Below are 144,179 nucleotides of genomic sequence, written 5' to 3'. Positions count from 1 at the left end.
CCTATCCTGCCATACCTAACCCATCCATGTACCTGTCCAAATGTTTCTTAAATGGCAACATTGTGCTCATCTCCTCTACCACCTCTTTATATTCTTATCAAACAAATGTTTCTAGAACAACAGTGAGCAAGCTTCTCTTTCAAACTCTTCCTTTGTTAAAAAAAATCTTTTTCCTGAACAGGTGTGGGAATTAAGTGATAGCTTTCACAGCTTTATTTATTATTTTCCTCAAGAAAGGTCCTCAGTATTTTAGGTCAATGTCAATTGCCTTCAATTTGTTTAGCTGCTTTCACAAACCTATCATTGTTGAATTCTCTTTATTTTAACACTTTGCAACACCCAAACTCAGACCATTTATTCTTGTGAAATTCCCAGTTAGCGTTATCCAAAATTAAAATTCATATTCCTTTTAGAGAATTTGTGAATCACAGAGTCACTGAGGTTTACAGAATGGAAACAGGCCCTTCGGCCCAATGTGCCCAAGTCGTCCAGTTTTCACAATTAAACTAGTCCCATTTGCCTGCATTTGATCCATATCCCTCCATAACTATCCCATCCATGTGCCTGTCTAATTGTTTCTTAAATGACAAAATTGTGGTCACCTCCACCACTACCTCTGGCAGTTCCGCTCCTGACACTCACCATCATCTGTGTGAAAAAATTCCTTTTCTGAACCCTTTATATCTCTCCCCTCCACCTTAAACCTATGCCTTCTAGTTTTGGACTCCCCAGCCATGAGTAAAAACTATTGGCTATCTACCTTACCTATGCCTCTCATGATTTTATAGACCTACAAAATTAGAGTGGTATCTCTAAATTGGCATGATTATCCAAAATTATAAAAAGAGATGTGAGATTTGCTATAATGAAAATTAAATGCTTTCTGTGCTTTCTGAAGGGATAAGTCTGTAGGTGAACTGAGCTGATGATGCTGTCCATCTGGATGCAATTCTGATTTAAAACAAATGCAGTGAACGAGAGGGGATGGGTTACCTTTTGTCACCACAGTGGTGTGCTGTGTAAAAGACATATATTTGATGGGATGACACAAAACCTGCAAGGGATACCTTTTTTTGAGCAGCTTCAGCAAATTGGCCCGAGGTCAAGGTTCATTCAAACTGAGAGATAAGCTTCTTTGCAGAGAAGACTAACATTTGTCATAATGAGTGGAAGCTTAACTGTAAATCGTACACTGCTGATGTTTGCAAGTGGTCAAACCTCAATCATTGAAAACTTGATTGTGTCAAGGTTCGACCACATAGACCACTCACATGGAAAAGACATACAAGAGAAAGCATGCCTCTGAGCAATAGTTAGCAACGCAGGAAGAGGAGGTATCTTATCAGTGACTGGAGGTTGAGATAGAGTGGGATGATCCCCTGTTTCAGTCTGATCCTTGAACAAGTCCATTTAAACCAGACCATTTGAATTTGTAAGGAGAAAGTGAGGACTGCAGATGCTGGAGATCAGAGCTGAAAATGTGTTGCTGGAAAAGCGTAGCAGGTCAGGCAGCATCCAAGGAGCAGGAGAATCGACGTTTCGGGCATAAGCCCTTCTTCAGGAATGAGGAAAGTGTGTCCAGCAGGCTAAGATAAAAGGTAGGGAGGAGGGACTTGGGGGAGGGGCGTTGGAAATGCGATAGGTGGAAGGAGGTCAAGGTGAGGGTGATAGGCCGGAGTGGGGTGGGGGCGGAGAGGTCAGGAAGAAGATTGCAGGTTAGGAAGGTGGTGCTGAGTTCGAGGGATTTGACTGAGGCAAGGTGGGGGGAAGGGAAATGAGGAAACTGGAGAAATCTGAGTTCATCCCTTGTGGTTGGAGGGTTCCCAGGCGGAAGATGAGGCGCTCTTCCTCCAACCGTCGTGTTGCCATGGTCTGGCGATGGAGGAGTCCAAGGACCTGCATGTTCTTGGTGGAGTGGGAGGGGGAGTTAAAGTGTTGAGCCACGGGGTGGTTGGGTTAGTTGGTCCGGGCGTTCCAGAGGCGTTCTCTGAAACGTTCCGCAAGTAGGCGGCCTGTCTCCCCAATATAGAGGAGGCCACTTCGGGTGCACCGGATGCAGTAAATGATGTGTGTGGAGGTGCAGGTGAATCTGTGGCAGATATGGAAGTATCCCTTGGGGCCTTGGAGGGAAGTAAGGGGGGAGGTGTGAGCGCAAGTTTTACATTTCTTGCGGTTACTGGGGAAGGTGCCGGGAGTGGAGGTTTGGTTGGTGGGGGGTGTGGACCTGACGAGGGAGTCATGGAGGAAGTGGTCTTTTCGGAACGCTGATAGGGGAGGGGAGGGAAATATATCCCTGGTGGTGGGGTCTGTTTGGAGGTGGCGGAAATGACGGCGGATGATACGATGTTTATGGAGGTTTGTGGAGTGGTAGGTGAGGACCAGTGGGGTTCTGTCCTGGTGGTGGTTGGAGGGGTGGGGCTCAAGGGCGAAGGAGCGGGAAGTGGAGGAGATGTGGTGGAGGGCATCGTCGACCATGTCTGGGGGGAAATTGCGGTCTTTGAAGAAGGAGGCCATCTGGGTTGTACGGTTTTGGAACTGGTCCTCCTGGGAGCAGATGGGGCGGAGATGAAGGAATTGGGAATATGGGATGGCGTTTTTACAGGGGGCAGGGTGGGAGGAGGTGTAGTATAAGTAGCTGTGGGAGTCGGTCGGTTTATAGTAAATATCCGTGTTGATTCGGTCGCCCAAGATAGAAATGGAAAGGCCCCAAGGGATACTTCCATATCCGCTACAAATTCACCTGCACCTCCACACACATCATTTATTGCATCAGCTGCATCCGATGTGGCCTCCTCTATATTGGGGAGACAGGCCGCCTACTTGCAGGGCGTTTCAGAGAACACCTCTGGGACACCCGGACCAACCAACCCAAACACCCAGTGGCTCAACACTTCAACTCCCCCTCCCACTCCACCAAGGACATGCAGGTCCTTGGACTCCTCCATCGCCAGACCATGGCAACACGACGGTTGGAGGAAGAGCTCCTCATCTTCCGCCTAGGAACCCTGCAACCACAAGGGATGAACTCAGATTTCTCCAGTTTCCTCATTTCCCCCCCCCCCCCCCCACCTTCTCTCAGTCAAATCCCTCGAACTCAGCACCACCTTCCTAACCTGCAATCTTCTTCCTGACCTCTCCACCCCCACCCCACTCCGGCCTATCACCCTCACCTTGACCTCCTTCCACCTATCGCATTTCCAACGCCCCTCCCCCAAGTCCCTCCTCCCTACCTTTTATCTTAGCCTGCTGGACACACTTTCCTCATTCCTGAAGAAGGGCTTATGCCCGAAACGTCGATTCTCCTGCTCCTTGGATGCTGCCTGGCCTGCTACGCTTTTCCAGCAACACATTTTCAGCATTTGAATTGGTAAGCATTGTTGGGTCAGTTTGATGTGTCATAGTCATAGAGTCATACAGCATGGAAACAGACCCTACAATCCAAATCATCCTTGCCAACCAGGTTAATCATGCCAATTTAGAGATACCACTCTAATTTTGTGGATGTCTATAAAATCATGAGAGGCATAGGTAAGGTAGATAGCCAATAGTTTTTACCCATGGTAAAACTGGTCTTATTTGGCCCATATCCCTCTAAACCTTTCCTATCCATGGTTAAAAATCACACAACACCAGTTTATAGAACAACAAGTTTATTTGGAAGCACTAGCTGTTGGACCACTGCTCCTTCATCAGGTGCACATCAGGATCACAATCACTTGATGAAGGAGCAGTGCTCCGAAAGCCAGTGCTTCCAAATAAGCCTGTTGTTCTATAACCTGGTGTTGTGTGATTTTTCCAATCCATGTATCTGTCCAAATGTCTTTTAAATGTTGTAATTGTACCGGCCTCTACCACTTCCTCCAGCAGTTCATTCCATATATGCACCACCCTCTGCGTGAAAAAGTTGCCTCTCAGGTCCTTTTAAATCTTTCTCCTCTCATTTTAAACTGATGCTGATGAATTTTGGACTCCCCTACCCTTGGCTTTCACCTTATCTATGCCTCTCATGATTTTCTAAACCGCTATGAGATCATTCCTCAACCTCCTACACTCCAGGGAAAAAATCCCAGCCTCTCCCTGTGTTACCTTATCGTGCATTTTACTTCAATGAAGAACAATTGGCTATATTCTGTTGCTGGGAATGCCTTGGAAAATTTGATATCCAGCACACAGCTGACAGACCAGAAAAGTAGGAATAACAGCCTACACATTGTATCAGGGTCAAAACCCTCAAATATTTCATCCTTGCAAGTTTCTAACCCAAGGTCATTTCAACTCAGAATTATTCATAATCACTCCAAACATCCCAATTCCCACAATCAAACATTAAAAGAGAAAACATTCTGAAAATGTGTGTATCCAAATTAAAAATTCCCACATGCTTCTTCAGATCTCTTAGAATCATGCTTCTAGCCCGTACACTTAATTTCAGGGCTTGTTCTTTTAACAATTTACTTTATTACCCTTGCAACATGTTTCATTGTTTGTTATCGCTTCTCGAAACTCCTGAAATGTATTACATTTATTTCCGAGTAGAAGCTTCGCCTATTTAGCCCAAATAAAAAGATGTGATATTCCACAAAAAGTCTAGCAGATCAGCGACTTAATCTTCCACATCTTTAAACTGCCTTGGGTGTGCTTAATCACAACCATATATCAGTGCTTGAAGCTTCCTTGCACTTACACACAATCTCGGCACCACTCATTCAATTTAGCAACATTTTTGCTTCAAAGAAAAATTTTTCCAACTGCTAACTTTTACACATACAAGGAGGGAAAAAGAATCTTCAACTCTTCTTTGAAGGAACTTGCACTTTTCTACCTCTTGAACACTGGGTTTTATGAGCTCAGTCCCAAAGGAATCCTACAAGAAATTCAGTTCCCATTGAGCTGAAACAATTGCTTTTGAACAACAGAACATGCATTTTTTTTCATGAATTATTCTACGACCAATTTTTCAACACTTTTGTGCTGAGATGTTTCGCACACATTAAGCACTCAACAGAATTTAAACTGACAGCCACAGAAGGTTAATGACTGACTCTAACAGACTGACAGACAAAGAGCACAGCACACGGAGAGATGAGACTCATACCTCAATATTTTTCCCTCTCTTATATTTTTCCAAAGTGACCTAGATCACTGTGGTGCTCCTGATTTAAATCCTGCGATCTCTGACTGCTAGTTTAATTTCTTCCTAGTTCTTATTGGGACTAATTTACAACCACATCCCTCCATTATTGTTCCATTTCAGTTATAGAGTCATACAGCATGGAAACAGGTCCTTCAGCCCGACTTGTCCATGCTGATCAGGTTTCCCAAACTAAGCTAGTCCCATTTTCCTGAGTTTGGTTCATATCCCTCTGAACCTGTCCAAATGTCTTTTAATTATTGTAATTAAAACCACCTCTACCACTCCCTCTGGCAGCTTGTTCCATACTCTTACCCTCCTCTGTGAGATTGTAGGGCCTCAATACCCCAGAGGATGAGAGCTGTTTTTTCACTTCCCTGAGTGTGGCTATTCAACCATTTCCGAGGTTGATCTTTGTTTTAAAGTTGATGCAAAGGTGCCAGAATGGAGACCGGGTTAGGTATGAACTTTCCATTATAGTTCAGCAGCTCAATGACCGGGCCTAAGCTCCAGCACAGTTGAGGGAGCTGGGGCATTCTTGATTGCCCTCACGTTACCTTCCAATGAGTGTAACCCAGTCTTGTTGATTCTGTAGCCCAAGTAGTGGTGTTCCTTAAACTCAGTCAGACTGGCAAGGCTTCTGCTCCCATCAGAATACCGTGCAACTCATGTGCCAGTCACAGTGCCTGTTTGAAGTCCAAGTTGAAACGTGTGGAGCTGGAAAAGCACAGCAAGTCAGGCAGCATCCGAGGAGCAGGAGAATTGACATTTCAGGCATAAGCCATTCCTCAGCAATATGGGGGTACTAGGTGGTAGGGAAGGGGGGCTCAAAGATAAATAGGAGGTTTGGGGTGGGTTTGGGGGAAGGTAGCTTGGAAGGCGATAGGTAGATGGAGGTGGGGTTCGTGGTGAGAGGGAAGTAAAGAGGGTGGAGCGGATAGGTGGAAAGGAAGATGGACAGGTAGGATAGTTCAAGGAAGGGGTGCTGAATTGGAGGGTTGGATCTGGGATGAGACACGGTCCTCTTGTAATCTTCACAATTACCCTGCACTTGCATCCACCTATCGCCATTCCAACTACCTTCCCTCCAGTCCCACCCCACCTTCCTATTTATCTCTCAGCCCCCATTTCCCCCCCACCCCATATTCCTGATGAAACGTTGATTCTCCTGCTCCTTGGTTGCTGCCTGACCCACTGTGCTTTACCAGTGCCACACTTTTCAACTCTGACTCTCCAGCATCTGCAGTACTCACTTTCTCCTGTTTCAAGTCCCGTTGGGCTTCAGCAATAGGTGCTCTTGCATGGCTATCTCATTAGTCCCATAGACTAAACAGTCTCTCAGCATCTCATTAAGGGTTAACCCTAACCCACGTGCCTTTGCCCCTCATCTTACTCCTGTCAAAAACCCTATTATGGATTCCCCTGTTTCTCGAATTGCTGCATAAAACTGACAGCATCTCAACATTAGGGGAGGCTTGGGGAAATAATATTCCTTAAGTAAATTCATCAACTTCTGAGAAGACTTAGTACCTCGTGCCTTAGGGAAAATTTGGCTCCTAATAACCAAAAAAGTTGCAGGTCCACAAGATTTTAGGGTAATTACTCATTACTTTTCATCTGCCCAATGTCAATTGCCCAGAAAAAAATAACACATTCTTTCCACATACTGGGTCCAGTCTTCAATGGGAGGATGGGACGAATCAAACCTCCCAACAACTTGATGCCAGAAACGCTTACCTCAACTCAAAAATGACTGTTGTGAGTGAATTTCTTCAGCAACGTGTTTTTCTCTCGTTGCCACTGAATAACTTCACAGAGGGCGGTATCCCCTGACCAAGCCACCTTTTATTTAGACAGTTGTTGTCACTGATCCACAATCCTCAGAGCCAGTTATCAGAGTGAACAGGACCTCTGTTTATATCTATCATCAAAAGGTGTGGCGCTGGAAAAGCACAGCCATCAGGCAGCATCCGAGGGGCAGGATGGTTGATGTTTCGAGCATAAGTTCCTCCAGGGCTCCCTGATGGAACCCAGATTAACAGCCCCAATCAGGGAACTCATGGTCTATGAGGTCCACCTGGCTAACCCTGTTATAGTCACTATGCTCACTCGTATGTCTCTAGGATAACTGTTCCCTCAGGTTTGTCCCCTCCAGAAGAACCTGAACTCACCTCTGCTGAAGAGATTATTTCCCAGCCACATGCTTTGCCACTAACCCATTCTAATCATATATGGTGCCACTTCTTCACAGTTTAGACCTTCTGGCTGCCTCGCTGCTATGTTAAATGAAAACTCTTGTTTGGACTTGAGGCTCTGGAACCAATTACAAGCCCTGGAGGGCAAGGGGATAAACTTTACAATAACATTATAAAGCTATACAGAAAGAAATGAAAATGAGCACTTACCTATTGAAATTGGCATCAGCTGCTATTTTGGTTTAGGTTTCACAACAGGAGACAGAACAGGGGCCGAAATTTAGTTTGTACTTTTTGAGGAAGAACCTTTTCACCCAGAGGATGTGGGGAGTCTGGAATGCTCTGCCTGAAAGGGTAATTAAGGAAGGAAGCAGCATAACCCTTAAAAGGTACTTGGATGAGCACTGAAAGTGTCTTAACGTGCCTGGTGCTGGAATGTGGATATATGTTTGGTATTACAGACTGGATGGGCTGAATGGCCTCTTCTGCACTGAATGCTTCTTTGATTCTAAGGGTGCAGTGCCAGATAAAACAGCAACTTTAAGAGATTTGAAGGAAGAGACTAAGAGAAGAAGAAAATGAGAAGAATTTTAATCATGTTAGGCACTTGCATAACTCATAACATAAACTCTGCTTTCAGTGGGAAGAGTTATCCAGGCTGCAGCTAAAGAACTTTATTGAGAGATTGAATTGTATTTGGACATGTATTGGGTTTTATGTTTTGAGAATTGGGAAAATGTAAATTTTACTCGGAAAGAAACAAGAAAATTTCCTTCTTGGCTTCAGAAGATGACAACCACAATTTTGAACACTAAAACAGGTAAGAAAACTACAGCAGACAGTACAGAAGTACAATATTGCTATGTTGCATTGTTTAAAACTTGCAAGAGAAACAACACAATATAATATTGCAGGTTTACACAATTTAAAGTTTTATTGGAAGCTATCATATAATTTTTACTATAGTACAGTCTTTACAGACCCTCAAATCTAAAGACTTGAAGGCAATAAAAGGTACACTCCCCTTAGGAGGCAGTGATCGAGATATGATTGAATTTATTCTCTAATTTGAGAGAGAGAGAAGATAGAATCAGAGGTAATGACATTATTGCTGAATAAAGGCAACTACAGAGGCATGAGGGAGGAACTGTGTGGAATTGACTGAGAGAGGTGCCTAGCAGGAAAGACAGTGAAAGAGCTATGGCAGGAGTTTCTGGGAGTAAATCAGGAGACACAGCAGAGATTCATCCTGAGGAAAAAGAAACATAGTACAGGGACGATGAGGCAACCATAGCTGACTAGGGAAGTCAGGGATAGCATAAAAGCAAGAGAGAAAGCACATAACGTGGCAAAGGGCAGTGGGAAACCAGAAGACTGGGAACCTTACAAAGACCAACAGAGGGCAACAAAAAAAAGAGAGAAGATTAACTATGAGCGTGAGCTCACCAGTAATGTAAAGGAAGATGGTAAGAGTTTTTTTAGATACATAAAGGGCAAAAGAGGCAAAAGTGGGCATTGGCCCACTGGAAAATGACACTGGATAGATAGTGTTGGGGAGCTAGGAAATGGCTGAGGAACTAAATAATTACTTTGTGTCAGTGTTCACAGTGGAAGACACAAGTAATATCCCCAAAATGCAAGAGAGTGAGGAGCAGAGCTGAGTATGGTGGCCATCACCAAGGAGAAGATGCTAGAAAACCTGAATGGCCTGAAGGTGGATAAATCGCCTGGACCAGATGGACTACACCCCAGAGTTCCACAGGAGATAGTTGAAGAGATAGTGGCGGCGTTAGTGGTGATCTTTCAGGAATTGCTACAATCAGGGAGGGTCACAGAGAACTAGAAAATTGCTAATGTAACACCACTTTTTAAAAAGGGTGTAAGGCAAAGACAGAAAATTACAGCCGAATTAGCTTAACCACATTAGGGTAAGTTCCTGGAATCCATTGTGAAGGATGAGATTTCTGAATACTTGGATGTGTATGGTAAAATAGAGCAAAGCCAGCATAGTTTCGTCAAGGGGAGATCATGTCTGACAAATGTGCTGCAATTCTGTGAGGAAGTAACAGGAGCAGGTTAGACCAAGGAGAGCTAATTGATGTTATCTACCTGGACTTGAAGAAGGCTTTTGACAAGGTGCTGTACAGGAGACTACTGAGTAAGATAAAGGCCCATGGTGTCAGAGGCAAGGTTCTAGCATGGATAGAAGCTTGGCTGTCTGGCAGTTAGCAGAGAGTGAGGATAGAAGGGTCCTTCTCAGGATGGCAGCTGGTGACAAGTGGTGTTCCACAAGGCTCAGTGTTGGCACCACAACTTCTCACTTTATACATTAACGATCAAGATGAAGGAACTGAGTGCATTCTGGCTAGGTTGCCAATGATATAAAGATAGGTAGAGGGACAGGTAGTATTGAGGAGGCTGGGAGGCTGAAAAAGGATTTGGACAGCTTAGGAGAGTGGGTAAAGACGTGGCAGATGAAGTACAATGTGGGAAAGTGTAAGGTCATGCATTTTGGTAGGAAGAATAGAGGCATGGGTTGTTTTCTAAATGGGGAGAAAATTCAGAAATCTGAAGTGCAAAGAGACTTGGGAGTTCTAGTCCAGGATTCTCTCAAGGTAAACTTGCAGATTGAGTCAGGAAGTTAGGAAGGTAAATGCAATGATGGCATTTATCTTGAGATGACTTGAATATAAATGCAGGGATGTTCTTCTGAGGCACTATAAGCCTCTGGTCAGACCACATTTGGAATGCTGTGCTTAGTTTTGGTCCCCATAATTCAGGAAGGGTTTACTAGCCATGGAGCATATTCAGATGAGGTTCACGAGAATGGAAACACTTAACATACAAGGAACGTTTGAGGACTCTGGATCTATACTCGATGGAGTTTAGATGCACGAATGGGGACCTAATTGAAACTTACCAAATACTGGATGGCCTGAACAGAGTGGATTTGGGAAGATGTTTTGATTGGATAGTCTACGACCCAAGGGCATAGCCTGAGAGTAAGGAAGACCTTTTAGAACGGAGATAAGGAGAAACTCCTTCAGTCAGACAGTGGTGCATCTATGGAATTCATTGTTACAGAAGGCTGTGAAGTCCAGGTCATTGAGAATATTTAAGACTGAGATAGATAGGTTCTTGATTGTCAATGGGGATGAAAATCTTATCAGCCATGATTGAATGGCAGAGCAGACTCGATGGGCTGAATGGCCTAATTTCTGATCCTATGTCTTGTGGATTTATGGTCTCAAGCAGATCGTTTTAGTGCAACGATACAAGCTTAAAAATAACCAAATCCAACTTGTATTGAGATGCTGTAGAAATGAAACAGCTTTAAACAAAATTTGATTGAAGTGTGTCAAAGTTTGAGGCGCACAGAAAGTATAGATAGGGAAATGTCTTTTCCCTTGTTAGCTGTCAACAACCAGGGGACACAGTTTTAAAGTAAGCAGCTGGAGGTTTAAAGAGAATTTGAGGAAGAAAATTCACCCAGAGAGTTGTGGGAAATTGGATCTCACTGCCTGAAAAGTTGGGAGAGATGGGAACTGTCAACACGTTTAAGAACTATTTGGATGAACACTTAAAACACCATAACATTCAAAGCTCTAGGGGAATGCTGGAAAATGGAATGAGAAGAGATGGGTGTTTATGACCAGCACAGATAGATGGGATGAAGGACCTCTTTCTGTGCTGTAAAAACTCTGTGGTCCACAATTAGAGGCAATGGAGGCAGAAACAGAAATTACTGTCTACGAGGATAAACCTATATGGTCTAGAAGGAACAACTCTCTGTAAAACTGCTAAATCGACAGTGCACTAGAGTTTAAAATACACATATAATTTACAATGAACACTCCACACTATTAAGCTTTGGCCACAATATCCTTGGAGAAGGAGCTAAAGGAATTTGGCTCATTCACCAAGAAGAATTGATTCGATTGATTTATTGCAGTCACAGTGAAAAGCTTTGTATTGTGAGCAGTACAGGCAGCTCATAGCAAACAAGAAGGGCTTATGCCCGAAACGTCGATTCTCCTGCTACTTTGATGCTGTCTGACCTGCTGCACTTTTCCAGCAACACATTTTTAAGCTCTGATCTCCAGCATATGCAGTCCTCACTTTCTCCAAGAACATAGAGATCACAGGGTACTTAGATAGAGTGAGACATGCGAGGTTACACTGCAAAGATGCGCAAAACAAGATCTTCATTATTTGAAGTTAGACAGTCCATTCAACAGTCTAATAACGGCAGGGAAGAAACTGTTCTTGAAGCTGTTGGTGCGTGTGTTCAAGCTTCTGTATCTTCTGCCTGATGGAAGACGTTGTAGGAGAGCGTTACTGGGGTGGGAGGGGTCTTTGATGGTGTTGGCAGCCTTTCTGTGGCAATGAGAAGCGTAAATTAGTCCATGGATGGGAAGTTGGCTTCAGTGATGGTCTGGGTTCAGAAATAAGCCATTGTCAACCATCACTCAAGGGTCAACAGGTCAAAGATGCTTTTGGGTTTCTTAGACACATGGCAGAACCAAAACAGAAGAAAGAACCTACTGGGATTCTGCGTGTTTACACCAGAGATGTCATCGTTCCTTACAGCTATAAGAGTTTCCCTGATCAAGATTGAGACACCCTCTCCATTTTTGCCTCCTTCCTTATCTCACCAGAAGATACTGTACCCTGTAATATTGAGCTGTCAGTTCTGCTCCTCTCTCAATCATGACTCAGCTTTACTCTTTTTCAGAACTGGTCTTTCTTTTCCCGTCCTTTTACAGTGAGCTGGGATCACGGTCTTTTTCCCTTGAGGAATTCACTTGAAATTGAGGAGTGAAAATTAGTTGGCGTCATCATTCTTCAATGCTTTCATTGACTGCATTGCATTGTCAACTTCACTGTTGGGCTTGAGTGTGTGTTGGTAAACTGGTATCTTGGAGTAATCTATTTGATGCCGTAAACTCTTTATTATCAATCTGAGAACCATTTTAAGAGATCATATGGTTTGGGATTCCATTTGTTGCATCTCCCTCAGTTATATCATTAATGCTTCAGAAGAGTAAACCTTCAGTTGCTTGATTTTATACATTTGTCATATGATCTATTATGATCAAGAACATCTTCCCTGGCTTCCAAGAGATTTGTCCCAACATTTTCCCATTCTCATGACGCAAAGGAAAATAACAAATGTGGGCGGCACGGTGGCACAGTGGTTAGCTCTGCTGCCTCACAGCACCAGAGACCAGGGTTCAATTCCCGCCTCAGGTGACTGACTGTGTGGAGTTTGCACATTCTCCCCGTGTCTGCGTGGGTTTCCTCCAGGTGCTCCGGTTTCTTCCCACAGTCCAAAAATGTGCAGGTTAGGTGAATTGGCCATGCTAAATTGCCTGTACTGTTAGTTAAGGGGTAAATGTAGGGGTATGGGTGGGTTGCGGGTCGGTGTGGACTTGTTGGGCCGAAGGGCCTGTTTCCATACTGTAATGTAATCTAATCTAATCATATTTCCTACATAACAAAATTCAAAAATATTTTGCTGGCCTTAGGATATCACCTAAGGCCAGCAAATGACACAATATAAATGGTTGATAATTATTTTTGAGGTAAATTTTAGTTCAATTATTGGGTAGATTGCTATCACTCGGTTTATTTTCAGTGTACACTATAGTAATGTGTTCAAATCAAGGACATTATTGATGTGAAGTTTAAGATGTCGGCCCACAGGGCGAGTAACTCATAGTAGAGGTTGCATGACTGTGGCAGTTATATGTGGTACAGACACTTGTATGTGATTGCATTTTAATCTAAAGACAGTCCTTTGAATCCAATCCATTACTGCTTTTGCTCCCAAAGCGCAGGATAAAACAAATTATTATTAGAATGAGTTTGTGTTCGATCTTTCTGACTCTCATATTGCAAGTTTGCTCAAACTTCAGACATAATTGGAACTCAATCTGCAATGAATAATCTTGGAATTTCCCAATGAACACACACTTTCAAGATTTATTTTTTCTCTTCATTGTTCACTTTTCAGGTATTTGCACGGGGTGTGTGATTGTAAGATCACACTGTTTAGATCTCATTTTTGAAACTCATTTTACTCATTATCAATGATGGGATTTCTTTTAAAACCCACACATTAGTCTCTCTCCCTTTCCAGCCCAGGTCGTACAGATTAATGTTCCCTGCCCGCTTTCTATCCCAAACTAACAGGCGTGAGGATTCTGCAAGGCAGTCAATTGTTTTAGATAAATCATCAGCCACATAAAGGTGGACTTCAAACAGTCTTCCACGATTCGTTGGCACCATATTGAGCAATGTATAAGCATGGCCAGCTGTTCAAACCCTCTGCCATCTGGATGCAGCTCCTCCTGAACAGATGCCAGCCATTCAGTGGTAGCAATGGCACTGCAGGCATTCGATTGGCATTGTTCATAACAACTTAGAATCAGGCCAGTTTTGGCCCAACAAGTCCACACCTACCCTCTGAAGGGTAACCCACACAGACCCATTCCCCTACCCTATATTTACCCCTGACTAATGCACCTAACTTACACATCCCTGAACACTACGGGTGATTTAGCATAGCCAATTCACCTAACCTGCACATCCTTGGACTGTGGGAGGAAACCCACGCAGTCATGGGGCGAATATACAAACTCTACACAGACTCAGCTGGAATTGAATCTGGGTCCCTGGCACTGTGAGACAGCAGTGCTAACCACTGAGCCAACATTCAGCCCTCATGGCTTTGGCTTTCTCTCTGTTTCTTTCTATCTTATCCAATACTTCACAAACTTATTTTTCATAACTGCACTTTGTGTCCAGTTCAATTAACTGGATTTGTCTGATAAGTGGTTGTCAAGGGGTGATTTTGTGACTGGAAGCCTGTGTTTAGATTAGATTCCCTACAGTGTGGAAACAGGCCCTTCCGCGCAACAAGTTCACACCGACCCTCCAAAGAGTAATCCATCCAAACTCATTTCCCTCTGACTAATTGATTATGGAATCAATTTATATAAAGGGGCAGTACAGAGAGATCTGGGTGTTCTTGTACACCAGTCAATGAAGGCCAGCATGCAGGTACAGCAGGTAGTGAAGAAGGCTAATAGCATGCTGGCCTTCATAACAAGAGGAATTGAGTATAGAAGCAAAGAGGTGCTTCTGCAGCTGTACAGGGCCCTGGTGAGGCCACATCTGGAGTACTGTGTGCAGTTCTGGTCTCCAAATTTGAGAAAAGACATTCTGGCTATTGAGGGAGTGCAGCGTAGGTTCACGAGGTCAATTCCTGGAATGGCGGGATTACCTTACACTGAAAGACTGAAGCGACTGGGCTTGTATACCCTTGAGTTTCGAAGACTGAGGGGGGATCTGATTGAGACGTATAAGATTATGAAAGGATTGGACACTCTGGCAGTAGGAAACATATTTCCACTGATGGGTGAGTGCCGAACCAGAGGACACAGCTTAAAAATACGGGGTAGACAATTTAGGACAGAGCTCAGGAGGAACTTCTTTACCCAGAGAGTGGTGGCTGTGTGGAATGCTCTGCCCCAGAGGGCAGTGGAGGCCCAGTCTCTGGATTAATTTAAGAAAGAGTTGGATAGAGCTCTCAAAGATAGTGGAATCAAGGGTTATGGAGATAAGGCAGGAACAGGATACTGATTAGGAATGATCAGCCATGATTATATTGAATGGCGGTGCAGGCTCGAAGGGCTGAATGGCCTACTCCTGCACCTATTGTCTATTGTCTATTGTCTAATGCACCTAACACTACGGCCAATTCACCTGAGCTGCACATCTTTGGACTGTGGGAGGAAACTGGAGCACCCGGAGGAAACCCATGCAAACACTGGGGCAATGTGCAAACTCCACACAGACAGTCACTCAAGGCCAGAATCGAACCTGGGACTCTGGTGCTGTGAGGCAGCAGTGCTAATCACTTAACCGCTGTTCAATAAGGTTCTTCAGGGATCAGTGTTGGGGTTCTTGCTGTTTATGGTGTGTCTAGGAGCATTGATTGTAAGCTTGCAGATGATATGATAATTGGTGGAATAGTAAATAGTGAAAAGGATAATTTTGGATTCTGTTTCCCCGGCCCCCAATGCCTCATCTTCACTGTGGATATCCAATCTCTCTACACCTCCATCCGCCATGACCAGGGCCTCCAAGCCCTCCGTTTTTTCATCTCCCAACGTCCTCAACAGTACCCTTCCACCGACATGTTCATTCGTTTGGCCGAACTGGTCCTCACCCTTAACAATTTCTCCTTCGAAACCTCCCACTTCCTCCAGACCAAAGGGGTAGCCATGGGTACACGTATGAGTCCCAGCTATGCCTGTCTCTTTGTTGGCTATGTAGAACAGTCCATTTCCCCGTAGTTACACCAACACCACTCCCCACCTCTTCCTCCGCTACATTGGTGACTGCATTGGCGCCACCTCGTGCTCCCGCGAGTAGGTTGAGCAATTCATCAACTTCACCAACACATTCCACCCTGACCTTAAATTTACCTGGACCATCTCTGACACCTACCTCCCCTTCCTGGACCTCTCCATCTCCATCAATCATGACCGATTTGACACTGACATTTTTTACAAACCCACCGACTCCCACAGCTACCTGGATTACACCTCTTCCAACCCTACCTCTTGCAAAAATGCCATCCTGTATTCCCAATTCCTCTGCCTCCGCCTTATCTGCTCCCAGGAGGACAAGTTCCACCACAGAACACACCAGATGGCCTCCTTCTTTAGAGACCGCAATTTCCCTTCCCACGTGGTTAAAGATGCCCTCCAACGCATCTCGTCAGGCAGCATCCAAGGAGCAGGAGAATCGACGTTTCGGGCATGAGCCCTTATAGAGCTGCTCCTTGGATGCTGCCTGACCAGTTGCGTTTTTCCAGCAACACATTTTCAGCTCTGATCTCCCACATCTGCAGTCCTCACTTTCTCCTCCAATGCATCTCGTCCACATCCTGCACCTCCGCCCTCAGACCCCACCCCTCCAACTGTAACAAGGACAGAACGCCTCTGGTGCTCACTTTCCACCCTACCAACCTTCGCATAAATCAAATCATCCACCAACATTTCCGCCACCTCCAAAAAGACCCCACCACCAGGGATATATTTCCCTCTCCACCCCTTTCCCCCTTCCGCAAAGACCATTCCCTCCGTGACTACCTGGTCAGGTCCATGCCCCCCTACAACCCACTTTCCCATCCTGGCACTTTCCCGTGCCACCGCAGGAATTGCAAAACTTGCGCGCATACCTCCTTCCTCACCTCCATCCAAGGCCCTAAAGGAGCCTTCCACATCCATCAAAGTTTTACCTGCACATCCACTAATATCATTTATTGTATCCATTGCTCCCGATGCGGTCTCCTTTACATTGGGGAGACTGGACGCCTCCTAGCAGAGCGCTTTAGGGAACATCTCTGGGACACCCGCACCAATCAACCACATCGCCCTGTGGCCCAACATTTCAACTCCCTCTCCCACTCTGCCGAGGACATGGAGGTCCTGGGCCTCCTTCACCGCCGCTCCCTCACCACCAGACGCCTGGAGGAAGAACGCCTCATCTTCCGCCTCGGAACACTTCAACCGCAGGGCATCAATGTGGACTTCAACAGTTTCCTCATTTCCCCTTCCCCCACCTCACCCCAGTTCCAAATTTCCAGCTCAGCACTGTCCCCATGACTTGTCCTACCTGCCTATCTTCTTTTCCATCTATCCACTCCACCCTCCCCCCACCCCCGACCTATCACCTTCATCCCCTTCCCCACTTGCCTATTGTACTCTATGCTACTTTCTCCCCATCCCCACCCTCCTCTAGCTTATCTCTCCACGCTTCAGGCTCTCTGCCTTTATTCCTGATGAAGGGCTTTTGTCTGAAACGTCGATTTTACTGCTCCTTGGATGCTGCCTGAACTGCTGTGCTCTTCCAGCACCACTAATCCAGAATCTGGTTTCCAGCATCTGCAGTCATTGTTTTTACCGTGCAGGAGAGTATAGACAGGCCGATCAGATGGGCAGATCAGTGGCAAAAGGAATTCAATTTAGATAAATGTGACTTTATGCACTGGTTAGGATAAGATAAACAAGCCAAGGGAATACATGATGTAGGGTATGACCCTGCGATGCACCGAAATCAGATGGACTTTGATGCATATGTCCACTAGTCCCTTAATGTAGAGAGACAGGTCAAAATGGCATATAAGACCATAAGACATAGGAGTGGCAGCAAGGCCATTCTGGATTAGTAGTGCTGGAAGAACACAGCAATTCAGGCAGCATCCGATGAGCAGCAAAATTGACGTTTCGGGCAAAAGCCCTTCATCAGGCCATTCAGCCCATCGAGTCCACTCCGCCATTTAATCATGGCTGATGGGCGTTTTAATTCCACTTACCTGCACTCTCCCCATAGCCCTTAATTCCTTGCGAGATCAAGAATTTATCAATTTCTGCCTTGATGACACCAGTGTCCCGGCCTCCACTGGGCTCCATGGCAATGAGTTCACACTTGCCTTTATTAGGGCAGTCGTTGGCTTTTAAGACCAGGGAGGATATGCTGGAACTGTCTGAATATTTGTTTAGGCTACAGCTAGAATATCGCGTGCAGTCCTGGAATCCACATTATAGGAGGGATGTGATAGAATTAGAGAGGATGCAGAGGTGATTGACCAGGATGGTGGCTGGCCTGGAGAGTTCAGTTATGAAAAGAGATGGGACAGACTGGGGTTGTTTTCCTTGGAGTAGAGGACACTGAGGGGGGAAGGTGATTGAGATGTATAAAATTATGAGGAGATGTGAGGATTTTGTTTTCACCCAAAGATTGGTGGGAATCTAAAACTCACTGCCTGTAAGGATGATGGAGGGAGGTGCCCTCATAATGTTTAAGGAGTATTTAGCTGTGCACTTGCGATGCCGAGGTATGTGAGACTATGGGCCAAGTGTTTGAAAATGAGATTTGAATAGGTGGTTCCTTTTGACTGACACAGACTTGATAACCAGAAGTGTTTGCTTTCCTTTATTGGTGAGAGCATTGAGTATAGGCGTTGGGAGTCATGTTGTGGCTGTACAGGTTATTGGTTAGGCCACGTTTGGAATACTGCATGTAATTCTGATCTCTCTTCTTAGGGAAAGATGTTGCGAGGCTTGAAAGGGTGCAGAAAAGATGTATATAGATGTTGCCAGGGTTGGAGGGTTTGAGCTATAGAGAGAGGCTGAACAGGCTGGGGCTGTTTTCCCTGGAGAGTTAGAGGCTGAGGGGTGACCTTATAGAGGTTTATAACATCATGAGGGCCATGAATAAGATAAATAGACAAGGTCTTTTCCCTGGGTAGGGGAGTCCAGAAGTAGAGAGCGTCAGTATAAGGTGAGAGGGCAAATTTCTTAAAGGGGCCCCTAAGGGGCAACTATTTTACGCAAAGGGTGGTGCATGTATGGAATGAGCTGCCAGAAGAGTGGAGGCTGGTTCAATTACAACATTTAAAAGGCATCTGGATGGGGATATGAATAAGAAGGGTTTGGAGGGATATGGACTAAATGCAGGCAAATGGGACTAATTTAGGATATCTGGTTGGCATGGATGAATTGGACAGAAAGGTCTTTCTCTGTGCTGTACATTTCTGTGACTCTGTGATTCTGTCTGAGCTGTAAAACCTTATGACTCTGTATCAATAGTCTGGTGACAAAAGCAGGTCAGAATATGGGAATTTTGAGATAAGCAACTCACCTCCTGTTTCCCCAAAACTTATCCACCACCTGGAAACACATGTTAAAGTGTGTGTTGCGTGGATGAATTCAGCTCCATCAACTCTCAGCAAACTCGACACCATCCGGGACTAAACAGCCCGATTTCTCACTATCCTCAATCAAAATTATTCACATTTTTCAGCATGTGTATTACCTCCCTGCTTTACTAATCCCTGCTTTAAGAGAAAAGAATCACGGTTTCCCTACCGTCTCCGTGTTACTGAAGCCTTTCAAGTCTGCTATCATCTTAGTGAATCTCCTCTGCACCTTTCTTAAAACCTCGCCATTCTTCCGAAAGCTTCCTGCCCAGACTCGGGAACATTTGAGGTCTAACCAATGATTTCTCAATCAACTAATCAGTTCATTTTGTAAGGTTATTTAGATAATAATTCAGTGGTTGTAGTTAAGATATTGATCAGGCACAATCACATTGAATGGCAGAACAAGACTGTGGGTTGTTCTCCCACGTTTATGCTATTGTGGCATGACCAACAAATCATGCCACATGCATCGGTACAGGTCTTTATTTTGGAAGTTGAGCCGTGCAAATGACTAATTTTGTTTACCATCAGAACATTGCCTTACGTTGCAAGGGATCACAAAGAGCACATTTAAAACACATCTGCCAATAACCTGTAAAAGGACATAATTTACACAGTAAATGAGCTTGAGGAATTAATCATTTGTCAGTTGATTAATATCACGGTGAGGTGAAGAAAGCATTTCTCAAGCAGTACTTGGTTAGCAGGAAACCAGTAATGTTGGATATTAGAGATGTTGGACGTACGCAATAACCCTGAAAGAGAAATGAGATAAAGTCAGGTCAAGTTCATTCATCAAGACTGTCTCTTGAATTGTTAAAGGAGAGAAGGATGAAGAAAAAACATAAACACTTTGGATGGCATGGTTGCTCAGTGGTTCGCACTGCTATTTCCCAAGATAGGGACGCAGGTCCAATTCCAGCCTCAGGTGACTGTGAGTGTGGAGTTTGCATGTTCTCCCTGTGTCTGTGTGGGTCCCCTCTAGATGATCTGGTTTCTTCCCATAGTCCAGAAATGCACAGCTTAAGTGGATTGACCAGGGTAAAATGCAGAGTTACAGGGATGGGGTGTAGTGCTCTTCAGAGGTTCTTTGTGGGCTGAATGGCCTGCTTCCACAGTATAGGACCTCAATGATAAATGCAAGGAGCTGACATAGGCCATTCAGACCTGCTTTACTACGGCTGATAAATAGTGGTCTTCAACTCCATGTTTCTGCCAGCTCCCTAAAACTCTTCACTCCTCTGTCATTCAAACATCTGTCTTATTCAGCCTTTGATATATTCAATGGCCCAGCATCCATGAGAATTCCAAACGCAGCTGGAGAAATGCAGCTAAGGATTCTAAGTCAGCCATGATCTCGTTGAATGATGAAACTGACATGATGGACCAAATGGCCTACTTCTGCTCCTAATGGAATTATGATCAAATGGGACTTACCCTCTGACAAAAGACATTTCTTTTTATCTCTGCCTTAAATTGGAGTGCCTTTATTTTGAAACTGTGCACATTGGAACATAGAACGGTACAGCATAGCTACAGGCTCTTCGGCCCAGCAGGTGTGGGCTGACCATGATACCATTATAAACTGACTGTGTCTGCTTGCACATGCTCCATGTCCCTCTGTTCTCTTTCTGTTGAAATGTGAGGTGTTGCATTTTGGAAAAGCAAATCTTAGCAGGACCTATACACTTAATGGTAAGGTCCTAGGGAATGTTGCTGAACAAAGAGACCTAGGAGTGCAGGTTCATAGCTCCTTGAAAGTGGAGTCGCAGGTAGATAGGATAGTGAAGAAGACGTTTGGTATGCTTTCCTTTATTGGTCAGAGTATTGAGTACAGGAGTTAGGAGGTCATGTTGCGGCTGTACAGGACATTGGTTAGGCCACTGTTGGAATATTACGTGCAATTCTGGTCTCCTTCCTATCAGAAAGATGTTGTGAAACTTCAAAGAGTTCAGAAAAGATTTACAAGGATGTTGCCAGGGTTGGAGGATTTAAGCTATAAGGAGAGGCTGAACAGGCTGGGGCTGTTTTCCCTGGAGTGTTGGAGGCTGAGGGATGACCTTATAGAGGTTTACAAAATTATGAGGGGCATGGATAGGGTAAATTGACAAAGTCTTTTCCCTGGGTTCAGGGAGTTCAGAACTAGAGGGCATGGGTTTAGGGTGAGAGGTGAAAGATATAAAAGAGACCTAAGGAGCAACTTTTTCATACAGAGGGTGGTACCTGTATGGAATGAGCTGCCAGAGGAAGTGATGGAGGCTGGTACAATTGCAACATTTAACAGGCATTTGGATGGGTATATGAATAGGAAGGGTTTGGAGGGATATGGGCCGGGTGCTGGCAGGTGGGACTAGATTGGGTTGGGATATCTGGTCGGCATGGACGGGTTGGACCGAAGGGTCAGTTTCCATGCTGTACATCTCTATAACTCTATGACTCTGTGTCTCTCAAATTTTTTTAAACTTAGTTTTAGGTTTCCCACTAAAGGAAACATTCTGTCAGTTTCCATTTTGTCAAACCTCCCTCACATTTTTATATGTTTCAGTCAGACCTCTCTCAATGAACATTGGCCCAATCTGTACAACTCTTCCTCATAAGACCAAGCTCAGGTCCCATGGACCTTTCCGAATTACTTCCAACGTTAGTATTTCTCTCCATAAGCAAGGTGGCAAAAAAAACTATATACAGTTCTCTCGATGCTAAATGGATGCAGCACTAATAAGACAGTGCTTGACAGCTAAGATTGGTGAGCATGGTTACATAATGGGTATGTTACTGGAGCAATGATTCTGCACTCTTTCTTGAAACGTGAACATCATTGGAAAGGCAGAATGTTTTGCCAATCCATAATTCATCTTGAATAGGGTAGTTTGCAAAGGATGTTAAGACAGTTAGAACATTGCTGTGGTCAGGAGTCACAAATAGGCCAGACTGGGTAATATGGCAAATCGTCCACTGTGAAGCCCAGGCACAAATCCCACTACAGCAGCTCGAAAATTTAGCTTCAGCTCATCGAATAAATCTCCTCTCTAATAATGAAGGTTGACATTTGTATCATTCGTTTGTTAATTCATTGGCAGCCCCTCACAGACGAGAATGACTCTCTCCCATACTCTCAGGCTGAGTCTGTAGGTGCTGTACCTTCTGTTGCAGCTACCACACGCTGTGTTACACTTGGGGCAAAAGGTGGTTATGGGAAGGGGTGGCTGGGGCATTGGTGAGGCAGTGCACTGCTTACACTTGGCTTTTTCCCAATGGCAAGTCTCAAGATTCTCAACGCCTTCCCAGATGCTCCTCCTCCACTTTGGACGGTCTCAGGCCAGTGATTCCCAGGGATGCCGTAATTCGCCAGTGAGGCTTTGGGGGTACCCCTGAAGTGCTTCCTCAGTCCACTGTTAATCTAGATGACCATGAGTCTACTAGATTGCCATCTGATACAATTGTCTAAATGGTGACTACCTCTTTAAGTGGTGAATGTAGCTTTGAACATTTGAAATCAACATCAGCATTGTGTTTTCTCTCGAACAGCTGCTTGCTGGAAGGAGGGGATGTTATTTGCTAAAGCAGCCACCAAAATACAACTTCCTTAATGAGTGCTCGCAGGCATTTTCAGTGGGAACATGGTGTTTTAACAAGCTGCCAAGAGGCTCTTCCTAACTCCAGCTTCAACACTTTTCACAAACATAGGCTACACCAGCGATTCAGGCTCATCCATCTATTTCTGCCACCTCTTTACCGCATGGGTTGTTGAGATACACCGTAAGAAGCAGCCCCTCACAAAGCTTCTCTTTCTGTTGCTAGTTGAGGGTGCCCTACATTTTTGCTACTTGATTAATAGTGATTGACTGCAGGAGCTTCACAGTCCAAACCTTTCTGCAAGAGCAAGTAGAATATATAAAACTTCTCGCTTTGTGTGAGATATCGAAATAAAACCCTTCAGGGTCACTCACATTTGGCATCCTTAGCCCCCGGAAATGAATGTTGACGATTGTACAGTTACTCAAAGTTTCTCTTTCTTTTATGAGATGCTTGCGTTAATCCTTTTGACTGTCAAAATAAGAAAAAAAGAATTGAGATCCCCAGGAAACTACATTGTACACAGGAAAATACAATAGCCTGACACCAGGTAGCTGAAATCTGGTCAGGTCATTGAGAAACATTGAGAAAACTGAGTGTCTGAGATGCGTTACATTAAACCCAGGAGGCTCATTTATCAGAAGTGAATCACAGAAAAACAGCTATCGACAAAGAGATACCGAGATTGGATGCCTCACATCGTGGATCAAAGATTTCCACCTCAATTTAATCTCCTGGCTTTATTCGGAGCATTCTTGCTATACAGACATGTGTAAGATGTTCACTCACTTTTCCAATTATTGAGAACATGATTTAAAAAAAATAAGTCACAGAACCGTGGGCGGCACGGTGGCACAGTGGTGGGCGGCACGGTGGCACAGTGGTTAGCACTGCTGCCTCACAGCGCCTGAGACCCGGGTTCAATTCCCGCCTCAGGCGACTGACTGTGTGGAGTTTGCACGTTCTCCCCGTGTCTGCGTGGGTTTCCTCCGGGTGCTCCGGTTTCCTCCCACAGTCCAAAAGATGTGCAGGGTCAGGTGAATTGGCCATGCTAAATTGCCCGTAGTGTTAGGTAAGGGGTAAATGTAGGAGTATGGGTGGGTTTCGCTTCGGCGGGTCGGTGTGGACTTGTTGGGCCGAAGGGCCTGTTTCCACACTGTAATGTAATCTAATCTAATCTAATCTAAACATGGACAGCGCTGGCTGGGCCAGCATTTATTGCCCATTCCTAGTTGCCCTGAGAAGGTAATAATAAGGTGTTCAAAGTTTGTCCGAAGATTTGTAGCTCGGGTGCTTGTTGTTGTGGTTCTGTTCGCCGAGCTGGGAATTTGTGTTGCAGACGTTTGATCCCCTGTCTAGGTGACATCCTCTGTGCTTGGGAGCCTCCTGTGAAGCGCTTCTGTGATGTTTCCTCTGGCATTTCTTCCGGCAAACCACTATAAATGCCGGAGGAAACATCACAGAAGTGCTTCACAGGAGGCTCCCAAGCACAGAGGATGTCACCTAGACAGGGGACCAAACGTCTGCAACACAAATTCCCAGCTCAACGAACAGAACCACAACAATAATAAGGTGTCTTCCTGAACTGCTGCAGTCCATGTGCTGCAGATAGCCTCAAATTACCATCAGGGAGGGACTTCCGAGAGTTTGACTCAGCAACACAAGTGATATATTTCCAAGTCAGGATGGTGAGTGACCTGGAGGGGAGCTTGCAGATGGTGTTGTTCCCATGTATCTGCTGCCCTTGTCCTTCTAGATGAAGGTGGCTTGTTGTCTACAGAGCCTTGGTGAACTTCTGCAGTGAATAGACAATAGACAATAGGTGCAGGAGTAGGCCATTCAGCCCTTTGAGCCTGCGCCGCCATTCAATTTGATCATGGCTGATCATTCCTAATCAGTATCCTCTTCCTGCCTTATCTCCATAACCCTTGATTCCACTATCTTTGAGAGCTCTATCCAACTCTTTCTTAAATGAATCCAGAGACTGGGCCTCCACTGCCCTCTGGGGCAGAGCATTCCACACAGCCACCACTCTCTGGGTGAAGAAGTTTCTCCTCATCTCTGTCCTAAATGGTCTACCCTGTATTTTTAAGCTGTGTCCTCTGGTTCAGCACTCACCCATCAGCGGAAACATGTTTCCTGCTGCCAGAGTGTCCAATCCTTTCATAATCTTATACGTCTCAATCAGATCCCCTCTCAGTCTTCGAAACTCAAGGGTATACAAGCCCAGTTGCTTCAGTCTTTCAGTGTAAGGTAATCCCGCCATTCCAGGAATTGACCTCGTGAACCTACGCTGCACTCCCTCAATAGCCAGAATGTCTTTCCTCACATTTGGAGACCAGAACTGCACACAGTACTCCAGTCTCACCAGGGCCCTGTACAGCTGCAGAAGAACCTCTTTGCTTCTATACTCAATTCTTCTTGTTATGAAGGCCAGCATGCTATTAGCCTTCTTCACTACCTGCTGTACCTGCATGCTTGCCTTCATTGACTGGTGTACAAGAACACCCAGATCTCTCTGTACTGCCATTGAATTGAATCTTGTAGGTAGTCCATACTGCTGCTGCTGGAGGGAGTGGATGCTTGTGGATGTGTTGCCAATCAAGTGGGCTGCTTTGTCCTGGATGGCATCAAGCTTTTTGAGTGTTATTGGAGCTGCACTCAGGTGAGAGGGGAGTATTTATACCATATCTACCTTGTGCTTTGTCAATGGTGAACAGACTTTGGGGAGTCAGGTCTTAGGTTACTCACTGTAAAATTCCTAGCTTCTAACCTGTTCTTGTAGCCACAATATTTCAATGACTAATCCAGTTTGGCTCCTGGTCAATGGTTACCCCCAGGATGTTGATAGTCAGGCAATCGGTGAAGTTAACACCATTGAATGCAATGATTAGTTTGTGACTTGTTGAAGATGGTCATTGCTCAGATGACCCATTGCCAATCACAATTGGAATCATCAGCGTTGAAATATGATTAGATTAGATTCCCTACAGTGTGGAAATAGGCCCTTTGGCCCAACAAGTCCATACCGACTCTCCGAAGAGTAACCCACCCATACCCAGATCCATTTCCCCTCTGACTAATGCACCTAACACAATGGGCAATTTAGCATGGCCAATTCACCTAGCCTGCACATCTTTGGACTGTGGGAGGAAACCGGAGCACCCAGAGGAAACCCACACAGCCTGAGGCGGGGATCGAACCTGGGTCCCCGGCGCTGTGAGGCAGCAGTGCTAACCACTGAGCCACCATGCCGCCCCACAACAGTTAGAAGATTTGAAAGATGTTTTTGAAAAGCCAGATACTACAGGGAATCTGAACAGAAGAAAACAGAAAATCTAGAATTCTGGGTAAGAGTAACAGATTTTCATCTCTAAAAAACATTAGGGAACTAGATTGTCTTTTAACCACAATGAACAAAGGTATCATGGCCACCGTTACTGATGAATGTTTTTTATATTCCAGATTTTTAATTGATTGAATTTAAATTCCATTGATGATTACGGTGAGATTTGGACTCATGTCCCCAGAGCACCAGTAATGACCTTTGGATGTCTCTTCCAGTGATATATCTGCTGATGTTATTGCCTTCCCACAACTTTCTACAAACAGCAAAGTGATAATGTCCAGATTATATATTCAGTACTGTTTTTTGAAGGGTAAACATTGACCATCATGTAAGAATATAAGGCCATAAGAAATAGGAACAGCATTCAGCCCCATGGCTAGTCTGATATTCCTCATGTCCATTTTCCTGCCCTTTTTGTCTTAACCCTTGATTCCCCCTAATGATCAATAATCTATCTATCTCAGCCTTAAATGTATACAAGCATTCTGCTGTCACAGCTCTCTGTGACAAGGAGTTCCAAAGACTCGCAAACTTCTGAGAGAAGAAACTCCTCACCTCAGTCTTAAATGTGGCGCCCCTTTCTTCTGGGATATGGGATATTACTGCTTTGCTCTTCTTCAAGATCATGCCCATGGGATTTTTACATCTACAGGGTCTTGGTTAAATGTCTCAGGCAGAGCAGAACCTCCTCCAAACTCCACTGTCCACCTTTTCGTGAGCTTAAGGCTCTAGGATGAGATTTGCACCACAACGTTCCTGTCCAAGAAGCTGCAGGTTTGCTAACTGAGCCATTCTGAGATAGGCTGAGGGAGGAGCATTGGGCAGGACAACAGCAGGGAGGGAGGGGTGGGGACGAACTGCATTCTCTATTTCTAAGTGGGTGATGGGATCATTGTCATCTTGGTTCAAGGTTTCATGTAAATACCAGAGATGTTTATTTTGCAAATACTTGATGGTAACTCAGGATCTTAACACATAATTGGTCAGATTTGGGGTGTAATCTAATTCTGCAAGCATCTCATATCATTTAGATAGGAATGTAGATATAGGAATCAACCATAAGGCCATAAGACTGGACAATATAGGAGCAGAATTAGGCCATTTGGCCCATTGAGAGTGTTCCACCATTGGATCATAGTAGATATGTTTCTCAACACCATTCTCCTGCCTTGGGCCCATAACCCTTGATTTCCTGGCCAATCTAGAGCCTATCCATCTCTTTCTTAAGTCCATCAATTACTTAACCTCCACAGCTTTCTGTGGCATGAGGTTCACAGAGTTTTCCTCTCATTTCAGCTCTAACAGATCGTGCATTCACTCTGAGGCTGGTTCCTTGGGGCCTGGTCTCTCCTACTACTGGGAACATCTTATTCACGTCCACTCTATCCAGGCCTCTCAGTATTCTTTAAGTTTCAATCAGATCCCCCCATTAATCTTTCTAAACTCCATTGAGTACAACTGTTCTTCATATGACAAGCTCTTCACTGGATCATTCTTGTGAACCTCCTCTGGACCCCTTCTCAGTATTGCATATCTGCCTGATGTACAATTTAATCATGGCTGATCTGTATCATAACTATACCTACCACCTTGATTCTGTAGCCCTTAATAGTCTTACCAAACCAAAATATTTTAATCTCAATTCTGAAACTTTGAATTGAATCTGAAGGGATTTTACAGTGGATAACACGAACATATCTTGTTGGAAGAAAGTGAGGACTGCAGATGCTGGAGATTCCTGATGAAGAGCTTATGCTTGAAATGTCAATTCCCTGTTCCTCGGATGCTGCATGAACAGCTGTGCTTTTCCAGCGCCATACATAACTTGTTGGAAGTCAGCATTGACTTGATGGGCCAAATGGCCTACTCCTGCTCCTACTTCTAAACTTCCAACCAGAACTCTATTAACTAACACATTGACTTGGATCCCATTTATCACCCCCTGAGAAAAAGAACAGGAAATGACATCGCCAACGCAAGGAAACCTAAATACATAAATAGAAACTGGGGTATACCACCAGTGCTTCATCCAGAGGCTCACTGATAATGCTACCTAGTATGGTGATGAAACGTCTGAAAATAAACCTTCCAGCTCAGCGAGCAAATCTACATCCTAATTTTCTATTGTTATGTAAACGTAGCTTGAAATGTTGGAATGGGCAAGGCAATATTATCATCTCATATGGTCTGACAGGTATGTCTGAGATCAAAAGTATGAGGGACCAGGTGATGGTTATTTAAAATGCATGAAGAAACTTACATAGGTTGGAAAGCGAAGAAGGTTACCTCAGATTACAACAGGATCTTGACCAGATGGGCAAATGAGCTGAGAAGTGGCAGATGGAGTTTAATTCAGATAAATGTGATGTGCTGCATTTTGGGAAAGCAAATCTTAGCAGGACTTATACACTTAATGGTAAGGCCCTAGGGAGTGTTGCTGAACAAAGAGACCTTGGAGTGCAGGTTTATAGCTCCTTAAAAGTGGAGTCGCAGGTAGAAAGGATAGTGAAGAAGGGTTTGGTATGCTTTCTTTTATTGGTCAGAGTATTAAGTACAGGAGTTGGGACTCCTGTTGCAACTGTACAGGACATTGGTTAGGCCACTGGTTAGAATATTGTGTACAATTTTGGTCTCCTTCCTATTGGAAAGATGTTGTGAAACTTGAAAGAGTTCAGAAAAGATTAACAAGCAGGTTACCAGAGTTGGAGGATTTGAGCTACAGGGAGAGGCTGAACAGGCTGGGGCTGTTTTCCCTGGAGCGTCGGAGTTTGAGGGGTGACCTAATAGAGGTTTACGAAATCATGAGGGACGTGGATAGGATAAATAAACAAAGTCTTTTCCCTGGGGTGGGGGAGTCCAGACTAGAGGGCATAGGTTTAGGGTGAGAGGGGAAAGATATAAAAGCGACCTAAGGGGCAATGTTTTCACGCAGAGGGTGGTGTGTGTATGGAATGAGCTGCCAGAGGATGTGGTGGAGGCTGGTACAATTGCAACATTTAAGAGGCATCTGGATGGGTACATGAATAGGAAGGGTTTGGAGGGATATGGGCTGGGTGCTGGCAGGTGGGACTAGATTGGGTTGGGATATCTGGTCCGCATGGGTGAGTTGGACTGAAGGGTCTGTTTCTATGCTGTACGTCTCTATGACACTAACCTGTAGTTGGGTGAGTTGGGACTGACAATCCGATGGTCCCTAGTCCAATCTGAGGTTTTGGATATCTGCAAGGAAGTGGTAGTGTCCCTACCTCTGAGGCTGATTTCAGGTACCATTTGTGAAAAGGTTGGCTAGGGAAATATCCATATGTACATAGGGGACCAAGTAATCTGTTGTTGGAGTTTGTGGAGTTTGACTATAAACGAAACTTGAACTGAATTCTGTCCAACCACCTTTGACCCTCTTGGTTCTGGCATTAGAAATGGCCTGCTGTTTGTCGATCAAAGATTGCTGACCAAGCATTATTCTAACCAAAGAGTGATTTGGAGATAACTTCAGAAACATAGTTGAATCTAAGCTTAAGTAATAATTTTAAAGCTCGAACACTTTCTTTCATGTCCTTTACCTACCCAACACCTCAGGTCCTGTCATGACATTGGGTATTAAAACACAGCGAACCCATTTTCACCCACTCATAGTCCCCATTATCAGCTTTTCTTCTTCCCTGACATACTACCAACAGTGGAGAAAGTGAGGACTGCAGATACTGGAGATCAGAGCTGAAAATGTGTTGCTGGAAAAGCACAGCAGGTCAGGCAGCATCCAAGGAGCAGGAGAATTGACGTTTCGGGCATAAGCCCTCCTTCAGGGCTCATCAGTCCCTTTATCAACAGTCTCTTTATCTGCCTAACTTTCTTTTTCTCTCTCTGGGCTCTCTCTCCACCTGTTCTTTCACTCCTTTCCATTTAACACTTTTTTTCATAGCTACTATCAACTTTGAGGGAGGGTCAGTGGACTTGAAATGTTTTCTGCTTTCTCTGCATTGATACCGCCAGACCTGCTGAGTTTAATCCAGCACTGTCTGTTTGTACTCAAAATATGAGGTGTAATGACCTGTGTGTGAAATGTGAACTATATGACCTGTGGATGAATGAAGTCACTACTTGGATGGATCCAGATTTTATCAAAGAATGACTTTGACATTTCACTGCTACGAAATGTCAAGGTAATTGGCAAAGTTTTTTTTCAGAACTGAAGTCTGATGATATGAACATGAACAGAGGTTTGGGCAAATGATTAACTTTCATGGAGAAAACGTAACAAATAGGTGGTTTAATACCTGCGTATTGTATGTGCTGACAATTTCTGAAAGAGTAATGTTAGTTCCATGGAAGAGTACCTCATGGATCTCAAGAGATTGTATGGAAGACTAGAGAAGTTTCATTGAGAGGTTCTCTACTCTGTGGTGACATTTTAAATTATTAGACTGTGCCATTGTATCATCCTCATGTAGATTTTTAGTTTTGACAGGAGACATGTTTGCAGAAAATCACACAGTGGGAGAACAAAATTTCAGAAGCACTGATAAAAAATCTTTGGAGAATATTATTATAAGGGTCAATCCATCATTTACAAAAAGTGGTGGGCACAATGGGCCAGAGTTTTCTTCTACCAGTTTACATGAGTAAAGAGCTTTGCATTTCTGGCAGGAGCTTCTGATCAAGGGTCCTTCAGAAATGCAGAGAGTATCTTAAATCTACATTCATCTCTCATTAGTATGGGGGAGTCAAACTAGCCCATGGTTGCTGTATTTTGTGACTAAACTGTCCAGCAGTACAGACAGGCACTCTGATAGCTCTGCGAAAGGGGGAACATGCAAACTAATGGTAAGGTTTGGGTGGCAGGTTGCTGGTGAATAGAATATCAGGTTAATAGGATGTGTGCAGGCAAAATGCGAAAGGTGTCAGGTACAGGTTGTTCTGCTGTATAATGCGCGTTTTCTCAGCGCGAATTGGCTATAATGCGATTGTCAAATTGTGGACGTTGTTTGGATAATGCAGACCTTCTACTGAATGGGTATAGTGATTTGCTACTAGTAATCTTCCACGGCGTGATTTTCTATAGTGTGAGGTTGCAGAAGAGCACAATTGTTGCATTATAGAACATCGAACGTAGAACAATACAGCGCAGAACAGGCCCTTCGGCCCTTGATGTTGCACCGACCTGTGAACTATTCTCAGCTCGTCCCCCTACACTATCCCAAAGTCATCCATGTGCTTATCTAAGGATTGTTTAAATCTCCCTAATGTAGCTGAGTTGATTACATTAGCAGGTAGGGCATTCCACGCCCTTACCACTCTCTGCGTAAAGAACCTGCCTCTGACATCTGTCTTAAATCTATCACCCCTCAATTTGTAGTTATACCCCCTTATACACGCTGACATCATCATCCCAGGAAAAAGACTTTCACTGTCTACCCTATCTAATCTTCTAATCATCTTGTATGCCTCTATTAAATCCCCTCTTAGCCTTCTTCTTGCCAATGAGAACAGGTTCAAGTCTCTCAGCCTTTCCTCATAAGACCTTCCCTCCAGACCAGACAACATCCTGGTAAATCTCCCCTGCACCTTCTCCAATGCTTTCACATCCTTCCCGAAATATGGGGACCAGAACTGTACACAATATTCCAAGTGTGGCCACACTAGCGTTTTGTATTGTTGCAGCATGATATTGCGGCTCCGGAACTCAATCCCTCTATGGATGAAACCTAACACACCAAATGCCTTCTTAACAGCACTATCCACCTGGATGGCAACTTTCAGGGATCTATGTACATGTACTCCAAGATCCCTCTGCACATTCACACTGCCAAGAATCTTTCCATTGACCCAATACTCTTCCTTCCTGTTATTCTTCCCAAAGTGGATCACCTCACATTTATCTGCATTGAACTCCATTTGCCACCTCTCAGCCCAATTCTGCAGTTTATCCAAGTCCCCCCTGCAACCTGCAGCATTTTTCCACACTGTTCACTACTCCACCGCCTTTAGTGTCGTCAGCAAATTTACTAATCCATCCATCTATACCTGCGTCTGAGTCATTTATAAAAATGACAAACAGCAGTGGTCCCAAAACAGATCCTTGTGGCACACCATGAGTAACCGGACTCCAGGCTGAATATTTTTCGTCAACCACCACTTACTGCCTTCTTTCAGAAAGCCAGTTTCTATTCCAAACTGCTCAATCACCCTCAATTCCATGCCTCTGCATTTTCTCTAAGAACCTACCATGTGGAACCTTATCAAAGGCTTTACTGAAGTCCATGTCTACCACGTCAATTGCTCCACCCTCATCCACATGCTTGGTCACCTTCTCAAAAAACTCAATGAGTTTTGTGAGACAAGACCTGCCCCAGACGAAACCATGTTGACTATCTGAAATCAAATTGTTGCTTGCTAGATGAGTATAAATCTTATCTCTTATAATCCTTTCCAAAACCTTTCCTACAACAGAAGTAAGGCTCAATGATCTATAATTACCTGGGTCATCTCTACTGCCCTTCTTGAACAAGGGAACAACATTTGCAATCCTCCAGTCCTCTGGTACTAAACCTGTAGACAATGATGACTCAAATATCAAAGCCAAAGGCTCTGCTATCTCCTCCCTAGCTTCCCAGAGAATCCTCGGATAAATCCCATTGGGCCAAGGGACCTGTCTACTTTCACTCCTTCTGGAATTGATAACACCTGTTTCCAGTCTAAAAGCTTGTATCTCATTCTTCTTCTTTACAATATTCTCCTTTTCCTGAGTGAAAACTGATGAGAAATGTTTGTTTAGCACCTCTCTGATCTCCACAGGGTCCACACTCAACTTCTCACTTCTGTCTTTGATTGGCCCTATTCCTACCCTAATCATTCTTTTATTCCTCACATACCTATAGAAAGCTTTCGGGTTCTCCTTTATTCTATTTGCTAAAGACTGCTCATGTCCTCTCTTTGCTCTTCTTAATTCTCTCTTTGAATCCTTCCGAGCTGATCTGTAACTTTCCATCGCCTCATCTGAACCATCTTGCCTCATCAACACATAAGCCTCCTTCTTCTGCTTAACAAGAGATGCAATTTTTGTTGTAAACCACAGTTCCCTTACCTTATCACTTCCTCCCTGTCTGACAGGGACATACCTACACGCAATATCTGTTCCTTAAACCAGCCCCACATTTCCATTGTCTGCATCTCCTGCATTTTGCTACCCCATTCTATGCATCCTAATTCTTGCCTAATCGCATTATAATTGCCCTTGTCCCATCGATAACTCTTGACCTATGGCATGTACCTATTTCTTTCCATCGCTAAATTAAATGTAACTGAATTATGGTCACTCTCTCCAAAGTGCTCACCTACAACTAAATCAAACACCTGGCCTGGTTCATTACCAAGCACCAGATCCAGAGTGGCCTCCCCTCTTATCGGCCCTTCGATATACTGTGTCAGGAAACCCTCCTGCACACATTGGACAATAGTAGAAACAACCTGTAAGTCATGACAGGGTTGCATGATCATTAAATAGTTTTAGGGCAGAGGGAGACTGGTTCCTGCTGACCAAGATGATAAAAGATTATTGGGAATATACAAGAGTGTACAGTTGAGATTAAAATCAGATCACTTTGGTCAGCATGGACCAGTTTGGGCTGAAGGGCCTGAATCCGTGCTGTAGGATTCTATGACTCTATCAGCCATGTCTGTATTAAACGATGGAGCGGCTCAAAGGGCTGAATGGCCTATTCTTACTCCTTGATCATATACTGCTCTGGCCAGAACACATCCCAGGAATTACTTTTTTTAAAAAAGTAATGGTCCTTTCCTTTAAACCTATTGATAAGATATTTTTCATTACACCTTGGCAATTTAAGGACATTTTGGTTTGATGGGGGTGGGGGGAGGTTGCAGAAAATGAGTACATTGGTTATTTATGAAATGTTAACAAATGGAAGATAATTTATTTTCATTTGATATGGAGCTTTTACTTTTAATTTTGAATGATTTGCATAGTGCCAACATGAAAGAGCAGTGGCGCCGTTGTTTGGAAGGATATTAATGGACTAACATGTTGAGAGAGCTGCTAAGGTTCAGCTTAAGCCCGCATTTAAATAAATGCAGCAAAAAATTGCAACAGGTGACTCAACTGATATTAACAAGCCAGACCCCACCACCCCCCAACCCCCCACCCCAGCTGCAGGCAGTTTTGATATTGTGGGAATTTCTGTTCAATGCATGGAAAAATGCAAACTCCTTCTCGCATTGCAATTCCATAAGTGCTATTGTTTCAATGCTCCTAGGTTAAAAGTGGAGGTCATGAGATAGAGTTTCCTAGTCTGAGTCCCAGGCCAACTAGTTCAAATCCCACCAATACCACAGCAGCTGGTACACATCACACCACCACCACCACCACCACCACAATGACTGGTTAAAATCCCACCACCACCATCACAGCAACTGGTTTAAATCTCACCAGCATCACAGCAACTGGTTAAAATCCCACTACCCCCGCAGCAACTGGTTCAAATTCCACCTCCACCACCACCATCACAGCAACTGGTTCAAATCTCACCAGCACAACCGCAGCAATTGGTTCAAATCCCATCACCACCGCAGCAACTGGTTCAAATCCCACCGCCCCCACAGCAACTGGTTCAAATCCCATCACCACCACAACAGCTGGTTCAAAACCCATCATCACCACAGCAACTGGCTCAAATCCCACCGCCCCCACAGCAACTGGTTCAAATCCATCACCACCTCAACAGCTGGTTCAAATCCCACCACCCCCACAGCAACTGGTTCAAATCCCATCATCACCACAGCAACTGGTTCAAATCCCATCATCACCACAGCAACTGGTTCAAATCCCATCATCACCACAGCAGCTGGTTCAAATCCCACCACCCCCACAGCAACTGGTTCAAATCCCATCATCACCACAGCAACTGGTTCAAATCCCATCATCACCACAGCAACTGGTTCAAATCCTAGCACCATCACAGCAACTTGTAGAATTTAAATTCCATAAATAAATACGGACTGAAAAACAATTTGAGTTCTGTATCCAAATGGCTATTTCTCCTTGTATTCCATGAGATCTAACCTTGCTAATCAATCTCCCATGCGGATCCTTGTTGAATGACTTACCAAAGTCCATATAGATCACATCCACTGCTCTGCCCTCATCAATCCTCTTTGTTACTTCTTCAAAAAATTCAATCAAGTTCTTGAGACATGATTTCCCAGGCACAAAGCATCTGACTACCCCTAATCAGTCCTAGCCTTTCCAAGTACATGTAAATTTTGCCCCTCAGGATTCCCTTCAACAACTTGCCCACCACCAATGTCAGGCTCACCGGTCTATAGTTCCTGGGCGTTTCCTTACCACTTTTCCGAAATAGTGTTACTACATTAGCCATCCTCCTGTCTTCCGGCACCTCACCTGTGACTATCGATGATACAAATATCTCCGTAAGAGGCCCAGCAATCACTTCTCTAGCTTCCCACAGAGTTCAAGAGTACACCTGATCAGGTCCTGGAGATGTATCCACTTTTATGTGTTTCAAGACATCTAGCACCTCGTCCTCTGTAATCTGGACATTTTTCAAGATGTCACTATCTATTTCCCTACATTCTATATCTTGCATTTCCTTTTTCACTGATGCAGAATACTAGATTAGTATCTGCGCCATTTTCTGCGGCTCCACACTAAGGCCACCTTGCCGATCTTTGAGGGGCCTTATTCTCTCCTATTGTCCTTTTGTCCTTAATGCATTTATAAAAACCCTTTGGATTCTCCTTAGCCCTATTTGCCAAAGCTACCTCATGTTCCCTTTTTGCCCTCCTGATTTTCCTACTGCCTTTATATTCTTCTAAGGATTCACTCGATCTCTCCTGTCTATACCTGACATATGTTTCCTTCTTTTTCTTAACCAAAGCCTCAATTTCTCTAGTCATCCAGCATTCCCTACACCTACCAACCTTGCCTTTCAACGTAACAGGAACATGCTGTCACTGAACTCCAGGTATCTCATTTTTGAAGGCTTCCCATTTTCTAACTATCCCTTTACCTGTGAACATCTGCCCTCAATCAGCTTTTATAATCATCCAGCAGACGACAATTTGATTTCAGATCGTCAACATGGTTTCGTCAAGGGCAGGTCATGTCTCACAAAACTCATTGAGTTTTTTGAGAAGGTGACCAAGCATGTAGGTGAGGGTAGGGCAGTTGAAGTGGTATACATGGACTTCAGTAAAGCCTTTGATAAGGTTCCACATGGTAGGCTGTTAGAGAAAATGCAGAGGCATGGGATTGAGGGTGATTGAACAGTTTGGATTGGAAACTGGCTTTCTGTAAGAAGGCAGCGAGTGGTGGTTGATGGAAAATATTCAGCCTGGAGTCTGGTTACTCATGGTGTGCCACAAGGATCTGTTTTGGGACCACTGCTGTTGTCATTTTTATAAATGACTTAGACGCAGGTATAGGTGGATGGATTAGTAAATTTGCAGATGACACTAATGTCGGTGGAGTAGTGAACAGTGTGGAAGAATGTTACAGGTTGCAGGGGGACTTGGATAAACTGCAGAATTGGGCTGAGAGGTGGCAAATGGAGTTCAATGCAGATAAATGTGAAGTGATTCACTTTGGGAAGAATAACAGGAAGGCAGAGTATTGGGTCAATGGAAAGGTTCTTGGCAGTGTGGATGTGCAGAGGGATCTTGGAGTTCATGTACATAGATTCCTGAAAGTTGCCACCCAGGTTGATATGTACACAATATTCCAAGTGTGGAATTTCTAGTTGTCCGATTACAGGAAGGATGTTGGAAACATTGGAAAGGTGCAGAGTAGATTCACTAGGATGTTGCCTGGTCTGGACGGAACATCTTATGAGGAAAGGCTGAGGGACTTGGGTCTGTTCTCATTGGAAAGAAGAAGGCTGAGAGGGGATTTGATAGAGACATACAAGATGATCAGAGGATTAGATAGGGTCGACAGTGAAAGTCTTTTTCCTAGGATGATGATGTCAGCGTGTACGAGAGGGCATAACTACAAATTGAGGAGTGATTGATTTAAGACAGATGTCAGAGGCAGGTTCTTTACTCAGAGAGTGGTATGGGCATGGAACGCCCTACCTGCCAATGTAGTCAACTCAGCCACATTAGGGAGATTTAAAGAATCTTTGGATAAGCACATGGATGATGATGGAATCATTTAAGGACATGAGCTTAGATGAGTTCACAGGTCAGCTCAACATCGAGGGCCGAAGGGCCTGTTCTGCTCTGTATTGTTCTATGGCTTATGAAAGTTCTTGCCTAATACTGTCAAAATTAGCCTTCCTCCAATTTAGAACTTCAGGATGGATTTGCCCTCCACATCCTCAACTCTGGACCAAATAGGTTTCATGGTATCAGGTTAAACATGGGCAAAGAATCCTCCTGCTGATTAGTAAAGGCAAAGTTGTCAGTGTCTTATTAGACATTAGAGAGTGATGATCAGTGGTAGTTTAACCTGAGGGTAACCCACTTCAGGTGTGGGGAGATGTTGAGAGGGAGAGTCCTTCATGATAACGTCAGAGGGTACAGGAACTGAATCCAGACTGTTGGAGTCAATCTACCCATTCATCCAACTGAGCTAACTGGGCCCCTACTCACAATCATAGAATCATCCAGCATGGAATCAGACCCCTTTGGCCCACCTTGTCCATTCTGACAAGGTTTCCTAAACTGAACTAGTCCCATTTGTCTGTGCTTGGGCCATATCCCTCTAAACCTTTCTTTTCCATGTACCTGTCGAAACATCTTTTTTGTTATATCAGCGGAAGGCTTTTTTTCCCCCTTCTATCACCAAATCACCACTGTTTTTTTTTCACTTATTGGCCACCATCAGTCAATCACCCAATTTTTCCACCAGATTAACTCACATGCACAGCCTGTTAAAATCAGGATTTGGAGATGCCGGTGTTAGACTGGGGATGTACAAAGTTAAAAATCACACAACACCAGGTTATAGTCCAACAGGTTTAATTGGAAGCACACTAGCTTTCGGAGCGACGCTCCTTCATCAGGTGGTAGTGGAGGGCTCAATCCTAACGCACAGAATTTATAGCAAAATTTACAGTGTGATGTAACTGAAATTATGCATTGAAAAATTGATTGTCTGTTACACATGAAAGAAGTGAAACTATCACTGTATTCCAACAGATGAAAGGCTTAACAATCAATTTTTCAATGTATAATTTCAGTTACATCACACTGTAACTTTTTGCTATAAATTCTGTGCGTTAGGATTGAGCCCTCCACTATCACCTGATGAAGGAGCGTCGCTCCGAAAGCTAGTGTGCTTCCAATTAAACCTGTTGGACTATAACCTGGTGTTGTGTGATTTTTAACTTTGTTAAAATCAGTGCAGACTATTAGAGGTGATGGAGGGGTAGGGAGAGAGGAAGGCTCTAAATAAAAAATGCCATTGGAGGCGAAGATAGAGCACTCTACCCCTGCAGTGCTCAACTCTCTCTAAAGGCGTTGAGAGTCTGGTGCTCCAGCTTCAATGGCTCATTGCCCAGACCTGGTGATAGCCAATTTGGCAAGGCCCAGGAGCAGAAATTGGCTTGCTGAATGGATTACTTTTGCTCCCACATCTTATGAAATCAGTAGGAGTGCCCACGGGACATACTTTGTGGAAATTAAGTCCTAGGTACTCATTGAGGATATCCTCCTTTTGTAGGTATGGCATGACCACCGTGCAGAATGTGATAGATTTCAAAAGGAGTTGGACACTCATGACCAGGCACTGTTGGCCATCAGCAGCTTAAGGATTGAACTCTGACATGGCCAGCAATCTCACTACTGGGGGTATACCACACTCTATCATTACTGTCAAACCAGGGCAAACCAAAAATTGCTGGAGAAACTCAGCAGGGTCTGGAAGCATCTGTGGAGAGAAAAACAGAGATAACGTGTTGCGTCCAATGACTCTTCATCAAAACTGACAAAAGTTGGAAAAGGCTGGTGTTTATGCTGATAATAGGGTGAGGAAGGGTATGTGGTGGAGAGTAGATGGAGTACATGGCGTTGGAGCTGCGAGAGAATTTCAACAGATGCTGCCAGATCTGATGTGTTTCTCCAGTACTTTCTGGTTTTGTTTCAGAACACATCAGGCTTGGATCAGGTACTGTGGGTAATGGAATGTCCCTTTAAAATAAAATAACAGCTCTTTTGGGACTCTGAAAACAATATTGGGGGAAAGTGAGGACTGCAAATGCTGGAGATCGGAGTCAAAAAGTGTGGTGCTAGAAAAGCACAGCCGGTCAGCCAGCATCCAAGGAGCAGGAGAATGATGTTTTGAGCATAAGCTCTTCATCAGGAATGAAGACATTCCTGATGAAGAGCTTGTGCCTGAAACATTAACTCTCCTGCTCCTCAGATGCTGCCTGACCAGCTGTGCTTTTCCAACACCACACTTTTTAACTCCGAAAGCAATATTGGCCAACTGAATGGCATGCTGGGACTTGGACCAGGCCAGACAGACAGCTATGCAAACCGGTTACCTTGATTGATTGTATTGCATAGGTGCTAATGAGAGAGTGGTACTGAGATATTAAGCCAGGAAACTTGCAGCATTCACTGTCAAATTAAATTAAGTCAGACAGATCTGCAAGACATTCAATTGACTATTGAATAGGTTGTTGATGAGAAATGCTGCAAGGTTTCAGTGGAACAATAGATCGGAGTTTCAGTAGAACAGTTTTTGAGAGATCTTGGCTTCAAAGGTCAGCTCAATCAATAGGAGAAATTATAATATCCAATACTGTCTTTTGTAACACCGTTCCCGAGATAGAAACTCAATTCAAATCATGCTAATCACATTGTTACATCAAACTACTGCTAAGCCACCCTACTGGGAAATGGCTGGGATAACTAGTTAAAAGAAGTTAAAAGTCACACAACACCAGGTTATAGTCCAACAGGTGGACTATAACCTAGTGTTGTGTGATTTTTAATGTTATCCATCACAGTCCAACAATGGCACCTCCACATCACAGTTAAAAGAAGCCACTCCAACCAGAGGGGGCTCGCACACACTCCAGACAACATCAGGACCGAAGAATCTTGGGAGCAGGAAGAACAGCCTCAAATCCAGATTGATCAGCTGTAATCAAGGTAGGGTACACGTTTTAGCATCCTGCACTCCGAAGCAGATTTTGAACTAGTGTGTGGGTATAGACATTTAAGAACTGTAAGGTTACTCGGGATATTAGAGGGAAAGACTGGTTTTGTTAAGTTGTACATATATCTACCTTGCGTTTCAACAATAATAGCAATGTCTCATTATTAGTGTAAAACCAATGTAAAATTAAGTAGCAAATAGGTCAGAGCATACAAAAATAAAGTTTACCATATTTTCCATAGTTGAACCATATACCAATACTTTGAGAGTTTTGTGTATTCAACATGACTGACTGTAGCTGCTTCACTGATGACCTTCTCTTCATTGCAAGGTCAGAAGTGGGTGTGTTTGCTGGTGATTGCACATCTTTTAGTTCCATTTGCACCTCCTCAGGCGGTCTTTACCCACAGATATCAAGAACTGGACAACGTCCAGTCTTCCGCTGATGACTGGCAAGAGATACCCTTACCATTACAAGTGCCAGGCAATAAGCATCTGCAACAAAAAGCAGTTCAGGGATTAAGCTACAAAACAAATCTTTCCAAATTAATGATTGCAGTGGAAGTTGAGTAAATGCATGGTTATGAAATGTGACATGCAGTAATAAAGACTGTACTTGGATTTTAGAATGTGGCATGGAACATTTCTTTAGTTGGCATGTATTGAAGATGGATCGAATGATCCAGGATATTTTGTGTCATAGGACAATGCTTTCCAGCTGTCCAACAGGACAATTGCTGTAATTTGCATTAACGTTACTGTGTGTTTGCCAAACCAGCATTTTATGCACATAATTTGCCCATCTGATGAAAGCCTTGCTATGTTCATCATTATCTAATTGTTTATGCTCACTGTCTGGTTCCAGCTTATACTCAGTAATTCATGAGACAGTAAAATCTGGGGTCTTCAGCACAAGAGAAAATGGCCACTTAATAACATAATAGTATTCTGGTTATTTAAGTCACCAAGTCTACAGTCCCATTCATTTCCATCTTGATTGATCTGTGTCTTTACTCTGTCGGTCCATCTTTGACCCTTAATATCCTCGGTCTAACAAACCAAAAGCTCATCAATCTCAAATTTTCAACATTTTCGGGGGCGGGGTGGGGGGGGGTGGGGTTGGGGTGAGATAGTGGGGGAAGAGATTTCCCAGGTCTCCACTGCTTTTGTGGGCAGGGGAAAATGCCACCAGACAGTATGGGCACGGTGGCTCGGTGGTTAGGACTGCTGCCTTATGATATCAAGGACCACAGATTCAATTCCAGCTTTGGGTGACTGTCTGTATGGAGTTTGCACATCCTGTGTGTGTGTGTGTGTGTGTGATCCCTCTGGAAATTTTGGTTTCTGTCCACAAAGATGTGCATGTTCGGTGGATTGTCCAGGGATGTGTAGGTGAGGTGGATTAGCCATGGAAGTTACAGGAATAGGAGAAGGAGATGAGTCTGTGTGGGATACTGTTTGGAGGGTTGGTGTGAACTTGTTGGGCTGAATAGTGTGTTTCAACACTGTAAGGATTCTATGATCAAAGACCTAGTTCCAATTTTAGTCATACCCCACTTTTTCGGGACTCTGCACCAGAGGAAATAGTTTCCATTTACCTGCTCCAGCAAACCCTTTAGTCATCTTGAGCACTTCCATTAGATTGCGTTCGATAGTCGAAACAGCCTGAGTGAGTCTGTGCAACTGGGAATGATGGAGGGCACATTTGAGGATGAGGAGTAGACACAAAGCAAAGACACCAATTTGAAGAGGAGAAATGTAACGAGAGAGAGAATGTTCTAATGATAACAGACTCACTCTCCTAGCCGCACCTGAGGGATATCAAAGAATTAATACATTTTGCTACATTAAAATAATGTTTTGGGGTGGAAATTTTCCCTCCCAAGTGTTGGTGGTGAAGGCAGATCCGCCCCCTTCCTGCCAACTCGGGTAATACATTCTAGACAGGAGGTCTGGGGCTGACCTTCCTAATCACAGCACCATCTAATGCTCTTGAGTGGTCGATTAACCTCCACTTGAGAGCTCAATTGACCACCAGCATGAACTTTTGCCTCCTCGTCAGGCAACAGAGGTGGTGGCTTTGCCCATGGAGAAAATCTGATGGCCCATCAGCCAAGCTAACATGGGTCCATTTGCTCCAATTGGGGTCACAGATGGTAGGCAAGAGATTGGCCATTGAATATTATCCCATGTCCTCGTCTCTGACCCTTCACCCATTCTTTCAATGACACCACCCCACCCAACCTTACCCTCTGTAGTTGTGGATCTCCAGCAATGATCTCCAGCTCCCTGTGTCTGTTGGACTCAGGTCAGCAGCTTCTGGTGGTGTGGCACTTTGGTATTGAGGCATCCGATAGAGCAAGAAGCCTCCCAGCCTGCTCTTAAATGGCTAATTGGAGTTTGATCTGGTGGGAGCTCCCCCCTGGTGGTAGTTAAATCACTCCTGAAGTTGCACATCGAGCGCAGGGAGCACAAAATCTCAGCCTGCAACAAGTCATTTTAGGCCGAGTGAGCCATCACGTGGTTGAGGCAGGCACTACATAAATGTAAGATTTTCTTTCTTTCATTTATTGCCTTTTAAACTTAGAAACAGGAAAACGTGCAAAAGCCTTCAGGCATTTTGAAACCTTTTACAGCTTTTTATTTACTCTGGAAGTGGGTGTAAAGAGTCGGACAATACAGAAGAAGCCCTCTGGCCCATCAAGTCCATGCTGATCCATCCAAATAATCCCATTTCCCAGCAGTTGGCCCTTGGCCTAGAATACTATGAAATTTCAAGTTCTCATTCAAGTACTTTGTAAAGGTTGGGAGATTTCCTTCCACAATGTTTCCTTCTATCATCCCTGGATCAAAATCATTCAATTTGCCATCCTAGCACCCTGGGAGCACACTCACTACATGGAGGAAGAAGGGGGCATTCACCATCAGCCCCTTCTGGGGATGAATTGCAACATCCCTGAGAATTTGAAAGTGACGGCCACAAAACCGATAGCTCTCAAGAATGACAGGGCTTTGGTTTCTTGATGGTGAAGTTAGCCCCTGACAATGTAAATTGTCTTGATGGGCTGAGAGTTCAATCCAGCTGGTATCCAAACATTGAATGGTGCCTCTCTATGTTCACCAACACTTTGCCTCCTTCATTGGGGAATGTAAAACTCACAGGCAGTCATCTGGACCTGCTGAGACATTGGCATCACCTTATCTCTGCTGTAACATGCCAGGGTTCTCGATTAATGGGCCACTATAATACAGATCCAGCATTGACAGTAGTATATACAGTCACTGAGTGTCTTCGATGGAGACAGCCATTATTCATTCTTTATAATGCCACAATCCAAGTAAAAACTCTTTACTGTGTCAAGACATTTTATAAAGTGTAGGATATTAACAGCCTTGCCCCTGGAGAATTGCAGTATAAAGAACATCTGTGACAAGTTGAGCCACTACCAATCATGTGGTGCCAAGTAACAAGAAAGACAGTGTTGCTTTGTTAACGTGCAATTCCATTTAAACATTTGCACAAAGATTACGTTGAAAGGAAGACTGACTAATTCGGTACTGAAGCTGCTCAAGACATGATAATCCTGAGTGCTTAAAACTGACTCATAATTTAAGAGCCACACTTTGTCAAGAAGAAGTTTGATGTAGTTCTTAGGACTATAGAGAATGGGGAGAAAACAGGGCACTGAGTTGGATGATCAGCCAGGATCATATTGAATGGGGAAGCAGACTCAAAGGGCTGAATGGCCTATTTTCTATGTGTCCATTGTTCCCATCAATAGGACAGAAAATCATGTTAATGGTGTCAGATTATGTTTGGAAGGTACTTTATTCATTGTTTTAACAAGTTGAGACAGAGGAGCATAGGGCACGTGGTGAACGTATGTTTGCACTGAACTCTCTCCTCCATCAAATATGTTTTGGGCACAGTGCGAGGGTCTCACTCCATGCAGACTAGGCCTCCATTAGAGTGTGTGTACCAGATACTGCACTGCTGTTCAAAGTCTGATGTCATTGTAACTGCTGGATGCTTGGCTCATGCCCAGGGAAGCTTGAACAAGTAGGATACAGAGAGTTCCAGATATATTTCTGAAGGTTTCCCCATGAGTCATGAAGAGCAAGAGCTCCAAAAGAATCTTTGGTCCTCCTCTTCCCCGTTCATCTTCCCCAGTCACATCCAACTACCAGTCAGTGCGACAGACTCCTGTTGGGCACAGGTGGACTGCAGTGGTTCAAGAAGACAGCTCACCACCGCCTTCTCAAGGGCAACTAGGGACTGGCAATAAATGTTGGCCCAGCCAGTGACACCCACATTCCACAAATGAATGAATAAATAAATAAATAAATCCCCTCTCTGGGTGGCAGCTCCATCACTTCTAGATCAGAAGTTTGTGAGTTCAGGTCCTGCTACAGACCCACAGCACTGTGGATGATTCTTATCTGCCTTAAGGCATGGCCCAGCAACACACTCAGTCCAAAGGCGATTTGAGATGCACAACACATTCTGGCTTTGTCAGAAACTCCCACAACTGGGGGCTCCAGACACTCTAGACAGGAAGCATCAAAAAGAACAGAATTAGTTAAACGCAGAAGGACTGCAGAACTCAGAGGTCTGAAAACATTGACTCGTAGAATCCATACAGTGTGCAAACGGGCCATTAAACCTAACAAGTCCACACTGACCCTCTGAAGAGTATCCCACCCCCTACTAGTTTACATTACTCACAACTAATACACATAACCTACACATCCCAGGACACTGTGGGCAATTTAGCGTGGCCAATTCACCCAACCTGCACATGTTTAGACTGTGGGAGGAAATCGGAACACCCCCATGCAGATTTGTGGAGAATGTGCAAACTCCATACAGTCACCAAAGGCTGGAATTGAACCCAGGCAGCAATGCTAACCACTGAGCCACCATGCTGCCCCAAAGAGGAAGCTATGTATTCTTCCCAAAGAGTCACACAAGGTTAGCATGTTGGTACAGCCCATAATCAACAAGGCTCATGGGATACGAGTTTTTATTAACAGAGGAGCTGAACATGAAAGTAAGAAATTATTCTTGAGTTGTGAAGGACACTGGTGAGACCACACCGTTCAGTTGTAGTTTGGAGTTATAGTTTCCTTATTTAAAGAAGGATCTAACTGCACTAAAGGCAGTTCAGAAGGAGTTTATTAGATTGATACCTGGAATGAACTTGCTGTTTTATGATTAAAGATTGGATTACTGTTCTTAGTTTCACGAGAGGTTAAAAGAGTGAGGGTGATTAGATTGAATTTTAGAAGATTCTTGAATGATTGCGACACAGTGAACATAGATGTGATATTCACTATTGTTGATAAGTCCAGAACTAGGGTACCCTTTTTTACAAATTAGGCATTGCCTCTTCAGGATGAGATGAGGCAAGGTTTTCTTTTCAGAGGCTTTTGTGTCTCTGCCTCATAGGGGTGGGATCCCTGAATATTTTAAAAGGAAAAACAGATTCTTGTTAGGCAGGATTTTAAGATTATTGGAGTAGATGAGAATATAGAATTTGGAACACAGACTGATCCAGTATAACCTTATTGAATGGAGGAGCAGGATTGAAAGACCGAATGCCCTACTTCAACTCTTAGCTCTTATGTTCATATGTCTGCAGAATGGAGATTTGCCCAATAGGTGCTAATTTTAATGATTTCATAGAACCCCTACAGTGTGAAAACAGGCCCTTTGGTCCAACCGCTCCACATTGACCCTCTGAAGAGTATCCCACCTAGACCCATTCCCTTAGTACTCTTCATTTACCCCTGACTAATGTACCTAACCTACATATCCCTGAACACTATGGACAATTTAGCATGGCCAGTTCACCTGACCTGCACATCTTTGGACTGTGGGAGGAAACCAGAGCACCTGGGGGAAGTTTGCAAACTCCACACAGTCGCCTGAGGGTAGAATCAAAATCATAGAGTTCAGGCTGTAATTGTTGAAAGAGAGATGGCAAAATTGGATGTAATGGTGTTACAGTTAAATAAGGATAATTGCAGGGACATGAGAGAGGAACTGACAAACATTGACTGGAAGCAGAGCCTAGTGGGGAAGACAGTAGAGCAACAATGGCAGGAGTTTCTGGGTGTAATTGAGGACACAGTACAGAGGTTCATCCAAAGAAAAGGAGGTTTATCCGGGGATGGGGGAGGATTAGACATCCATGGCTGACAAAGGAAGTCAGGAAGTATATCATAGAAGAAGAGAGCACTGGGAAATCAGAAAATTAGAACGACTGCAAAAACAAACAAAGGATAACAAAGAGAAAAATAAGGAAGGAGAGGATCAAATATGAAGGTAAGCTAGCCAGTAATATTAGAAATGATAGTAAAAGTTTCTTTCAATACATAAGAAATAAACAACAGGCAAAAGTAGAAATTGGGCCATTCCAAATTGATGCTGGAAGGCTAATATTTGGAGTTAAGGAAATAGCCGAAGAACTTAATAAATACTTTGTGTCAGTCTTCACAGTGGAAGACATGACTAATATCCCAACAATTACGGAGAGTCAGGGGGCAGAGTTGAGTATGGCATCCATAACAAAAGAGAAAGTGCTAGGAAAGCTAAAAGGTCTAAAAAATTGATAAACTTCCTGGCCCAGATGGTCTACATCCTAGAGTTCTGAGGGAAGTCGCTGAAGAAATAGCAGAGGCATTGGTTGTAATCTTTCAAAAGTCACTGGAGTCAGGGAAAGTCCCAGGTGATTGGAAAATTGCTGTTGTAACCCCCTTGTTCAAGAAAAGGTCAAGACAAAAGATGGGAAATTATGGGCCGATTAACCTAACCTCATTTGTAGGTAAAATTCTAGAATCCATCATAAAGGATGAGATTTCTAAATTCTTGGAAGTGCAGGGTCAGATTAGAACAAGTCAGCACGGATTTAGTAAGGGGAGGTCAAGCCTGACAAACCTGTTAAAATTCTTTGAAGAGGTAACAAGTAGGTTAGACCAGAGAAACCCAGTGAATGTTAGCTACCTAGATTTCTAATAGGCCTTTGATAAGGTGCCTCATGAAAGGCTGCTTAGTAAGGTGAGGGCCTATGGTGTTTGAAGTGAGCTACTGGCATGGAATGAGGATTGGCTATCTGACTGAAGGCAGAGAGTTGGGATAAAAGGTTATTTTTCAGATTGGCAGCTAGTGACAAGTGGTGTCCTGCAGAGTTCAGTGTTGGGGCCGCAGCTGTTCACTTTATATATTACTATCTACCTGTGACTGTACTTTCAAGGAGCTATGAACCTGCACTGCAAGGTCTCTTTGTTCAGCAACACTCCCTCGGACCTTACCATTAAGTGTTTAAGTCCTATTCTGATTTGTTTTCCCAAATGCAGCACCTCACATCAAATTAAACTCCATCTGCCACTCCTCAGCCCATCTGACATTAGAATATAGATCTCACTACTACTGTACACAGAGTATTTATTTTTAGCATTAGAATCCCTACAGTGTGGAAACAGGTCATTTGGCTCAACAAGTGCACACTAATCCTTCGAAGTGTATCCCACCCAGATCCATTACCTTAGACAGATTAATCTACATTTCTCCCAGCTAATGCACTGAGCCTACACATTCCTCAACGCTACGGGCAATTTTGCATGGCCAATTCACCTAGCCTGCGCATCTTTGGACTGTGACAGGAAACTGGAGTAGCCAAATGAAACTCACACAGACATGGGGAGAATATGCAAACTCCACACAGACAGTCCCCTGCGGCTGGAATCAAACCAGGGTCCCCAGCGCTCTGAGGTAGTAGTTCCAACCACTTGAGCCACCGTGCCTAGTAGTTGAGGTGAATAGCATAGATATATTTGATAAGGTAGATATGTATAGGAGGGAGAAAGGATAAAGGGATCCATTGTCAAGGTGAGATGGAATAGGATGAGAGAAGACCCACAAAATATAAACCTGAGTATAAACTGAAAAGTCTGTTTGTATGTTGCAAATTCCATGTAATTCAATCGAATAGAGAAACCAAAGTGCTGGACATCTCGATGAATATCTGGCTACAGGCCAACAATGAATTGAATAGAGAAAACTTGAAGCTACTGAATGTTGAAGGTGAGGGGTGTAATGGTCTAGTGATATTGTCAACAGTTTAATAATCTAATTTGGGAGTTAAAAACTAGTCCCAGTAATTGTAACTATGAAGCTATCAATGGTTTATGTAAAAACCCATTTAGTGAACTAATGTCCTTTAAGAAAGGATATTGCCTGGCTTACCTGCGTCTCCAGATTCGTAGCAATGTGGTTGACTGTTAACTAAAGCTGACCAATTCAAGGGGAAACTAAGGATGGTAATAATTGCTGATCTTGCCAGCAGTATTTGTGTCTCATAAAAGAAGTTTCTTTAAAAATTCCTTCCAGGATGATATGGGGCAGTGACCATGTCCCTACCATTTGTGCTGCAGGATCCAGGTTCACACAGAGGGTGGTACGTGTATGGAATGAGCTACCAGAGGAAGTGGTGGAGGCTGGTACAATTGTAACATTTAAGGGGCATTTGGATGTGTATATGAATAGGAAAGATTTGGAGGGATATGGCCCGGGTACTGGCAGGTGGGACTAGATTGGGTTGGGATATCTGGTTGGCATGGACGGGTTGGACCAAAGGGTCTGTTTCCGTGCTGTACATCTCTATGACTCTATGACTTTAAGTCCTTCCTATTTCAGAGGTCTATAATAACACTCTTGAGCAGATTGAGTAAAGAAGAAAAAAAATTCCTTCCAATTATGATGGTGACTATCTGTGTGGAGTTTGCACATTCTCCCCGTGTCTGCGTGGGTTTTCTCCAGGTGCTCTGGTTTCCTCCCACAGTCCAAAAATGTGCAGGTTAGGTGAATTGGCCATGCTAAATTGCCCGTAGTGTTAGGTGCATTAGTCAGAGGGAAATGGGTCTGGGTGGGTTACTCTTCGGAGGGTCGGTGTGGACTTGTTGGGCCGAAGGGCCTGCTTCCAAACTGTAGGGAATCTAATCTAATCCAATCTATGTTGAAGTGAAACAGTTTGTTTAGCTGTTCTGGAAGCCTCACCACCAGGTGGAGTAACCTGCAGTTGCCCATCATGAGATTGATGCCAATCACATCCATTTTGTTGAAAGGGGGCAGCAGGGTAGCTCAGTGGTCAGCATTGCTGCCTCACAGCACCAGGGACCTGGGTTTGATTCCAGTCTTGAGTGACTGCCTGTGTGGTGTTTGCACATTCTCCCCATATGTCTCCTCCCGCAGTCCAAAGATGTTCAGGTTAAGTGGATTGGCCATGGTAAATGTGGGGTGACAGGAACAGGCTTTGGGAGCACTGAGTCTGGCTGGAATGCTCTTTGGAAGGTTGGTGTAGACTTAATAGGCCAAATGGTCTCTATCTGCATTGTAGGGATTCTATGATCAGGAATATTGCCCATTATCCCAGACTGGTCCAACACCCAGAAGTTACCAATGTTGTTTGCTTCATATGTCCATTCTGAAAATTGGGATTTACATTTGGCTGACCTGTATTTTTTGGGTGACCTGTATCTGTCCTTGGGTTACAAGTCATAGAGTCATAGAGATGTACAGCATGGAAACAGACCCTTCAGTCCAACCCGTCCATGCCGACCAGATATCCCAACCCAATGTGGTCCCACCTGCCAGCACCCGGCCCATATCCCTCCAAACCATTCCTATTCATATACCCATCCAAATGCCTCTTAAATGTTGCAATTGTACCAGCCTCCACCACTTCCTCTGGCAGCTCATTCCATACATGTGCCCCTTAGGTCTCTTTTATATCTTTCCCCTCTCACCCTAAACCTATGCCCTCTAGTTCAGGACTTCCCAATCCCAGGGAAAAGACTTTGTCTATTTATCCTATCCATGCCCCTCATAATTTTGTAAACCTCTATAACGTCACCCCTCAGCCTCCGACGCTCCAGGGAAAACAGCCCCAGCCTGTTCAGCCTCTTCCTGAAGCTCAGATCGTCCAACCCTGGCAACATCCTTGTAAATCTTTTCTGATCCCTTTCAAGTTTCACAACATCTTTCCAATAGGAAGGAGACCAGAATTGCACGCAATATTCCAGGAAGCTAGAGAAGTGATTGCTGGCCTTTTGCTGAGATATTTGTATCATCGATAGTCACAGGTGAGGTGCCAGAAGACTGGAGGTTGGCAAACGTAGTGCCACTGTTTAAGAAGGGTGGTAAAGACAAGCCAGGGAACTATAGACCGATGAGCCTGACCTCGGTGGTGGGCAAGTTGTTGGAGGGAATCCTGAGGGACAGGATGTACATGTATTTGGAAAGGCAAGGACTGATTAGGGATAGTCAACATGGCTTTGTGCTTGGGAAATCATGTCTCACAAACTTGATTGAGTTTTTTGAAGAAGTAATAAAGAAGATTGATGAGGGCAGAGCAGTAGATGTGATCTACATGGACTTCAGTAAGGCATTCGACAAGGTTCCCCATGGGAGACTGATTAGCAAGGTTAGATCTCACGGAATACAGGGAGAACTAGCCATTTGGATACAGAATTGGCTCAAAGGTAGAAGACAGAGGGTGGTGGAGGGTTGTTTTTCAGACTGGAGGCCTGTGACCAGTGGAGTGCCACAAGGATCGGTGCTGGGCCCTCTACTTTTTGTCATTTACATAAATGATTTGGATGCAAGCATAAGAGGCACAGTTAGTAAGTTTGCAGATGACACCACAATTAGAGGTGTAGTGCACAGCGAAGAGGGTTACCTCAGATTACAAAAATAAGATTTTTTTGCATCAGAGCGAACATCAATTCCAAACCCTTCCTGCTGTTGCCATTGTTAACAGGTGGTTTTCTGCACTTCGGTTCTCCATTGCTGTACGTTCAATTCCATTCTTGTTGCCACTGAGTGCCTTTCGTTGTCTGCAAGGTTTGCATTCCATTGGAGTTGCCAGTGGTGTGGTCAATTAGTGCTGACTGCCAGTTAATCTCTTGTGGCCTTCATGGTGCATCACTGCATGACAACGCATCTAATCTTGAATCCATCATGGGAGATTAACTAGACAATAGACAATAGACAATAGGTGCAGCAGTAGGCCATTATGCTCTTCGAGCCTGCACCACCATTCATTATGATCGTGACTGATCATCCTCAATCAGTATCCTGTTCCTGCCTTATCCCCAAAACCCTTGATTCCACTATCCTTAAGAGCTCTATCCAACTCTTTCTTGAAAGTATCCAGAGACTTGGCCTCCACAGCCTTCTGGGGCAGAGCATTCCATACACCCACCACTCTCTGGGTGAAGAAGTTTCTCCTCAACTCTGTTCTAACTATCCCAATGGCGTGGGCTTGGCTTCCAGCAGGGTATTTGTAACTGATGCAACAAAGCTTATGTAAGCTCCCACAGCATAAGAACTGGCTGTAGTACTGAAAAATTCAAGAGACATTTACTACAGCTCCTGGTATGTGCATTTTTTAAATTCATTCACAAGATAAGCATTCACAAGGCCAACATTCATTGGCCATCCTTAATTGCCCAGAAGGCAGTAAGAATCAAACACATTTCTGTCAGTCTGGAGTCACATGTAGAGTCAAAGAGTGTTGTGCTGGAAAAGCACAGCAGATCAGGCAGCATCCGAGGAGCAGAAGAATCGATGTTTCGGGCATCAGTCCTTCATCAGTCACAAATGGGCCATCCTGGGCAAGGATGGTAGTTTCCTTCACTGAAGAACATTAGTGAATCAGATGAGATTCTCCCCCAAGAATTGGCAATTGGTTCATGGTTGTCATTAAACTCTTAATTCCAGATTTTTATCACATTCAAATTCCATCATCTGCTATGATAGGATTCAAAACTGAGTCCCCAGAACATTAACAGTCTGGTGATAATATGACTAGGCTATCACACTTCAATGTGTGGGCTAATATTAAATGATTCAGTATGGCATCCTCAAGTAACGTCAGAGAAAGATGGACTACGAGACCTTTATACCCTCAGGTCACTTGCTGATAAGGTGATGATATTATGAGCATATCTCTTAAAGGTACTCCATAGACGAACTGCAAGGCATAACACAACAAGCACAATATTTTCACATTTCTGATTAGTCTTCAGCTCAGCACCAAAGCTGACATGTCACACTCCTCAGGAAAGATTGAACAGGCTGAGTTTGCTTTCTCTATGAAAACATCATAGAGGTTCTCATTAAGTTTATAAAAGAGTCGAAGAGGTTAGATGTGGAGAAGATTTTGTCACTTGTGTGTGAAACAAGAACTGAGGACTATATGTTAGGACAGCACTAATAGGAACTTCAGCAGAATGTGTCTATTGACAGAAAATGCTTGGAGGAGTTTGCTCCCTTAGAGAGTTGTGAGCCTTTGGAGCTCCTTGCCTCAGAGAGCAGTGAGGGCAGAGTCCTTGTGTATATACACATCAGGGAATCAAGGATTATGGGAAAGGATGGGAAAGAGACTCAATCCTTATTTAACAGCAGAGCAGGCTTGAGGGGCCGAACAGCCTTCTTCTGCTTTAATTTCTAATTTTTTTTTAGATTAGATTACTTACAGTGTGGAAACAGGCCCTTCGGCCCAACAAGCCCACACCGACCCTCCGAAGAGCAACCCACTCAGACCCATTCCCCTACATTTACCCCTTCACCTAACACTACGGGCAATTTAGCATGGCCAATTCACCTAACCTGCACATCTTTGGAATGTGGTAGGAAACTGGAGCACCTGGAGGAAACCCACACAGACACTGGGAGAATGTGCAAACTCCACACAGACAGCTGCCTGAGGCGGGAATTGAACCCGGGTCTCTGGTAGCAGTGCTAACCACTGTGCCACAGTGCCGCCCATAGTCTTATGTAACCACTAGAGGTAATTGAACTGAATGGCACTAATGCATTTAAAGAAGGATTAAAGGAACACATGAAGTTGAAAGAAACATAAATATATATTGATGGATTAGATGAAGAAGTGTGAGAGGAAGCTCATTTGGAATGTAAACAACAGCATAGATTTGATGGGCTGAAAGGCCTTCAAGCAGCAACTACCTTAGAAGAAGGGGTTAAGCTCGTCAAATCCATTCCTCGCATCAAGCAATTCCCTACCTGAAGTAGAACCAGATATAAAGGGTTTGTGCAAACAGTAAGGATAATTTATAAGGAAATCACAGGACACCATTGACCAGAAATTCATCAGCCGTTTCTCTGCCTAATTAAGTTATATGACCAAGCCATCTGCTGTATGCTTCCGAACTTTAATAAGCATTTCTAGGCTCAGAAAGGTTAAAAAGGTCACAAAGGCTGAGAAACTTTCATTTCCAATGTTATTGCAAGAAAGGATTAGAGTTCATTAATAAAATCTTTCTTTGGTGAAAGTAACATCTGACAGTAATTTTGGAACATCAGCTGATGAACAGAGTTGCACTGTTTGTCTTTAGCCTTCGGGGTTGTGAATCCTTTCTGTTTCATAAAGTGAGAGATGTTAATGGCAGGTGGTAAAAGTACTCAATACTAACTGTTAGCCAGGAGAAGAGGATGGAGAAAGGCAATGGTTGTGACCATTTATGGGTGGTATGGTGGCTCAGAGTCAGCACTGCTGCCTGACAATGCTAAGGTCCTGGACTTTGTGACTGTCTGTGTGAAGTTTACACATTCTACCTGTGTCTGTGTGGGTTTCCTCTTGGTGCTCTGCTTTCCTCCAGAGATGTGCAGCTATGTGGAATAGCCATGGGAAATGCAGGATGATAGGGTGGTTCTGAGTGGGATGCTCTTCAAAGAGTTGGTGTGGACTCATTGGGCCAAATAGGCTGCTTCCACACTGTAGGGATTCTATCGCATTTGCTTCATATTTGATTAGCCTCACAGCAAGGCAGAGGCAACACAAGCTTCTACACATGTAACAGATATTATTCACAGGGGCTTTTAAAATGTCATGCCTTAGACACAGTTTCCAGCTCTTTCTAGTAACATCATTGTTTGGTTACTTATTGCGAAACGAACTGGCAGACTTAAACAATCAATCACACTGAGCATCAATAGTAGAAAGATGCACATTATCAAACATTGAACAACTAAACCACTGAACATCACACAAGCAATTCTGTAACAGGGGGTTTGAGCAGAGGAATTCATGACCCTCAATGTTTTTAGTTACCTGCCAGGCTGTTATCTCAGTGGGGAGTTCATCCAGTGCTGGGAGCCTCTCACTGCCATCAGAAACCCACTCCTTTAAATTGGACTAATTGGTTATTTGCCACTGCTATACTGTTGACTCTGTCTCCAACAAGAAAACCCAGGGGTGGGAATCTGTTGGGGTATCAATCCTGATGTGCCGTTTTTCAATTTTTTTTCTCCTGGTTCACCTCCAAGCCTGTCTGTCTGGGACTTGATAAGATTAGATTAGATTTTTTTTAGATTACTTTACAGTGTGGAAACAGGCACTTCGGCCCAACAAGTCCACACTGACCCGCCGAAGCGCAACCCACCCAGACCCATTCCCCTACATTTACCCCTGCACCTAACACTACGGGCAATTGAGCATGGCCAATTCACCTGACCTGCACATTTTTGGACTGTGGGAGGAAACCGGAGCACCCGGAGGAAACCCACGCAGACATGGGGAGAATGTGCAAACTCCAGACAGTCAGTCGACTGCTCTGAGTCAGTTGTAGATTGTCCAGCCAAATGAAAAAAACACCTTTGAATATATGGTTTTCAAGCCCTCTCAGAAGGTTATATTTCAATGAGATCATCTCTCATTCTGCTAAATGCCACAGAGTACGCAGGAAGGTCCTGGGGTGTGAGCTGGTTCAGTTCTTGAGTCTGTCCGCAAGTCGATGTGTACGCAAGTTGGAACACAAATTAGGACAATATAAAAGAGCCGTTCACTAGTACAGGAAATGTTTGTATGTTGGATCTTTAAACCTACACCCCTGTATGAGATCGCATTTGTAAGTAGGAACATACATAAGTTGGATATTTGTAAATCAAGGACCCTCTGTAAGCTCATTCTGCTCTCAGGAAAGTCCTGTCATACCAGATATCAAGGAGCAGGAGAATCGACGTTTCGGGCATAAGCCCTTCTTTAGAAATCATTCCTGATTTTCCAGCAACACATTTTTCAGCTCTGATCTCCAGCATCTGCAGTCCTCACTTTCTCCATACCAGATATCATCCAAGTTACCGTTCACTATCCCACCCAGAAAACAAACATTACAATCAAGTGATAAATTGTCAAATGACTCTCTTTTTCTCTCTTTGTTTGATTGCATCAGGACTTTTGATTTGATTGATTACTGTCACATGTACCGAGGTTCAGTGGAAAGTGTTGTCTTACAGGCAGATCATACCATACAATTGTATCAGGGTAACAGAACAGAGTGAAGGATGCAGTTCTGGATGTCGGTTTGCTCGCTGAGCTGGAAGGTTCATTTTCAGAAGTTTCATCACCGTACTAGGTAACATCAACAGTGAGCCTCCAGATGAAGCTCACTTTGTCCGGAGGCTCACTGAAGATGTTACCCAGTATGGTGATGAAACATCTTAAAATGAACCTTCTAGCTCAGCGAGCAATCTCACATCCAGAACCTCAACCTGAGCCACAAATCTTCTCAAAACTCACTTTAGGATACAGTGTTGCAGCTGTCAAGAAGATGTGGAGAGAGAGATCAACATTAACATTAAAGAGGTCCACTCATAAGTCTGATAACAGCAGGGAAGAAGCTGTTCTTGAGTCTGTTTGTACATGTTTACAAAATGTAATATCTTCTGCCCAAAGGAAGAGGGTGGAAGAGAGTGTAACTGGGGTGGGAGTGGTCTTTAATTATGTCGGTTGCTTTCCTGAGGCCGCAGGAAGTATAGATGGAGTCAATGGATGGAAGGCTGGTTTGCGTGATGGACTGGACTGTGCTCACGAATCTTCACAGTTTCTTTCAGTCTTGGGGAGAGCAATAGCCAAACTACACGGCGATGCATCCAAATAGGACACTGTAAAAATTTGTAAGAGTGTTTATGGACATGCTGAATTTCCTTAGCCTCCTGTGGAAACAGTAGGAGTGTTGCTGTGCTTTCTTGACTGTAGTGTCAATGAGAGTGCACCAGGCCAGATTGTTGGTGATCGTCACTCCCAGGAACTTGAGGGCCTCGAGCTTCTCCACATCAGCTCCATTAATGCAGACAGGGGTGTGACCTCCATTTGGCTTCCTAAAGTCAATGACCAGCTCCTTCATTTTGCTGACATAAAGAAAAGTGCCAATTTATGGTTAGCTAACTGTTTATGTGGTGATGAAAGAACCAATTGGGTGGACTCCCTTGAGATTAACAGAGAAAGAAGTAAATAATCTCTGGTGCACTCTCACGTGCACAGAATTTGTTGGCCTTGCAACTTTCCTGTGATCCTGATTTGAAATTGGAAGAGGTAGATGGCTGATTTGAATGTTTTTATGGTGTTGATTGTGTCTGTCTGCAATAAGGGAGCTCTGAGAGATCATAGTTACCAACAGAGTTGGAAGGCTGTATGGGTTGAAGAGAGAGGAAGAAGGAAGCATCATATTTGTGTCTTCTCTCTCAACATTACAGCTGTTTGTCCTTGATCTGCTGAGAACACAGATTCTTACATTTGGTTTGACTTGAAATATGACCTTCGCTCTCCAACGGTTCAGGTAAATAAGGTTGTTACCAATGTAATCGAAAGGGACCTTGATTAGATCATGACTGTGAAAGTCTCTTCATCACAAACCCATTGTTAAGGTGAATAGGTTTCAATAGTTCTTCTCCAACAGTTGAATTGCTCAGGTGATTGTTTTGATGCCTTGTAATCCATCATATTTCAGAAATCATTCTCTTTGGGCTTTGCAGATAAACTGTCTCCATTCCTGTGATCAGGAATGTTTAGTCATGCCAATTTGCGTAACGCTCAGAGTCTTTGAGTTCCCAGTGGGAGGATTGGAGTACAGGAACAAGGAAGCCTTGATGTACTTGTATAATGTGTTGTTGAGACTGCACCTATTTTTTCATTTCCTTGGCAATTTGGCTTAGTGGTTAGCACTGCTGCCTCACTGCGCCAGGGACCCGGGTTCAATTCCAGCTTTGGGCGACTGTCTGTGTGGAGTTTGCACATTCTCCCCGTGTCTGCATGAGTTTCCTCCTGGTGCTCCGGTTTCTTTCCATATTCCAAAGATGTGCAGGTCAGGTGAACTGGCCTTGGTAAATTATCCCATAGTGTTCAGGGATGTGTAGGTTAGGCACATTAGTCAGGGGTAAAGTGAGGGGAATGGTTCTGGGTAACTACTCTTCAGAGGGTCGGACTTGTTAGGCTGAAGGGCCTGTTTCCACACTGTAGGGATTCTATGATTCTATGTATCGCTGGCTGTGCCAACTATCCTTAGCTCCTCTTGAGAAAGTGGTGGTGAGCTGCCTTCTTGTACTGCTGCAGTCCCTATGCTGTGGGTTGACCCACAATACCCTTAGCAAGGAAATTCCAGGATTTTGACCCAGTGACACAGATAAAACAGCAATATGTTTCCAAGACATGATGAGGAGTGGCTTGGAGGGAAACTTGCAATATTGGTGTTCCCATGTATCTGTTGCATTGTCCTTCTAGATGGAAATGGTTGTGAGTTTGAAGGCATTGTCTAAGGATCTTTGGTGAATTTCTGCAGTGCATCTTGTAGATAGTACACTCTGCTGCTACTGAGCGTTAGTGGTAGTGGGAATGGATGCTTGTGGATGTGGTACCAATCAAGCCGGCTGCTTTGTCCTGGATAGTGTCAAGCTTTTTGAGTTTTGTTGGAGCTGTACCCATCCAGGCAAGTGGTGAGTATTCCATCATGTCCCTATCTTGTGTCTTAAGGATGGTGGACAGGCTTTGGGGAGTCAGGAGGTGAATTATTTACCACAGTATTCCTAGCCTTTGACCTATATTTGTAGCCACTGTGTTTATGTGGCAAGTCAATTAGTTTCTAGATCATGATAAGGGTTTTGGTGATGGTTAGATTATGTCTTAAAGGAGATGGTCATTGCCTGGCATTTGTATTTTCAAACGTTATTGCCACTCATCAGCTCAAGCCTGGATATTATCCAAATTTTGTTCTTCTTAAACATGGACTGCTTCAGCATCTGAGGAGTCGTAAATGGTGCTGAACATTGTACTATCATGGTTCTCCTCTATTGTACTACCCTCTATTTCCATGCTACATTCCTGCTTTTCCCTGATATCCCTTGATGCACTTGAAATCTAGAAACATACCTGTCTCTTCCATTAATATATTCAGTGACTTGGCCTCCACAGTCTGCTGTGGTGGAGAATTCCACAGATTCATTATCCTTGGAGTGAAGAAATATTTCCTTATTGCAGTGTGGCACGGTGGCTCAGTGGTTAGCACTGCTGCCTCACAGGACCAGGATCCCAGGTTTGATTCCTGCCTTGGGCGACTGTCTGCGTGGAGTTTGCACATTCTCCCTGTATCTGTGTGGGTTTCCTCCGGGTGCTCTGGTTTTCTTCTGCAAGCTAGGTGAATTGGCCATGCTAAATTGCCCATAGTATTAGATGCATTAGTCAGACGGAAATGGGTCTGGGTGGGTTTCTCTGCGGAGGGTCAGGTTGGGCTGAAGGGTCTGTTTCTACACTGTAGGGAATCTAAACTAAATGCAGTACCCATGTTGTGAGACTGTACCTTCTGATTCTAGACTCTACAGCCAGGGAAAATATCCTCTCTGTATCCCAAAAGTCCAGCTCTGTTGGAATTGGATACATTTTAATCAGGTGCTCTTTTGAGCTTTAACTATAGACTCAACTGAACCAATCTCTCCTCATAGGACAGTGCCACCATTCCCACCAACTTAATGCAAACTCTCTGTACTCCCTCTGCAGCAAATGCATACTTTTTTTAACAGCACAGTAGCCACAAAGCTGCATTACTCATGGCATATTACAGGCACGGCTGACAGTCTCACGTGTACAATCCCCCTCTTTCACTCGAGTTGCAGTTTAACCACCAGCTCACACTGTTTATCTGCCCATAGCTATATCCCATTTAAACTCCCTCCCTAGGTCACTATTACACTATTTCCAATGTCCATTTAAGACCTGGAACTTTTCATGGTCCAGTTGAGATGACATGGTGGCTCAGTAGCTATCAATGTTACCTCACAGCACCAGGGACCTGGGTTCAATTCCAACCTAGGGTAACTGTCTGTGTGGTGTTTGCACATTCTCCCTGTATCGATGTGAGTTTGCTCCGGGTTCCTCCCATACTCCAAAGATGTATGGGTTAGATGAATTGGCCATGCTAAGTTAACCGGGATGTGCAGGCTAAGTATGTTAGCCATGGGAGGTAGAGGGTGTGGGTCTGGGTGGGGTGCTTTTCACAGGGCCAGTGTGGACTTGATGGGCTAAATGGCTTGCTTCTACACTATAGGGGTTCTATGATTCATTTGGGGAAGATCGCAGAGATGAGCTTTTATTTACAGCTGCCAAAGGTGAACACAAAAATGAAACAAGTCAAGGCTGCAGTTCGCCAACACAGTGCAGATCAAATGTTGGCATCATGACCAATGATAGTTCTCCAGTCTACTGGGTGTCATTTAGGGAAGGCCTTTTGGCCGAAACGTCGATTTTCTTGCTACTTGGATGTTGCCTGACTTGCTGTGTTTTTCCAGCACCACTCTAACCCAACCCCCCCCCCCCCCCCCCCCCCCCCCCCCCCCCGTCATTTAGGTCCTGTCTGGCTTATAGCACCCATCGTGGTTGAATGATGCAGAGGGAGTCCTTTCTCCAATCCCCTGTCCCATACCCTACACCCACCCCACACCCCACCCCCTCCCCCACTCCCCAATGCCCTCATCATTGTCCTCGATTTATGCACTTGTAATGTCAAGACACTCAAGGCCCGGGGCCAAATGCAGGAAAATGGGATTAATAATTAAGAGCTTGCTTTTGATCGGTGCAGACTTGATGGGCCGAAAGGCCTTCTTTTTGAGATGTAGACCTCTATGACACTACGTAAACCCACTAGAACCATCCCCTTTTCCTAGATTCAGTGAGTAGAATAATAAGTTAAACTCCAGCTGTGACCTAACAGTAATTTTATGCACTCCAGCATGACCTCTTAACTCTTATAGTCAAAGTTCAAAATCACACAACACCAGGTGATACTCCAAGGAGCGCTGTTCCTTCATCAGTAAACTCTTGGCTAAAAAGTCCAGCATCATTAATGCCTGCTTGCCTTCCTTATCTAGGCCCCAGCCACCACCTGGGATCTCTAGACATATACTTTAAGCACCCACGATACCTTGACTTTCTCAGTTTTCAGTTAGAACTTTCTTGGCTGTTAGACTTTCCATAATTATTCTTTCCCTTACCAAACTGTCCGTCAGCTCTTTACTCCTAACTAGGTGATGTCTAATCCTACAGGAATGAAACTCTGCACTCCACATTGTGTAACTTGCAATTCTAGTTGGGTAGATCTTTCAAGTTTGATTAGACCCTATTAATTGTAGAGAAAAAAACAATGAGGTGCTCCCCTCAAATGTAAAGTACAGATATATTAAATCATTCTCGATTAAAAACCGATTGGACATTTCCTTCCTGGGATGTGCTAAGTAATTTGGAGCGTAATCAGTTCAACTGTGCACAAAGTCAAATAAATAAACATGAAAAGGCACACTGTTTGCAATGAATGGTGATAAAAATATAGTTTTCAGCTCAGATATAGGATGCAATGCTCTCCGCAGCTTTCCCACACTGAGCAAAAGAGTTTGCCAGAGGCTGTGGAGCACATAACTAATGGCTCCAGTACAGCAGCAGAAACCGCCATGGTGTTATTATAACCCCAGGCTCCACTGGAACGTAAATGAGTTTGGGATCCACAGGATATAACAGGGCAGTGTGTGAGAGATGATTCCAGAAGCTGTTGGCCAGCTGTGTCCTGCCTGATGCAGCCAAGAACAGTGCCGAGTGAAAATGTGACTGAAAGCCCATTTAGTGTCAGCTGGCCTTGGATTGAGAGCACACTTCCTCTTGTGCAGAAACTTCTATCTTTGCACCTGCACTCCAGTCTTCAGCACAATGACTGATGGAGTGTTGCACTTTTTATGGCTCTTATTTATCTACTCTTGTGGATATTCAAGATCTCATACCACTATTAAATGCACAGTGAATTCTATCTGTGATCTTGACTAACACCCTTGCATGTAAATCCCTCTGTGACCTCTCTTATCAGTAGCCTGCTCCAGCCTATTACATTTCACTCCTGAACTCTGTGCTCCTCAGACACAGGGTCATTGTCAATTCACCTTGTATTCTTCCCAACATTAGTGACTATATACCTAACTATCTATCTTCCATGAATTCTAGACCCATTCTCACCAGAGTGTTGAAGAATGAGAGCAGATCAAATTGAGGTATATACGATATTAAATAGGATTGACAAAGTACGGTGGATTAACGATTTTCAAAGCGGCTGGTGGCTCAGTAGTTAGCACTGTTACCTCACAGCACCAGGGACCTGTGTTCGATTCCAACCTCGGACGATTGTCTGTGTGGAGTTTGCACGTTCTCCCCGTGTCTGTGTGGGTTTCCTCCCACAATCCAAGGATGTGCAGGTTAGGTGAATTGGCCATGCTAAATTGCCCAGAGTGTTCAGGGATGTATAGGTTAGGTGCATTAGTCAGGGGTAAACCTCGAGTAATAGGATAAGTGAATGGGTCTGGGAGGGCTACTCTTCAGAGGGTTGGTGTGGACTTGTTGGGCCAAATGGCCTGTTTCCACACTGTAGGGATTCTATGAAGTCTACATAGGAAGGATACCCCCTCAAGTGGAGCAAACTAGAATGAGAGGTTATATTTTTAAGCTGAGGGGTGGCGGATATAAAATAGAGGGGAGGAGGAATTAATTTTCTCCAAGGGTTGTGAATCTGGAATTTATTACCCCAGAGTATAATGGATACTGGAACACTGAACATAAAAATGTGTTGCTGGAAAAGCGCAGCAGGTCAGGCAGCATTAAAGGAGAAGGAGAATCGCTGTTTCGGGCATAAGCCCATCCTCACTTTCTCCTAGTTGACTGGAACACTGAATTCAAGAATGAGATAGACAGATTTTTAATTAGTGCTGTGTGGAAGGGTAATGGATATCAGGCAGGAACGTGGAATTGAAGTGAAAATGAGATCTGCCATGATCATATTAAGTGGCACAGCAGGCTCGAGAGGCCGAATGGCCTACTCCTGTTCCTAGTTTATATGTTAGTAACTTGTCTGGAATGCACCACCTCTGCCTTTACAACCCTTTTTTTTGCTTCTCAAGACTCCATTTTGTTTAACTCTTTGAAAAGGGAATGTGGTAAGTCTTCCTAAAAATTTTTTCTTTGGCTCCGTTCTAATTTTTCAAAATATGTTTTGAACATTTTTTACAACAAAAAAAACTTATCTCAGCATGTATCTTGAGAGCCAATTAGCTGGATTTTCCCCACATTCAAGTTGGTGAGTTCCTGCTATTTGTAAAATGGCCGCCGCACCTCCAACAGAACAGCAGTCACAATGTTTCAAAGAAAAAGAATTAAATTTTGAGAGCTGAATGAAGTTTTTTAATAGTTCAATTAGGTATTTGTTTAATTCTTCTCATTGCAATACCCATTTCCTGGTCATTTCTCTCTCATAGAATCTCTACAGTGTAGAAGCAGGCTATTCAGCCCATTAAGTCCACATCACCCCTCTGAAGAGCATCCCACCCACCCTGCACATCTTTGGACTGTGGAAGGAAACTGGAGCATTCAGAGAAAACCCACAAAGACACAGGGAGAATGTGCAAACTCCAGACAGACAGTCACCCGAGGCTGGAATTGAACTTGTGTCCCTGGCGCTGTGAGGCAGCAGTGTGAAGAAAGGGAGGGTCACATGCAAACATAACAATGAGGCCATTCAGCCCCTGACATCTGCTTTACCATCCAGTAAGAGTGCAGCTGATCCTCATTCTCACCAAACTACAACCCCCCTCCACCCCGCCGATTATCTTTAACCCTCTTGTTCTTAAGAATCTACCGACCTCTGTCTTGAATGGATTTCAAGACCTATTCCCACAGCACTCTGAGGCATACAGTTCCTCTAGTGATTGTAATGAGCTGGACCTCATTGAATAATGGTATACTGGTCCAATCAGAGAGCCCTGGCTGACACAAAGGATGAATATCAGAGACCGTGGGACTCTGAATACCTGACTCAGTGAGAGGAGGTGTTATTGTCAAAGGCAGGGCATTTGTAAATAAAGGGTCATTGGTGATGGAATGTCCATCTCTGAGGAGCTATTTCAATTCCAAAAGCGTGTGACCCTCAGACAGAAAGAGAATTTTTCTCATCTCCATCTTTTTTTAAAACTTTGTCCTTTCATTCTATTAGCATGATTGATGGCTTCAAGGTGATGAAAGTGTTTTATAGATGGAGAGAAAGAAAAATTCATGAGAATGGGTTTAGGGATGAGAGGATTACTTTTGAAGATAGATTGGGAAAATTGGAGTAGTTTTTCCTGAAGAAGAGAAGTCTGAGACGACATCAAAATCATGAGAGGACTGGACAGCATAGATAGACAGAAATTGTTATTACTCATGAATGGATCAGTAATGAAGAGGGCACTTGTTTAAGGTAATTGGCAGAAGGAGCAGAAGTGACATGATTAAAAAGTGTTTCCGTCTACCACAAGTTTAAGATCTAGAAGGGCCAGGAGTGTGGTGAAGGCAGATTCACTCGGGGCGTTAAAAAAGGAATGCGATAATGATTTTAAAGGGAACAATATGACTGTTATGGAAAGGAACGGGCAGGTGAATAATATCAAGTAAAATCCTCTTTTAGAGAACTGAGTATGGGACTGTTAATCCAGAGACCCAGATAATGTTCTAAATGACCTTCGTTCAAATCCCACGGCAGCACATGATGGAATTTGAATTTTAAAATATTGGAATTAAGAGTCTAATCGTAACCATTGTTGGAAAAACCCATCTGGTTCACTAATGTCCTGTAGCAAAAGAAAATGCCCTCCTTACCTACATGTGGCTCTAGACCTAGAGCAATATGATTGACTCTGACTTGCCCTCTGGGAAATTAGTGATAGGAGATGAATGCTGACCTATCCAATGACACTGTCATCCTGTGAATGAATTTTTAAAAAGCCTCCTTCTACATTGTAGCAATTCTGTAATTCTAAAGCCATTTCCAAGGAGACTAACACCAAAAGAGAATAAGTATCAGCTGGTCACTAATAATTCCAGGCGGGAATTCAGCAGAAATGTCTTTTCCCCCAGACTGGTTTGAATGTGGAGCCCGTTATCACCAGGAATAGTTGAGGCAGACATCACAGGAGCTTTAAAGAGGAAACTAGATCAACACATGAGAGAGATCATTAAAAGGAAAAGCAGAATTAAGATGGATAGGATGTTGCTCGAGTGAAGCATAAACAATGGTATGGACCTACTGGTCTTAAAGGTCAGTTTCTTTGCACAGTAATGGAATGTAATTTTAATAATGCACATTGCTCTGTATTTGCCATTTGTCTGCTCAATTCCAAAGAGATTGAATTCTACTGCAAATCCTTTAGAGTAAGTATAAATGGAGGAAATAGTGTAACATTATCTTGCGCCATAAGATTTTAGACTTGGGATACTTTTTGTTTCTGCCAGCATGGTGGCTCAGTGGTTAGCACTGCTGCTTCACAGCATCAGGGACCTAGGTTCGATTCCAGCCTCGGGTGATTGTCTGCAAGGAGGTTGCACATTCTCTGCGTGTCTGTGTGGGTTTCCTCCCACAGTCCAAAGACCTGCAGGTTAGGTGAATTGACCATGCTAAGTTGCCCATAGTGTTCAGGGATGTGTGGGTTAGGTGCATTAATCAGGGGAAATGTACAGTAAGGGGAATAGGTCTGGTTGGATACTCTTCGGAGGGTTGGTGTGGACTTGTTGGGTCCAATGTTCTATTTCCACACTGGGATTCTATGATTCTAAGAAATGACACTATGGGTTTGCTACACCCCTCAGGAAAATCCCAGGAACCAGGGACTTTGTGCTGACTTTGTGCTGAAGACAGATACAGTCATGATATTCAAATGCTGCAGAGACACAGAAAAGCCAGGCAGCAGGATTCAGTGATTACTAAACAAAAGAAAACCCAAGAACCACCTTTGCTGAAACAAAAGCAGAAATTGCTGGAGAAACACAGCAGGTCATTGAGTCAAACAGCATAGAAATGGACCCTTCAGTCCAACTAGTCTGTGCCAACCATGTTCCCAAACTAAACTAATCCCATTTTGTCCACGTTTGGTTCATATGCCTCTAAACCTTTCCTATTAATGTACCTGTTGTTACTGTACCTGCATCCATCACATTCTCTGGCAGTTCATTCCACAAACAAACCACTCTCTGCGTAAAAAGTTGCCCCTTTTGTCCTTTTTAAATGATTCCCCTCTCACCTTAAAAATATGACCCCTAGTTTTGAACTCGCCCAACCCAGGGAAAGGATCCTTGCTGCCCAACCCAGGGAAAGGACCCTTGCTATCCACCACATCTATACCCCTCATGATGTTATAAATCTCTAAAAGGTCACCCCTCGATCTTCTACACGCCAGTGAAAAAAGTACCAGCCTATTTTTATAACTCAAACCCTCCATACCCAGTAACATCTTTTCTGAATACTCTTCAGTTTAATAGTATCTTTCCTACAGCAGGGTGATCAGAACTGCACACAGTACTCCAGAAGAGGTCTCATCAACATTCCGTACAACCTCAACATAACATTTCGACCCTTATGCTCAAAGGACTGAGCAATGAAGGCAAGCCTTCTTAACCACCCTGTGTACCTGTGGCACAAATTTCAAAGAACGATATACCTGAACCCCTGTTATACAACACAACTCATGACCCTACCATTAGCTGTATAACTTCCAACTTTGTTTGTTTTATTAAAATGCCTCATTTTATCCAAACTGAACTTCATCTGCCACTCAGCCCATTGGCCCAATTGATGCCTTTGTAATTTCACCTCCACCTTTATCTACCTATAGTATTCCCAGCTACCTTCCCCACCCCCCACCCCCGAGTCCCACCCCCTACCATTTATCTCTGAGCCCCCCTTGGGCCACCCCCTCATTCATGATGAAGAGCTTATACTCAAAAAGTCAACTCTTCTGCTCCTCAGATGCTGCCTGGCCGGCTGTGATTTTTCTAGCACCACCCTCTTCGAAAACCTTCTTCACTGTCATCTATACCATCAATTTTGGTATCGTCTGTAACTGTACATCCTAAATTCTCATTCAAATTACTTATACTAATGACAAATAACAGTGGACCAGCACTGATCCTGTACACTAGACAACAACACCATCCTTGTCAGAAGGCTTAATTACAGCATCAGGGTTAGATCTCAGGGCATGGAGTGCAGTCACTTCAGAGGTAGATAGGTTCAAATGGGTGGGGACGGGGTGGCAGAGAAATTTGGGCAACCAATGTCACATCGACAGGTCTCGATGAACAGGTTGAGAGCAGGTAAAAAGCCAGAAGGAGGGACCTAGGTGGAGGGAGAGTGTTGGATGTGGGTGAAGGGGTCTTTGGGATGGGGAGAAGACTCTTGCTCAAGGAAATTGGCAAAGAGGTGAAGGCGACGGAAAAAGAGTTTAACGTCACATTGTGTCCAAAATTCATTGAAGTGTGGGCTCAGTGGGATAGAATTAAAATCTTTACTGAGTACTGAATGGTCAACATCAGAGAGTGGAAGGTCAGACAGGAGAGTAATACACAACAGGAGATGGGGTTGGGAAAAGGGATGGAATCCGAGGGAAAAGGTGGAAGGTTCTAGAAGGCTGTGGGTATCTCTAAAGTGTTTCATTTTGTGTTCCTTAATGCCTGAAAAGGAAAAGAAAATGTTTCTTGTTAGAACGTTGAATGAGCTGGAGGATGAAGTGGAACTGGAGGTTCAGGGCAGATCTCAGCCCTTGTGAGACTGTACTGATGGAGAGAGAGAGAGAGGTCCAGCATGTGGATATGGTGGCACGCGGCTTTGAGTGTGGTGACTGAGGATTAGGTGCATTATGGTTTCGTGGGACCAGAACAGACAAAATGAGCTGAATGAGCTTCCTTATATGCTGTAACCATTGATATGATTCCACAGCATTATGCTCTGAATATTGGCCTTTAATACATATAGATCTTAGATCATCTTCTAATTTCTCCCCAACATAAAAACCCAATTTTCTTTAATTCGTTTTGCAATCTGTTGTCAACTCTTGATTCTCTCTACTGTCTTCCAACAATGAGCTTGTCGTAGAAGAACAAATAGGTAAACCGATTATGGAAAGATGTAAAGGATAGATGGGAGATTTTAATTTTCCCAACATTGACTAGGATACACTTAGTGTCAGAGGTCTGGATGGGGCAGAATTTGTAAAATTCAATAGTCCAACGAGGGAAGGTGCCATATTGGACCTGGTGTTGGGGAATGAGCCAGGTCAGATGGTAAAAGTTGTGGTGGGGGATTTCTTTGAGAACAGTGACCACAATTCTGTAAGTTTTAGAATACTCATAGACAAAGATGAGAGTGGTCCTCAGGGAAGAGTAGTAAACTGGGCCAAGGCCAATTATATCAAAATTAGGCAGGAGCTGGGAAATGTGGATTGGATACAGCTATTTGAAGGGAAGTACACATTAGCTATGTGGGAGGCTTTCATAGATAGATTGAAGATAGTGCAGGATAGGCATGTCCCGTTGAAAGCAAAAGATAGGAAAGGCAAGATTTGTGAACTGTGGATGACAGGAGAAACCTTACGATTAGCTGAGAGGAAAAGGAACGCGTACATAAGGTCTAGGCAGCTAAGAACAGAATGGGCCCTGGAGGAATATTGGAAGAGTAGGACCAGTCTTAAGCAAGGAATCAAGCGGGCTAAAAAGGGTCATGAAATAGCTTTAGTGAGCAGAATTAAGGAGAATCCCAAAGCCTTTTATTCTTATATAAGAAGCAAACGGGTAACTAGAGAAAGGATTGGTCCACTAAAGGACAAGGAAGGAAGGCTGTGTGTCGAACCGGAGAAAATGGGTGAGATTCTCAATGATTACTTTGCATCAGTGTTCACTGAGGAGAGGAACATGATGAATGTTGAGATCAGAGATAGAAGTTTGATTAGTCTGGATCACGTTGACATAAGTAGGGAAGATGTGTTGGGTAGGCTAGAGGTTAAGGTGGACAAATCCCCAGGACCGGATGGGATCTATCCCAGGTTGCTGAGGGAGGCGAGAGAGGAAATAGCTGGGACCCTGACAGATATCTTTGTGACATCCTTAAATACAGGTGAGGTGCTGGAGGATGAAGGGTTGCTCATGTTGTCTCCCTGTACAAGAACGGTAGTAGGGATATTCCGGATAACTGCAGACCATTGAGCCTGACATCAGTGGTGGGAAAGTTGTTGGAGAAGGTACTGAGGGATAAAATCTATTTTTATTTGGAAAAGAATGGGCAAATCAGTGATAGGCAACATGGTTTTGTTTGGTGGAGATAGTGCCTTACCAACTTAATACAGTTCATTGAGGAAGTGACCAAGTTGTTAGATGAAGGAAGGGCTGTTGATGTCATATACATGGACTTTAGTAAGGCATTTGATAAGGTTCCCCATGGTAAACTCATGCAGAAAGTGAAGTCACATGGTGTTCTAGCTAGGTGGATAAAGAACTGGTTGTGTAACAGGAGACAGAGAGTAGTAGTTGAAGGGCGTTTCTCAAAATTGAGAAAGGTGACCAGTGGTGTTCCACAGGGATCAGCGCTGGGGCCACGGTTGTTTGTGATATATATAAATAATCTGGAAGAGGACACTGTTGGTATGGATCAGCAAGTTTGCAGATGACACAAAGATTGGTGGAGTAGCAGAAAGCATAAGGGAATGTCGAAAAATACAGAAGAATACAGATAGACTGGAGAGTTGGGCGGAGAAGTGGCAGATGGAGTTTAATCCAGGCAAATGTGAGGTGATGCATTTTGGGAAGTCTAATTCTCGAGCGAATTATACAGTAAATGGAAGAGCCTTGGGAAAAGTTATGAGCCGAGATATCAGGGAGTGCAGGTCCATTGTACCCTGAAGGTTGCTGCACAGGTGGATAGAGTGGTCAAGAAGGCATATGGTATGCTTGCCTTCGGTGGATGGGGTATTGAGTATAAGAACTGGCAGGTCATGTTAAAATTGTACATGACATTGGTTTGGCCGCATTTAGAATACTGTGTACAGTCCTGGTCGGCACATTACCAAAAGGATGTGGATGCTTTGGAGAGGGTGCATAGAAGGTTTATGAGGATGTTGCCTGGTATGGAAGGTGCTAGCTATGAAGAGAGTTGAGTAGGTTAGGTTTGTTTTCATTAGAAAAAAGGAGATTGAGGGGGGGGACCTGACTGAGGTCTACAAAATCCTGAAGGATATAGACAGGGTAGATAGAGATAAGCTTTATCCCAGGGTGAAGGATACAATAACAAGAGGTTACGTTTTCAAGGTGAGAGGTGAAAAGTTTAAGGGGGACACATGCAGCAATTACTTTACACAGAGGTGGTGGGTGCCTGGAACGCGTTGCCAGCAGAGGTAGTAGAGGCAGGCACAGTAGATTCATTTAAGATACGCCTGGACAGATGTATGAGTAGATGGGGAGCAGAGGGACAGATGCTTAGGAATTGGGTGACAGGTTTGGACAGTGGATTTGGAACAGGGCCTGTTCCTGGGCTGTAAATTTTCTTTGTTCTTTCTTTGTTCTTTGTAGGCAGATTTGTCATTATCGAGGCAACCAGGGTGCCACTTAGCCAATTGTAAATATACTGCATTAGAGGTGCTGGAAAAGCACAGCAGTTCAGGCAGCATCCGAGGAGCAGTAAGATCGACGTTTCTGGCAAAAGCCCTTCATCAGGAATACAGGCAGAGTGCCTGAAGGGTGGAGAGATAAATGAGAGGAGGGTGGGGGTGGGGAGAAAGTAGCATAGAGTACAATAGGTGAGTGGGGGAGGGGATGAAGGTGAGAGGTCAGGGAGGAGGGTGGACTGGATAGGTGGAAAAGAAGATAGGCAGGTAAGACAAGTCATGGGAACAGTGCTGAGCTGGAAGTTTGGAACTGGGGTGAGGTGGGGGAAGGGGAAATGAGGAAACTGTTGAAGTCCACATTGATGCCATGGGGTTGAAGCGTTCGAGGCAGAAGATGAGATGTTCTTCCTCCAGGCATTGGGTGGTGAGGGAGCGGCGGTGAAGGAGGCACAAGACCTCCATGTCCTTGGCAGAGTGGGAGGGGGAGTTGAAATGTTGGGCCGCAGGGCGGTGGGGTTGATTGGTGCGGGTGTCCCAGAGATGTTCCCTAATACACTCCGCGAGGAGGTGTCCAGTCTCCCCAATGTAGAGGAGACCACATCGGGAGCAACGGATACAATAAATGGCATTGGTGGATGTGCAGGTAAAACTTTGATGCATGTGGAAGGCTCCTTTAGGGCCTTGGATGGAGGTGAGGGAGGAGTTGTGGGCACAGGTTTTGCAATTCCTGCGGTGGCAGGGGAAGGTGCCAGGATGGGAGGGTGTGTTGTAGGAGGGCGTGGACCTGACCAGGTAGTCACGGAGGGAATGGTCTTTGCAGAAGGTGGAAAGGGGTGGGGGGGAAATATATCCCTGGTGGTGGGGTCTTTTTGGATGTGACGGAAATGTCGGCAGATGATTTGGTTTATGCGAAGGTTGGTAGGGTGGAAGGTGAGCACCAGGGACGTTCTGTCCTTGTTATGGTTGGAGGGGTGTGGTTTGAGGACGGAGGTGCGGGATGTGGATGAGATGCGTTGGAGGGCATCTTTAACCACGTAGGAAGGGAAATTGCGGTCTCTAAAGAAGAAGTCCATCTGGTGTGTTCTGTGGTGGAACTGGTCCTGGAGGGATACAGGGAGGGTCCTGGCAAATGGGACTAGATTAGGTTGGGATATCTGTTTGGCATGGACGAGATGGACCGATGGGTCTGTTTCCGTGCTGTACATCTCTGTGACTCTATGACTCTAATTACTATATCTTCAGTTATTAATTTACTTTCCCTCTTTGATAAGTAATGAATCATGCTGCCCTATTAACTAATGTACATTCATAGAATTCCTACAGTGTGGAAAGGGGCCATTTGGCCCATCAAGTCTGCGCAAACCCTCCAAAGAGCATCCTGCTCAGATCCAGCCTCCTTTTCTATCCATGTAACCTTGCGAAGGGTTTATTCCCGAATAGCTAGTCTACACATCCCTGGACACTCCAACATAGCCAATCCATCTAACCTGCATATCTTTGAGAGGACACCAGAGCATCCAATAGAAACCCACGCAGACACGTGGAGAACCTGCAAAATCCACACAGACAGTCACCGAGGTGTGGAATTGAACCCAGGTCCCTGGCACTTTGAGGTAACAGTGCTAACTACTGTGTCAGCCAATTGTGTGGCAGCTTTAGTCTTGCTGACCGCTATGGGCCATCTCCACCTCCACTAATAATGCATTGACTCTCCTCAACAAGCAATGATGGTCTTTGTACCTTGAAAACCTAACTGACCACATTTCATGTTGGGGATAGTATTCCAAATCTTGAGAGATTTGATGAGCCTAGTGTCAACCTGTGTGGGGAAGTGGATTGTACACTGTGAACAGTAGAATAACTAATCGTCGGCTAGTGTCTCTGGCTCATCCTTTACATAACTGGGAAGTGCTAAGCATAATTATGTGATCAGAAAGTGATCTGCGGCTTCATTATTGCCTTTTGTGGTGCAGTGGTAGTGTGCATGCTGCTGAACCAGGAAGCGTGGGTTCAAAGCCCACCCATTCTAGAAGCATGTAGTAGCATCTCTGAACAGGCTGATTAAAAGGAGTTCCTTGGTACTCACTTATACACTTCTTAATGAACATAACTCCACCATTCTCAGCATATCATGCCCTACAAAGAAACGTGAAACATGCTCAAATAATTCCGTAAAGGTGGACATGAATTCCTTACAACTTTTGCTTTCACATATGAACTCCAAACTTCAGGATGTGAGACGTAAATCCCAAAGCGATCTACAGACTTTAATAGTCGGTGCAGCTGCTTAATGTCAGTTTTTGAATTAATTAGGAGATAGAATTAAAGTTTGAGCAAATGTATTCTCCAACTAGGCATATCATTATTGTCTTATGTCAGTTGGCTAATTAACTGTGGGACTCTCAGACAATTAGTATGAATTCATTGATAATGGGATGTGTTCATTTGCATAGTGATTATGTTGAGATTAATTGGTAAACTGTCCTTTAATGTCCAGGAAGAAACAATTTGGTATTTGTCAAAGATGATCAACCTGCCAGATCTCAAAACATCTGCTGTTGTTTTGAAGGCTATCAGTCTACTTAGAGTCCACAGCCCAGAAGAAGGCCCTTCGGCCCATCACAACCAAAACCAACCATTCTAATCCCATCTTTGAGCACATGGCCCATAGCCTTGTAAACCTGGGAATTGCAAGTGCATATTTAAATATTTAGAACATAGAACCGTACAGCACAGTACAGGCTCTTCAGCCCTCGATGTTGTGCCATTCTTCTATCCTACTCTAAGATCAGACTAACTTACATACTAACTTGTACTAACTTCCGACTGTCTATCCATGAGTCGCTTAAATACCGCTACTGTATCTGATTCTACTACCACTGCTGACAGTACATTCCACGCACCCATCACTCTGAGTAAAGAACCTACCTCTGACATCTCCCCTAAACCTTCCTCCAACTACCTTAAAATTATGGCCCCTTGTGATAGACATTTCCATCATGGAAAAAAGTCTCTGGTTATCCATTTTGTGTATGCCTCTCATCATCGTGTATATCTCTATCAAGTCACCTCTCAACCTTCTTCGCTCCAATGAGAAAAGTCCTAGCTCCCTCAACCTTTCTTCAGAAGACATGCCCTCCAGCCCAGACAGCATTCTGCTAAACTTCATCTACAGCCTCTCTAAAGCTTCAACATCCTTCCTATAATGAGGTGACTAGAACCGAACACAATATTTGAAGTGTGGTCTAACTAGAACTCTATTCAGCTGCAGCATTACCTCGCAGCTCTTAAACTCAATACCTCTGCTAATGAAAGGTAACTCACCATATGCCTTCTTAATAACCCTATCAACCTGTGTGGCAACTTTGAGGGATCTATGGACATGGACGCCAAGATCACTCTGTTCCTCCACACTGCTAAGAATCCTGCCTTTAACCGTGTATTCAAATTTGACCTTCCAAAGTGAATGATTCACACTTTTCCAGGTTGAATTCCATCTGCCACTTATCAGTCCAGTTCTGCATCCTGTCAGTGTCCCATTGCAACCGCCAACAGCCCTCCACAGTATCCATAACTCTACCAACATTCGTGTCATCAGCCTTCCACATCCTCATCCAAGTCATTTATAAAAATCACAAAGAGCAGAGGTCTCAGAATAGATCCCTGCAGAACATTACTAGTCTCCAAGCTCCAGGCTGACTACTTTCCAACTACCAACACCCTCTGTCTTCTATGGGCCAGCCAATTCTGTATCCAGACAGCCAGATTTCCCTGTATCCCATGACTACTTACTTTCTGAATAAGTCTACCATGGGGAACCTTATCAAATGCCTTACTAAAATCCATGCACACCACATCCACTGCTCTACCTTCATCAATGTGTTTTATCACATCCTCAAAAAGCTCAATAACATTTGTGAGGCATGACCTGCCCCTCACAAAACCATGCTGACTATCTCTAATCAAAGTATGGTTTTCCAAGTAATCATAAATCCTGTCACTCAGAATCCTCTCCAATACTTTGCACACCACAGATGTAAGACTGATGGGTTGGTAAATCCCAGGATTATCACTATTCCCTTTCTTTAATAAGGAAATAACATTTTCCACTCATATTTCTTAAACATTGTGTTGGTTTCCGTCTCTACTACCCTTACAGCAGTGAGCTCCAGGTTGCCACCAACCCTGGGTTACCAACTTTGCTCAGATACATTTCTGGAGATTTCACCACACGAATGTTGTTCCATTCGAAAAAAAACACCCTTTTTGCTACTACCAAAATAGTTTAGAGCTATGATGAAAGTGATCAAAGGAAGTGAAACCAGAACTCAGTTCTTTGTTAACCTTTTCGATGATTTTACTCCTGCCTTTCTCCCGGCTGTGTACAAAGAGGCTTTCTGGAGACTCGGGGCAATGCTGGAGTGTTTGATACCCTGGTTTTTCTACACATAACTGGAACAAAACTTTTACTTCACTATCACAGAACAGTGACGGCACAGAGAGTGACCAAGGACGCCATTGTGTCGACACTGGGTTTTCAAGCAATGAGCAATGTATTTAGTGACATCCCTCAGCTTTTCCTTATAACTCTGCACTTTCTTTCTTTTCAGGTAAGAATCCAATTCCCTCTTGAATGTCTTGATTGACTCCGACTCCATTGCACTCTCAGGAAGATCATTCCATCTTTGACTTCTCACTTCTCTTTCTTGACATCTGTATTTCCATTTCTGAGGATAGACTGGCCACCAGTATCCACTTTTAACTCACTAATTCCCATAGTTACCTTGACTCGTCATCCTCGCACCCTACTTCCTGTAAAGACTCCATCCATTCTCCCAGTTCCTACATCTCCATCACATATGTTCCAATGATGCCAACTTCGAACAGGGTGCCTCCGAAATAGCCACCTTCAAAGTTTGGGTGAAGATTTGTAGCTCGGGTGCTCATTGTTGTAGTTCTGTTCGCCGAGCTGGAAATTTTTGTTGAAAACGTTTCGTCCCCTGTCTAGGTGACATCTTCAGTGCTTGGGAGCCTCCTGTGAAGCGCTTCTGTGGTGTTTCCTCCGGCATTTATAGTGGCCTGTCCCTGCCGCTTCCGGTTGTCAGTTTCAGCTGTCCGCTGTAGTGGCCGGTATATTGGCCGGTATTAGCCACCTTCTTCTTCAACCTAGGATTCTCCAGCACCATTGTTGGCAGGGCTCTGCCCCATCTCCCAAACTTCAAACCCTCGCCCTGTCCCTTCACTCCCGCTACAGTGATAGGGCTCCCCTTGTCCTTGGAGAAAGTGAGGACTGCAGATGCTGGAGATCAGAGCTGAAAATATGTTGCTGGAAAAGCGCAGCAGGTCAGGCAGCATCCAAGGAGCAGGAGAAGGGAGGAAGAGAGCTTCTTCAAGGAAGGCATCCTTGCAAGAGCATTCGCAGTAGGTTAAAATCTTCTAGGAGAAAGTGAGGACTGCAAATGCTGGAGATCTCCTGCTCCTTGGATGCTGCCTGACCTGCTGCGCTTTTCCAGCAACACATTTTCAGCTCCTCTTGTCCTTCCTTACCATCCCACCAGCATCCACATCCTGAAGATCATCAGCCACCATTTCTGTCACCTCCAGTCAGATGCCACCACCAGACACATATTCCCCTCCCCTCCTTTGTCTGTCTTCCACAGGGACTGTTCCCTCCATGACATCCTGGTCCACCCTTCCTTCACTCCTAACACCACCACCCACCAACAGCCCTATGGCACCTTCCACTGTAACACTTGTCTATTTACCTCCTTCCTCCTCAGCATCAAAGGCCCCAAACATACCTTCCAGATGAAGCAATACTTTACACAATCTACTCTACTGGATTTGCTGCTCACAATGTGGTTTCCTCCACGTTGGGGAAACAAAGCGTAGACTGGGAGACCACTTCGAAGAACGCCTATGTTCTGCCCGCAAAAATGACCCTGAGCTTCCAGCTGCCAGACACTTCAACACACCACCTTGTTCCCTGGCCAACATCTCTCTCTCTCGAGCTTACTGCAGTACTCCAGTGAGGGTCAGAGCAACAATTCTGCTTGGAAACCCTGCAGCCTCCTGGATTCAATTATGGGTTCAATAAGTTTAGGGCTTGAACTCTCCCATGTCCTTGCCTCTAACCCCACATATCAGGCCTTGTTATCACATAGTCTGCTGTTACCCACAACCTATTGTTAACCACTAATCATCCCCATGAGTAGCTATTCACTCTCCTAGCGAGATCGTTATCCACTCCTTTGTCTGGCCAACTGTTCTTCTCTCTCTTTGGGTTCTATCTCCATTGAACATTTACTCCTTAACCTCTGCCCCTCCCTAACCTCAACATATAAACCAACATTTTCCTAGCTACGAGCAGTTCTGAGGAAGAGTCGCTGGACCTGAAATGTTAACTCTGATTTCTCTTCACAGATTTTGCAGACCTGCTGAATTTTTCCAGCAACCTCTGTTTTTGTTTAAGAACTTAACTGGTCCATGTAAGGAGATGTTTCTCATATCATCAATTCTTCTTTTACCAATTATCTGAGAATTGGGACCTCTTGCTATTAATCCTTCCATCAATGGGGACAACTTTTCCTTATCTATTCTGTCCAGAATTTACAATTAAAATTAGAATTACAATTAGAGTTAGGGTTATTGTCACATGTACTCAAGTTACAAAAGGACAGGAGTACAATGAAAAGTGTACAACACATGTCACTGTCTCAAGTATGAAGTACCTAGGTACAAATTCCAGGTACAAAAAATAGAGGAAATAAAGAAAAAAAAAATATATGACATTTTATACATAGCATAAGCTAAAAAAATATGAAATAAAGCCAGAAAGATGGACACCACAATGTTTCTATAAGCACCTCCACATGGTCTGATGGGTCACCAATATTTCCCAACCAGTAGCTATCTTCATTCCAGGCCTTTGGCTGTAAAACTGTCAGCACAGATGCTTCTGAGATTGAGAAGTTGTGTTCATACCTTTATTGCAATAATCCAATCCAGTGCTTTGGCCCAAATACCATTAGACCTTAAGATGGAGGAACAGAAGTAGGATACTCAGCCCATTGAGCCTACTCCATCATTCAAAGCGATTGTGGCTGATCTGATCCCTCAAATCCACTTTCCTGCATTATCCTTGATTTCCTTGCTAATTAACAATCTTCGAATGAAGAATCCCTACAGTGTGGAAACAGGCCTTTTGGCTCAACAAATCCATACCGACCCTCCGAAGAGTAACCCACCCAGACCCAGCCCCCTATATTTCCTCCTAACTAATGCATCCAACCTACACATCCCTGAACATTATGGGACAACTTAGCGTGGCCAATTCACCTAACCTGCACATCTTTTGGATTGTGGGAGGAAACCTGAGCACCCAGAGGAAACCCACACAGACACGGGGAGAATGTGCAAACTCCACACAGACAGTTGCCCGAGGCAGGAATTGAACCTGGGTTCCCTGCGCTGTGAGGCAGCAGCGCTAACCACTGAGCCACTGTGCTGGTCATTAAAGTATATTTACAAGCACAATGCCAATCTGTCTCAGCCTTGAATGTATTTTAATGACCTCTACACCATTTTGCGTGAAGGAATTCCACAGATTCACTAGCTTCTGAGGGAAAATATTCCTTATCTCTCTGCATGGAGTTTCCTTGTGGGTGCATCCAGCTCATTAAATTTATGCCATCTCCAAAGTAGATACAAAAATACAGCAGATTCTGGAATCCAAAGTAGACGGGCAGAAGGCTGGAACAGCACAGCAAGCAAGCCATGAAAGATTGACTTCTCCACCTCCTGGTGCTGCCTGGCTTGCTGTGTCCTTCCAGCCTCCTGCCTGTCTACCTCCAAATCAGGGATACATGTTTTATGTTAGCCTTGATTAAATGGTATTATTCTTGTCATAGAGTCCTTGACCCAGAACATTCAGCTACACATCAGACAGCTATGCACCAAATCTAGGCCAAGATTTTGGTGGGGGCTAACAGAGGTGTCACCTCTTGGAGATGTGAAGCTGATTTACCACTTACGCTGCCAAGTAAACATTAAATATCCCACAGAAGGAGATCTAGAATGTTCTTCCCAGTTTTCAGGCCAATAGGTATCTCTCAACCATTGGCAACAACTAATTAAATGATCATTCTCAAACTGCTGTTTGTGGGATTGCTGTTCGCAAATTAGCTGCTAATTTCTCCTTGCGTTACAACAGTGACTATACCTGACAGGGAGTTGGTTAGCCAAAAAACACTTGGAGGATCACAAGGTCAATACTGACCATGCTGTAGCAGCCAGTTTGTTGGCTGGCCTGACTTGAGTTTTAATTTCTGGATTAGTGGTGCTGGAAGAGCACAGCAGTTCAGGCAGCATCCGAGGAGCAGGATGATTTTACTGCTCCTCGGATGCTGCCTGAATTGCTGTGCTCTTCCAGCACCACTAATCCAGAATCTGGTTTCCAGCGTCTGCAGTCATTTGTTTTTACCTAGTTGAGTTTTAATTTGCTCACAGTCTGTTTTGTGTGGGGGTTTCGATGGCAAGTAACTGGAAGTGCCGCTCATCATGCTTCCCATTGTTTTGCACCCCATCTTTATTTGTTTCCTTGGAATGAACATTATTCTCTCAAATGGCCTTTTGTGGGGTTAATGTTCTGGTCATCATTGAGCCATTTCACACCAGTCAGTGAAGTTCATGATGTTGCATGAAACACCAGTCTCTACCCAACTGTTCTCAATTCATTTGATGCCATCTCCCAGTAGTCTCCGATGCAACAGTCACAAGTTAGTTAGCTTTTAGACTTGATGATGTGGCCAATCATTGGTACAGAGTACATCATCAGAACCGTCATCTTTACCACAGCTGTCTTTATCAGCTGGCTTCGCTCTTTTCTATCTGGACACTTGCATGTAAAGTGATTTATATTCTTGCAGTCGACCATTACTTTACTTTTCCCATGGGGGTTTAGATCAGAGTGGTGCTGGAAAAGCACAGCAGGTCAGGCAGCACCCGAGGAGCAGGAAAATCGCAGTAAGGTTAAAATCAACTAGGCAGAAGTGAGGACTGCAGATGCTGGAAACCAGAGTTTAGATCAGAGTGGTGCTGCTGCTGTGCTTTTCCAGCACTACTCTAATCTAAACTCTGGTTTTCAGCATCTGCAGTCCTCACTTCTTCCTAGTCTATACTTTTCCCAGACTGAGTATGTGTTCTTTCCTTTTATATGGCATCCTGCATGATTCTTACACCCTGCACTCTGGCATTGATCTTTCTGCTGCTCTTTCTGAAAATATTTCTTCCTTGCTTCCCACTCATATTGTTGAATACCTACTGTTCATAAGTAATGTTGGCTAAGGGTTCAAAATCAGCCTGCAGCATTTCTATGGTCTGGGTAGTATGCTCCTCAGTGAAATCTAAGCTGTAACAGTATGTACCACTCTTTACCAGCTTTGCAACTCTCACTTGTAGACAGTTTTTTTTTAAAAATCACTCCATAGCTTCTTCATAACTTTGCTACTGAGACTGGAAGAAACTCAAATTCTGCCCCCCCCCTCCCCCCTGTTGCCTTTCATTTTCAAGCACTGGAAATTTCAGAGCTATTCTGACTCCCCCAATAAATCCAATTTGTAGACGATTGCTAACAAAAACCGAATGTGCTGGAGAAACTCAGCAACCTCTAGCAGTGCCTGTGGAAAGGTATGAATTGTCGTCACTCAGATCTCCAGCATCCAAAGCACTTTGCGTTTATTTGACCTCCAAGCCTGTTTTTCTAGTTCTTCCTTGCTGTTCCTTCCAGTAACTGGCTCGCGTGACAGCCTTGAGATTCCACGTAAGTTCAGCTACTTCTGACCCCACGTTTCATGCAGGGGGATGAATGTGAAACTGCAGAGTCCTCTTTCTTCCTAATGACCGGGGCTCTCATCTTCACAAACTACAGCAAACAGAGTCTCTCAGCTACAGCAACATTGTTGAGTCAACAATTGTGTCAGACTTTCAGAATGAGTTGAATAAAAAAAACAGCTGCCGAAAGCAGTGAGCTCTCTGGTCAAACACACAGAATGCTGGAAAACCTCAGCAGGTCTGGCAGTATGTGCAGAGAGAGTTAATGTTTTGAGTCCAATATGACTCTTCAGAACCGGTCTCTGGGAATGATTGACTGGACAGTTACTCCAATGCCATAATTTTCAGAATTCTTTTTATTCGTTCAAGGAATTAGGACATTGCTGGCTAGGGCAGCATTTAATGTCTATCTCTAATTGCCCAGAGGGCAGTTAAGAGACAACAACATTGCTGGAGTCACCTGTAGGCCAGGTCAGGTAAGGATGGCAGTTTCCTTCGCTAGAGGACATTAGTGAACCAGAAACCAAAAAGAGAAAATGCTATAAAATCTCAGCAGGTCTGGCAGCATCTGTAAGGAGAGAAAAGAGCTGACATTTTGAGTCTAACTGACCCTTTGTCAAAGCTTAGTGAACCAGATGTGTTTTTTCAACAATCAATTCATAGTTATTGCTGTTTTTCTTAATTCCAGACTTTTATTGGATTAAATTTCACTGTTTGGTGTAGGAGGGATTCCAACCTAGCTCCCTAGAATGATACCTGGGTCTCTGGTTTATTTGCCCAGTGATAATCCCACCAAGCATTCCCAAATGTAACATGGACCTAAATCTTCAAGAATGAAAAATTAACATTGCCATAACAACAGGTATGCTAAACAACTACACTTTAGGGGAGCAGCAATCAGTGTGCCATTATTCCGAGGGAGCATAGTCATCAGCTACAACAGACTGGGGCTGGAGACTGTTTTGAAGTGCCATGCTATTCAAGGGCAGCATAGTGGCTCAGTAGTTAGCACTGCTGCCTCACAGCGCCAGGGACCCAGGTTTCATTCCAGCCTCGGGTGACTGTCTGTGTGGAGGTTGCACATTCTCCCCACGTCTGTGTGGGTTTCCTCTGGGTGCTCCGGTTTCCTCCCACAGTCCAAAGATGTGCGGGTCAGGTGAATTGGCCATGCTAAATTGCCCGTAGTGTTAGGCGCATTAGTCAGAGGGAAATGGGTCTGGGTGGGTTACTCTTCGGAGGGTCGGTGTGGACTTGTTGGGCCAAAGGGCCTGTTACCACACTGTAGGGAATCTAATCGGTTCTGGTTCTGTCATTTGAAATGCCAGTTGACAATTGCGGATCATGGATGTGAAGATAACCACCCCATGAAAGGTCTTGGATGATATCCTACTGTTATGATGCTGGTTGAGTTCATTCCTGGAATAAAGTCTTTGCAATCCCCAGTGGTTTGTCAGGTGGGAGAATGATTTCTAAGCACTCTTCAAAGAAACACTGCAGAATGCACTGTTTGACCCTTTCATAGACACCAGGTTTCATTTCTTCCTTGTGAAAACTTCTACCTGTCCTTCTGAATGTATATAGGCAGGAAACAAACATCTGACTCTGAGCTCCTCGGTGGATCTAATGTAAGGACAGAAGTGAGACTGGTTCTATTCTCCCATGAGACCAATGTACTGCTTGCAAAAAAAACCCACAATTGGTACCAAACAAGGTAACAATCTAACTCCTCAATACAGTTTTAGGGGGCAAAATATGTATTGTATTCAGAAAATACAAGTCCTTCCATTCTGCTTGGGAACTGTGTGTCATTACTTTAATGCTTTTGGTGTCAATTCTATACCTACTGTCAGTGGAGAAACCAGGTCAGTGGTGATCAAAGATGATCCTGGTGTGTCAGTGATTACACAGGGAATAGCACTTACCAGACCAACAAATGAAGTAGCTGTATACTGTATCTTCTGCTAAGCTGCAGGTGAATCACAAGACCATCCGCCACAGCGCTTCATTCCAGTACAGTAATTTGCATTTATATAGCACCTCTTGTAGTAACAAAACCTCCTGTAGGTGGTTTGCAAGGTGATATCAGACTAAATATTAAAAGAGATGGGTAAAAGCACAAGTCAAAGTCTGAGATTTAAAGGAGTATCTTAAACAATGAAAAATAACAAATCATCACCAATCACTTCCACACATTAACTGGTGTTCATGAAGCAACAAATTTATAAAATGTATTGTTACAATTGAAGTCAAGGGAGTGCACTGCCTCTGTCTCTCTCTCTCTTTCTTTCTCTTTCTCTCCACTGCTAACAATAGAAATTTAAGTGTTTTTCCCTAGTTACAGATATAGCCGATTTTAGCAGATATTCCTAACCTGTTTGTTCAGCTGTGTTATGGTAGACATCCGGAGCAGATGGGACTTGAACCTCAGCCCACTACAAGGCCAACTACGTTCAGAGAAGGTCCAGTAGATTCATTCTAGAAATGACAGGCCTTATGAGGAGAGAATGAGCAGTTTAGGTCAAGTTTAGAAGGATGAGAGGAGACCTAATTGATGTCTATAAGATGCTAAAGGAGGATTGACAAAGTGGACATAGAGAGGATGTTTCCCCTTGTCCTGTCAGAGGTCATATTTTTAGGCGAAAGGTGGCGGATTTAAAACAGAGATGAGGAGGAATTACTTCTCTCAAAGGGTCATAAGTCTGTGGAATTCACTGCCCCAGGGCACCATGGACATTGGGATAGTGAATAAATTTGAGGAGGATATAGACAGATTTTTAATTAGTATTGGAGGTTGGAGGATTATGGAGAGTGGGAGGAAAATAGAGTCAAGGTCGAGATTAGATCAATCAACATCGTGTTAAATGGCAGAGCAGGCTTGAAGGGCTGAAGGGCCTCATTCTGCTCCTTGTTCATATGTTAGCTACCTCAGGTTCAGAATGAAAAGATCTACCAATCAAGGTTCATTTGTAAAAAACAAAGTTGTTTATGTTATAAAAAGACGTTGGCAATGATGCAAATATTGGAAGGGCTTTTGCCTGAAACATCGATTCTCCTGCTCCTCAGATGCTGCCGGACCTGCTGTGCTTTTCCAGCACCACACTCTCGACTCTGATCTCCAGCATCTGCAGTCCTCACGTTCTCTCAATGATGCAAATATGAGTAGCACACAGTTTTAAATATGGAAGTATAATTTAAAAGGAATACAACTATTATGATCTCAGCAGATGTCAGCATCAAGATTAGAGTGGTGCTGGAAAAGCACAGCAGGTCCGGCAGCATCTGAGGAGCAGGAAAATCGACGTTTCAGGCAAAACCCCTTCATCAGGAATGCCAGCATCAGACAAAGCAGATCTCAGTCAAGAACACAGCTTGATAGATCTTAACTTTATTTGTTTTTGATTTGTTTTGATTCAATTTATTGTTGTCACATGTACCTAGGTATAGTGGAAAGTATTGTTTTGCATATAGTACAGGCAGATCATACCATACAAATATCGTAGTGTGATAAAACAGAGCAAGGAGTACAAAGCTACACAAAATTGCACAAAAAGATCATCAACGTTAGATTTGAAATATGAGCAGTCCAATCAGAAGTCTAACCACAGCAGATCAGAAGTTGTTATTGACTCTGTTGGTCCATGTGTTTAAGCCTTTATATCTTCCACCTGACAGAAGAGGTTGGGAGAAATTATAACCGGGGTGGGATATGAGTCTTTGATGATGTTAGCTGCCTTTCCGCGCCAACGAGAAGTATAGATGGAGTCCATGGAGGTTTTGGTTTTTAATAAAGAGGTCATTTGCTGAAGCATGAGCATGCAATGCTGCAGATTTTATTTTAACAACAAAACAGATATGTATTATAAAAGGATCAAATGTAACATGTAATAATTCAAACCACCTACTGATGAAAAATTTTCAAAGATTTTAAATGCAGTAAAGGTATAATCGGATTAATTACAAAACACTAAAATAAAACAAAAATACAGCAAAGAACTACGGATGCTGGAAATCTGAAACCAAAACAAACATAGCTGGAGAAACTCAGCAGGTCTGGCAGCATCTGTGGATAGAAAACAGAGATAATGTTTCGACCAAGTGACCCTCCTTCAGAATCCTAAACCATTCCTCTATAAGAACACAGAACATAGTGTGCTGAAGAGTCTGTTCCTGTGCTGTACTATGTCTGCACTGACCTATTTTAAACTAATCCCATCTGCCTGCACACTGTCTGTATCCTTCTTTGGCCTGCCTGTTCATGTGTCTCTCTCAGTGCTTTTTAAACATTGCTATTGCATCTGCTTCTACCAACTCCCCACACAATGCTTTCCAGGCACCCACCACCCTCTGTGCAAAAAAGCTTTCCTCACACATCTCCATTAAACTTTCCCCTCTCACCATTCACCTCTAGTATTTGACATTTCCACTGTGGACAAAAGACACTGACTATCCACCCTTTTCATGCCTCTCATAATTTTATACACTTCTATCAAATCACCATTCAGCATCTGATGCTAGTGAAAGCAACCCAAGTTTGTCCAACCTCTCCTTCCAGCTAATACTCTCCAAAACAGGCGACATCCTGGTAAACCTTTACTGCACCTTCTTGAAAGCTTCCATATCATTCTTATAATGTGGTGATGTGAATCTCACACCATACTCCAAATGCAACCTAACTAAAGTCTTAGACAGCTGCAACATGACTTCTCAATTTCTATACTTAATACCCAGCCCAATGAAGGCAAGTATGCCATATGCCCTCTTTAGCATCTTATTCACTTGTGTTGCCACTTTCAGGGAGGTATGGACTTGCACCTCAAGAACCCTGCATTTTGGAAAGATAAATCAAGGCAGGACTTATACACTTACTGGTAAGGTCCTGGGGAGTGATGCTGCACAAAGAAACCATGGAGTGCAGGTTCATAGCTCCTTGAAAATAGAGTCTCAGGTACGTGAGAACAAAAGAACTAGGAGCAGGAGTAGGTCATCTGGCCCTTTGAGACTCCTCCACAATCCAATAAGATCATGGCTGATCTTTTTGTGGACTCAGATCCACTTACCCGCCCTCTCACCATATCCCATAATTCCTTCATTGTTAAAAAAAATCTATCTTAGCTTTATATGTGCGTACTGAAGGAGCATTAACTACTGGGGTGGTGCGGTGGCTCTGTGGTTAGCACTGCTGCCTCACAGTGCCAGGGACCTGGGTTCAATTCCCACCTCAGTTGACTCTCTGTGTGGAGCTTATACATTCTCCCCCGTCTGTGTGGGTTTCTTCCCACAATCCAAAGATGTGCAGGTTAGGAGAATTGGCCATGCTAAATTGCCTATTGTGTTAGTCAGGGGTAAATATAAGGTAGGGGAATGAGTCTAGGTGGGCTATCTGAGGAGGGTTGGTGTGGACTTGTTGGGCCGAAGGGCCAGTTTCCACACTGTAGGGAATCTAATCTACTTCACTGGGCAGGGAAATCCATAGATTTACAACCCTTTGGGTGAAGGAGTTCCTTCTCAAGTCAGTCCTAAATCTGCTCCCTCTAATTTTGAGGCTATGCCCTCTTGTCCTAATTTCACCCGCCAGTGGAATAAATCTGTGTGGAGTTTCACATTCTCCCCATGTCTGCGTGGGTTTCCTCCAGGTGCTCCGGTTTCCTCCCACAGTCCAAAGATGTGCAGGTTAGGTGAATTGGCCATGCTAAATTGCCCATAGTGTTAGATGCATTAGTCTGAGGGAAATTGGTTTGGGTAGGTTACTCTTCGGAGGGTCAGTGTGGACTGGTTGGGCCGAAGGGCCTGTTTCCACACTGAAGGGAATCTAATATAATCTGGAAGCACCCCCTCTACTAACATCTCATGTAGTCCCTTCATAATTTTATATCTTTCCATCAGATCCCCCCCTCATTCTTCTGCATTCCAATGAATATTAAAGATTACATGAGATTCCCTAGATTCCCCACAGTGTGGAAACAGGCTATTTGGCCCAACAAGCCCATACCGACCCTTCGAAGAGTAACCCACCAGACCCATTATCCTCTGACTAATGCACCTAATACGATGGGCAATTTCTCATGGCCAATTCACCCAACCTGCACATCTTTGGATTGTGGTAGGAAATCGGAGCACCTGGTATAATCCCAGTCAACTCAGTCTCTCCTCGTAGGCCAACTCCCTCAACTCTGAAATCAACCTAGTGAACCTCCTCTGCACACCCCCTCATGCCAGTACATCCTTTCTCAAGTAAGGAGACCAAAACTGCACACATTACTCCAGGTGTGGCCTCACCAGCACCCTGTATAGCTGCAAAATAATGTGTCTGCTTTTAAACTCAATCCCTTTAGCAATGAAGGACAAAATTCCATTTGCCTTCCTAATTACCTGTTGTACCTACAGATCAACCCCCTATGATTCATGCACAAAGACACCTAGGTCCCTCTGCACAGCAGCATGCTGCAACTTTTCACCATTCAAGTAATAATTGTTTTTACTGTTACTCTTACTGAAATGGATGACTTCGCATTTACTAATATTTGCCCACTCACTCAATGTATCTATGTTCCTCTGCAAAGTTTCACAGTCCTCTGCACACTTTGCTCTGCCACTCATCTTAGTATCATCGTCAAACTTTGACACCGTACACGTGGTCCCCAACTCCAAATCATCAATATAAATCGTAAATAATTGTGATCCCAACACTGATCCCTGAGGCACACCACTAGTCACTGATTGCCAGCAAGAATAGCACTCATTTATCCCCACTCTTTGCTTCCTGGTAGTCAAATAATCCTCTATCCACGCTAGTACTCTACCCCTAACACCATGCATCCTTATCTTATGCAGCAGCTTCTTGTATGGCACCTTGTCGAAGGCCTTTTGTAAATCTAGGTACACCACATCTACTGAGTCCCCATTTTCCACCTTGCTCATTATGTCTTCATAGAATTCCAAAAGATTTGTTAAGCATTACCTGCCCTTCATGAACCCATGCTGTGTCTGCCCAATGGGACAATTTTATCGAGATGCCTTGCTATTTCTTCCTTGATAGTAGACTCAAGCATCTTCCCCACTACAGAGGTTTCCCCATCTTTTGTCCCTTTTTAAACATGATGTCACATTTGCTATTTTCCAGTCTACTGGAACTGCTCCAGAGTCCAACGAATTTTGGAAAATGACCACCACTGCACTTGCTGTTTCTCCCTCCATCTCTTTTACTACCCTGGGATACATTCCATCTATCCTTAGCTCCATGAGCTTGCCCAGCACTACCTCTTCTGTAATAATGATTGTTTCCAGGTCCTCACCTACCTTCATCTCTTTTGTCAATTACTGGCATGTTATTACTGTGAAGACCAATACAAAATATCTGTTCAATGCCTCAGCTATTTCATCATATCCAGTAACTAAATGCCCCTTCTCATCCTTTAAAGGACCAATGTTTACTTTCGTCACTCTTTTTCATTTTATTTATAGAAACTTTTACTATCTGTCTTTATATTCTATGCTAATTTTTTCTCGAGTTCTATCTTTTTTTTTAATAGCTCTGTTTGTGGCTTTCCGTTGACCATTAAAGTTTTCCCAATCTTCTACATTCCAGCTGATCTTGGACACTTTGTATGCCTTCTCTTTCAATTTGATAGCCTTGCCTATTTCCTTAGATACCCATGGCAGATCACCCCTTTTCCTACAGTCCTTCCTTTTCACTAGAATATACTTTTGCTAAGCACTTTGAAAAATTGCTTTGAAAGTCCTCCACTGCTCGTTAACTCTCCCAGCATAAAATCTTTATTTCCAGTCTACTTTAGCCAAGTCCTCCCTCATCCTGTTGTAGTCTCCTTTGTTTAAGCACAGGACCCTGTGTATTGGATTTTATCTTCACACTCTCCATCTGTGTTCTAAATTCAACCAGACTGTGATCGCTCCTTCCAAGTGGATCTCTAACTTTGAGGTAATTGATTATTCCTGTCTCATTACGCAGGACCAGATTTAGGATAGCTTGCTCCCTTGTCGGCGCCATTATATACTGTTCAAGAAAACTATCACGGGTACACTCAATAAACTCCTCCCCAAGGTTACCCTGACCGAGCTGGTTTGACCAATCGACATGTAGATTAAAATCCCCCATCATAATTGCCACACCATTTTTACAGGCATGAGTTATTTCTTTGTTTATTGCCCACCCCATTGTGATGTTATTATTTGATGGCCTGTAGACTACACCTATCAGTGACTTTTTCTTCTTTGAAGTTCTAATTTACACCCAAATGGATTCAACTTTATTCTTCATAGAACTTGTATCATCTCTCAGCACCGCCTTGATGTTGTCCTTGAATATAGGGACTATACTACGTCCCTTAATTTCCTGTCTGTCCTTCTGAATAATCTGATACCCCTGGTTATTTAATTCCTAGTCATGACCATCCTGTAACCATGTCTCCGCAATGGTTAGTAAATCATATTCAGTCACGATGATTTGTGCCATTAATTCATTGACCTTGTTACGAATGCTATGAGCATTCAGGTAAAGTGCCCATATGCCAGCTTTCTTACCCTCATGATTTCCAACATCCCTCATAATATCTCCTCGGTTATCCATCTTTTTTACTTCTTTCACAGTCTGTCTTGAACTTAAATCCATCATGCCATTTTTATTTACATCATACTTTCCCTTTCCCTTCCCCCTGACCCACAAGTTTAAGTCCTAGTGACCACCTTATTTATCCTTTTCAGTGGAACACTAGTTCCAGATCGGTTCAGGTAGAGACTGTCCCATCGATACAGATCACCCCAGTACCAAAACTGATGCCAATGCCCCATGAAATGGAACCCCTTTTTCCCACACGACTCCTTTAGCCACATGTTTACTTCCCTAATTTTCTTATCCCTAAGCCAATTTGCACATGGCTGGGGCAGTAATCCAGAGATTATGACCCTCAAGGAACTGTTTCTTAACTTCATTCCTAGTGCTTGCTAATCCCCAGACAGGTCCTCCATCCTACTCTTGCCTATGTTGTTAGTCCCAAGGTCGACCACAAAAACTGAATTCTCCCCCTCCTGCTCCAATACCCTTTCAAGCTGGTCAGAGATGTCCTGCACCCTGGCACCTGGCAGGCAACAGACCATGTGGGACTCCTAATCCGGCTCACAAAGGATACCATCTATCCCCATAATTATAGAATCTCCTATAACAACCATTTGTCTCTTTGTGCCCCCCCAACTCTTGAATGGCCTCCTGCACCATGGTGCTGTGGTCAGCTGGCTCATCCTCCCCACAGCCCTTTTCCTCATCCACACAGGGAGCAAGCACCTCATACCTGTTGCACAAGGTGAAAAGCTGAGGCTCCTCTGTTCCCGAACTCAGGATCCCCCTACCTGCCTCACTTGCAATTACACCCCGCTGTCTCTTATCACTAACTGAATTTGAATTACTGAATCTACCAGGTGTGTGTCCTGAAATAAAGCGTCTGGCTAACTCTTGCCCTCCCGGATGTACTGCAGTCGTTTGAAGCTCAGATTCCAGATCATCAACTCTGAGCCGGAGTTCCACCAGCAATCAACACTTGCTGCAGATGTGGTCACTGCCGTTCACAATGGGGTCAGCCAGCCCTTACATCATACAGCTACAGGTAGACAGGAAAGTGAAGAAGGCATTTAGTATGCTTGCCTTTATTGGTTAGTTCATTGAGTAGAGGAGTTGGGTAGGCCACTATTGGAATATTATGTTCAGTTCTGGTCTCCATGCTGTAGGAAGAGTGTTGTGAAATGTGATAGGGTTCAGAAAAGATTTGCAAGGATGATGCCAGGGTTGGAGGGTTTGAGCTATAGGGGGAGGCTGAATGGACTGAGGTTATTTCACCCTGGAGTGGCGGAGACTGAGCAGTGACTTTATGGAAGTTTAAAAAATCATAAGGGGCATGAATAGCATAAACAGTCAAGGTATTTTCCCAGGGTAAGGGAGTCTACAACCAGAGAGCATACATTAAAGATGAGAGGGGAAAGATTTGGAAGGGCTATGAGCCAAATGCTGTTAAATGGGACTAGATTAGGTTAAGATATCTGCTTAGCATGGACAATGTGGATGAAAGTGTCTGCTTCCATGCTGTACAGCTCTATGACTCTATCAGGGTGTGTTTCAATGCTTCCAAGGATTAACCTTTACAATGTGAATTCCAGCTGGCATTTCTCTGCCAACTTTCCAAATGATCAATATCCTGCTATATCTCACTTAATCATCTTCCATACTATCCACAACTCACCCTATTTTCATGTCATTTGCAAACATACTAATCGACCCATTTTCATTCAAATCATTTATATATATTACAGAGAAGAGTCCCAGCACTGATCCTTACAGAACACCCACTGGTTACAGACCTTCTGTTAGAAATGCCCCTGTCTTCTATGGCCAAGATAAAAATCACACAACACCAGGTTATGGCCCAACAGGTTTATTTGGAGCACTAGCTTTCAGAGCACTGCTCCTTCAGCAGGTGGTTGTGGAGTATAGGATAATAAGACAAAGAATGTATCGCAAAAGATTACAGTGTCCTGCAACTGAAATGATACATTGAACAAACCTGGATTGTTGTTAAGTCTTTCATCTTTAGAATGGGTTGCAGGTTTTGGTTCATTAATATGTGAATCCCAGAACTTCTTTTAAGTTGCGTTCTCGAGGTCACTTAAGGTTTTATAACAAAAGGTGACATCTCAGCTCAGACAATGCATTAGAGGTTTGAGGTCTGAGTCTGTCTGTATTCCAATTTTGAGTCAGACTGGTTCTAATTGCAAAGTGGAATTTACAAAATATTACATGGATTGACTGCCTGCAGATTGTGCATATTTTTGAACAAAATCGAGTGTATCTGCAAATATAATTCTGCAAATGCAAATTCACTCCATTGACTTATATGTGTGTGTGCGCATGCATGAAAGAGAGAGAAAGAGAGAGAGAGTGTGAGTGAATGTGTTCATGTGAGTGTGTGCGTGTGAGTTGAGTGCACATGAGAGAGTGTGTGTTTGTGTGTATACATGCTTGGTAAAGTGTGTGTGGAGGTGATGGAGTATAAGCCTGTGAGAGGGTGTGTGTGGGTGTGACTGTGGGGGATGTATGTGTGTGTGCATATGAGAAAGAATGTGTGTATGAGAGAGAGGGTTTGTGTGAGTGTGTGAGTATGTAAGAGTGTGTGTATGTAAGAGTGTGTGTGAATGAGAATGAGTGTATAGCGTAGTGGGGTCACCTCTAATGTGACATGAACTCAAGGTCCCTGTTGAGGCCATCCCCATGGGTACCGAACTTGGCTCTCACCCTCTGCTCGGCCACTTTGTGTTGTTACCTATCCTGAAGTCCACCTTGGAGGATGGCCACCCGAAGATCAGAGGCTGAATGCCCCTGACTGCTGAAGTGTCTTCCGACTAGGAGGGAACACCCCTGTCTGGTGTTTGTTGCGCAGTGTCCATTCATCCGTTGTTGTAACGTCTGCTTGCTCTCACCAATTTACTATGCATCAGGGCACCCTTGCCTACATACACACGCACACAGACACAGACACACACACACACACTCTTACATAGTCACACACTCACGCAGACCCTCTCTCATACACACGCTCTATATCATACACACGCATATACCCTACACTCACACCCATGCAAACACCCTCCCACAGGCTTACACTCCATCACATACACTTTACCAAGCTTGCGCATATGCAACTTCACACTCTTTCACATGCACTCACGCAAACACACACTCATTCTCTTTCCCTCTCTCTGTCTATCACATGCACACACACACATATAACTCTATGGGGTGAATTTGTATTCGTAGAATTATATTTGCAGATACATTCCATTTTACTCAAAAAAATGCCCAATTTGCAGGCAGTCAATGCAGGCAATCAATCTGTGTAATATTTTCTAAATTCTACTTTGGAACTAGAATCAGTCTGACTCAAGATTAGGATACAGTCAGCCTCTGACCTCACACCTTTAATACATTGTTTGAGCTGAGATGTCACCTTTTGTTATAAAACCTGAAGTTATCTCAAGAAGGTGACTTAAAGAAAGTTCTGGGATTTACATATTAATGAACCAAAACCTGCAACCCATTCTAAAAGATGAAAAACTTAACAACAATCCAGGTTTTTCAATATATCATTTCAATTGCAGGATACTGTAATATTTTGCTATAAATTCTGTGTCTTACGATCTTATACTCCACAACCACCTGATGAAGGAGCAACATTCTGAAAGCTAATGCTTCCAAATAAGCCTGTTAGACTATAACCTGGTGTTGTGTGATTTTTAACTTTGTCCACCCCAGTCCAACACCAGCATCTCCACTTCTTGACAAAGTCAAATTTGTATCTAACTTACCAGCTCACTGTGGTACCCATGTGATTTAATCTTCTGGATCAACCGATCATGAGATTCCTTGTGAAATGTTTTAGTTAAGACCATGTAGTCAACATCCACAGCCCTACCCTCATCAATCATCTTCATCACTTCCTCAAAAACTCAATCAAATTTGTGAGGCAAGACTTCCCGCACAAAAAAAAACCGTCCCTGATAAACCTATTCTTTTTCAAACTGTCAATAAATCCTGTCTTTAAGAATCATCTCTATATCACTAATGTATGGCTTATTAGCCTATATTTTCCCAAATTATCCCTGTTGCCCTTATTAAATAAAGGAACATTTTGGCTATTCTATAGTTTTGCAACTTTGTCTTTGGATAAAGATGATACAAAGATCTCTGTCAAGGCCCCAACAATCTCCTTCCTTACCTCCCTCAGTATCCTGGGAGAACTTGCAAATAAACAATGCAGCTTTGTTATAGTATCCAAAACACTCTCGGTACAGTTCCCAAAACACAACTAATGTAACATTTACACCATTGTCTAACATCTCAGTAGGTTTAAGTCACTGGGACTTAAGTTATTATACTGGAACTGTGATAACTTCTTCCTGGAGCTATCATACACTTGTTCTTCAATACATTCAACTTAATCATCCACTTTCCAGTCTTTATCTGGTTGAGAACCAACTCGAAGCCTTCAGTCTAACAATCCAACTGATGATATCCTTCTTTTCTCAAGAACACTGCTCTGCACAGTCATCCCATTCCAAGATCTTCACAGGAATAAAACACTATCAAAAGAGGAGAAATAAACTAAAAATTTCTCAGTTATGGGCATTTCCCTCAAGCTTGAAAAAAAACCAAATTCCAGAACAGTCTAGGACCCCCAGCCTAATAAATAACCTAAGATAAACAAAACTCCATTAGTGCACAAACACATTTAATCTACAGCGAGGTGTCAAAAGCTGTTTTCAAAATAAATTGCTACAGTTACAGAAACACTCTCAAGTTAACTAACTTAAGACACACACAAAAAATATCTACTGGTTAGGAACTCAAAACACAAAACCAAATTCACCTCAAATATCGTTAAAATGATACATGCAAATGTCACATCACACATCAGACAAACACACCAGTTAAAGAAAAAAGCATAAATAAATTTTCTCTGCAGAGATGAATTTTGGAAAAAAAACTTTAGCCTATTTGTTTTGTTTCTCAGAATAAGGGGATACAAGATGAACATGTCTTTGAACTTCCAAAAGGCATTTGATAAATTACTGTACATAAGGCTACTTAGAAAGATCTGAGCCCATGGTGTTGGATATGGTAAATTAGCATTGTGAAGTTCGACTAATTTATAGAAGACAGAGAGTTGGGATTTTTGTTTTAATTCAATTGTGGAATGTGGGCGTTCATGATTGGCAAGAATGGATTGCATATCCCTAGTTGTCTTTGAACTGAGTGATTTGCTAAAGCATTTCAAAGGGCAGTTGAGAGTCTTTGGATAAACGGGCATTTTCCAGATTGTAACCTGTAACTAGTAGAGTGCCACGGGGATCAATGCTGGGACCACAATAATTTACAATATGTAGAATACTGACTTCGAATACAGAAGTAAATGTACAATCATCAAATTTGTGTGGGTTAGTGAGGATGATGTAAGGTCCACTCGGCTGACACTAGGTATGGAGGGTATGTCTTACGAGGAGAGTTTGAGTAGATTAGGCCTGTACTCATTGGAACATAAAAGAGTGAGAGGTGACATTATTGAATGATACAAGATTCTTAGGTGACATGACAGAAAGGTTGTTTGCCCTTGTGCAAGAGTCTAGGACAAGGGGGCATAATCCCAAATTTAGGAGTCACACATATAAGACTGAAATGAGGAAGATATTTTTCTCTGAGGGTAGTGAATCTGTTGAGGCAGGGTCATTAAATATATTTAAAACTGAGACAGATGGATTTTGAATTGGTAAGTGAATTGAGAGTTTTGGGGAAAAGGAAGGAAAGTGGAGTTGAGGATTATCAGATCAGGCATCGAATGGTGGTGCAGACTCAATGGGCTGAATGACCCATTTCTGCTTCTACTTCTTCTGGTCTAATGTACTGAATTGACAATAGCTTTCAATGGAACTGAGTTGGGAAAAGCCATCGTTCATTGATGGAAAATGTGCTAAAGCTGGAAAGGCAGGGAGACTGTACGCATTTCCGAAGACAAATGTAAAGTATTGTGTGTTCTTTTTAGCTTTTTCTGTTTTGCAAAAAAAGTTAATAACTGTGAGGGCGTTTCACAATATCTCAGGCTCCCAGTCAAATAGGGAAAGATGTCATGCTCTGAAGGATATTGTAAATCATTCAGATGAAGTTCAAGTTTCTCACGGTGCATAAGGGGGTTCGGCAGTCTCTCTAACTTCATTCTCACAGCTGCAGCTAAAATGGCAGCCAATCCAAGAGGTGACAATGTAAATTAAACATGCATTTGAAAATGTGAGATTTTACTGACAAAGAGGTGTCACCCTTGCCATCTCTTTCCGAACTTTCTCTCCCCCTACGTACGGATGGAGTTCCAGGGAGTACAGCTGGGATGGAGGGAGTCGCCTATAGGGGAGGCTGTTGGCTGTGAATCTTTAGGTGGATACCTATGGGGCATTTATGGTTAGAAGACCCAGAGAAGCTGAGGTTGTCCTGGCCAGATACTGGCATACCCTCCTTAGCCTGAGATCCCACAGGAGAAAGTGAGGTCTGCAGATGCTGGAGATCAGAGCTGAAAATGTGTTGCTGGAAAAGCGCAGCAGGTCAGGCAGCATCCAGGGAACAGGAGAATCGACGTTTCGGGCATAAGCCCTTCTTCAGGAATGAGGAAAGTTTGTCCAGCAGGCTAAGATAAAAGGTAGGGAGGAGGGACTTGGGGGAGGGGCGTTGGAAATGCGATAGGTGGGAAGAGGTCAAGGTGAGGGTGATAGGTCAGACTGGGGTGGGGGCGGAGAGGTCAGGAAGAAGATTGCAGGTTAGGAAGGCGGTGCTGAGTTCGATGGATTTGACTGAGACAAGGTGGGGGGAGGGGAAATGAGGAAACTGGAGAAATCCAAGTTCATCCCTTGTGGTTGGAGGGTTCCTAGGCGGAAGATGAGGCGCTCTTCCTCCAACCGTCGTGTTGTTGTGGTCTGGTGATGGAGGAGTCCAAAGACCTGCATATCCTTGGTGGAGTAGGAGGGGGAGTTAAAGTGTTGAGCCACAGGGTGGTTGGGTTGGTTGGTCCGGGTGTCCCAGAGGTGTTCTCTGAAATGCTCCGCAAGTAGGCGGCCTGTCTCCCCAATATAGAGGAGGCCACATCGGGTGCAGAGGATGCAAGAGATGATATGTGTGGAGGTGCAGGTGAATCTGTGGCGGATATGGAAGTTTCCTTTGGGGTCTTGGAGGGAGGTGAGGGGGGGAGGTGTGGGCGCAAGTCTTGCACCTCCTGCGGTTGCAGGGGAAGGTGCCGGGAGTGGAGGTTGGGTTGGTGGGGGGTGTGGATCTGACGAGGGAGTCACGGAGGGAGTGGTCTTTATGGAATGTTGATAGCGAAGGGGAGGGAAATATATCCTTGGTGGTGGGGTCCGTTTGGAGGTGGCGGAAATGATGGCGGATGATGCGCTGTACATGGAGATTGGTGGGGTAGTAGGTGAGGACCAGTGGGGTTCTGTCCTGGTGGCGGTTGGAGGGGCAGGGCTCAAGGGCGGAGGAGCGGGAAGTGGAAGAGATGCGGTGGAGGGCATCGTCGACCACGTCAGCAGGGAAATTGCGGTCCTTGAAGAAGGAGGCCATCTGGGTTGTACGTTTTTGGAACTGGTCCTCCTAGGAGCAGATGCGGCGGAGACGAAGGAATTGGGAATATGGGATGGCGTTTTTACAGGGGGCAGGGTGGGAGGAGGTGTAGTCCAGGTAGCTGTGGGAGTCGGTCGGTTTGTAGTAGATGTCTGTGTTGATTCGGTCGCCTGAGATAGAAATAGAAAGGTCCCATCCCCCATCACGAAGGACTCAAAGCCTCTGGGACACCCGGACCAACCAACCCAACCACCCTGTGGCTCAACACTTCAACTCCCCCTCCCACTCCACCAAGGATATGCAGGTCTTTGGATTCCTCCATCGCCAGACCACAACAACACGATGGTTGGAGGAAGAGCGCCTCATCTTCCGCCTAGGAACCCTCCAACCACAAGGGATGAACTTGGATTTCACCAGTTTCCTCATTTCCCCTCCCCCTACCTTGTCTCAGTCAAATCCATCGAACTCAGCACCGCCTTCCTAACCTGCAATGTTCTTCCTGACCTCTCCGCCCCCACCCCAGTCTGACCTATCACCCTCACCTTGACCTCTTTCCACCTATCACATTTCCAATGCCCATCCCCCAGTCCCTCCTCCCTACCTTTTATCTTAGCCTGCTGGACAAATTTTCCTCATTCCTGAAGTTTGGCTTATGCCCGAAACGTCGATTCTCCTGTTCCCTGGATGCTGCCTGACCTGCTGCGCTTTTCCAGCAACACATTTTCAGCTGAGATCCCACAGGGTTGAGGCTTACAGACAGAGTGAGGTCGAGGGCCAGGGCATCTCTGGAGTATCTTGAGAGGAGATTTTGGTAGGGGGGGGTAGGAGGTGTGAGTTTTGTTTGTATGTGGTTCCTGATCTACGTGGATGCCAACTTGGTGCCACTCTGTCTCCTTGTAAGGAAGGGGCACGTGGAATAATGTCAAGGGCCCTCTGTAGCCCTCCCATTGAGGCAGACCACCAACAGCTCCAGAGATGGAGTACAGGCATCTCCTGACATCCATGCATTTTCTGCTGTGCCTGGGTCCTCATGGCAACATCCAACATGTCCATGTAGACAACCCAATGCACGCATTCCAGATAAGAGGTGAACTCCTGAAACCGGCAATAGGTTTCCCCAAGTGTCTGAAAAATCTGCTTGCTGCTCCTGTGCCTGATGGTGCAATGTTATTGATGTTATTAATGGCAGACACCACAGAACCCTCTCCTGCACGGCTCTGAATAAATGCCCATTCTCTGAGTGCTAACGACCTCAGGAATTTCTTTCTCCAGCAGCTCATATAATCCCTATATTATAGAGGCAGGCCCATCACGTCCACACCGACCCTCCAAATATCATCCCACCGTACGTGCCCCCCTCCGCCATAACCCTACATTTACCGAGGCTAATTCACTGAACCTGCACATCCCTAGACCCAATGGATAATTTTGCATAGTCAACCTACCTAAACTGCATATCTTTGGACTGTGGGCAGAAACGGGACCATGCAGGCACGGGGAGAAAGTGCATGCTCCACACATACACATGCCTGATGGTGGAATCGAACCTGGGTCCCTTACACTGTGAGGCAGCAGTGCTTATCACTGAGCCACCATGTCACCCTGTGGATTCCTGGCAGTGGTGTGTGCTCACCAGAATGCGAGCGCCAGTCTAATCGAGAGAAATGACCCACTGAGTTGTCAGCATCTTATTGGTGCAGTGTACTTACTGTGAGGTATCTGCAGATGCTATCTTAGAGGTATAAAAGGAGCTGGGGGCTGCTAAACACAAGAGAGAGAACGCATTGCACAAAAGGGTGAGAAGTCTTTCGCAGTTTTAATAATGAGAGTGCGGTGCAACAGGTCACAATTAATCTGACTTAGTGGCCAATACATGAATGGTTCATTCTCAATACTAAGGAGCACGGTCAGTGTGAGACTTCAACTGAATGATAAAAACGCCAATCCAGGAACTCTCTCCCTAATGGCATTGTGGGTCAAACCACAGCACATGGACTGCAACGGTTCAAGAAGACAGCTCACGTTCGCCTTCTCAAGGGCAACTAGGGACGGGTAATAATGCTGGCCATTCAGCAACACCCACATCCCACAACTGAGTAAATCCAGGAATTTAGTTTCAAAGTGGGAACTCAACTCATACATCTTTTCTAAATAATGCTGGGAATCTGAAACAAAATTAGAAATTGTGCATTTGTGGAGCGAGAGCACAGCTTACATTTGGAGTGCAGTGACCTTTCTTCACAGATGCTGCCAGATCAGTTGAATTTCTTTAGCGATTTCTATTTTGGGATCATTTTTAAGTTCAATTTTAAAGTCAGAATCAGATAAAAATGGTTAAGTTAGAGTAGTCTAATTCAAAAGGCAGCTGCAAAACAGTAGCAGACATCATTCAAGCACCTGACATACCTTATGTAAATGAGGTACTAATTAGCTAAGGAGTGACAGTTCTGTATAATATAGGGATCTTAACAATGCTCTGAACAGGCTTTGCATGGAAGCTAATCCATTGGAAAATGGGTGACTTACTGGTTGCTAGGGAAAAACTGGCACAGGTGAGTTGGTCAAAGTGAGGACTGCAGATGCTGGAGATCAGAGTCAAGAGTGTGGTGCTGGAAAAGCGCAGCAGGTCAGGCAGCATCCGAGGAGCAGGAGAATCAACGTTTCAAGCATAAACCCTTCATCAGGAAAGGTGAAGGTCTTATGCCTGTAACATCGACATTCCTGCTCCTCAGATGCTGTACTTTACCAGCACCACACTCTTGACGCAGGTGAGTTGGTGGTGGGAAAGGCTGTTCAGTTGCGTGTGATTGCATTTCTGGATGTAAAGAAAGATAAAACAAGGGATGTTTTTTGCACCACGTGATCAGAATGAGCATATGAACAGTGTGAGTGGAGTCTTTCCCCGAGTGAGACAGCGACTGAGTAAGTATATTTGGGAATTTGGAGCAATGGAGCAAAGATGTAAAGTGAGGGGTGAGTGTAAGAAGATAAAAAGCAGGGACTGAGCTGCAGTGAGTATTGGAGTGAAATCATGAATCACTACTTTTTAATTTCAAAAATATACTTTATTCACAAAATATATCATTATACATATACCTAGTTCAGTTTTGCATAGTAGGATATGTTGAAATAAACAAACATTGGAATTTGACCCAGGCATCTCTGACTTGATCCAGACTGTGTTTACATCCATTTAAGGTATTGGGAGGGTCCGATAACTGAACGGACCTCTATTTAACTTCGGCAGGAAGACCTGACTGTGGTCTTTGCCCACTGTTATGTTCAAAAATAGACAATAGACAATAGACAATAGGTGCAGGAGTAGGCCATTCAGCCCTTCGAGCCTGCACCGCCATTCAATATGATCATGGTTGATCATTCCTAATCAGTATCCTGTTCCTGCCTTATCTCCATAACCTTTGATTCCACTATCTTTGAGAGCTCTATCCAACTCTTTCTTAAATGAATCCAGGGACTGGGCCTCCACTGACCTCTGGGGCAGAGCATTCCACACAGCCGCCACTCTCTGGGTGAAGAAGTTTCTCCTCATCTCTGTCCTAAATGGTCTACCCCGTATTTCTAAGCTGTGTCCTCTGGTTCGGCACTCACCCATCAGCGGAAACATGTTTCCTGCTGCCAGAGTGTCCAATCCTTTCATAATCTTATATGTCTCAATCAGATCCCCTCTCAGTCTTCTAAACTCAAGGGTATACAAGCCCAGTCACTTCAGTCTTTCAGTGTAAGGTAATCCCGCCATTCCAGGAATTGACCTCGTGAACCTACGCTGCACTCCCTCAATAGCCAGAATGTCTTTCCTCAAATTTGGAGACCAGAACTGGACACTGTACTCCAGGTGTGGTCTCACCAGTGCCCTGTACAGCTGCAGAAGCACCTCTTTGCTTCTATACTCAATTCCTCTTGTTATGAAGGCCAGCATGCTATTAGCCTTCTTCACTACCTGCTGTACCTGCATGCTTACCTTCATTGACTGGTGTACAAGAACACCCAGATCTCTCTGTACTGCCCCTTTACATAAATTGATTCCATTGAGGTAGTAATCTGCCTTCCTGTTCTTGCCACCAAAGTGGATAAGCATACATTTATCCACATTAAACTGCATCTGCCATGCATCTGCCCACTCACCTAACTTGTCCAGGTCACCCTGTAATTTCCTAACATCCTCATCATATTTCACCCGCCACCCAACTTTGTATCATCAGCAAATTTGCTAATGTTATTGCTGATACCATCTTCTATATCATTGACATATATTGTAAAAAGCTGCAGTCCCAGCACGGATCCCTGCGGTACCCCACTGGTCACTGCCTGCCATTCCGAAATGGAGCCCTTTATCACTACCCTTTGTTTCCTATTAGCCAACCAATTTTCAATCCAATCTAGTACTTTGCCCCCAATACCATGCGCCCTAATTTTACTCAATAACCTCCTATGTGGGACTTTATCAAAAGCTTTCTGAAAGTCCAGGTGCACTACATCTACTGGATCTCCCTTGTCCATCTTCAGAGTTACATCCTCAAAAAATTCAAGAAGATTACTCAAGCATGATTTCCCCTTCATAAATCCATGCTGACTCTGTCCTATCCTGTTAGTACTTTCCAGATGTGTCGTAATTTCATCTTTTATAATAGACTCCAGCATCTTTCCCACCACTGAGGTCAGACTAACTGGTCTGTAATTTCCTGCTTTCTCTCTCCCACCTTTCTTAAAAAGTGGTATAACATTAGCCACCCTCCAATCCTCAGGAACCGACCCCGAATCTATCGAACTCTGGAAAATAATCACCAACGCATCCACGATTTCCCGAGCCACCTCCTTCAGTACCCTGGGATGTAGACCATCAGGCCCCAGAGACTTATCAGCCTTCAGACCTAACAGTCTCTCCAACACCAATTCCTGGCAAATATAAATTCCCTTAAGTTCAGGTCCTTCAGCTACTGTTACCTCAGGGAGATTGCTTGTGTCTTCCCCAGTGAACACAGATCTGAAGTACCCATTTAATTCTTCTGCCATTTCTTTGTTCCCCGAAATATATTCCTCTGTTTCTGTCTTCAAGGGCCCAATTTTAGTCCTAACCATTTTTTTGCCTTGCACATACTTAAAAAAGCTTTTACTATCCTCCTTTATATTATTGGCCAGTTTACCTTTGTACCTCATTTTTCCTCTGCGTATTTCCTTCTTATCTTTGCTATGTTATACTTTTTCTCTTTTAACTTTATATGTTTCTTAACTTCCCTCGTCATCCACGGCCGCCCATGCCTCCTCCTGGGATCTTTCTTCCTTTTAGGAATGAACTGATCCTGCAACTTCTGCATTATACACAGAAATATCCGCCATTGTTGCTCCACAGTCATCCCTGCTAAGGTATTGCACCATTGAACTTTGGCCAGCTCCTCCCTCATAGCTCCATAGTTCCCTTTATTCAACAGAAGTACTGTCACTTCCGACTGTACCCTCTCCCTCTCAAATTGCAGATTGAAGCTTAATGTATTATGGTCACTACTTCCCAATTGCTCCTGCACTTCGAGGTCTCTACCAGATCCAGAATTGCCTTCTCCCTGGTCGGCTCCAGCACCAGCTGCTCTAAGAATCCATCTCTGAGGCACTCCACAATGTCTCTTTCTTGAGTTCCAATACCATTCTGATTCTCCCAGTCTACCTGCATGTTAAAATCCCCCATAACAACTGTAGTAACATCTTTGCGACAGGCCAATTTCAGCTCCTTATTCAACTTACATCCGACATCCAAACTACTGTTTGGGGGCCTGTAGATGACTCCCAAGAGGGTCTTTTTACCCAAGAGGGTCTTTTTACCCTTAGTATTTCGCAGCTCTATCCACACTGACTCTACATCCCCTGACTCTAGATCCCCCCGCGCAAGGGACTCCCTTACCAACAAGGCCACCCCACCCCCTCTGCCCGTCCATCTGTCCTTACGAAAGCACGTGTATCCTTGAATATTCATTTCCCAGGCCCTGTCCACTTGAAGCCACGTCTCAGTTATCTTATGAAAATATAAGTTCATAAGATACAGGAGCTGAATTAAGCCATTCAGCCCATCGAGTTTGCTCCACCATTTGATCATGGCTGATGGACTCCTCACCTCCATTTTCCTGCCTTCTCACCATATCCTTTCAACCGATTACTAATTAAAAACTGTCTGACTCCCCCTTAAATTTACTCACTGTCCCAGCATCCACTGCACTTTGGGGTAGAGAATTCCAAACATTCATAATATCTTGTGAGAAGTAGTTTACCCTCACTCTGTTTTAAATTTGCTACCCCTTCTCCTAAGACTATGACCTCTCGTCCAAGAATGCCCCACAACAGGAAGCATCCACTCCACGTCTATTTTATCCACACCTTTTAACATCTTGAATACCTCAATTTGATAGAACATAGAACATTACAATGTAGTACAGTCCCTTCAGCCCTCAATGTTGCATCGACTTGTGGAAACAATCTGAAGCCCATCTAACCTGTCACTATTACGTTCTGGTACATATGCCTATCCAATGACCAATTAAATGTCCTTACATTTGGTAAGTCTACTATTGTAGCAGGCAGTGCATTCCATGCCCCTTCTACTCTCTGAGTAAAGAAACTACCTCTGACATCTATCCTATATCTATAAACCCTCAATTTAAAGCTATGTTCCCTTGTGCTAGCCATCGCCATCTGAGGAAAAAGGCTCTCACTGTCCAACCTATCTAATGCTCTGATCATCTTATATGTCTCAATTAAGTCATCTCTCAAACCCTCTTGTCTCTAATGAAAACAGTCTCAAGTCCTTCAGCCTTTCCTCGTAACACCTTCCCTCCATACCAGGCAACATCCTAAGAAATCTCCTCTGCATCCTTTCCAAAGCTTCCACATCCTTCCTATAATACAATGACCAGAATTGTACGCAATACTCCAAGTGTGGCCATACCAGAGTTTTGTACAGCTACCGCGTGATCTCATGGTTCCGAAACTCAGTCCCTCTACCAATAAAAGCTAACACACTGTATGCCTTCATAACAAATCTCTCAACCTGGGTGGCAACTTTCAAAGATCTATGTACATGGACACCGAGATCTCTCTGCTGATCTACACTACCAAGAATCTTACCATTAGCCCAGTACTCTGCATTCCTGTTACTCCTTTCAAAGTGAATCACCTCACACTTTTCCACATTAAACTTCATTTGCCACCTCTCAGCCCAGCCCTGCATCTTATCTATGTCTCTCTCTCTGTAATCTACAACATCCTTTGTCACTATCTACAACTCTACTGACCTTAGTGTCATCTGCAAATTTACTAACCCACCCTTCTATGCCTTCATCCAGGTCATTTATAAAAAATGACAAACAGCAGTAGCCCCAAAACAGATCCTTGTGGTACCCCACTAGTAATTGAACTTCAGAATGAACATTTCCCAACAACCACCACCCTCTGTCTTCTTTCAGCTAGCCAATTTCTGATCTAAGCCACTAAATCATCCTCAATCCCATTCCTCTGTATTCTATGCAATAGCCTACCGTGGGGAACCTTATCAGATGCCTTACTGAAATCCATATACACCACACCAACCACTTTACCCTCATCCACCTGTTTGGTTACCTTCTCAAAGAACTCAATAAGGTTTGTGAGGCACGACCTAAACTTCACAAATCTGTGTTGACTATCCCTAATCAACTTATTCCTCTCTAGATGATTATAAATCTTATCTCTTAGAACACTTTCTAACACTTTACCCACAACTGAAGTAAAGCTCACAGGTCTATAATTTCCATGGTTGTCTCTACTCCCCTTCATGAACTAAGGAATGACATTTGCTATCCTCCAGTCTTCTGGCATTATTCCTGTAGACAATGATGACATAAAGATCAAAGTCATAGTCTCTGCAACCTTCTCTTTGGCTTCCCAAAGAATCCTCAGATAAGTCCCATCTGGCCCGGATTATTTATCTATTTTTACATTTTCCAGAATTGCTAACACCTCCTCCTTATGCACCTCAATCCAATCTGCTCGAGTAGCCTGTATCTCCATATTCTCCTCCACATTGTCTTTATACTGACAAAAAGTACTCATTTAGCACTTTCTGTATCTCCTCTGACTCCATGCACAACTTCCCACTACTATGCTTGATTGGCCCTAATATTACTTGAGTCATTCTTTTATTCTTGATATACCTATAGAAAGCCTTAGAGTTTTCCTTCATCTATCTGCCAATGACTTCTCATGTCCCCTCCTGGCTACTCTTCCTCTCTCTTTAGGTTTTTCCTGGCTAACTTGAAACTCTTAAGCACCCTAACTGATCCATCACATCTTATCCAAACATAAGCCTTCTTCTTCCTCTTGACAAGAGATTTAACTTCCTTAGTAAACCATGGCTCCCGCACTTGACAACTTTCTCCCTGCCTGACAGGTACATACTTATCAAAGACCTGCATTAGTTGATACTTGAATAAACTCCACATTTCAATTGTGCCCACCCCTTCAGTTTCCTTCCCCATCCTATCCATCCTAAATCTTGTCTAATTGCGTCGAAATTGCCCTTCCCCCAGCGATAACTCTTGCCCTGTGTTATATATCTATCCCTTTCCATTATTAATGCAAACATAACACCTCTTTTTTGAAATTCCGGAGAGTTTCATATAAAAATATACCTACAAGGTTACTAAGGTGGTTCAGCTCTGTATGGTAGCATATGAAGAAAACAAACAAACATTGAGTCTATCCAACAAAAAAAACCAAAGGCATCTCTAATTTGACATGAGTGCAGTGAAAGTAGCTGATTAATGAAAATGAGCCATGATTATTTTGAGTATTTAAGATAAAAGTAAGGCTTTCAGTTTGTGTTTGGGTCATCTTCTTCTGTCTCCTTTAAAAAAGTACATAATTGTGTTTAAAACTGTCTCTTAACTTTTATTTCCTGTATTTTTAATTGTGGATTGAAATGAGAAAAGATAGGCTTGAAGAGCTAAGAATGGCCGGGTGATTTATAATTTTTTTGAAGGTTAGTAACCTAACACATACTGTACGCATTGTTACATAGCATTGTTACATAGCATTGTTACATAGCATTGTTACATAGCATTGTTACATAGCCGCTTGTCCAATGGTTAAACTGAGTGTTGATGACTGCATCAGCTCCACCTCGTGCTCCCGCGAGGAGGTTGAGCAGTTTATCAACTTCACCAACACATTCCACCCCTACCTTAAATTCACCTGGACCATCTCTGACATCTCCCTCCCCTTCCTGGACCTCTCCATCTCCATTAGTGATGACCAACTTGACACTGACATTATTTACAAACCCACCGGCTCCCACAGCTACCTGGATTACACCTCTTCCCACCCCACCTCCTGCAAAAATGCCATCCCGTATTCCCAACTCCTCCGCCTCCGCCGTATCTGCTCCCAGGAGGACCAGTTCTACCACAGAACACACCAGATGGCCTCCTTCTTTAGAGATTGCAATTTCCCTTCCCACATGGTTGAAGATTCCGTCCTATGCATCTCATCCACATCCCGCACCTCTGCCCTCAAACCACACCCATCTAACCGTAACAAGGACAGAACCCCCGTGGTCCTCACTTTCCACTCTCCCAACCTTCACATTAACCACATCATCCGCCGATATTTCCACCACATCCAAACAGACCCCACCACCAGGGATATATTTCCCTCCCCACCACTTTCCGCTTTCTGCAAAGACCGTTCCCTCCGTGACTACCTGGTCAGGTCCACGCCCCCCCTACAACCCACCTTCCCGTCCTGGCACCTTCCCCTGCTACCGCAGGAACTGTAAAACCTGAGCCCACACCTTCTCCCTCACCTCCATCCAAGGCCCAAAAAGAGCCTTCCACATCCATCAAAGTTTTACCTGCACATCCACCAATGTCATTTATTGTATCCGTTGCTCCTGATGTGGTCTCCTCGACATTGGGGAGACTGGATGCATCCGAGCAGAGCACTTCAGGGAATATCTCTGGGACACATGCACCAATCAACCCCACCGCCCTGTGGCCCATCACAGCCGTTCCCTCACCACCCAATGCCTGGAGGAAGAACGCCTCATCTTCCGCCTCGGAACACTCAACCCCAGGGCATCAATGTGGACTTCACCAGTTTCCACATTTCCCCTCCCCCCACTTTACCCCAGTTCCAACCTTCCAGCTCAGCACTGTCCTAATGACCTGTCCTACCTCCCAATCTCCCTTCCCAACTATCCGCTCCACCCTTCCCTCTGACCTATCACCTTCATCCCCATCCACATTCACCTACTGTACTCTTTGCTACCTTCTCCCCAGCCCCACTCCCCACCCCCACCCCCCTCTCATTTATCTTTCCACTCTGGAGGCTTCCTGCCTCCATTCCTGATGAAGGGCTTTTGCCCGAAACGTCAATTTTCCTGCTCCTCGGATGCTGTGCTTTTCCAGCACCACTCTGATCTAAACCCCATGCAACTGAGTGTTTTTCAGATGGTCAGCACTGCTGCCTCACAGCGCCAGGGACCCAGGTTCAATTCCACCTTCGGGTGACTGTGTGGAATTTGTACATTCTCCCCGTGTCTGCTTGGGTTTCCTCTGGGTGCTCCAGTTTCCCCCCACAGTCTAAAGATTTGTATGTTGGGTGATTTGGCCATGGGAATTGCAGGGATAAGACAAGGGGTTGGGTCTGGATGGGAGGAACGATGTGGAAGGATGTTGTGAAACTTGAAAGGGTTCAAAAAAGATTTACAAGGATGTTGCCAGGGTAGGAGGATTTGAGCTACAGGGAGAGGCTGAACAGGCTGGGGCTGTTTTCCCTGGAGCATTGGAGGCTGAGGGGTGATTTTATAGAGGTTTACAAAATTATGAGGGGCATGGATAGGGTAAATCGACAAAGTCTTTTCCCTGGGGTTGGAGAATCCAGAACTAGGTTTAGGGTGAGAGGGGATAGATATAAAAGAGACCTAAGGGGCAACTTTTTCACACAGAGGGTGGTACAGGTATGAAATGAGCTGCCAAAGGAAGTGGTGGAGGCTGGTACAATTGCAAATTTAAGAGGCATTTGGATGGGTATATGAATAGGAAGGGTTTGGAGGGATATGGACTGGTTGCTGGCAGGTGGGAACAGATTGGGATATCTGGTAGGCATGGACGGGTAGGATCAAAAGGTCTGTTTCCATGCTGTACATCTCTATGACTCTATGACTCTAATAGGCCAAATGACCTGTTTGTACACTGTAGGGATTCTATTCTATGATTGTGCAAATAGACCTCTGTTTGGTACAAGTAGCTGATTGACCTATATCCTAGTGACCACTTAATGATGACAGAAGCCTTCTGACTACCAGCTAGAGTGACTAGTTCCCAGGAACAGCTTGAGGTTGTGAGCAAGATGCAAAAAGCCATCATCTCAGGAGTTTTGTTTCTCTGTCATAAATGGGTTTCTTTCCTTCTGTGGTGGCTCTTTAAACTGATAAGTCAAAGACATTTTTATAACAGATCCTGACACCCTACGCCACTTGCAAACTAATGGAAATTCCTTTAGAAAAATGATTAAGAAGCAGCAATCTAACAAATCCTGTGAACAGGAACCACTGAACTGCCTTTCATCTATAACTCTTACATTTTTCTTTGTCTGTGTAAAGGGAAATTCAAAGGGGATTACAGTTTTAATTAGTAAAACGATATATGCTGAGGAGGTTGAGGCGTGAACTTATAGGGGTTTATACTTCATGAGGGGCATCGATAACGTCACTAGCAAATGACTTTTCCTTCAGGTAGGGAGTTCAAAACTAGGGGGCATACTTTTAAGTTGACAGGAGAAAGATTTAAGAGACTCGAGAGGTAACATTTTCATAAAAAGGGCGATTCATGTGTGGAATGAACTGCCAGAGGAAATGTTGGGTGCAGGTAGAGTTTAAATTTAAAAGACATTTGGATAAGTACATGAACAGGAAAGGGTTTAGAGGGAAGTGGGCCAAACTCCAGGAAGTGGGACTAGTTTAGTTTGGGTAACTTGGTCAGCATGAATGAGTTGGACCGAAGGGTCTGTTTCCATGCTGTATGACTCTATGACCCTATGACAGACTTATTGTCTAGGAGGTAAAAACAATGACTGCAGATGCTGGAAACCAGATTCTGGATTAGTGGTGCTGGAAGAGCACAGCAGTTCAGGCAGCATCCAAGGAGCAGCGAAATCGACGTTTCAGGCAAAAGCCGTCTACCTATAGCTTGAAAGCTGGTACCTAGTTACTTGTAATAAGTAGTAATTCTTAACTACTGGAACCTGGTCTGCACTTTCTGTCAATCTAGGTCTGCAAGTCAGGTAATTTAGGGAATTCTGTGCATTGTACATCTTTAACTTTTGTGATGACTCTAAGAATAGTGAGGCTTGATTTCCAGTGTGCCTACCTCAGTGAGATGTGACAATTGATGCCTTTTAAATTGAATTACAATAAAGTGTAAAGAATTTGCATTCTATCACATTTAATAAATTAAGTAAAGTAAAATAATGATGTCAGGACAGGGGGCGTGCAAAATGTGGGAGCTGCTGGACACCAGTGTGACCATAGACAAACACATCTGTAGCAGCCACTTCCAGAACTGAAAGGTAAATCTATAAAAGCATAGCAGATGGGAGATAAGATGTGGATAAGTGATAGTAGAAGGAATAAAGGTGCAGAATATTTCTTAAATAGTGAGGGCTTGAAAATGTTTAATGGTCTCTTCTATCTGCCTCTTTACCCTCTTAAATCAAATCCTAGCATCTGCAGTCCTTACTGTTTCCTCTTTACTTTTTCTTTATTCTTGTTTCCACGTGTGGTTTCTCTCATCCTTCTCTTGTGGTATTCTTCACTCAACCTTTAAATCTCACTAGTCAAGGACACAAGTTGTCATTCGCCAAAATCCTCAGCTTTCCAATTTGTGGTGCAAGATTAACTGGATTTTAGGAATATGGGAAGTAATCCAGCTCCTCATGCCCACAAGGTGTTTGTTCAGCATGTTTTTTTTTTTATTCACTCGTGGGATGTGAGCATCACTAACTGGGCTAACATTTATTGTCAAGATTATGGTGGTGCTGGAAAAGCACAGCAGATCAGGCAGCATCCGCGGAGCAGGAACATCGATGTTTCGGGCAGAAGCCCTTAATCAGGAATCAATTGCCCAACCCTAGTTGCCCTCGAGAAAGTATTGGCATGCTGCTGCCTTGAACTGCTATGGTCCATGTGTCGTAAGTAGACCCACAATGCCATACGGGAAGAAGCTCCAGAATTTTGACCCACCAATAGTGAAGGAATGACTATGTTTCCAAGTGTGAGTAGCTTAGAAGGGAACTTGCAGGTGGTGATATATCCAAACATCCAGGTCCTTCTAGATGTGCTGTCCAAAGTTTTGTGGTGATTTTAATTTTGTAGTGCACTTTGTAGATGATGCACATTGCTGCTACTGAGTTTCAGTGGGGAAGGGAGTGGTTTATTTCATCTGTCATCAAGAATTTTCTTTAAAACAGGATGAATCCTATATTATGAAAGAAAACCATTGTCTCTTTGAAGCATTCATCATGTGTTCCAGACACTAGAATATTGGAATTAACAATTTTAGAGCAAACCATTAGCTCGTTATTCAGATAAAACTGTAATATCTACTGAGAAGTTGGAATTATTCACTGAGTAATTTAAATGGCTTCCATGATTTGCAGCAATGTTTGATCATAAATAGTTATCTCAATGTTAATGTATTTCTGGAATTATGAAATTAGATCATTTAAAAACTCATGAATAAAATTCAACACCTTTTTAAAAAATCTTTATTGTGATATACATGGGATAAAATGAGCATTATATCCACCTGAAATTGTCTTGATGAGAAATCTGGGTGTGTGGTGTGTGCTATAGGACACAACCAAGGGTAAAAACTAGGGGAAAGTAGGTAATTGATACTGCACTTGGGTTGATGAAGTCTATAATATATACATGAGACAGAAAATGCATTAAAGTTTGGACGATAACCCTTCCATTGGAACTTCCAAATGTTAAACAGAACTGAGTAAAGGTTCCTGGATTGAAATGTTAAACTCTGCTTTCTCTTCACGGATGCTGCCAGTTCTGCAGAGGATCCTACTTTACACGCCCCAGGCAACAATGTCACCACTCCTAGTATGTCGGGTCCCACCAGCCCTACAGTCCCTGCCCAGGTCGCTGCACAGTGGTATACAGTCAGGAGGGTGTTGCCCAGGATGCCCTCAACAGAGACTCTAGAACCACGTGACCAATGGCATCAGCCAAAGCATGGGCAAGGAAACTTCCTGCTGATTATCATGACACATATATTCCCCTCCACTGATAACCAGTGCTCCTTCAGGTTGCTCAGCAATTGAAGGAAGCACTGAAGGGTGACAATAGTGAAGAATTTACTCTGGGTTGGTGATATCTATCACTAACTGCCTCAACTGCACCACTACTGAACAAACTGGTTTTGTCTGAAAAGAAAGTGGTCCCAAATCTGTGGCAGGCAATGTGGGAACCACCAACAGGGAAAAACATACTTGACTTCATCCTCATTAATGTACCTGTGACAGTTATATTTGTCCATGAGTAAAGACTGCAGTCATCATGGAGTCCAAGTTTGGTTTTTTGCATTGTGTGGCACTATTCCTCAATGTATAGTGTTTCACTTTATTAGAGACATAGAGTCATGGAATTATAGTATCCTAGAGCACAGGCCATTTGGCCCAAACTGGTCCATGTTGACCAAAATGTCCATCCACGCTGACCCCATTTCCCTGCACTTGGCCCATATCCTTCTAAACTTTTCCTATCCATGTATTTGTCCAAATGCTTTTTAAATGTTGTTAATGTATCTGCCTCAACCACCTCTGCTGGCAGCTCATTCCATATGCGTACTACCCTCTGTGTCAAAAAGGTGCCCCTCAAATTCCCTTTTATTCTTTTCTCCTCTTCCCTTAAACTGATGGCCTCTCGTCCTTGATTCCCCAACCCTGGGAAAAAGACTAAATGCATTCACCCTCTCCATGCCTCTCATGATCTTATACACCTCTATAAGGTCCCTCCCTCCCCCCTCAGTCTCCTATGCTCTAAAGAAAAAAGTCCTAGCTTGTGCAACCTCTTCCCATAACTCAGATCATTGAGTCCAGGCAACATCCTTGTAAATTTCTTCTGCACCCTTTCCAGTTTAATAACATCCCTCTTATAGCAAGGTGACCAAAACTGAACACAATACTCCAAGTGAATCCTGTAAAACTGCAACATAACTTCCCAACATCGAGACTCAGTGTCCTGACTGATGAAGGCCAGGGTATCAAAAACCTACTTCACTGCCCTGTCGACCTGGGACTCCACTTTCTGAGAATCAACATTTCAGGCATATGCCCTTCATCAGGAATGAGGCTTGTGGATTGGGACTGAGAGATAAATTGGAAGGGGGTGGGGTTGTGGTGAGGTAGCTGGGAAAGTGATAGGTGGATGAAGGTGAGGGAGAAGGTGATAGGTCAGAGGTGACAGTGAAGGATGGGTCCAGAGGGTGGTGGCGCGTTGGAGACTTGGGACTGGAATAATGTGGGTGGAAGGCCCAGAACCTCCTCCATCGCCAAACCATAACCACCCGATGCCTGGAGAAGGAACATCTCATATATCGCCTTGGGACCCTGTGAACCACATTGGGTTAATGTGGATTTCAACATCTTCCTCATTTCCTCTCCCGCATACTTAAAAAAGGAGTTGTCAACCTGGTGAAACTACAAAGTGGGATTACTTGTGTGATAATCATGACCAACAGTAAGTGATAGACAGAGTTAAGTAATTCCACAGCTGATGGATCAGATCCAAGCTCTGTAGTTCTGCCACATACCATTATGAATTGTGGTAGACAATTAAACATTTTGCTAGAAAAGGAGGCTGCGTAAATATCCCTATCCTCAATGATGGAAGAGCCAATCACTTCAGTGCAAAACATGAGGCTGAAGAATTTGCAAAAATCTTCACTCAGAAGTACCGTGTGGATGGTGCATCTCAGTATCCTCCAGATATCTCTGGCATCAGAGATGCCAGTCTTCAGCCAATTCAATTCACTGCGTATGATATCCAGAAACAGCTGGAGGCACTGGATATTGCAAAGACTATCAGCCTTGATGACATCCTGGCAACAGAACTGAAGGCTTATGCTCCAGAACTTGCTGCTTCTCTGACCCAGCTGTTCCAGTACATCTACCTGGCAAAGTGGAAAATTGCATAGGTGCCATATTTACAAAGCAAGACAAAACCAGTCTACCCTTTGATTGTTAACAAAGTGGTGGAGAGTGTTATCGACAGTGCTGTCAAGCAGCATTTTCTTCGCAATACCTTTGTCAATAACATCAGTTTGTGTTCTGCCAGGGTTACTTAGCTTCTGACCTCAGTTCAGCTTTGGCTCTGAAATGGACAAGAGCTCAATTCGAGGTATGAGGTGACTGAGTGCCCTTAACATGAAGCCAACATTTGACAGTGCAGTATTGAGGAACCTGAGCAAAGTCCAAATCATATCTCCACTGATTGGTGTCACACTGGCACATAGGAAGATGGTTGTGGTTATTGGTGGTCAGTCATCTCAGCTCCAGGACACCTCAGGGTAGTGTCCTAGGCCCAACCATCTTCAGTTGCTTCATTAATGATTGAGTTTACCTCCAAATACTGAAGGAATATTTGTGTAATCAGAACCATTTACAACTTTTCAGGTGTTGAGGTCCATGTCTAAAAGCAACAAGATCTGGAAAATATCCAGACTTGGGCTGACAAGTAGCAAGTAACATTTGCGTCACACAAGTGCCAGGCAATGACAGTCCCCAGTAAGACAATGCAACCATCACCCCTTGCCATTCAACATTGTTACCAGTACTGAATCACCCACTATCAACATCCTGAGAGTTACCATTGACCAGCAACTGAACTGGATTAGATTAGATTATTGACAGTGTGGAAGCAGGCCCTTCAGCCCTACAAGTCCACACCGACCTGCCGAAGCGCACCCACCCAGACCCATTCCTCTATATTTACCCTTGCACCTAACACTACGGGCAATTTAGTGTGGCCAATTCACCTAACCTGCACATTTTTGGACTGTGGGAGGAAACCGGACAACCCGGAGGAAACCCACACAGACACGGGGAGAATGTGCAAACTCCACACAGTCAGTTGCCTGAGGCGGGAATTGAACCCGGGTCTCTGGCGCTGTGAGGCAGCAATGCTAACCACTGTGCCACCGTGCCGCCCACTGTGCCGCTGTGCCGCCCACTGTGCCGCCGTGCTGTGTCATAAATACAGTGGCTACAAGAGGCTAGGATTCCTGCAGTGTGGAACAGACCACATGATTCCCCACAATCTGTCCACAATTAACAAGGTCTCTGTGTGTATCTCGCAGGATCCTGAGACCGTATGAGAGGGAGGCAGTAGTGTGGTCTACCTAAATCTTTAACTAAATCCCATTCCTATCATCCCTGTGTTCAGAGCAGACACTTGCTCCCAGTTCAATGATATCTTGATTTTAAAATTCTCATCATCGTTTTCAAATATATTCATGAATTTCTCCCTGCAAACCTCCATCTCCTCCAAATCCTCCCTCACCTCCATTTTTTTCAAGTGACTATGATATCTGAAATTTGATAGGGTTCAGAAAATATTTACAAGGATGTTGCCAGGGTTGGGAATTTTGAGCTATAGGGAGAGGCTGAATAGGCTAGGGCTGTTTTCTCTGGAGCATTGGAGGCTGAGGGGTGACCTTATAGAGGTTTACAAAATCATGAGGGGCATGGATAGGGTAAATAGGCAAAGTCTTTTCACTGAGGTGGGGGAGTCCAGAACTAGAGGGCATAGGTTTAGGGTGAGAGGGGAAAGATATAAAAGGGGCCTAAGGGGCAACTTTTTCACGCAGAGTGTGGTACATGTATGGAATGAGCTGCCAGAGAATGTGGTGGAGGCTGGTCCAATTGCAACATTTAAAAGGCATCTGGATGGATATATGAATAGGAAGGGTTTGGAGGGATATGGACCGGGTGCCGGCAGGTGGGACTAGATTGGGTTGGGATATCTGGTAGGCATGGACGGGTAGGATCAAAAGGTCTGTTTCCATGCTGTACATCTCTATGACTCTATGCCTCTATGATCTGTACTCCTTCGAATTTTGACTGACCATGCATTGCCCAATGTTCCAATGTGATTTATTAAAAGCTTTGCATTGCTTTGGCCATAATGTTGAAATTCACTCATTGCCTCTCTGTCTTTCCTCCTCAAGACACGTTTGATATCTTGCCTCTATGACCAAACCTCGGGCCATCTGGTGTGTAATTAACATATTTGAAATAGGAGCAGAAGTAAACCATTTTGTCATTTTTTTTGAACCATTGCTGTCTGCTTACTTCAAATACCACCCGATTTACTCCCTGATTCCCTGATCTGATAAGAATCTATTCATGGGACGTAGAACATAGAACATTAGAGTGCACTATAGGCCCTTCAGCCCTCGATGTTGTGCCGACTTATAGAAACAATCTGAAGCCCAACTAACCTACACTATTCCATTCTTGTCCATATGCTTATCCAATGACCATTTAAATACCCCTAAAACTGGCGAGTCTATGACTGTTGTTGGCCGTGCGTTCCGTGCTCCTACCACTCTGAGTAAAGAAACTACCTCTGACATCTGGCCTCTATCTATAACCCCTCAATTTAAACCTCTCAATCCCCTCATGCTAGCCAGTGCCATTCGAGGAAAAAGGCTCTCACTGTCCAACCTGATTATCTGATATGTCTCAATTAAGTTATCTCTCAACCTTCTTCTCTCTAATGAAAACAGCCTCAAGTCCCTCAGCCTTTCCTCGTAAGACCTTCCCTCCATACCAGGCAACATCCTAGTGAATCTCCTCTGAACCCTTTCCAGAGCTTCCACATCTTCCTATAATGCGGTGACCAGAACTGTACGCAATACTCCAAGTCAGTTGCACCAGAGTTTTGTACAGCTGCAACATGAAACCTCTGAAACACCCTGCCTCAGAAGATGGCTCACCTAAAGTCATACAGCACTCAGAGAAAAATATTCTTTTCATCTTGATACTAAAAGGGCAATCCTAACTTTTAAAATAGCATCCTCTCATACTGGGCTGATTCATGAGATGGTACATACTTGCCACGTCAAAGGGAAGCTTTGTGCCTTTATTTCTAATTCCCCTGTAAACTAGGATCCAGTTAACAACACATGCTCATTTTCAGGGGTGGAATTGAACCAGGGACGTGAAACCGACAAAACAAAATTAAAGACCAAAGAGCAGTGCAAAACACTAAAATGTTTCTCAATTGCAGTCTGATTTCACCTGTTCCCCTAAAGCCACCTTGTTTCTAGTGTTTTATGAGGAAGAGATGAGGGTAAAATTGAAAGGAAAGAAAAGAGTTTGTATGGAGAAGGTGACAAGTGTTAATAAGGGGCGGGGGGGGGGGGGGGGATGAGGTCATATGTAATAACTATTGCAAAATAGAACTTGCAATGAACAGGAAATTTTCCAAGGGAAGATAGACAATGGAAAATTTAAATAAAGTTGGGGATAAAGACAAAGAGATGGAAAAGATGAACTCACCAAGGCTCTTTAATAGCATCTCTCAAACCTCTAGCTACTGCTACCCAGAAGGACAACAGCAACAGATACATGTGAGCACCACCATTGTAAATTCACCAAGTCTCACCTTCCTCACTTGGAAATATTTTCACTGATGCTGGGTCAAAATCTTTGAACTCTCTTCCTCAACACTGGTGGGTGTTCCCACGCTCCAAAGACCACAAACAGAGTCATAGACGTATACAGCACGGAAACTGGCCTTTCGGCCCAACTCGTCCATGCTGACCTGGATTCCTAAACTGAGCTAGTCCCATTTGCCTGAATTTGGCCCATATCCTTCTCAACATTTCCTACCCACATACCTGTTAAAATGCCTTGTAAATGTTGCAATTGTATCCACCTCTTCCACTTCCTCTGGCAACTTGTTCCATATACACACCACCCTCTGAAAAGGTTGCCCCTCAGATACCTTTTAAATGTTTTCCCTCTCACTTTAAATGTATGCCCTCCAGTTTCAGACTCTCCTATCCTGCGGAAAAGACCTTGCCTATTGACCTTATCTATGGCCCCTGTGATTTTAAGAACCTCTATAAAGTTGCCCCTCAACCTCCTCTGCTTCAGGAGAAAAAGTCCAATTCTATCCTGACTCAATCTTGTAACTGCATTCAATTCTGTTCCTCCTGATGTTGTTAACATTTGAAATGGTTCAGAAAATACTTACAAGGGTATTGCCAGGGTTGGAAAGTTTGAGCTGTAAAGAGAGGCTGAACAGACTGGGGCCATTTTCCCTGAAGCATTGAAGACTGAGTGGTCACCTTACAGAAGTTTAAAAAATCATGAGGAGCATGATTAGGGGGAATAGTCAAGGTCTTTTTCCCAGGCTAGGGAATTTCGAAACTAGAGGGCATAGGTTTAAGGTGAGAGAGGAAAGATTTAAAAGGGACCTAAGGGATAATTTGATCATGCAGAGAGTGGTACGTGTATGGAATGAGCTGCCAGAGGAAGCGGTGGAGGCTGGTACAATTGCAACACTTAAAAGGCATCTGGATGGGTATATGAATTGGAAGGGTTGAGAGAGATGTGCATCTCTATGACTATGAATTCAAAGAAAATGATTCAAGGCAGTAGATCACCCATCCATTTTGGGGACCATAAATAGTAGATGTAGGTTTGCTCGCTGAGCTGGAAGGTTTATTTTCAGACGTTTCATCACCATACTAGGTAACACCTTCAGTAAGCCTCCGGACGAAGCCTCACTGGAGGCTCACTGAAGATGTTACCCGGTAGGGTGATGAAACATCTGAAAATGAACTTTCCAGCTCAGTGAGCAAACCTATATCCAGAACGTCAACCTGAGCTACAAATCTTCTCAAAACTCACTAACACTATAAATAGTGGCCTAGACTGTAACGCCCACATCCCATGATCAAATAAAAATGTGATGATAAAAATAGTGCATTTTATTTTGTCTCTGATCATACCAGGGAAGACAAGACTTTAAAAACTGGGGCAATGACTGAAAGTCATCTAACCCAGAGGTGGTAAAACCCCCTTATACTGCAAGCACTCATATTAAATGAAGTTAGAGTAACGATGGCCAAGGTTCTGAGATTAGTATAATATATCATTAGAAATGGTGTATTTCTGGAGCACTAACAAATATCTAATGTTATTCTTATACTTACAAAGAGATGGAATAAGTCCAAGAATCTAGAGATAAATTAGCTTTACATCCACGCAAAGAAAGATGATGAAACCTTTAATCAAAGGTGCCACAGAACAAACATCTAGAAACTGAAAATATAATAAAGAATAGCCAGCAAAGGATTGCAAAAGGGAAGGTCATGCTTGACAAACTTTATTGAATTTTTTGACAAAGTAACAGAAAGAATAGACTGCAGATTTAATATATTTGGCTTTTCAGTTTAGTGAACACATGAATAAAATCACAGCATGTGCATAGTTTGCAGAATAATAAGCTGGCTACAAAACAGAAAGCCGAATGAGAGTTGAGGGTAACCACTCAGGATGCAGAAATTTACAATGGCTGTTCCACAGTGATGAATACCTGGACGACAACTTCTTCATTTACGTGAAGGATTCTGATTCTGGGGTAGGATGTGCAATTTTAAAATTTGCAGATAATACTGAATTGAGACGTGCCGTTAATAAAGCAATACAAGAGAAAACATTAATAAAACTACAGAATGAACATGTAGTGAAATTAAAATTAATTTGTCAGCTGCTGTGTTGGATATTTTTTCCCTTTCTAAAAATTAACTCACACGATATGGGTATCACTGGTTGCCTTTGAAAAGGTAATGGTGAGCTACCTTATTGAACTGCTGCAGTCTGCATGCTGTAGGTAGATATTCATGCTGTAAGACACTCAGGCTGTGTTTTATTTAATTCCCTTTTTATATTGTTGAAAGTCTCTAACAGTTTTTTAAATCCTTCCAAGGGATGTGGGCATTATTGGCCAGCATTTATTGATGATAATTCTCGTGGTTTCTTATATTAAGACCATTTGGGCATTTCCTTATTTCTTCCTTTTGCTGCCTTTGTATTCTATATTTTGGTTTGTCTTCCTGTGTTTTAAGATTTTCCCAGAAAGCGGCAACATTGTACAACACTTTTCAAACTATTTTGTAACAAGATACACGTGACAATAAATAGATCAATCAAATCATTTCATGTACCCCATTTAGAACAAAGAACATAGAAAAGTACAGCACAGAACAGGCCCTTTGGCCCACAATGTTGTGCCGAGATTTAATCCGAATGTAAAATATAGTAACAACCTACGCACCCCTCAACTCACTGCTATCCATGTGCATGTCCAGCAGTCGCTTAAATGTCCCCAATGACTCTACTTCCACCACCACCGCTGGTAACGTATTCCATGCATTCACAGCTCTTTGTGTAAAAAACCTACCTCTGACGTCACCTTTATACCTTCCTCCTAATATCTTCAAACTATGACTTCTCGTACTAGTCAATCCTGCCCTGAGGAAATGTCTCTGGCTATTGACTCTATCTATTCCTCTCATTATTTTGTACACCTCTATCAGGTCTCCTCTCTTCCTGCTTCTCCCCAGAGAGAAAAGTCCGAGCCTATTCAACCTTTCTTCATAAGGCAAGCCCTCCAGTCCAGGCAGCATCCTGGTAAACCCTCTTTGCACCCTCTCCAAAGCCACTGTATCTTTCCTATAGTAGGGTGACCAAAACTGGACACAGTGTGGCCTCAACCAGGGACTTGTAGAGCTGCAGCAAAACCTCACAGCTCTTAAACTCGATCCCCCTGATAATAAAAGCCAAAACACCATATGCTTTCTTAACAACCCTATCCACTTGGGTGGCAACTTTGAGGGATCTATGTACTTGCACACCCAGATCCCTCTGTTCCTCCACACTGCCAAGAATCCTGTCCTTAATCCTATATTCAGCATTTGAGTTCGACCTTCCAAAATGCACCACTTCGCATCTATCCAGGTTGAACTCCATCTGCCATTTCTCAGCCCAGCTCTGCATTCTGTCTATGTCACGCTGCAGCCTGCAGTAGCCCTCTATACTATCGACGACACCTCCAACCTTTGTGTCATCTGCAAATTTACTAACACACCCCTCAATCTCCTCATCCAAGTCACTCATAAAAACTACAAACAGCAGAGGCCCAAGTACAGAGCCCTGTGGGACCCACTCAACCCTGTCCTCCAGGTAGAATACTTTCCATCTACAACCACTCTCTGCCTTCTGTCAGCCAGTCAATTCTGAATCCAGATAGCCAAATCTCCCTGTATCCCATACCTCCTGACTTTATGAATGAGCCTACCATGGGGAACCCTATCAAATGCCTTGCTGAAATCCATATACACCACATCCACTGCCCGACCGTCGTTGACTTGTCTTGACACCTCCTCAAAAACTCAATAAGATTTGTGACCTGCCTCTCACAAAGCCATGCTGACTGCCTTTAATCACACTATGCTTTGCCAAATAGTCATAAATCCTATCCAAAGCTTTGCTGACCACAGACATAAGACTGACTGGTCTGTAATTGCCAGCGATTTCCCTATTACTCTTCTGGAAAAGAGGAGCAACATTCGCCTCCTTCCAATCCTAAGGTATGACTCCCATGGAGAGTGAGGAGGCAAATATCCTCGCCAGCAGCTTAGCAACCTCCTTTATCGTTTCCCAGAGCATCCTAGGATAAATCTGGTCTGGCCCTGGGGACTTATCAATCTTAATGTTTTCCAAAATTTCTAGCACATCATCTTCATCAAGCTACTCTACTCTAAGTTTTCATTTATAACAAGTTCCCTTTCCTTGGTGAAAACTGAAGCAAAAAACTCATTTAGTGTTTCCCCTATCTACTCAGACTCCACACACAAGTTCCCTACGCTATCCCTGATCGGCCCTACCGTCTCCCTGATCATTTTCTTATTCCTCACGTATGAGTAAAACGCCTTTGGGTTGTCCCTAATCCTTCTTGCCAAAACTTTTTCATGCCCCCTCCTGGCTCTCCTCAGTCCATTTCTGAGCTCCTTTCTAGCAAGTCTGTAATCCTCTAAAGCTGTGCTAGATCCTTGCTTCCTCCACCTTACGTAAGCTGCCTTCTTCCTTTTGATGAGAAGTTCCTCTGTTCTCGTCATCCAAGATTCCTTAATCTTACCTCTTCTTGTTGTAGTTCTGTTCGCCGAGCTGGGAATTTGTGTTGCAGACGTTTCGTCCCCTGTCTAGGTGACATCTCCAGTGCTTGGGAGCCTCCTGTGAAGCGCTTCTGTGATCTTTCCTCCGGCATTTATAGTGGTTTGAATCTGCCGCTTCCGGTTGTCAGTTCCAGCTGTCTGCTGCAGTGGTCAGTATATTGGGTCCAGGTCGATGTGCTTATTGATTGAATCTGTGGATGAGTGCCATGCCTCTAGGAATTCCCTGGCTGTTCTCTGTTTGGCTTGTCCTATAATAGTAGTGTTGTCCCAGTCGAATTCATGTTGCTTGTCATAATCTATAGGAATGGATGAGGGATACATATGGCTGGAAGTCCAAGACCAGGATCAAACCTCCAGTGGAAGCTTCTCCAGTTTCTCCACCACATTTTGTTGTTATGGTGGAGCCGCTGAGCCTGGGAGATTTGGGTGAGGGAAGCTGAGGCTAGAACACTGAGGTGTGCTGAAAGCCAGATGCTGGTTTCTTGTTGGTCTGAACTCCCACAGGGTTGAGAATTCCAGGTAGGATGAAGGTGGGGTGAGGGGCGCGATACTTCTGCAGCCTCCTGAGAAGAGATTTCTGAGTGATCTGTATGTTTCCTCACCCTGGTATGTGTATACAGACACCATACTGTCTCCTTTGAGGAAGAGGGACCTAGAGAGAGGTCACTGTCCCTCATCCTTCTGTTTCTTTCATGAGCATCAATCTCAAAGAACAAAGAAAACAAAGAACAAAGAAAATTACAGCACAGGAACAGGCCTTTCGGCCCTCCAAGCCTGCACCAATCCAGATCCTCTATCTGAACCTGCTGCCTATTTTCTAACGGTCTGTATCCCTCTGCTCCCTGCCCATTCATGCATTCCAGGCACCCACCACCCTCTGCATAAAGAACCTTCCACGTATATCTCCCCTAAGCCTTTCCCCTCTCACCTTGAACTCGTGACCCCTAGTAATTGAGTTCCACAGTCTGGGAAAAGGCTTCTTGCTATCCACCCTGTCTACACCTCTCATCATTTTGTAGACCTCAATCGAGTCCCAGCTCAACGTCTGTCTTTCTAATGAAAATAATCCTAATGTATTCAAACTCTCTTCATAGCTTGTGCCCTCCATACCATACAACATCCTGGTGAACCTCCTCTGCACCCTCTCCAAAGCATCCACATTCTTTTGGTAATGTGGCAACCAGAACAGTCCGCAGTATTCCAAATGCAGCCGAATCAAAGTCCTATAAAACTGTAACATGACCTGCCAACTCTTGTACTCAATACCCTGTCCAGTGAAGGAAAGCATGCCGTATGCCTTCTTGACCACTCTATCGACCTGCATTGCCACCTTCAGGAAAAATTAACCTGAACACCCGGACCTCTCTGTAAATCAATTTTCCCCAGGATGTTTCCATTTACTATATAGTTCACTCTTGAATTGGATCTTCCAAAATGCATCACCTCACATTAATAACAAAATAACAAAAAGATGGGGTACTGGGCTAATGGTCGGATACTTGGTAGTGTGGATGAGCAGAGGGATCTTGGTGTCCATGTACACAGATCTCTGAAAGTTGCCACCCAGGTAAATAGTGCGGTGAGGAAGGCATATGGCGTACTGGCTTTTATTGGTAGAGGAATTGAGTTCCGGAGTCCTGAGGTCATGATGCAGTTGTATAAGACTCTGGTGCGGCCGCATCTGGAATATTGTGTGCAGTTTTGGTCGCCATACTATAGGAAGGATGTGGAGGCACTGGAACGGGTGCAGAGGAGGTTTACCAGGATGTTGCCTGGTATGGAAGGAAGATCGTATGAGGAAAGACTGAGACACTTGGGGCTGTTTTCATTGGAGAAAAGAAGGTTTAGGGGTGACTTGATTGAGGTGTACAAGATGATTAGGGGGTTAGATAGGGTTGACAGTGTGAACCTTTTCCCGCGTATGGAGTCGGGTATTACAAGGGGGCATAGCTTTAAATTAAGGGGGGGTAGATATAGGACTGAAGTTAGGGGTAGGTTCTTCACTCAGCGAGTCGTAAGTTCATGGAATGCCCTGCCAGTAGCAGTGGTGGACTCTCCCTCTTTATGGGCATTTAAGCGGGCATTGGATAGGTATATGGAGGATAGTGGGTTAGTATAGGTTAGGTGGGCTTGGATCGGCGCAACATCGAGGGCCAAAGGGCCTGTACTGCGCTGTATTCTTCTATGTTCTATGTTCTATTTGCCTGGATTGATCTCCATCTGCCATTTCTCTGCCCATCTTTCCAATCTGTCAATATTCTACTGTATTTTCTGACAATCTCCTTCACTATCTGCTACTCCACTAATCTTGGTGTCATCTGCAAACTTGCTAATCCAGCAAACGATACCTTCCTCCAAATCATTTAGATATATCACAAACAACAGCAGTCCCAACACGGATCCCTGTGGAACACCATTGGTCACAGGCCTCCATTTAGAGAAACTCCCTTCCACTCTTACTCTCTGTCTCCTGTTGCCCAGTTAGTTCTCTATCTATCTGGTTAGAACACCCTGAACCTCATGCAACTTCACTTTTTCCATCAGCCTACCATGGAGAACCTTGTTAAGCACCTTACTAAAGTTCATGTGTATGACAGCCCTTCCCCCATCAATCAACTCTATCACTTCCTCAAAGAATTCTAATAGGTTTGTAAGACATGACCTTCCCCGAACAAAACCATGCTGCCCATTACTGATAAGCCCATTTTCTTCTAAATGGGAATAGATCGTATCCCTCAGTACCTTCTCCAGCAGCCTCCCTACCACTGACGTCAGGCTCACCAGTCTATAATTACCTGGAGTATCCCTGCTACCCTTCTTAAACAAGGGGAAAGCATTAGCAATTCTTCAGTCCTCTGGGACCTCACCGGTGTTCAAGGATGCTGCAAAGGTATCTGTTAAAGCCCGAGCTATTTCCTCTCTCACTTCCCTCAGTAACCTGGAATAGATTCCATCCAGACCTGGGGACTTGTTTACCTTAATGTCTTTTAGAATACACAGCACTTCCTCCATCCTTATGCTAACTTGACCTAGACTAGTCAAAGATCTATCCCTAACCTCAACATCCATCATGTCTTTCTTCTCGGTGAATACCAACTCAAAGTACTCATTAAGAATCTCATCCATTTTCTCTGAGTCCACGCATAACTTCCCTCCTTTGTGCTTGAGTGGGCCAACCCTTTGTCTAATTACCCTCTTGCTCCTTATGTATGAAGAAAAGGCTTTGGGATTTTCCTTAACCCTGTTTGCTAAAGATATCTCATGATCCCTTTTTAGCTCTCTTCATTCCTCGTTTCAGATTGATCCTACATTCCCGATATTCTTCCAAAGCTTTGTCTGTCTTCAGTCGCCTAGGTCTTATGTATGCATAATTTTTTTCTCTTAGCTAGTCTCACAATTACCCCTGTCATCCATGGTTCCCTCACCTTACCATTTTTATCCCTCATTTTCACAGGAACATATCTCTCCTGAACTCTAATCAACCTCTCTCTAAAAGCCTCCCACATATCGAATGTGGATTTCCCTTCAAACAGCTGCTCCCAATCTACATTCCCAGCTCCTGCCGAATGTTGGTATAGTTGGCCTTCCCCCAATTTAGCACTCTTCCTTTAGGACCACTCTTGTCTTTGTCAATGAGTATTCTAAAACTTATGGAATTGTGATCACTATTCCCAAAGTAATCCCCTACTGAAACATCAAACACCTGGCCGGGCTCATTTCCCAACAACACTGCTCTAGAACATGCTCCAGGATGCTCCTTGCAAATTCTGCTCCATCTAGTCCTCTAACACAAAGTGGATCCCAGTCAATGTTGTGAAAATTAAAATCTCCTATTACCACCACCCTGCTGCTCCTACATCTTTCCATGACCTGGTTATATATTTGTACCTCTATCCCAGGTTTGCTGTTGGGAGGCCTATAGTACATCCCAACATTGTTACCACACTCTTCCTATTTCTGAACTGTGTCCATTTTGCCTCACTGCTCGAGTCCTCCATAGTGCCCTCCTTCAGCACAGCTTTGATATCCTCCCTGACCAGAAATGCAACTCCTCCACCCCTTTTACCTCCCTCTCTATCCTGCCTTAAGCATTGATATCCTGTGATGTTTAGCTGCCAATCATGCACTTCCCTCAACCAAGTCTTAGTAATAGCAATAATATCATACTCCCAGGTACTAATCCAAGTCCTAAGTCCATCTGCCTTACCTACTATACGTCTTGCATGAAAACAAATGCATGTCACACCACCAGTCCCTTTGCATTGATCACCTACTTTCTGCCTCCTCTTCTCCTTAGTCATGCTTCATTATCTAGTTCCTTACAGGCTTTAGTTACTGATTCATTACTGTCCTCTAACCTCATTTGGTTCCTATCCCCCTGCCACATTCGTTTCAACCCTCACCAACAGCGGTTCACACCACCACCATCTTCCATCTGAGGAAGCAAAAGCGCCCCCAAGGACATTGGTTCCAGTCCGGCCCAGGTGGAGACCATCCAATTTGTAATAGTCCCCCTTCCCCAGAACTGCTCCCAATATCCCAAAACGTCTGAAACCCTCTCTCCTACACCATCTCTCAAGCCACACATTCATCCTGGTTGTTCTATCATTCTGACTCTGACTAGTGCATGGCACTGGTAGCAATCATGAGATTACTACCTCTGAGGTCCTACTTTTTAACTTGGCTCCTGACTCCCTAAATTCTGCTTGTCGGACCTCATCCCATTTTTTACCTATTTCGTTTGTGCCTGTATGCACCACGACAACCCTCCCCCTTAACAATGTCCTGCAGCCGATCCGAGACATCCCTGACCCGTGCACCAGGGAAGCAACATATCATTTCAGAGCCTCGTTTTCGACCACAGAACCACCTATCTACTCCCCTTACAATTGAATCCCCTATGACTATAACCCTTCCACTCTTTTCCCACCCTTCTGAGCAGCAGAGCTAGCCATGGTGTCATGAACCTGGCTACTGCTGCCTTCCTTTGGTGAGCCATCTCCCCCAACATCCAAAATGGTATACCTGTTTTGGAGGGAGATGACCGCAGGGGACACCTGCACAGCCTTCCTGCTCTTTCTCTGCCTTTTGGTCACCCATTCTCTTTCTCCATCAGCATTTTTCTCCCATCTTCAGAGTGATGGAATGCACTTTTCTATGCCCATGCCTGTGGTTCTCTGTCTGAAGTTACTATTGGTGTGGAGTATGGGATCTTCTCTTTCCTGGGGCTGAGTAGGTATTTGCACTTTAGCAATCTGCTGAGCACCAGGTATTTTTCCCTCATCCAGCTCTAGAGTACTGATGTCGTTGCTGGGCCCATTCCTGTTTGTTATCTATATCAATGACTTGGATGAAAATGTACAGGTCGTGATTAGTACGTTTGCAGGTGACGCTAAAATAGGCGGTATCGTAGACAGTGAGAAAGGTTGTCAGAAATTACAGCAGGGTCTTGATCAGCTGGGGAAGTGGGCTGAGAAATAGTAAATGGAGTTTAATATAGATAAGTGTGAGGTCTTGCAATTTGGAAAGTCAAATCAAGGTAGTAGTTTCATGGTGAATGGTAGGGCCTTAAGGAGTGTAGTGGAACAGAGGAACCTTGGAGTTCAGGTTCACAGTTCTCTGAAAGTGGAGTCACAGATAGACAGGGCAGCGACAAAGGCTTTTGGTACACTGACCTTCATCAGTCAGGGCATTGAGTATAGAAGTTGGGAAGTTATGTTGCAGTTGTATAGAACCTTGGTAAGGCCGCACTTGGAGTAATGTGTTCAGTTTTGGTCACCTTACTATCGGAATGATGTTATTAAACTGGAAGGAGTGCAGAAGAATCTTTCAAAGCTGTTAGAAGGACTTAAGAGTCTGACTTATAGGGAGAAGTTGGTTAAGCTAGGACCTTTTTCTTTAGAGCGTAAGAGACTGAGAGGTAAATCTTACAGAAGTGTATAAGATCATGAGAGGCATAAATAGGGTGAATGCACTTAGTTTTTTTTTCCCAGGGTTGGGGAATTGAGGACTAGAGGGCATCAGTTTAAGGTGAGAGGGGAAAGAGTAAAAGGGAACCTGAGGGGGCAACTTTTTTATACAGAGGGTAATGGAATGAGTTGCTAGTGGAAGTGGTTGAGGCGGATACCTTAACAACATTTAAAAGGCATTTGGATAAATATGTGGAAAGGAAAAGTTTAGAAGGATGTGGGTCAAGTGGAGGGAAATCGGGTTAGCGTGGGTCAACATTTTGTTTGGCATGGATCAGTTTGGACCAAAGGTCCTGTTTCTATGTTGTAGCACTCTATGACTCTGTGACTGCATATAACTCATCAAAATGTGGTCTGAGCTTAAATCTTGCTCACGTATCTGGCGAGGTCTCCGTATCTGAGTGGGGAATGTGAGCAGGAGACAGCCTTGTTGGTGTTTCTTCCAGAGGGGTCTGATTCCTCAGATGGAAGATGGCGGTGGTGTGAATCTCAGAAGGTACTAGCCACAGTGAATAATTCTAAAAGATAGTGAGAACGACACTTTAGAGGTGTGCACATATAGTGAGGTGAGTAACCAGAATTACATGAAACTCACTCGAGCTCACAAAGAGAAGCCCTCCTCGAAACTCCCTGACATTGACTCTTAATTTTTGGGAACACTTAACCTGTAAGATCCATCTCTGCTATCCCTCTGACAAGTAAAGCACAGTGGCCAATATTTAATTTGACACTGCAAAACAGCAGATCCAACTTCATCAGTACTTCTTCAGAATGCCTTGATTCTGGTGTTCAATTCTGGAGCAGAACTTGAACCTTGAACTTTGACTCAGCGTGAAGAACGTGACAAACTGAGACACAGCTTTTAATGTCTGCTTTTCTCTTGGAGTTTGCTGTGAAGAAATTGGTTACTGTATTTGCCTCCATTGCATTCCAAGCCATACCCTTTGGGACATCCTAAAGATCTGAAGGACTCTATAGGAAATCAGCATATTTTCCTTTTCAACATCTCACTGTAGGATGGATGATTTCATGAAATGGAAATGTCACTTATTTTTTGCACAAGGAAAACAGAGCTTTGAGTCCTGTTTTATTTGAAAATGGCAGGTTTGATTCAAGCATTGGCAAAAGTAACAGAATTTTGATAGCCATGCAAAGAAGCTTAAAATCCAGAACAGCCAATCAGTGAAGCAAAGCTTTTATATGATAAAATTCTGATCTTAATTTAAAACTTGACTTGGGATGTCACCATCTCTTCAAGTTGACATCCTTCACATAAAATGGGAGGTTAGGACTAAAGTTGCCTAGGATTGGTAAATCAGCCACAATAGGAACGTAATTAGGGAATTATTAATCATTCATAAACCGCTGAAACTTCTTCCATTTCTCAATGTGTGAAATGAGATATGGGGCAAGAACTGAGATTCCCAAATGTGGGTGAACACTTCTGTGGTTATTGGATTCAGTCGACCAGAACATAATCCCTTCATACTAAAAACTCACGATAACACACAATGTCTAATTTATTAATGGATTTTTCTCTTCCTAATGGAAATGAGGTGTGAACCACTTTCGCCTGTGATAGTGCCATATTGGTTTATAGATTGAAGCCTCCAGTAATCAAATTGCTGATCTGAATGCCTTAACTTCCACATTTTCCCTCTTTCCTTTTGCCATTAATATTTTCAGCGTGCATTTAGCTCCTGGGGAATGTTGAACTAGTCAGATATTAGTTTATAATCATCTGGAATCTCACACTGGAAATATATGCTAGGCAGAGGTTCACGTTTTGTACCTTTTCTTCAATGCAGATTGCATAAACCTTACATTTGACAAAGGACTGAGTACTCAGACAGCTGGGTGTACCAGAGCATCCCAGACATGTGGGTTGAGACATCTGTGAATTCTGTATCATTGCCATTTGACCATTCCTCCCAAGTGATTGAACTGTAATTGGACTAATACTAAAAAATTCAGAGTGGTAGAGATACAAACATTCATTACTTCTACGAATGAAAGAAGCAGCAGAAAGAAGCCCTGTGGGCGGCATGGTGGCTAACACTTCTGCCTCATAGCACCAGGGTCCCAGGTTCGATTCCAGCCTCGGGTGACTGTCTGTGTGGAGTTTGCACATTTTCCCCGTGTCTGCGTGGGTTTCCTCCAGGTAATCCGGTTTCCTCCCACAGTCCAAAAATGTGCGGGTTAGGTGAATTGGCCATGCTAAATTGCGAGTAGTGTTAGGTGAAGGGATAAATGTAGGAGAATGGGTCTGGGTGGGCAGCTCTTTGGAGGGTCGGTGTGGACTTGTTGGGCCGAAGGGCCTGTTTCCACACTGTAGGGAATCTAATCTAATCATATAATGGGGGCACGGTGGCTTAGTGGTTCGCACTGTTGCCTCATAGCACCAGGGACCTGGGATTGATTCCACCATCGGGTGACTGTCCTTGTGGAGTTTGCACATTTACCTCCTGTGTCTGCATGGGTTTCCTTCAGGTGCTGCAGTCTCCTCCCACAGTCCAAAGATGTGTACATTAGTTGAATCGGCCATGTTGAAATGCCTATAGTGTCCAGGGATGTGCAGGCTAGGTGGGTTAACCATGGGAAATGCAAGGTTACAGGGAGAAGGCAGGGCATGGGTCTGGGTGGAATGCTCTTTGGTGAGAGGGTCGGGTCAGTGTGGACTCCTTGGGCCAAATGGCCTGTTTTCACATTGTAGGGATTCTATGATTCTACAAGCCCCCCACTCCATGTGTATTGAACAAACACTTGTATTGCAGGTGAGTTTTGTCTTCAGATTGAGGAAGTAATCATATCAGAATAAAAAGTAATATTTACACATCATATTCATTAACATAGGACATTCCAATGGCTTTGAAATCAATGAAGTACAACAAACTTTGTTTTAGCTGGCACTTTATTAAGCGGCACTCTTGATAAACCAGCATAAAACTTCAAATGAAGCAATATCAGAGTATTTATGATGTAAATTATAAGTGATGCGTATACCCTGGCCTTTATGTTACTATTAATCCCTGTGTGTTTTTTCATTGATTTTAGGAAGTGTGTTGAGGTTTTACATCGATTGTTCGAGGAATGTTGGTCACGATGCTTTGCTCTGTCAGGGTTTACTGCGGTTATATGTACCTCGCGATTAACCGGAATATTGGTTGAGCTGGCGCACCTGTGGTCCCATTGGTGCTGGTTTATAAAGGTTTTGGAAATACAGTCACAGTGTTGTACAAAACATATCCAATTAATGCACAAGCTTCTCCCACAGACGGAAGAATTGTTTGAAAGATGTGAAACAATGTAATGTGCCCATCCCATCCTGAGGGGCAGCTTGAACCAGCCCTTTCTAAGTCAGAGTTGGAGACACATAGAACATAGAACAAAGAACAGCACAGCATAGTACAGGCTCTTCACCCCTCGATATTGTGCCAACCTTTTATCCTTTTCTAAAATCAAACTAACCTACATTTTACTATATCCATGTGCCTATCCAGGAGTCTGTTAAATGCCCCTACTGTATCTGACTCTACAACCACTGCTGGCAGTGCATTCCACGCACCCACCACTCTCTGCATAAAGAACTTACCTCTGACATCTCCCCAATACATTCTTCCAATCACCTTAAAATTATGCCCCCTCAGGATAGCCATTTCCACTTTGGGAAAAAAGTCTCTGGTTGTCCACTCTATCTATGCATCCTGCTCCTGCCTTATCCCCATAACCCTTGACTCCACTATCTTTAAGAGCTCTATCCATCTCTTTCTTGAAAGTGTCCAGAGACTTGGCCTCCACTGCCTTCTGGGGCAGAGCATTCCATATATCCACCACTCTCTGGGTGAAGAAGTTTCTCCTCAACTCTGTTCTAAATGGCCTACCCCTTATTTTTAACCTGTGTCCTCTGTTTCTTGATTGTCAAAACAATAATGAACTGTTAATGCATGGGTACTGTTGCGAGTATGGTGGGTAACTCAACATGTTAAGGATAATGCAATTCCCATTCTTTTATGTTGTATGGAAAGGGGGATGTTTGGGTTAGATATGCACTAATGCACCAAGTGTCTTGCCATAGACATGTGACCTCTGCCATGGAGACCTCACTGGAGACAACCATCTTGCAGCCGGTTCAATGAAAGACACAAACTGGCCTAACATCCTCAGAACTCCAAACAGCTTTTTCACCTCACGTACACAGGAGCCCCACGTTTGTATCACCCTTGTATTTAAGAAAAGTTCTATGACATAGAGTCATAGAGACATACAGCATGGAAACAGACCCTTTGGTCCAACCCTTCCATGTGGACTGTTGGGGAAAAGTTAACATTATTTGCCTGGAAGCCATTTTCCTGATTTGGCTGAGAGTTCCATTTTGTGTCCCCAGCCAGAACTTGGCTGGCTATGCATTCCTTACTGTGAGGTCATATGAAAGGTTGTCCTTATCTTCCTTCTCAAGATAGTGTCTCCTTCCTTTGCTGAATGATCAGCGCAGGCTGTAGAAGCAGTCAAGCTGACATAGACTTTCCAATTAGTCCCCCTTCCTTCTCTAGTTATTGCCTCTTCATGGTCATTCAGCCAGTTACAGATATCTCTGCTTATCTCTCTCTTAGCAATCTGTGTAACTAGAACAGGTGGTGATACCATTTGATCTGTCCACTTGTAGAATGCATAATAGTGCTTTAGTTTTGAACTTAATGACTAACCTCTAATTTAGCGCCAACGTGTAAACATGCCAAACTGTGTAATTAACGTCAGCTCCTAGCTGTTTTCTCTATATAATCCTGTCGTATCCTGATGCACTTTGGAGAAACACTGAGCTAGGATGGTGAATTCCCCATGATATATCGTGTCATAAACTAATCAGTTCGCAAGGTCCGAGTCTCAAAAGCTTTCTTCAACATGGACATATTCTAAATTAATCTAGTCCCATTTGCCAGCATTTGGTCTATATCCCTCTAAACCCTTCCCATTCATAAACCCATCCAGTTGCCTTTTAAATGTTGTAATTGTACCAGCCTCCACCACTTCCTCTGGCAGCTCATTCCATACAAACACCACCCTCTGTGTGAATAAGTTGCCCCTTAGGTCTCTTTTATATCTTTCCCCTCTCACCCTAAACCTATGCCCTCTAGTTTTGGACTTTCCCACCCTGGGGAAAAGACCTTGTCTATTTACTCTATCCATGTCCCTCATGATTTTATAAACTTATATAAGGTCACCCCCTCAGCCTCTGACACTATAGGGAAAATAGCCCCAGCCTATTCAGCTTCATCTCAATGTACATTTCATTCCTGCTTTCTATAATAATGTGGACGTAGGTTTTACTGTATTTTTTAAGGTAGCAAGACATGTCTGAGAAAAGACACATTTAGGAATCCTGCAATCATCAAAACATTTGGAAGAAATGTCAATATAAGGTGAAAACCACATTTATACTGCATGAATTGGGAATGCTGATTGTTAATGAGTGATGTGTGATCATTGACAAGTGGACTCTGATCGGTTGACACTTTGCCATGGAGAATGAATGATCCAGATGATGACTGACAGTTAACTGACAAGCTCTGTTTAAATTTTAAATCAGGCATCTTGATTCTGATTTGTCAAGACATTGCTCTGAGAAATGAATCAATTTATTTGTAGAACAGAATCTGTTGTTAGAACTAAAATGTGAACATAATGGATGAAATCTTACATTTTCTTGGCAGTGTGTCAGTTTCATCAGTTTCCCTGATGGATTTCTTTTTGTGAAGCCTACCTAGTTGTCTTGCCATATCTCACCAAATGCACCTCATTAACAGTCTGTCCTTCTTGCCCTATTCTAGTTTCATTCTACTACTCATTGCACTCAGAATAAATCACTCCTGTCACATATCTCAGAATGGACCAGCATTCCTAGTGTAAGTACCATCTTTAGAAGGCCACTATCCATCTGAGCAAGCACTGTCAGCCCAGAGCTGCAAGTACGCTCCCTGATATTTACGCTGACCATGGCTGAGAAAGGCAAATTTGAGCTTCAGTTTCTGGGCAATGACCTGGATGCCCTGGTGGATTGGGTGGTACAGAGGGGGAACGTCCTCTTCCCCCAGGAGCAGCAGAGGAGGTATGACCTGGTCATGTCAGCCTGGTGCCACCTGGATCAGTGCAGCCTCTGCCATTTCGATGAATGTACGGCAATGTAGGATAAAGGTCAAAGACCTTCTTCGTGCTGCCAACAAAGGTGCCATTTGTCTTCTCCCTGATAACCTTCACATTCGCTCCATTTTGCCTATCTTATGGACCTTCACTAAGGTTCACATTCTACCATTGCAATATCTCCCCCTATTTGCTTTCAGCCACCCCAAACTGCAGACACACAACCACTAACCCTGCAAGCCCTCTGCATTAGCTACTCAGTCCCTCAGGGCGTCCTCTTACCTGCACCCATGGAAACAGCGGTGCCACCCACTTCCATCTCCCTCAAGGAAGCACTTCTACACCCAAAGGGTGGTAGATGCTTGCAACTCTCTTCCACAAACAGCAGTGAATGCTAGATGAGTTGTTAATTTTAAACCTGAGATGGATACATTTTTGTTGAGCAAAGCTATTAAAGGATATGGGCCCAAAGGCAAATTTACGGGGTTACACCACAGATCAGACATGATCCCATTGAATAGCAAAAGAGGCTCAAGGGGCTGAATGGCCTACACATGTTCCTTTGCTCTGAATACTGGTCTCTTATATCTGGAAGAAAACAACCACAACAGCACAGGAAATGTCAAGGTGGATAGTTGTTTTTCCAAATTGGACTCCTCACCTTTTTGAGGAGGGCTCCCTGATTCTGACTGACCATGTCCAATCCCCAAATTGAGTGAGGTCTGATAGGTTTAAGCTCTGAATTCCTTCTTGAAATCTTGTTATCTCTATCTCTCTCTCCATCTCTCTCTCTCTCTCACACACACACAAAGCAGAGAGAGAAACTTCAATAGCCTGTCTCTCTTTACAGCAAAGAAGTATTTTGTTTTCAGAAACCAGTTCTTAAAAGTTGACTCTGGGAACATGTGGGGTGATAGTGGAGACAGAAAGATCCAGGGAGTGGAGGGAGGTGTCTGAGATCGTCCAGGTGAACTTGAGGTCAGGTTGGAAGGTGTTCGTGAAGTTGATGAACTCTTCAACCTCCTCATGGGAGATGGCACCGATACAGGCATCAATGTAATGGAAAAAAAGGGGGGAATGGTGTCAGTGAACATCTGAGTTTCTCTACCAAGAGCAAAGTTCTAGCCATCCTGGTCTGCATTTTAGGAAATATTGGTGAAATTTTCTTAAATCCCTTCATAGTGAATATAATGGCACAGTACTTGTGACCATAGTACTGTAAGTACACAATACTCAGATCATGTTACTGTAATTAAAGACGTCTCCCACCCCAGTTTTACCCTCTTCCAACTGGCAGGAGATATAAACGTTTGTATACACGTACGAATAGACTCAAGAATAGCTTGATTGCCGCTGTTATTAGATTTCTGAATGGACTTTTCAATTTTCAAATTTAATGTTGATCTCGCTCTCTGTGCACCTTCTCTGCAGCTATAACATTGTATTCCTCGCTCTGTTCTATTACCCTGATGCACTTTGTACAGTATGATCTGCCTGTATTGGATGCAAAACAAAGCTTTTCACTGTATCTAGGTACATGTGGCAATAATAAATCAAATCAAAGTATCGTCATCTTGAAAGTACTAGGATTTTGACCCAGCGATGGTGAAGGGGTCAGTGATAGATGTGCAATTTGGTGTGGTGTGTTACCTGCAGGGAAATCCACAGGTGTTGCTGTTTCCATGCTTGACACCCTTGTTGTTGTAGATGTTTCCACTCTTGTGGCTGAGAGGCACTATCACTGCAAAGGTCATGGCTTTTGGAAAGTGTGAGAGAAACTGATGTTGAAACATGACGATGATGTTTGTATCACTGCTCAAATTGAAAGGATGAGAACTTATTTTTAAAAAGATATTATCTCCCTGAACCTTTCAATTTGCCAGCCCCACCTTTCAGTAAATTTTTTTACAGCCTTTTCATAAAAATATAATCAGAAATACAAGAAAGGTGTCCATAAATATTCGCACATAATAGGCAAGCTGTAGAATAACCCTCAGGCACACTCAAGGACATCATTTAATGAAGGAGTCTATCTCAATTATTGGAACTGGATTTAAAAATTCTTGTATTATATTTTTCTATTATTTGTTAAAAAAAAGTAGGAAATGGTTGTTATGTGAATGCACATCTGGGGTGCCACATTTTAATGTTGCTCTGTAATCAATCGCTGAGTAGAAATGTATCAGGCGAACAGCCTGCTATACACTCAACAAAGCTTCAGAACATTAAGGCTGATTAATTCCAAATTATGGGGACCAGAAGATTTAACATGGTGGCAGCTGGTGTCTGTGAGTTAAAAACCCAATCATTTAAAATGGGTTTAATGCTGTATGAGATTGAAGAGTCGATACTAATTCAGTGCCGAGGATTTGCTGTCGCTGACTTCCCTGCTCAGCTGTAGCTGCCCCTTCCTTCACTTTTTCTTCTGTCTTGGGATGAATTTCTGCTGTGCTTCCTGTGTTAGCCCCAGAAACTCCTGCCATTGCTGCTCCACTGTCTTCCCTGAAGGGCTCCTGTTCCAATGATCTCTGGCCAGCTCCTCTCTCATGACCTTGTGGTTACCTTTATTCAATTGTAATAACACCACATCTGATTCCAACTTCTCCCACTCAAACTGCAGGGTGAATTCTATCACATTATGGTCACTACCACCTAGGGGTTCCTTCACCTGAAGATCTCTAATCAAGTCCACCTCATTACACATCACCAAATCCAGAATTGCCTATTTCTGAGTGGATTCTACAACAAACTGGTCTTAATAAAACATCGTGTAGATATTCTATGGATTTGTTTTCTTGGGACCCACAAACAAGCTGAATGTTCTAGTCCATCTGCATATTGAAGTTCCCCGTGATTATTGTAATAGTGCGATTCTATCCTTTCTCTCCTGATATATTTTCTTCCCACAACCATCGTGTGCCATAGTGTTAAGGGTTTAGATGGAGAAGAATTTGTTGTGTGTACAAGAACATTTTCTGATTTAGTATATGGATGTCCTGCTCGAGAAGGTGCAAAACTTGAAGGAAGTGAGGACTGCAGATGCTGGAGTACCAGAGTTGAAAAATGTGGTGCTGGAAAAACACAGCAGGCCAGGCAGCATCCAAGGAGCAGGAGAGTCGACGTTTCGGGCATAAGCCCTTCTTCAGGAATGAGGCTGGTGTGCCAAGCGGGCTGAGATAAAAGGTAGGGGGGAGGGAATTTGGGGGAGGAGCGTTGGGAATACGATAGGTGGAAGGAGGTGAGGGTGATAGGCCGGAGAGGGGGTGGGGGCGGAGAGGTCGGGAAGAAGATTGCAGGTCAAGAGGGCGGTGCTGAATCCGAGGGTTGGGACTGAGATAAGGTGCGGGGAGGGGAAATGAGGAAGCTGGAGAAATCTACATTCATCCCTTGTGGTTGCAGGGTTCCTAGGCGGAAGATGAGGCACTCTTCCTCCAGGTGTCATGTGGCCAGGGTCTGGCGATGGAGGAGGCCAAGGACCTGCATGTCCAACCTCCACTCCCGGCACCTTTCCCTGCAACTGCAAGAAGTGCAAAGCTTGCATCCATACCTCCCCCCTCACCTCCCGCCAAGGCCCCAATGGATCCTTCTATATCCATCGCAAATTCACCTGCACCTCCACACACATCATTTAGTGTATCTGCTGCAACCAATGTGGTCTCCTCTACTTGCGGAACGTTTCAGGGAACACCTCTGGGACACCCGCACCAAACAACCCAACCGCCCCATGGCTGAACACTTTAGCTCCCCCTCCCACTCCGCCAATGACATGCAGGTCCTTGGCCTCCTCCATCGACAGACCCTGGCCATACGACGCCTGGAGGAAGAGTGCCTCATCTTCCGCCTAGGAACCCTACAACCACACGGGATGAACGTAGATTTCTCCAGCTTCCTCATTTCCCCTCCCCCCACCTTATCTCAGTCCCAACCCTCGGATTCAGCACCGCCCTCTTGACCTGCAATCTTCTTCCCGACCTCTCTGCCCCCATCCCCTCTCCGGCCTATCAACCTCACCCTCACCTTCTTCCACCTATCGTATTCCCAGCGCCCCTCCCCCAAATTCCCTCCCCCCTACCTTTTACCTGAGCCTGCTTGGCACACCAGCCTCATTCCTGAAGAAGGGCCTATGCCCGAAATGTCAATTCTCTTGCTCCTCGGATGCTGCCTGGCCTCAGGTACAAAACTTGACCTACTCTTGTGACATAAGGCAGGACAGGTGACTGAACATAGAACATAAAACAATACAGCACAGAACAGGCCCTTCGGCCCACGATGTTGTGCCGAACATTTGTCCTAGCTTAAGCACCCACCCATGTACCTATCCAGTTGCCGCTTAAAGGTCGTCAATGATTCTGACTCTGCCACTCCCACAGACAGCGCATTCCATGCCACTCTCTGGGTAAAGAACCTACCCCTAACATCTCCCCTATACCTTCCACCCTTCACTTAAATTTATGTCCCCTTGTAACACTCTGTTGTACCCGGGGAAAAAGTTTCTGACTGTCTACTCTATCTATTCCTCTGATCATCTTATAAACTTCTATCAAGTCACCCCTCATCCTTCGCCGTTCCAATGAGAAAAGGCCTAGCACTCTCAACTTATCCTCGTATGACCTATTCTCCATTCCAGGCAACATCCTGGTAAATCTTCTCTGCACCCTCTCCAAAGCTTCCACATCTTTCCTAAAGTGAGGCAACCAGAACTGCACACAGTACTCCAAATGTGGCCTAACCAAGGTCCTGTACAGCTGCAACATCACTTCACGACTCTTGAATTCAATCCCTCTGCTAATGAACGCTAATACACCATAGGCCTTCTTACAAGCTCTATCCACCTGAGTGGCAACTTTCAAAGATCTATGAACATAGACCCCAAGATCCCTCTGCTCCTCCACCTTACTAAGAACCCTACCGTTAACCCTGTATTCCGCATTCTTATTTGTCCTTCCAAAATGGACAACCTCACACTTGACAGGGTTGAACTCCATCTGCCACTCCTCAGCCCAGCTCTGCATCATATCTAAGTCCCTTTGCAGCTGACAACAGCCCTCCTCACTATCCACAACTCCACCAATCTTCGTATCATCTGCAAATTTACTGACCCACCCTTCGACTCCCTCATCCAAGTCATTAATAAAAATTACAAACAGCAGAAGACCCAGAACTGATCCCTGTGGAACTCCACTTGTAACTGGGCTCCAGGCTGAATATTTACCATCTACCACCACTCTCTGACTTCGACCGGTTAGCCAGTTTTCTATCCAACTGGCCAGATTTCCCTCTATCCCATGTCTCCTGACTTTCCGCATAAGCCGACCATGGGGAATCTTATCAAATGCCTTACTAAAATCCATGTACACTACATCCACTGCTCTACCCTCATCCACATGCTTGGTCACCTCCTCAAAGAATTCAATAAGACTTGTAAGGCAAGACCTACCCTTCACAAAGTGTTAATCGGGGAACACTTTGGGGCCAACGACCATAATTCTACTAGTTTTAATATAGTGATGGAAAAGGATAGACTGGATCTAAAAGTTGAAGTTCTAAGTTGGAGAAAGGCCAATTTTGACGGTATTAGGCAAGAACATTCAAAAGCTGACTGGGGGCAGATGTTCGCAGGTAAAGGGACGGCTGGAAAATGGGAAGCCTTCAGAAATGAGATATCAAGAATCCAGAGAAAGTATATTCCTGTCAGGGTGAAAGGAAAGGTTGGTCGGTGTAGAGAATGCTGGATAACTAGAGAAATTGAGGGTTTGGTTAAGAAAAAGAAGGAAGCATATATTAGGGATAGACAGGAAAAATCAAATGAATCCTTAAAAGAGTATTAAGGCAGTAGGAGTATACTTAAGAGGGAAATCAGGAAGGGCAAAAAAGGGATATGAGATAGTGTTGGAAAATAGGATTAAGGAGAATCCAAATGGATTCTATAAATGTATTAAAGACAAAAGGGTAACTAGGGAGAAAATAGGGCCCCTCAAAGATCAGCAAGGCAGCCTATGTGTGAAACGGCAGGAGGTGGGGGAGATACTAAACGAGTATTTTGTATCAGTATTTACAATGAAGAAGGACATGGAAGATATAAAAAATGAAAAGATGTCCATATTACAGAGGAGGTGGTGCTGGATGTCTTAAAACACATAAAGGTGGATAAATCCCCAGGACCTGATTAAGTGTACCCTAGAAATCTGTGGGAAGCTAGGGAAGTGATTGCTGGGCCCCTTGCTGAGATATTTGTATCATCGATAGTCACAGGTGAGGTGCCAGAAGTCTAGAGGTTGGCTAGCCTGGTGCCACTATTTAAGAAAGATGGTAAGGACAATCCAGGGCACTATAGACCAGTGAGCCTTACATCAGTGGATGGACATGTATTTGGAAAGGCAAGGACTGATTAGGGACAGTCAGCATGGTTTTGTTCGTGGGAGATCATGTCTCACAAACTTGATTGAGTTTTGTGTACCATAAGTACCACCAGAACATTACCTGCCGCACGAGGATCCGAACATTTTAGACCACTGCTACACCACTGTGAAAGATGCCTCCCGCTCCATCCCCTGCCCTAATTTCGGGAACTCCGACTACAGTGCCTTGTTTCTTCTCCCAGCTTACAGACAAAAGCTCAAGCAGGAGACCCCCACCTGGATACAGGTCCAGCGCTGGTCAGAGAGGGCAGGGGATCAACTCTGGTGCTGTCTGGAATTGGCTGATTGGGCCGTGTTCAAACAGTCCGCAGGTATCTTGGACAGTACACCACCACCGTCACAGACTTTATTAGCAAGTGTGTGATTAATGCCATGACCAGCCTTTCAAAGCACTTGATGTCCACCAAAGTTAGGGCCACTGGGCGGTAGTCATTGAAACATGCTGCATGAACCTTCTTACGCCTAGGGATGATGTTGGCCCTCTTTAAACAGGCCTGCATAGCAAGGAAGTCAATCCGGGTGTTCCCCAACAGGAAACCCTGGATGAATCAGGACATACAGAACCTGCTAAAAACCAAGTGTGAGGCCTTCAGATCAGGAGACCCACTCAAATAAAAGGAATCCAAGTATGACCTTCACAGAACCATTAAGACAGCCAAGGACCAATACCGATTCAAACTAGAGACCCAGACAGACACCCGGCAACAATTGCAAGCACTAACTGACATCACAGATTCTAAAAAGAGATAATGCAAGATAACAGGCGATGACATAGCCCTCCCAGATTGTCTCAAAGCCTTCTTTGCTCGATTTGAGCAGAATTTCAGTGGAGAGAAAACACCTATTCCAACAAGTCCTGACAAACCTTTCCCAACAGTCACTGCATCAGAGGTCATATCAGTTTTCCTTCGTGTGAATCCAAGGAAAGCGATGGGACCAGATGGAGTACCAGGCCATGCACTCAGAGCAGAGGTCTCCTCAGATATCTTCGACCTGTCCCTGTCACAGGTCATTGTCCCTGCCTGGTTAAAGAGGCCAACATCATCCCTGTGCGTAAGAAGGTTCATGCAGCATGTCTCAATGACTACCGCCCAGTGGCCCTAACTTCGGTGGTCATCAAGTGCTTTGAAAGGCTGGTCATGGCATTAATCAACTCCAGCCTCTCCATTACTCTTGACCAGCTCCAATTTGCCTACTGGACCAACAGATCCACATCAGATGCTATATCATTCGCTCTTCACTCCTCCGTAGAACATCTTGACACCAAGAACAGCAATATAAGGATCCTACTCATTGACTACAGTGCAGTCTTGAACACTACTATCCCTTTGAGACCGATTAATAAACTTAGTGATCTCGGACTAAGCCCCACTCTCTGCAACTGGATCCTTAGTTTCCTGACCTACTTGGAGGCCACAATCAGTGAAGATTGGGGACAATATTTCATCATCACTAACACTCAAATACTGGAGCCCCCCAGGGCTGTGTACTCAGCCCCCTACTGTACTCACTGTATACCCATGACTGTGTCGCCAAATACCAGATTAATGCCATTTACAAGTTTGCTGATGACACCACCATAGTCGGTCGAATCTCAGATGGCAATGAAACAGACTACAGTCGGGAGGTGGAAGACCTGAAAAAATGGTGCACTGAGAACAACCAAGCTCTCAATGCCGGCAAAACCAAGGAACTCATTATTGACTTGCAGTGGGATGTTACTCATGCTACCCTACACATTAACAGCACAGAGGTGGAGCAAGTGGAGAGGGTCAAATTCGTGGGAGTGGTCATCAACAACAAGCTTTTTTGGACTCTCCATGAGGATGCACTTGTTACAAAGACCCAACAACATCCTTTCTTCCTCAGGCAGCTGAGAACATTTGGCAGAACAGCGAATACTCTTGCCATCTTTTATAGGTGCGCCATCGAGTGCATTCTCTCTGGATGTATCATTACCTGGTATGGCAACTGTAACATTCAAGATCGGAGACAGTTACAGAGAGTGGTGAACTTGGCCCAGACAACCACATAGGACAACTTCCCATCAATAGCATCCATCTACCAGACCCGCTGTCAAGGAAAGGCCACCATTATTCTCAAAGATCCACCCCACACTGATAATGCTTTTCTACAACCTCTACCATCAGGGAGAAGGTACAGAAGCCTGAACACACGCACCAGCTGGTTTCAAAACAATTTCTACCCCACTGTTGTTAGAATACTGAATGGACTCACAAACTCTTAGCATTCGCCTATACCTGTGTTTTTGTTTTTGTCACTGTTTATCTTTTATTTACTATGTATGCTATTTAATTCTGTGATCTGCCTGTATTGCTCGCAAGACAAAGCCTTTCACTGTGCCTCAGTACACGTGACAATAAATTCAATTCAATACAATTCAATTGAAGAAGTAACAAAAAGGATTGATGAGACTGAGCCGTGGGCACGATCTATATGGACTTCAGTAAGACATTTGACAAGGTTCTTCATTTTAACTGGTTCGCAAGGTTATATCTCATGGAATAGAGGGAGACAAGCCATTTGGATACAGAACTGGCTCCAAGGTAGGAGACAGAGGGTGGTGATGGAGGGTTGCTTTTCAGTCTGGAGGCCTGAGACCAGCAGTGTGCCACAAGGATTGGCGCTGGGTCCACTACCTTTTGTCATTTATATAAATTATTTGCATCTGAACATAGAAGGTATAGTTAGTAACTTTGCAGATGGCACCAAAATTAGAGATGTAGTGGACAACAAAGAAGGTTACCTCAGAACACAACAGGATCTTGATCAGATGGGCCAATGGGTTGAAGGCTGGCAGATGGAGTTTAATTTAGATAAATGCGAGGTGCTGCATTTTCGAAAAACAAATCAGAGCAGGACTAATATACTTAATGGTAAGATCCTGGGGAGTGTTGCTGAACAAAGAGACCTTAGAGTACAGGTTCACAGTTCCTTGAAAGTGGAGTCACAGGTAGATAGGATAGTGAAGAAAGCATTCGGTATGCTTCCTTTAATTGGGCAGAGCACTGAGTACAAGGGTTGGGAGGTCATGTAGTAACTGTATAGGACATTGGTTGGGCCACTTTTGGAATATTTTGTGCAATTCTGGTCTCTTTCCTATCGGAAGAATGTCATGAAATTTGAAAGGGTTAAGAAAAGATTTACAAAGATGTTGCCATGGTTGGAGGATTTGAGCTATAGGGAGAGGCTGAATAGGCTGGGGCTGTTTTCCCTGGAGTGTCAGAGGTTGAAGAGTGACCTTGTAGAGATATATAAAATCATGAGGGGTGTGGATAGGTTAAATAGACAAGGACTTTTCCCTGGGGTGGGAGAGTCCAGAACTAGAGGGCATAGGTTTGGGGTGAGAGAGGAAAGATTTAAAAGGGACTTAAGGTGCAACTTTTTCACGCAGAGGATGGTATAATGAGCTGCCAGATGATGTGGTGGAAGTTGGTACAATTATAACATTCAAAAGGCATCTGAATGGGTACATGAGTAGAAAAGGTTTAGAGGGATATGGATTAGTGGTGCTGGAAGAGCCCAGCAGTTCAGGCAGCATCCAAGGAGCTTCGAAATAGACATTTCAGGCAAGAGCCCTTCATCAGGAATAAAGGCAGTGAGCCTAAAGCGTGGAGAGATAAGCGAGAGGAGGGTGGGGGTGGGGAGAAAGTAGAATAGAGTACAATGGGTGAGTGGGGGAGGGGATGAAGGTGATAGGTCAGGGAGAAGAGGGTGGAGTGGATAGGTGGAAAAGGAGATAGGCAGGTAGGACAAGTCCGGACAAGTAATGGGGACAGTGCTGACCTGGAAGTTTGGAACGAGGGTGAGGTGGGGGAAAGGGAAATGAGGCGAGTTTGTTTCAGGATATGGTTGAAGGGTTTCAGGGCAGAGGAAATGACCTGGGAGTTGCAGTAGGAGAGGGACTCCCTGAGATTCTTGTAGAGAGAGGAGGAAAACTTCTTCAAGGCATTTCCCCTTACCCTGCCATCTTGAACTGCTGCAGTCCACCTGCTGTAGGTTTACCCACAATACCCTTAGGGAGGAAATTCCAGACTATTGAACCAGTAACAGTGAAGGAATGGCAATATATTTCCAAATCAGGATGGTGAGTGGCTTAGAGGGGAACTTGAAGATGGTGCTGTTCCCATGGATCTGTTGCCCTTGTCCTTCGAGATGGAAATTACCGTGGGTTTGGAAGGTGCTGTCTGAGGGTCATTGCTGAATTTCTGCTGTGCATCTTGTGGATCGTACACATTGTTCTGACTGAACATCAGTGGTGGAGGGAGTGGATGCTTGTGGTTGTTAGAACATAGAAACGTACAGCACAGAACAGACCCTTAGGCCCACGATATTGTGCCGAGACTTAATTCTAATGTAAAATATAGTAACTTAACCTACGCACCCCTCAACTCACTGCTATCCATGTGCATGTCTAGCAGTCTCTTAAATGTCCCCAATGACTTCGTTTCCACCACGTCAGCTGGCAACGCATTCCATGCATTCACAACTCTCTGCGTAAAGAACCTACCTCTGAGGTCTCCTTTATACCTTCCTCCTAATATCTTCAAACTATGACTTCTCGTACCAGTCAATCCTGCCCTGGGGAAAAGTCTCTGGCTATTGACTCTATCTATTCCTCTCATTATCTTGTATACCTCGATCAGGTCACCTCTCTTCCTCCTTCTCTCCAGTGAGAAAGGTCTGAGCCTATTCAACCTTTCTTCATAAGGCAAGCCCTCCAGTCCAGGCATTATCCTGGTAAACCTTCTTTGCACCCTCTCCAAAGCCTCTGTATCTTTCCTATAGTAGGGTGACCAGAACTGGACACAATATTCCAAGTGTGGTCTTGCCAGGGACTTATAGAGGTGCAGCAAAACCTTGTGGCTCTTAAACTCGATCCCCCTGTTAATGAAAGCCAAACCACCATATGCTTCCTTAACAACCTTATCCACTTGGGTGGCAACTTTGAGGGATCTATGTACTTACACACCCAAATCCCTCTGTTCCTCCACACTGCCAAGAATCCTGTCTTTAATCCTATATTCAGCATTCGAGTTCAACCTTCCAAAATGCATCACTTCGCATCTATCCAGATTGAACTCCATCTGCCATTTCTCAGCCCAGCTCTGCATTCTGTCTATGTTGCGCTGCAGCCTGCAGTAGCCCTCTATACTATTGACGACACCTCCAACCTTTGTGTCATCAGAAAATTTAGTAACCCACCCCTCAACCTCCTCATCCAAGTCATTGATAAAAACTACAAACAGCAGAGGCCCAAGAACAGAGCCCTGCGGGACCCCACTCAACACTGTCTTCCAGGCAGAATACTTTCCATCTACAACCACTCTCTGCCTTCTGTCAGCCAGCGAATTCTGAATCCAGATAGTCAAATCTCCCTGTATCCCATACCTCCTG

This window comes from Chiloscyllium plagiosum, unplaced genomic scaffold (genome assembly GCF_037043375.1).
Source record: "Chiloscyllium plagiosum isolate Xiang-an unplaced genomic scaffold, Cpla_swu_hap1 HiC_scaffold_7, whole genome shotgun sequence".
NCBI classification, from domain to species: Eukaryota; Metazoa; Chordata; class Chondrichthyes; order Orectolobiformes; family Hemiscylliidae; genus Chiloscyllium; species Chiloscyllium plagiosum.
The sequence above is the reverse complement of the archived record's forward strand: the minus strand, read 5'-3'. Positions refer to the sequence as shown.